The following is a 116,998-nucleotide window of genomic DNA, read 5'->3' on the forward strand; positions in this document are numbered from 1 at the left end:
TCTCTCTCTCTCTCTCTCTCTCTCTCTCTTCTCTCTCTCATCTCCTCTCTCTCCTCTCTCTCTCTCTCTCTCTCTCTCTATCTGCTCTCTCTCTCTCTCTCTCTCTCTCTCTCTCTCTCTCTCTCTCTCTCTCTCTCTCTCTCTCTCTCTCTCTCTCTCTCTCTCTCTATCATCTCTCGCATGTGTCGTCTCACACATCTCATCCCTCACAACATCCCCTCCTATCTCTATGCCTATCCTCTCTCTTCTTTCCCTCACCTCACTCCTTTTATATCATCTCACCAGCTACGAGCGGTCAGCCGGAGCATGGCAGGCCGTTGATCCCCACCTCACTGATACATCATGCATGTCGGGTATAACTTGTAGCTACATAATATGACCATTGCATTGACCCGTTACTGGATGGCTACCTGTAACGTTCTTCAAGTGGAGGATGAACCGTGAACATATCAATAGAGGGTCTTGGGGTGAAGGTATAGAGGTGGCTAGCGAGTGGATTAGATCACTAGCCCTTTGTTACAAACATCCCTTTTGACAAGGCTCAATTGGCCAATATTCATTCACGCAACAATCGCTCAGAGATGTACATTTTACTCATGGCTGCGTGGTGGTGAAAGCGGGAGAGGAGGCGAAATGGGAAGGGTATTTGCGAATAGCCAACTGCGATTGTCCAGCCGAAACTTATCTGCCTCTTGCCTTTATGTAAAAGTGTAAGTCATCTTTAGGATGACATCACCATTCTACGAGCCTGGTTTCCAATACCTATCGTGAGTAGTAAATTCCTTTGACAATCCACGAGTGCAAAGTTCAGGCATCTGTCCTATCTTACCACTTCAGTTGATCGCCTATCATACTTGGCAAGCTGCCAAACCTCGGAGTGTCACCTGAGACTAGTTTCTGTGGGTGAAAAAGGAACTGCGGTAAATCAATCTGGTCCTGCGATAGAATGTGACGAGATGAAAAGTCTTCGGATTTTTCGGAGGGCTGAGTTTCTCCGCGTAGATTCCAGTTTCTTCCCCACCAATGCGCTAAGTGGCAATTTTGAAGCGCGGAAACCCGGGGTGGAGGATTGATCGGGGTAATACTAACCCTCCCATAGAATCGTTATGTAAAAGCTGCACTCGGTCTTCAGTCTGAATTAAGTGATGTGGTGCTGTGTGGGAATTCCATGAATGGACGCTATGAAAGCGTCCATAATAAAAGCTGGTGTAAGAAGATCGTTTTCACATAGAGCTGTTCCTTGTTGACATAACTTTTCCTCGTTGAAATAGTTCCGCGTGGTTGCGTAAGTCGCCCGTTTTCATTGACTCTGTCATTCTGCATTTAAAACTAATCCCAATAAAAACCTTTTCAACACCACGGTGGACGTAATCTATGTACAAATCGGCACTAAATCGTCTTTTATAGCAGCGACGAGTCCTCTATAAGGAAAAGACCTTCCGTGCGTCAGTGTCACCGCCAGAGACCCTCAGTGCCAGCCGTGGATCGGTGGCCTTGGAGAAACATTGCCCCAGTTTTTAACTCCGATATCGAACGATGCGAAATTCTTGAAGAGGATTTGACGACCATATTGACAATAGTAGGAGTGTCTGTAAAATTGTGATGATAAGGGTTTTAAACAACTTTGTTGATTGTGAGGATATTGATGTTCTAACATGAAAGTCAATGTCGAATATCGATAGCTCAGTCTTCCTATACCTTTCGCCGAAGGTGAAAGGGATTATAGCTTTGGAAAGCGTAGTTTGAAACATCGATTCTCTTTCCAAGGAATGTTTACGACTCACGGTTGAAAATTGCCTTTTGACATACCACATATCATCTTATAATGCTGTGTATCTCTTCAGTGCGCAAACATTTCTCTCCGTCCCCAGCACCACCATCTCCAGCGCTTGAAACCCACGACTACGACACACCATCAGCATCCCATTCTTTTGCCGGACACCAAGACATACCATCATCACCCTCAAAATCCATCAGCTCAATCTCTACTCGCCTTATAATGTATAGAAAGATATATGAGGAAATGAGGTCAAGTTTTGTGCCACAAGGTGTCGATCTGAGCCGCGACCCTCTGGCGGACCCAGACCTGGCTCCATACCTCATGCGCGGCGTTACTCAGTGTCCTGATTTATCGTGTCTAGCTCAGCCTTAGCTGTAGTTACCTGTGAGTGTGCATATATGTATAGGTATACCTATTTGAGGCATGCATGTCTGTACCGCCGTACCGGTTACTTTGTTTGTAATATATTTCTCTCCGTAGTTTCTACAAGTTTGTGTCACGTGGAGTGCATATAATTGCATCTATTTTACCTCCAAATGAGACGAACGAGACATATTTAATTCATAACAAAATTATCCGTTGCTGTAACTACTTTAAAATTAATGAGTTGAATCTTCGACAAATTTATATCGTCAGCGTTCTTTCTCGGTCGCATTACATAAAATACCATTGGTACTTCAAAATAAATAAATAAATCCTCAGTTTCCTGAACGATGTTTTCTTGCCAGTCATCAGCTTTTAACGAACTAAAATTATGACTAGCACCGTACCAAGTTCTTTCGTCGAACTTGGTGGATACTATGAAGGTGAGAATCGTTGACACACTCAAACGTTTTTGATATTTAACGAAAAATATAAAATTGATAGAAAATGATAACCGGAGCAAGTTCCGAAACTTGTTTCAACGCATCGTTACACAAATGCCCGAACCTGACGAAAACCTTAGCACGATCGTTGTGGAAGCAGAACTTCGACAGCCACTCAACGAACGCTAGCTGGTATTTAGTTGTGCTCACTTATGTGTCGTTGTTACGATAACAATTAATGTCAGCAGTTGGTCAGCGCCGATTTAACTGTCTTCCTTAGAAGTAGATACTTATTTCACCGACGCATGCAACCGCTTTTAATCATGCCTATGCCTCCATTAATTTCTTTTATTCTCCTTTTCAGGACACCTATCGTCACCCTCCCGCCGCTGCGCGACCAGCCGAGCAGCTCAGTCGCCTTCACCACTCGGCCGATCACGTGACCGCCATGGCCGCCTCGCCGAGGTTCGGTGGGCCGCCCACAGGTGGCTCTGCCATCGCCGACGACGACTCGGCTATTGGCTGCAGCTCAGCCAGTCCCGAGCCGCAGGTCAAGGTCAACGGCGCCAGGTGAGCTCAAGTTCATTCAAAGGTCACCAAGACTCAGTGGCGCAGCCAGGGGGGGTGAAAGGGGTGAGATCTCACCCCCGTCTCTTATCCTAGGGGCCCACCGTCGATTCTAACTGTAACGTTATGCAGCCTGACAATTTTTTATCATAATGTCAAGGCCCGTCATAGGACTGAAAACAGTTTTCAGGCCTGATAGCCCCCTTTAGGATTTATAGTCCCATTTTATGATTTAAGAGGGTACATCCAAGACCCGATTGAACTAATCCAAGGCCTAGGAGGGCCCGTTCCACGGCATGAGAAGGCCATTTCAGGCCTGAGAGGGCCCATTTCGGGTCTGTGAGGGCCCATTTCAGGCCTGAAGGGGCCCATTTGAAGCTTGAGAGGGCCCATTTCAGGCCCTAGAGGGCCTGTTTGAGGCCTGAGAGGGGCCCATTTCAGGCCTGAGAGGGCCCATTTGATGCTGTGAGGGCCCATTTCAGGCCTGAAGGGATCCATTTCAGGCCCTAGAGAGCATGTTTGAGGCCTGAGAGGGGCCATTTCAGGCCTGAGGGGGCCCATTTCAAGCTTGAGAGGGCCCATTTCATGCCCTAGAGGGCCCGTTTGAGGCTAGAGAGGGTCCGTTTGAGGCCAGAGAGGGCCCGTTTGAGGCCAGAGAGAGCCCGTTTGAGCGCTGAGAGGGGCCCATTTCAGGCATAAGAGGCACCATTTCAGACCTGAGAGGGCCCAGTTACGGTATGAGGGGCCTTTTTCGACATGATAGGGACCATTTCCGGGCTGAGGGGGCCCATTTCAGGTCTGAGAGGGCTAATGTCAGGCCTGAGAGGGCCCATTTCAGACCCTAGAGGACCTAGTTGAGGCCTGAGAGGGGCCCATTTCAGGTCTGAGAGGGCTAATGTCAGGCCTGAGAGAGCCCATTTCAGGCCCTAGAGGACCTTTTTGAGGCCTGAGAGGGTCTACTTCAGGCCTGAGAAGGGACCATTTCAGGTCTGAGAGGGCCCAGTTCAGGCCTGAGAAGACATCCCAGGAATGAAAGAATCATCCTATGTGTGGGAGGGTCCGTACTCCGTGCCTGGTCTGGTTCTGAGAGGGCCTACCCCAATCCTGATTGAACCGATATCATGTTTGATATAGGTCAACTCACCACACGTATATTGATGGCCCAGTTCATGTCTAATGGACCCATCTCAAGACTCAGATATTTTATGCTTCAGGAAGCCTACCCCAAGCGTGAGGGGGCCCATAGGGGTTTTTGAGGCTCATGGAGTTCAGAAGCAGCGGAACACCTTCAATTAAGGGGGGGGCACTGCCGACTTTTGGTCCCATTCTTTCCATGCAACGCCCATAGGGCTAATGTTAAAATGCCAAAATCAAAGGGGGGCACGGTGCCCCGGTGCCCTCCCCGTTCCGCCGCCTATGATGGAGGTCCCGCAGTACGATATGTCAGCCTCTGAGAAAGCCACGCAGGGCCCTGCCAAGCCGACATCTGAAAATCTTCTCCTCAGGCCTGTGCCTGCCTCACCGCCCGGCCCCACCCCGACGTCTAGGAGTTTGACGCCTGGGTATTTATCAGGACCCCACACCGGGCCATGATGGCTCCAAACTGACACCTGAGGCTCCTGCACCGGCTTTTGAGGGGCCCACCGACCTCTGATAGCCACCACGCAGGCCTCAAAAGACCATGTCGATTGTCGATATCTAAACCCCGAAGTCTTGGAAGGCCTGTGCTCTATGCAGATTCTTGAGGGCTTTACGTGGGCTTGTAAATATCCCAGACTGGCTCTAGCCTAGCTCGACCGCGCCCCGCAGAGCAGGGCCCCAGGCTTTCCAGTTTTACGCCCTTGAGGGGTGTTTGAATATTCCCTTCTAACCTGACTCCAGGGTCACGAAGCGACAAGTGCGGCGGTAGGCGGCTTTCTAAAGAGCGTCGAAAATCATGGAGAAATTACTTCAGTCATATTGCAGTTCAGACCAAAGCACACGTCATAATGTTCATCGAAAGAAAAGTTTCGCCTATCTCGACACTCGAGGACATAAAAAGCTATAGCGCGCTGAAAGTGGGTTCGATAGCTCTCTAACTCGTGCAATCAGCCATGGTGGGGGGGGGGGGCGTATCGGCCAAACCTGATCATAATTTAAGACGGCTAGAAAGACGAGAAACGCAACGGATAGCTATAGGATGCTTCAGAATCGTAGAGGTCATTTTTCGATTAGGTCATCGCTGAGGTCATTGAAGATGAAGTTATGATAAAATTATGATAAACACAAAGACAAGATTACGACGAAAAAATTTTTGTTTTTATATTTTTCACAAATAACCGTATAACTCGTGAACCAAAAGAGCTAGAGCTTTGCGGAACAACTCATTCGTTAGGTCTTTCAAAACGCTTTCGCTTTTAAGATTTGACCTCAATGCCTCATGTCAATGGTTTGGCAACAGAGCAGAAGGTAAAACCGGCAAAACCATCTAAATAGTCGCATTATACCAAAACAGTTTTGCTAAGAATTTTTGCAAGGACTTTGGTGAGAAAAAACTATGAGACATTTACTTTGTCATCATTCTCTTGTTAACATGCATCGATTGAGCTACCTATAATTTCACATAAAAAGTTCAACTTCAAAATGTGACCGCAGATCAAGGTCATGCCCTTACTTGAGAAGTTCATGATGGTCATCAACCGATCCGTATGGATGATTAACACCTTCAAGACAATGTCATAACTCTACCTCGTCTCCTATATCAAAAGTAATAGTCGAAAAACTGATGTTGAGCTTTTTTAAAAGCCTTTTGACCTAGCCCGACCCTTTGAGTGGCCGCTGGCCATCAATTGCACGCTGTCCATCAAATATGGGCAGAATGGTCGTGTTTCTGTAAATATGCTGTTGTTTTTTACGTGCCTCTTCAGATCAAGAGATATTTGTCCTTTTCCCCGATTTGGCTGGTAATGATGACAATGATCTGACCTTTCGTTGTTGGTAAGGGGCCCCCATTTGGTTGAGGGGCCCACTTTGCTGGGGGGCCCATCGCGAACGTCTCTCACCCCCGTCGCCAGAGTTCTGGCTGCGCCACTGCCAAGACTTTCCAAACTATTTTTTTTTCATTGATAGGTACTCTCAGCTTGATTAGAGTACTTTTTAGGTTGTCAACGAATGATGTATGCCATTTTGATTTTATGAAAGTCCAACTTCTTAGCTGCTGTTTAAATACACTATCCATATAAAATACTTTATTTCTTTGCATATCCTTCCTTCATTTGTTTGATTCACATCAACCTTCACTTTACGTCACCCAATAATTCTATAACTAGATAAAGAACTTCAAAAATCATGACGCTTCTGAGTCCCACACAAGTTCCAGCACTCGCCTTGCTCCAGTGACCTACCCCTTTACACCCCAAATCGACCCTTGACCCTCAGACAGGCACGTGCCAACCGAAACTAGTGGGTTTCCCAGTCACGTGGCCAGGTGATTCAGCGCTAGTGTGTTGGTAGAGTGAGATCACGTGGCACGTATGGCGCGGTCACCTGTGGTGGTGGTGGTGTGGGGAGGGGGGAGGTGAGGGGGGGGGTTGACGAAAGCCCACGACGTGGGCGGATGTCTGTGGTCTACTTTTGACGCGACGCACACTTGCGAACCCTGTGAGCTGACGGGTACTTTTTATGCTGAGTTGATGCGATATAGGTCTGACGACATGTAAAGAGCTGAAGTCAGTATACGCTCTGCAGTGTCTACATATCGGTCGACAAAACGAACTCTCTTGTGCATCCTGCGTTTACGACTTGTCCTGCTTGTCAACCTAGCACGTTTACAACATGTTTCTGTATGTTTTTCAGTCCAACCATCAGTATCTCGGATCAGGAGGAGAACTTCGAGTGCCTGGGCGAAGGATCGGAAAACGACCTCAGTAGAAGGTAAATGGGAAGCGACTGAGAGTCGCGCGACTTGTGGACGAGAGTCGCGCGACTGGTGGACACTTTCCGCCCGGCGTGACTCATGGAGGACGGTTTGGGCAGGAGCTGTAGAAAAATGGGTCAATGATCAAAAGAACTGTGTATTGGGAGCTCTCAGGAATCAAGTACAACTCATATTTTATAACAAGAGAATAAGGCTGCCACATGACTGGTAGCTTTACCAGCCATGTGGCAGCGATACTATAACCAATGCGCCCTCGCACAACGCACGCGTGACCACAGGTGCGGATATACGGCAGTAAGTGAGCCATTCAGGTGTGCGTGTGTGCCAGCGCGCTGTCCCAGAGAGGTTAGTGTGCCAGATTATGGCTGTGCCGGTCAAGTGGTGGGTATATACGGTTATCATTGGAACCTGGGACAGCCACAGCAACAGATGGTGTCGCGATTAGGGATAAGGGAAAGTGTGTGCCTATTGTGATATTATTGTTGTGGCAGGATGTAAGCGAGAGCCGTTTTCGGGAAGCCAAACAAAATTTATCTTCTAGCTGCTATCGTTTAACAGTACAAAATCATCAGAACTGTTGAACCAATCGTTTAACGTGTTGTCGCTAAATAATTTCAAAACATACTGACATCAGCAATTTAAGTTTTTGTTCCAACTGGACACAATATAGCTAGTACTGGTACTGGTACAAGATACTGGTGACTCATAGTCAATGCCCTATTATGCTTTACCTCGCCACACATTCCAAGAACATTCAGGCTAGCAGGAAACGTTGGCCACCCCTCGTTGAAACCAAGACCGGCAGTCACATGGCTGACCCACTATCGTCACGTTTGGCTCCCAGTCGGCTTGACCTGGTGACCCCACGCACTGTGACAGATCTGTCAGTCTCCAGTCAGGTGACAGGGTCATCTGTCACGGGGCTGGGTCGGATGTCAGTGTGGGAGGATCGTATGTCAGTTCGAGGAAGGGCGATCTGTCACGAGTAGAAAGGCCGAGATGGACTACCACCCGTCAAGTGAGGTTTTTAATTAGTTTAGCAAGTAGCGAGAATTCCAATGTCACATTATGCTGTGGATCAGAGCTGCAGTCCGGTTCTTGAACTCGCAAATGATCTGCAGCGTCTCAAAAACGAGCTAAATTTATACCGAGCCAAGACGAAGTGACAGCTCAGGCCAGATGATTGGAGGTGAATATTTGTAACCTTCTTGACCTCAGGTGACCCCACGGTTACCTTTGTGATGTGGTTGTTTTTTCTCGCTGGACATCGTGGACAGATGACCTCAATCGTTGTGTCAACATTCGGCCATGTGGAACTTGCCGGCTTGAATAGATTTGGAACGGCGTAGTGTGCTAAGTCAATGTTGATTTAGCATGGCACGAGAGCGTTGTTTAGATTTTGTTGTGGAGTTAATTTGGACTGTTGCTGAGAGAGAAATGGGTCACAAACAAGGAACTACGAATGGGCGATGAACACGCCGATCGCTAAAAATGTGGCACGATTGACTGATCCGGATCATGGCGCCCATGGAAGCGGGTTATGTAACCGTCCTTTGTAGATTTCAGTGATGTCTGATGTCCTGCAAAATTTATGTTGTGTCGGGCTGGAAGATGAACCCTCTATGACTCTGGTTTATTCAGAGCTCTTTGAAGGTAGATCGATGGATGCTAATTTGATGATACCGCAACTCTTATTAGGTTACTTCTTAGTCATCGCTAGATTCCCGGAAATTTCCTGGTGAAATATGGCAGAAACATTTATAGTACAAGGCTGGAACAATGTTTGGCTCAATAATAATTCAGCACATTTTGTAGCCTTTTCTACGAACTCTTGGTATCATCAATGTTCATAAAGCGGCCTCTAAATTCGTGGAAACTTCACATATTTCTGAAAGTGACTCACCATTCATCAACACTTCGCCTAAATATAAGTACCCTGCCTTACCAAAGTGTTACATGCAACACTATCCCAATCGCAATGGCAGGCAGTAAATCCGGATTTATTTCTGGCCGCTGTGCGTGGGTCCTCACTCTTTCTCACGGTGTCCACAAGTTTACCGCACGTTCCCAAACCGCTCGATCACTTTCTCTTCTTGTCCTTTCAGCATGGGCCACTGCCGGAGTCAGTCCCAGCCGGAGGTACCGATACGGAGAGCCTCCTGGCTAAGGACCAGCCTGCGACGAGCCTCCAAGTAAGAGACGTTATTTAGAAAAATATGATGCATCAATATCGATGTTTTTTTCTTTTACTTTTTGGTAGGTAGGGGGTTGGCGGGCATTTGTAGCCAAGAAAGGGCTCTAGCGGCCTCTCGGGCCTCTGAATATTTAGCCTTTATGACTTACTTTAATTATATAAAATGCCAGAACTGCTGCTTATATATAGAGCGCGGCGTTATCGTCTTTTCTTTGCCGTAGTAACTAAACAAAATCCGTATTCAATTTTGTTCCCTATCGTGATTGCTATTCTTTTGCGGTTTTCATGAATCATGCATCACTATACGGAATACACAGACGCTGTGGTTTAGTTGCTGGCGGAATACTTTCCGCATAAGTAGAACCTGGTCACTGGCGCATCCTGGCACCAATGCGCAAATGGGACACCTGCGAGAATATGGGACATTTAGCGTGACAGTTTCGAAGCAAAGCGCACGCGAGGACATTGCTTTCACAACAAGGTTTGCAATGTTCAATGCACATACAATGTGATGTTTATTGACATTTCTGTTCTTTTTATCTTTTTCAGAGACAGTGCCAGTGAGCTGCCGTCATCATTCAGACGATACGGCTCCATGAGGTGAGTTCTGGCATCCATTCACTTCACTTCACCTTCAATTCACCTCGTATCACTAAGCTAGCTATTCATTTCACTAAGCTAGATTCATACCAGTCTGTACATATTCAATTTACAAAATAGCTGGCGGGTCACATAGCAAATCGGTCCTTAATTGTCCTTCATCCAAGGACAGTCATGCGGCTCTTTCCAGTTGATTTCACTTCCCAATTTCGCACAAATCGACAATCCCGTAGTGAAATATATTTCGCATTCGACAGGTCACGCCCACCCAATAGCGGATGAAATTGGGGTGGGGAAGAGGTGTCGGATAGGGTAGGAGGGGGTCCAGCGGGGGGGGGGGGGGTAGAGGAGTAGGTAGAGTGTATGCAGAGGGTAGAGGAGGATAGAGGAGAGAGCCCGACCTGTTTCCACTCCACCCAGCCCGCATTTGGGCTGTTCGGGAAGCTCCGCAGCCACTGACGAATATCGATTCCGCCACTACGTATCTGATGACGTCATCCATATTTGACATCTGACGTCACCGATAGGGAGGCAGCCCCCTGCCGCTTATCGATTACGTGCACTTGTCTGTATGACTAACACTCTCATTTTGGTCCTATGCCTGATAAAGCGACGGTCATTTTAATTTCGCCAATGCGCAGCAGCGCGGTGAAATCGTTATCGAACCAAACTCCCCTTCAACCTGTCCAGCCTGGGACCATAATTTTGGTCCCAGCTGTGCTCATATCACGTAGTCACGCTCGCAGCGAGGTCGGGCCTCACGAGGGTCGTCAAGTGCAGGGAAGTTTACGAGGGGTGCCCGGTACCGGGTGTTCCAATCGATACAGCCTGGGGCTCCAGGGCCGGGGTGCGCCGGGCACCTGACGGTGACAGGTGTGTTTTGATGTGGTGTGGTGTGGTGGCGACCCGGGCGTAGCTAAGCTACAGAGACATATAAGCAGTGGATGCCAGTGGATGCCAGATGTGGGCCTTCGGTGGCTGTGCCACCTAAGCAATCTTCTGACGGGCGGATATGTAGATTAGTTGTTCCAAGAAAAGAACGTGATCGATAAGTTTCAACACGGCCTGCTCTGTGGTGAAAGAAGAATTGTCCGCTTTTGCCTTTTGCTCATTGCCAAACAAATGAATCTAGATGCATTTTGCATTAGGTATTCATTCTACCCAAGAACATTCCCTCTGCTTGCTTTGGGCTCTTGCAAAAATAATGTGCCCTGACTCATATAGCGAACCGTTATTATCGTTACATAAAGCATGCCTGGTGTCGACGTAAATCCTCTCGTGTCGTACTTATTTGGTCCACACGAGTGTTGTATAACGCTGCCTACATAGCTGGGTGTAAAATTCCGATCAGTTTTGCGGTTCCCAGCCTACACATGGACAGGTATATGTCAGTCGGCATGCAATGGCGTGGCTGCATGGATGCTTGCGTTTCTATGCTTTTTTGATAAATCATGTTGATTAGAACGGTGAACGGTGTTGGGTAGTTATGCCTTCCTACCAATAGCCCCAGCGGGCGACTGCTACATGCATTTTGAACATGCTGTACGCTGACTTTTGATCATATGGTTCTTCGTGTCTGGTGATTTAAACGATCACTCTGCAGTCACTGCGGATCTAAATAAACTGATTGGGCCGTTCTATGACCTCTCAGACTGCTAGTTTAATTAGGAGTTAAAGAAATCTAACAGAGAATACTAGCTGACCTCGGGCTCAGCCGTATACTGATTGGATAATACCTTGTTTGGCTTTTGTTAGCCGCTTAGCTTTTGGACTTTTGGCGCTCAGTAACCCTGCTTGATCTGAAAACAGGTAGGGCACAGTCAAGTCAAGTGAGCCACAACACAAAAACTAACGGATGTTTTGGCTTTCTCCTTGGGTGGCCATGCTTTCCCCGCATTTGAATCTCGGCCGATCTACTATCATGGTCGGAGTGTGTTTTGTTTGTTTGTTTGTTTGTTTTGTTGGGTTAGGCCCTTTCGGTCGACAAGACCATTTCAGAGCCGGGAGGATGATAGGATATAGGGGGAGACATTGGTCTGGGCAGGCACCCTAGTGAGTCGCCGGGGCTGAGCCCGTCCGAAGACAGGCCACCCAGCCCCAAGGCACTCACTGCACCCGGCTACGGGGTGCGCTCCCTCAGGAGCAGCGGTGCCGCTCCAAGGGAGCAGCCCGCATGAGATAAAGTTGCCTGTCCAGCCCGGATGGGGGTGGCGGTGTGGAGGAGAAGGATTTCAGTATCCTGAGGATAGAAGCATGGAACGGTGTGTCAGAGTGTGCTTTCCATTGCCATTTCGTCCTCCCATGAATGGTCTTGCCTCGTGACAGCCTCATGACTGTCACGCGAACTTCCACATTACACACTAGCGACCTCTATTCATGCATAACTAAAACGCAGCTTAGAAACCAGTCGCTAGGTGGCAGCACCCGGACCTGAGCCTCCTGAGAGAAAGTGAGCGGCCGACTGCGGTCGGTGGTAACTGGGGAGGACGGAGGCGGTCTCACAGCAGCCTTCAGTGAGCTGGAGGGTGGCGAGCGGCGGGCTGCGTGCCGCCTATAGCTCACCAGTGAGAGAGTGAGAGAGTGGGTGAGAGTGAAGGACAGGGTGAGAGAGGAGAGTGGGCTGGACCCGCTGAGTCGAGGACGGGATATGGAGGAACCGGTGGCTGCCTGACGGCATCATGTATAGGAACTCGAGCTGGAGAAGGTAAGGATGTCGATGGAAAACACTCCACAAGTCCAGAGAGAGGTCACTCCTTTGTGCTCTGCTCGTAGTTTGTCTGGGATGGGAAGTGTTTGACGGTGCTCTAGCGCTGTGATGAAAAGCATCTAGCGTTTTTTAATGTTGCATGTGAAATGAAGGCATACAGCAAAATTTAAAATCAAAGTTTTATCTTTTTTTCGAATTGCTCCTCCATGCCGTCTGTCACAAATTAGGGACTTGAACCCAGTAAACCTGCAAGTCTGCCACTTGCCATGAGGTCTTATCATTGACCCTCATGTTGAAATGTGCAACACCACACGGACTGTCATTTCGAATGGGGACAAACGGTGCTGGATATTAGCTTTATGAACGGATGAAATACTCGGCGTCTTTGGAATTAGGAAATTCACGTGCGCTAGCATTGCATGCAGGTACATAGGTCGCATATCTTAACTCCGCCCAATGCGCACGTTTTGGTCCCACACTTAGTGCGGCATGTCTTCTAACTTGCACCCTGTTAACTGCGATTTTTGACTTGTTCGCCTTCGTTTGTAGTTGTTTACTTAATTTTCCTTTGATAGAATGTTGTGAACATGCATCAAGACATTGTTTGTTTCGTGGGATAGGAAATCGTGCACCATGTTGGATTTAATTCCGAACTGTTCGGGGTGTTGCGTGTTATATTTCTGTGTCTTTTAATGGTTTCTGAAAAAGAAAGCAACTTTTCAGTCACACTTGCATGTTAGTCGTGCTATTGTGCTGTTTCCTTTCGGGAACGGGGTACCACATGATTCGTGACATTGTATGGAAAATCCTGAACAGAAACCAAGGCTGTGATCAAAGTCAAAGCCGCTCTGAATTTTCTAATGACCGTAACATTTTGCTAATAGGTGGCATGTTCGGTGCAAAATATAACTCAACCTTGAAATTAGATACATTGTATTCGGCATCCCCCTTGAATTCGAAAGTTTTTTCTTGTCATGGGCGCATTCAATCATACGCTGACAATCAATGATGAAATTTGGTCGATACAATTATTCGTGAAATAAAATGACCATTGCCATGATACGGGTCCGTGATCACTGCAAATATGCACCGCACCTCACGCACCTTCATTCCTGCGTGCCGTCTCCCCGCCCAGCTGTTATGCACCCACTGAAGGTCGCCCCCCCCCCCCTCCAGACGTCCGAGGTCACCCCGTCCCCTCCCCCTCCTGTACCGCCCCGTATGCAGGCCAGGTCCCGTGATATACCCTGGCGGGCCGTTTCATCAAGGTCGTGAGCAAGGGCAAGTAGGCGTTCGATGAATCGATGAAGAATGTCGACTACCTGGCTGCCCAGGAACTCTGGTCAAATGTCACGTATTGAGCGCTGAGACTGGACAAAAAAGGCCGGGAGTGCTTCGAATGTAGGCAAGCATTTGCATATTGCAGTTTCTGTTGAAGCTATGTGGAGAAGCAAGTGCACTCATTCTGTTTGAATAAAAGATGGACAATTCTAGCCGTGAAAGCACTAGATTCGTATGAGGAGACTGACCAAGGAATTTGATGAAAGCCGTCTCTGTTCGGAGATGCATAGTAAGCGCACTGTCCTGTATTGCGCTAAATTCAACGCTCTCTACACGTGGTGTTCAACAACGTGCAAAATGCAATTGCCACAATGTCCAAGCACATGAATGCAAGCTCTGTCAGAAATGGGACCTAATGCTTCTGAAAGAGATCCACCAATCACGCTGGATGAATAACTGAACATAAGCTGCGGACGGTGTGTTGTCCGTTTTGGCAGCGTCATCACACCTTTGACAGTCAGACATCGGGGTCAGATGAGGTCACAGCCCGGGATTACCCTGGGGTCAGCTCGGGGTCACCCTGGGGTCAGTTGGGGTCAGTTGGCGTCAGCGTCCGCTCCATGGGACCATCCATCCGCTCTGTCAAGTCTGGTGTTTTGAGGTCAACTAGGTCACGACTGTCTGGGAGTGCTATGTGTGAACTGCGGTGAAAAGATGACTTGGTATTCGGGCGTGAATACTGTATGCCGGTACTGCCCCGTGGTGTAAGTGCACGTAGGCTTGGTTGTCGTCGTGCTGTTGTTGCGTTCTGAGATGGGAATGCAGCGTCTTGCTATAACCAGAGCACTGTCACGCAAGCATGCTGCATTGTATCAATGATTGCCGGTTGTTGCTCGCTCACATTCCTCTCTGATTTTTTTTTTTGCCGTCAACATGCATGTCAACGGACATTGATTAGCCTGGCTTCGGCGATAAAATATCAACACAGCTTTTTCTTTAACAACCCTTTTCTGGCCTGCCATTTGCTTCTCGAGAAGCTGTCCGATTTAAATTATAAAAAACGCAGCGAAGAATAATCGAGGAGATGCGTGCTATAGAAGGCATTAGTATCTAAGATGAGCTAATCCTACACATTGTTCATCCTACCGCATCGCCTGACTCCAAACGAGTTTGGAATTTTGCAACATACCGTAATCCCATTCAAGGTCTTTTGTGAGGCAAGATAAGTCTGGTTGGAATTCAGGCTACATGCGAACTGGAGAAAAATCGATTGTTTCTGTCGCTTACCTATCAGTGTTTGAAGTAAAAATTTCCCCACGTGTTTCCGGTATATGGTACGAAGAAACCAGATGTTTGACCGCAGGGGCTGTTTCGGGGGTTCTTTGTTAGAACAAGGCAGCACCATAAGTCTTAATCTGAAGATTGTGATCTCACCTGTCTTGAAAATAAATCCTCCGTGTAAGATGCCGAAGCAATGCCAATCAAGAAGAACCTGCCTTGGCGTTGAGGCATAACCGAAACGCGCCTGTAACATAAGCAAAAAAGCTTGTCGACGTTAGCGGTTGAGCCCATGAACGTCAATCCGCGAGACGTATATAAATGGTTCTTTTAACCCGGAAACGTCTGAGCTGTTTGTGCTGTATCGGTCGAAGCCCTCGATTCAATGCTTCTTGGCAGCAGCGGCGCAGCTCACGGAGCCGTAAAATTGTCGATTCACGGGGCCGTAAGGTTGTCGATCCTGTTCGATGAATACACTCCAGCGGCCTGCTCGCGTCCCCAGACCGTTTCTTGTCAGAACCATAAAGGTCCACGTTCAGAGGCTATCGGATCCTAGATCTATGGTCGATGACACCTGCGTTAGAGGCTAACGGTTTGCTGGAATCAATACCTAGCTGAATGAATAGCTACCTACCTGATGAATGCATCGATCTCGCTGACTTCTGTCAAAGTAGAGAGCTTGACAGGACGAAGCTGGATCGCAGTTCTGTCTACTTTCCTGTGGAAGGATTGGGTATCTCTTGTTTGACCTTGAATGAGATATTTGCCCGGAGATAGAGCGTGTATAGGAAAAACATGCAGCTGACTGCAACCGGGAAGGTGAAGAAATCTGATCGATATTTTGTACTGCCCGTTGGCGTGTCTGAAAAGGTATTTGGTCATACGATTGAGCCGTGTGTCGGATGTGACAGTGATAAGGTTTATCGTATAGGGAAGGAAGGAGCTTTCACGTTTTCACATTTATCTGATTTTGAAGTTATCAGTTTGCTGGCAGTTAGGCGGCAACGGTGTCGACGCATGTATCATTTGTATTTTAACGATTCTATTTTAGACTATTTGACCTTGTGGCGGCATATTTTTGTCTCGTGTTTTCATAATTGGCTAAGTGCAGCCGAATAAAAATTGCGCAAAATTAGCCCGCATTAGCTAGATCTTGGGCCTGTCATGAATTCTAAACCCATTGCGCCACCACCCTGTTACAAAACAATCCAGTGTCACCTTTTCTCTAACTGGGCTGCCTCTTGGCCCCGTTCGAATGCAACGCCCTACATAGTTGCGTCTAACCTAGGGGACCTGACTATGCCGTAAATAGAACAGTAGAGACGGTAGTGCTTTGTTGTTTCACTTTTTGTTCTGGTTCTTACCACTCTTGCCTCCCCGCTTCTGACACCGTCAGCTCTTCTCCAAGTCTGTTCACGCGTGTCCTCCCATGTTGGAGTCCGACTAATGATGTAGTGGCTCGCGCGTGCCGAAGTTTCTTGGAGGGTGTCTTGAGAAGTCTTAGAAGTGTTTCCAGACACTCGGTTGTTTCGGATAAGTCTCCAGACAGCTGGCAGCCTCAAAGATGTCTCCAGACAGCTGGTAGTCTCAAAAATGTCTCCACAGAGTGCAGACAGCTGGCAGAGTTAGTGGTGTCTCACTGGCAGGTGTTTTAACGCTGCCAGTGAGACTGAGATGTGAAACACCTGCCGTCTCAAATTGTTTTCACTATGGTCGTTTGGTGAAGGATTGTTTCAAGGTTTGGGTGATACCTATTTGCGACATTTTCCTTTTTGACCACCTGCCTCCTTTTTTACTACCGAGGTATCGTCAAATGTGAGACAAAAGTATACGCCACATGGCACACTCGAGACACTGGTGACACATGGCACGAGCCGTTCTTGTGTGGCACATGTTGCGTATGCGGACTGTGGTCTAAACGTAGTACCTAACATTGTTGACGTCACAGGTCACGATATGACGTCACCACTCGTTTTGACGCTGTAATAGCGGTGTGTATTCAGGGACATGGGATGTGACGAAAGATCGGGCGTGGGCCGATAGACGTTGCTTCATCGGTTGCCATGGCAACGAGGCTTTGGACTCGAGCTTGAACAGACTGTGGGTTCATGGTGAATCTTGTAAGAGTTTGGAGGGATTATTCCCGCTGATTGGCTGAGGTCGGGCGAATGAACTATAATCGTCTAGCCACGAGGAATTTATCGGTTTAGGACTATAATAGTCTGCTGGAACTTCGAGGTTTCCGACCTTTAATGAGCTGGAATTAGGTAATCTTCTACCTTCACGGATTCCGTAAGCCGATGAATGAATGGAAGTTCAATTCACAAAATAATTTTTCTCCTGCCGATTGGATTGGTCATTCTATTCTCTCGGTTTGCGACATTTCAGCTGAAGTTTCAGCCTTCTCTACTGCAAAATTTCCAGTTCACGAAGTCAAAATGTGCTTACGTCACTAGCATTCAGCTGATTACTCTAATAATCAGCTGATTACGCGCTCTCGCAGCCGGTGGGCGTATCGAGGAATGCGCCCCGTTCGGCAGCCCGAGACCCGCTGTGACGTTCGAGCCGTGACGCGGCCGACTCGGGAGTGACGTGACGGGTTGCGTGACGGGGGCGATTCGTGACCTGCGAGTGAATTCCTGCTGGGACGCGATGCGCTCGGCTGGCTGAGCTCGGCTCACGGAATGTGTGAGCAGTGAGAGAATGGCTGAGCTATTCGGGTTGTGGTGTAACACGGCACGGATGAATTCAGCCTGAATTTACGGGGCTGTGCCTGGGTTTTGTGGCAAAGGGGAACGCGTTCGGCACTGAAGTGGCTTCATTTGGCTTCTCACGCACGCACGGCGCTCAAGGGGAAGCCTCTCCCCCTCTTTCTCTTCCCTGTCCTCCCTTGTATCTTTTGCACATCTCCCTCTACCTCTCTTCATCTCTCCCCTTTCTGTCTCTGTCTCAATATTTCTAGTATTTCCTTTCCCTTACTACTCCCTTCCCATTTCCTCTCCCTATCTCCTTCTCTCTCTCTCTCTCTCTCTCTCTCTCTCTCTCTCTCTCTCTCTCTCTCTCTCTCTCTCTCTCTCTCTCTCTCTCTCTCTCTCTCTCTCTCTCTCTCTCTCCCTCTCTCCCTCTCCCTCTCCCTCTCCCTCTCCCTCTCCCTCTCCCTCTCTCTCTCTCTCCATCCCTCTCTCCCTTTCTCTCTCTACCAGTCCTCCGTCAGGAAACCCCGACCCGCCCTCAGCACCGTACAGGTTTCACAACCACTGCTGCCGCTTCGAGCCGGGTCGGGTCACCGTCAGCGGCGGCGGCGGCGGCGGCGGCGGCGGCGGCGGTGGCGGCGCTCGAAGGTATAGGATCGCGACCCGCCCCGACCGGCCGCGCCGCTTTCGTCACGGCTTGGTACGGTCGCCTATTGTACACACACGGGATTCCGATAAGGAAGCTGGCCGAGCTTTGAAAGAGGATGTGAAAGAGAGTGGAATGCAAGACGCTGACGCGGCGTTTTTGGGGCGTTTTTGGGACCTGTCGAAGTTTTATAATACCGGCGATGAATAGGTATAGCTTGGATGGTATCGTATGCTGCATTGATCCGATTTCACTGTCGCGTTCTATATAGTTATGCGATTTGTCTATTTTGCAAATATTTTCGTTTATTTATCACAAATGACTGGTACACATTACGCCTGTTTTATTTAGAGGTTCACGGATAGTTCAATGCTCTTTCGCTTGCTACGTCTTCCTCTTCCATTGCCTTTGACTTATGCTGATTGAAACGAAAGCATGTCACTGGCCAATCATTCCGTCAGCATTCCGAGCCCCCCCCCCTCCCCCCAGATGCCAGGGCGGACACCGCCAATTTCCTCTGTCGGATTCCTAGCCTCTACACCGGACGCGCCTCTAATCAGAACTTCCTTCCATGTCTGTCTGACGAGCCATATGTGAACCGCGCCTAACACCAGACCGCCAGCGGTGGTGCCCGACAGTTAAACCGTGCACCGAATCGGGAACATCCACACGGAGTAAGTGGTTAATTGGTGAATTGGTGCTCCGAATGGTTGTGCTATGTGGGAGGTAACCGACGTGTTTTAGGGGCGGGTTTGGGTGGGGATGACCAGCTAAGGCTTATGACGTCCGTGGGCTTGCTTTGCAAGCTTATAGAGAAAAAATTGTTGAGCCGTCTATTAGTGTAACTTTTCGGTGTAAACCGTCAGCTAGCAATGTCGCATCAATTAACGTCAGGCAGGGTTGACATTTAGCTGGATATATAGTGCGGTGGCCTTCCACAATACACAGAGAACGTCCCCAAGGTGATCGGGTCGGAACCCGTTTTCATTGGGCTGCTCCGGGGCCCATCTGTAAACGAGCTCCTGCTGGTGTGACCGACATACCCGCAGTATCTCAACGAAGAAGACTGTCTTGTTTGTGTCAAGGTCAGTACGCGTAAACATAGAACGCGCAAAAAGCGAAGCCGGATGTTATTTCAATGCTCAATCACACCCAGCTAACTTGATTTCCTTCAGTCTATTACTTATGGCCTGTCTGAAATCCTATCCATTCTGCACCATCCTAGCAACATAGAACAACAGTTCATCAGTGCGCCACCTGGTACAGGCCTCACAGACGCGCCACGGCCTTCATATCACACGTGCGGCTTTTCTGGCGCTCGTGCGACTTTCGCGCCGCGCCTGGCGTCGGCGTGGGACTGCCTGCCGCCCATCTGCGGTATATCGTGGCCGACGGGCTGGTCAGCGGCTGCCACCGACCAGGAGAGAGTCATTGGGCATAGCCACCGAGACTCGGACAAACCTGTGCTGAAGCGTTAACGAACGGCCGGGTGGATGGGTACACCCGACAGGCAAAGGCTCAGCGGCACAGGTCAATGCTGGATGCAGTCACACACAAATCTGCACGGACATGTGTGCGTGTAAAGTCACAGCTAAGCTAATGCCTATATTTCAGAAAGGCAGTCGGTCTAACAAAACGGTGGGAATCGACATGGATCAGCCCTAGTTTCGCACTTTCTCTCTCAGTAACTAGGCGGGGCATTATTCCGGCAAATGTGGCCATGACTTCAGTCTCATGGGGCTTGACAACTTCAGGGTTCAAGGTTTATTGTTGGGTTCCTAGGTTCAACTTCGTGATATTTTGGCATGTCCCCAACAAGAAGGTCGTTTGCCGGAGATAAATACCATAAAGCCCAAATGAATTATTGTGGCATGACCTAACATGTGAGCAGTTGGAACAAGATTTAACACTAGAATTTCCTATGCCTTATGACGTTTCAGGCACTCTCACGTTGCGATAATGCTGTCGGATTGACGGTCAGAGGTCAAAAAAAGCTGTTCTGTGTCACCGGAGAATTTCCAGCACCCAAAGTGTGTCTCCCGAACTTTTGTCATTCCAGATTCAAAAATATGGGTGTGACTTATTCTCTCTTTCAGTCAGACGTCCGAAATAGGTAGAATCAGATTCAGATCAGAACACAGCTGGTCTATTGTCCGTCAATTTATATAACAGAGGAAAGGCTCGTACTCCAGGTCATCGAACTCATCAGCCGCGCCAACGAACTTGACATCAATCACATTTCACCCTTCAGCATCCATCACAACACAATATATCATCACACAACTTATCATTGCCTTCACATTCAGAAACCGAAGGCTTCCAAATTCGAACATCAGATCAGGCTGCCTTCCCATGCACCCACCTTTGTACAATATTCTGCTGTCAATCATGCGAGCTTCATTTACAAAAAAGCATGTAGGTACTCGAAAAACAAACACTACCATACAACAATAGCAAAAAATACCTGCATAGTTTATCCTCACGCTTTATCCAGAATGCGGTTCTGCTGTGGTGTGCGGAAACTGAGCGTCAACTCGTCAGTGGACAACAGAACGACGAAGAGATCTAAAGTAGAGATGTGAATCGGATACCAACTTTTTGGTGTACCGATACCAAACCGATACCAATTTGGTATTTGGCAGTTCAATTATAATATTCTGGTATTTTGTCAGCAGTACCAGTAAAAGTTTTTTGGGGTGACAAACGAGCGAGCGAGCGTGTGAGCCTTGCACGTGCGGAATTGAGAGGCCAACGGACTACATCCAACTGACTTATGCACGGCACCCTCCCAACCGGTCTCATACGGCCGGCCGCTCCCACTCAGGAATTTCTATGTAACATGCGTAAGACTTAGCTCGCTGCGCTCGCTCTTAATGAATCCTCGCGTACAAGAGGCTGTGAAGTTAGTAAAAAAGGTATTTCTTTCGATTTCCCAAGTCGGTTCGGTTTTTGGTATTTGTTTTGGTATCGGTATGCCGATTTTCTGTAAATGACATCACAGCATGCAAACGCTGCGATGGAACTGGTTGTTCGATGGAAAGTCTCAGATCCAGCGAGTGCTGATGTACTGGTACAGGTCGTAGTGCGCTACTCTAACGAAAAACTGATGCTCGCGGACACTTCTTCTTGTGCTTCAACACCACAGAACTTTCCCCGTCGATCTTCGACTGTGTGTGTCTCCGCACGAAGTTAAAGTTTTCTCGCGGTGAGCGCACTACGGCCTGTATCAGTGCATCAGCACTCGCTAGATCTGGGCCGTTCCATCGAACCACCAGTTCCATCGCAGCGTTTGCATGCTTCAGGTTCCTGTGCTCCCCGAATACGTCCGCGACGACAGAGCCCATGCTCTCAACCACGCTTTCGCACGGCGAAATCAGCCACAGGCGGGTGACCAGGTTGATATACGGCTTGATGTCCTGTTCCGCACGCTGCCAGAGAATTTTGAACAGTTCCTGGTTGCCTAGATTTGGTTTGTTCATTCGTTCTGCGCGGATAACCTTGTATGAGGCCAGCATGGCATCCCGCATCCTTTCTGTAGAGCCTGTCTCAGGTATCAGGCCATCTGACCTAAGTCGATCGACGCTCTTCAGCATGTCATCGACGACCCCTGAGGTGGGTGATGACGAGAGCTGGTCCAGATCTGCCACCATCCGCACATGGGGCATGGCCTTGATCAGGCGCAGGTTGCTGGAGCCCTTCCGCTCACCGGCCTTGTTGACGCCCTCCTCCCGCCTGGCTGAGTGTCGGGCGAGCGCCTCAGTGAAGGTGATCACTTGCTCCACCTAGGAACATCAAAATTCCTTTTAAAAATTCGCAGATAACTTTCAATGCTTTAAATATTTTGTTGTTACATGTTACAAAGTAAAGTGCAATCTTGACGTGTTGTTGTTTGGTACAACGCAGGCACCCCGCAGGGAAATGAGCGCGCACGTAAGAGAACAAGTAAATCAGTTTATATAATACGCTCAAACAACTCGTACCATTACAATGAGCGCACGCATGCCCACGATTCGTTTTAAGCGAATTACTTCATAGTTGTTTATACATGAGAATTGAGAAACCATGAGTCATGACCCTAACCAATTACATCAAATATAACTGTTACTCATTTATGTGCCTTTGACAGATGGTTAAGCTGGTATTGTTTCCATGGGTAAAAATTGCTATGTGGTATGGCCGACTAGGGATACTTTTCTATTACCATTACCAAAATAGAAAGTCTAACTGGAGAAAAAAAAACGCTCACTGCAATACAAAACTTGGGAAAAGAGGTAAAATGTGTAAGAACACAAACGTAAAGTCAAAGACGATGTTAAAAACGTAGGGGTAATAAAACTCATCAAAACCAATGAATGAAACGACCAATGGCTGAGCCATGATGTGTGGGTAGCCAAAAACGAAGACCACGAGCCTATCGGCCTCGTAGTTGGCCAGGATATCTCTAAAAAGACGACGGTCGGTCGGGTCTCGCGGCACATATTACAACACATTCGTCGACAACTATCACTCGCTTCGCTTCTCACTCGCTGGCCTGGTCCCTAGTGCACTTTTAATCTAACAGCAAGCTGAGACACAGGCTAGCCAGACCAAGCATTTGGATGGATCCGGCCTCAAAACGCACCTAGAGGACACCAGGTGGCACTTACCTCTCTTGCGTGTAGCTTTGGGCGGTGTCTGGCGAAGTTCGGCCACAGTTCTGGCAGCTCCTCTTCGTCCGCCTCCTGCAGCATCTCGCTGATAGCCTGGGTACTCAAGGCACCTGACCTCTTGGGACGAACGGCCGCCTTCAGGGCACCTGCCATTGCCGTCAGCTTTCCCACCATGTCAGCGAAATCGCCCTGCCGCTCCCACGGCAGCTTCTGTAGGCTCTGCAGGTCCCGGCTGCCCGCCGCTAGCACCTGGTACACGTCCAGAAGCGCGGCCACCTGACCCCGGAAGCACACATCGTCTGCAAAGTCATGAAAAAACACTTGTCAATGTTACAATAAAAATGTACTTTCTTAGCCAGTTTTCTTCAAAAGTGACAATATCACATCTTGTCAAATTTCATATTATAGCCTCCCCCCCCCCCCCCTCCTCGACACAATACGATAAACGTTCGACGAAAGTAAAAACGAAAGTTTAATGCATGGTAAAACAGAAGTACAAAAAAGTTGTGGAAGCCAAGTCGTTAGCTCACCTCTCAGTAGACGAAGGTCGTTCCTCAGTACTTCGATGGCATCTGGCCTTGCCGTCGACGTCCTGTACTCCGCTTCCAGACAGTGTAGATACGCGGGCATGTTGTACAGGAACGTCTTCAGGACGGCAGCGGCGTGGGGAGCGAACCGCGTCGTTGACCACAGGCGGGGGCACTTCTTCTTCAGCCCCAGCTTCTTCTGGGCGTTTCGGAGCAGCTCGCGGCCTTTTCCTGTCGTGTGCCTCTTAGTTACTCTTGTGATTGAGTTTACGACGGCCCACACCCAGAGGCACTTATCTTCATCTTTGGCAGAGTCCTCAGCCAGAGCAAGTAGGTGTGCTCCATCCCACAGCATGGGCACACAGGGCGACATCGACCTCTCGCGAACGTCCTCCTGCGTCTTCGCCAGCTGCTCCAAGAATTTGCTGGGCACTGACAGCCCGTGATACTGCCCGTCTGTGCATATGGCAGCGATCTGCTTGGGGCTTTTGATGCCGACGGCCGCCAGCGTTTTGATCCAGCCGTTGGCCAGTGATGTCCCATCGTGTTTCTTAACGACAGGTGCACCGACAACGAAGCTCTGAATGAGATGTCCGCTTGGAGCCTCGGGTACAACGGCCATGACAGCCGTTATATCTATGGTCCGGTGCTTCACTGTAACCTTGTCGGCCATGACGGCGACACATGCTGTTCTGGAGATGTGGCGGGTCAGCAGCTCGAGCACCTCCAGAAAGAACTCTCTGCGGAAGCGATTCATCTGCATGAAGCTGTGACCTATGTTCCCCATGTTCAGGCCGTTGATGTCCTGCAACGTAATCATCTTCTCAAACTGCAACTGCGGCATCGAGTGTTTGATTACGTGGTATGCAGTTCTGATGACCCTGTAGGACACAGACCCTTGCAACCTGGCTGCTTTCGCCTCCTTCTCACTGTCCCTTGTCTTCGCTTCGAGGCACCTTTTGTGTGTCTTGCTTATCAGGTGTTCTCTCACACTCTCCTTCAGCCGACTAAAGGCCGTTGGCATGACAGCTGGCTTAGGAAAGGATGTCCCAGTACTGAATTCGTACTTGATTAGGCCCGCTTTTCCTCCCTTACTCATGGTGTTGGAGGCATCGAAATCTGGTCGACAGACTGCACAGTAGACCAGATTATCGTCAGGAAGACAGATGATGTGGTTCTGCGCCGCTTTCTTCACGTCCGATATGTCGCGAGCGTGATGGAGTAGAGCGAAGTCATAAGCGCCTGTTGACGAGGCTTCGGCCGGAGGTGGTGCCTTCTCCCCGGCGTTCTTGACCAGATGGAACAAACGTTGCTGATCCTTCTCCAGGTTCGCGACTCGTGGCTCCAGTTGACACCCGTGCGGCTGAGCAGGAGCTATGACAGTCTCTGAAAACAGAAAGAGAAAGCACTTAATATAAACCAGTAAAATGTAATTTGGGGCGATAAACGAGCGACCAAGAGGGTGAGCTTTGCTTGTGCGGAATTGCAAAGGGGTACTTCCAACTGACTTGTGCACGGCACCCTACTAAGCGGTCTAAAGCAGTGTACCAAATTTGGGCGCAATCGGCCCAGCCGTTCTCGGGGTCTCGGAGCGGCACAATGCACTTACGCACGTGGAAAATTGGGCCTAAATTACTTTTGAACGGCACCCTACTAACTTGACCCCAACCGTGTACCAAATTTGACACCATTCGGTTTAGCCGTTCTCGAGAGCTGGAATCGATCCCCTGCACGTGCGCACGAGCAGTAGTCGCCCCAACTGTGGCACATGGAAATGTATTGCCTAGTGGGTGCCTACCTACATGCCAAGTTTCAGCGCAATCGTCCGAGTAGTTACCGAGATATTGCAATTGTTACAAACCTGACAACTCTTCGTTTTGCACATGGCGGTCACCCACATGTATCGAAAATAACCCTATACTTGGTAGCAGGAATAAAGCTACCCTACAACAATTACCGCTAGTACAAGTGGTTGCTGAGATGCATAAAAGCTTTGCAAAAGCGTGACCACGGCCGGCCAGCCGCTCATACTCAGAAATTTCTGCTATTCTACTACACCTCGCTCGCTCGTAATTATATACAGGCAAGAACAGTCATTGCCAAGATCCAAAGCATAAAACGGCGGCTCGCAGCGCCGCAAAATTGTCAGTACCTGACCGTTAATCAAGTACACACTTTGTGGTAAATTTTCGACCCATGCAAACTGTACACCAAAGAGTTCCCCACCGCCCCTCTCTTTAGATTATAGATCTAGTAATATCTTTGAAGATTGCTCATTCAAACACATACCCACCAAATTTTGTCTTTATAGCTCTTTTGGGAGCCCAGAATACAGAAGGGGCAGATTCTCCCCCCCCCCCTCCATGGCATGTAATTGTTAGACCCCTTCCAAAGCGTGTATTAAGCAATAAGCAAGCATGTGCTTTGACCACTAACCTGTTGAAGAGCTCACTGCAGCTCCTCTTGGTGCTGACTCCACATGGGGTTGGAGCTCTTGCACAGGCCCTGCATCCACCACTCTGGGGTTATCCCCTTGCTGGTCTGGCACAGCACCTGTAAAGAAAGTCATAGTGGGTGTGAGCTAAAATGCACATGAGGTGTTGACACACAATTTTTCATGCTCTGAGTGCAATCATACTATTTTGGCTGCAGATTTTGGTCATTTTGGTGATTTTATACAAAATATAGCAAAGCCATATGTCAAAGACTTGGCCAAGATTGGTGTGGAGTCTCTCTGAAAACAAATTCAGTTTAGACAACAATCCACACCACCATATTGGTCATTTCCCTGAGGCCATGAAAGTATGTGGAAGGACATAATTTCCATGGTGTCTCCACTCTCCAGCTCTCACGCATATTATACAATTTAAATGCATAACACTGCAAAATATAAAATAAACTGATTGAGATTCCACTCATTAGAGAAAAATTGTGTTTTTATGAGTTCACTGAAATATTCAATCATCTATTGCAAATATGCACAATATTCACCCAGAAAATCCTTTGGTCCATTTAGAGATCTCTTCAGAGCAGAGATTCAGTAATACCATTGAAGATTGCTTATTCAAATCCAACATGATAGTATCATTTCCCATAATCATGTACCTACAAAAATCAAGCTGATTGATCTTTCTTCACCTTAAGATGCAATAAGCACAGGTCACTTTCTGGAATCTAAGAACAGAAGCTTTCCTCCAAAACATTGATTCTATGTAAAGAATTTATGGTACCTAGGTAAGCAGAATGCCTGTCCAGAGATCCAACAAGAATTGATCATGCTCTTTGACCACTAACCTGTTGCAGAGCTCACTGCAGCTCCTCTTGGTGCTGACTCCACATGGGGTTGGAGCTCTTGCACAGGCCCTGCATCCACCACTCTGGGGTTATCCCCTTGCTGGTCTGGCACAGGACCTGTAAAGAAAGTCATAGTGGGTGTGAGCTAAAATGCCCAAAGACCTTTTGACACACAGTTGTTCATGTTCTACATGGCTCCATGGCAATCTCCAGGTACTGCCCCAGATAGATAAATCAAAATATTGGACTGTCTATGCACTACATGTGCCCCTTCAACACAAGCCAGACCCAATATTAGCTGCGAACCCATAGTCCTCAAATCTAAAGCACATAAACCTAGGTATGGTAAAAATCCCAATGCCCAGCTTGATGTAATGGCAGGCATTTGGACTCATACCCTAACCTAGCCTTGTAGGTGTTTTTAGATAATTGTTGATAGCATAACAAACATTGATAAGTCCAGTATTTCAGTATGTTTGGACATAGGTGTATGAACAGGGGGTCCGGGGGGCATGGCCCCCACTTTTCAGCCATTTTTAAAGCAAAATCTTTATTTTTTATTTAAATACAAAACTTAGAGCAGGAAAATGGAAATGGTTCAGCAAGGTGAGATGAGCACAAAACTGCAAAGCATTTCTTCATAGGGGTATTCGGGCTCCCAAACAGTGACATTGAAGTTTTGCCTCCACCCCCCCCCCCCCAAACACACACACTTTTCATGAGGTTCCTACACCCATGTGTTAGGAAGAAGACTTCTATCCCAGTTGGACAGGTTAAAAGTGAAATTCGCAATTTAGACATTTATTTCCATATCAAGGATCCAAGCTCAAATTTTGCTCATACCAATACATAAAATTTCTTTTGTGCTTTTTGGGCCTGTCTTGGACTGATTGTGACTACATGTAGATTCTCACTGATACATTTAGCAAGGTGAAGCACTGGGATAGCATGGTCGGATTCTTACCTTCTGTGACTCGCCAGTCCCATCTTCCTCCAACACCAAAGGCATCATTTCTTATCTTGTAAGGCTCCACAGCCCATGGATGCTCAGTTTGACAGTGTCGCTTGTGGTTCCTTCGCTCACCACTGAAGGAACAGATGCCTCCATTCTTTGGCACTTCACCACATCTCACTTTCTGCCTTGAGACCCAGTTCAAGTTCTTCTTTGCTTTCTTCTTCGACCCAGTCACAGTGTCTGAGTCTTCACAAAGCGTACGCTTCATGGCCGCGATAACGACTCACAATGACATACGCATGATAAACACGGGGTAAGACAAGGGATCAAAGGTCTCTAGTGAGCTGATGCCAGCATCCATACAAAGCAGGCACAAAACTACACAAAACCACAAACAAAACGCGAATACCACACGAAGCTCCGCGCCTGTGTGCCGCATAGAAATCCAACGGATTCAAACATGTCCTGCTGCCAGATTAGAATTGCGCCAAGGGCCAAGTTTCCAAATTCCAACTTCCGCCGAGAATCTTGGCGTGTCTCATAATGTCTCCCGGGAGACGCGAGACACCGTTGATTGGTCCATAGGCCCTGCTCGTCCGGCGGTTCTGCCGAAGGCCAAGAAAGCCGAAACGGCCAAAGACAGGCTGAAAACGATGTTGTGCCAAAAAAAAAAAGACAAAGCGTCATGAGCCAGCCCGGCCAGCCCTACCCCAGGTATGGTATTACTTACTCTACACTATTTTACACTAGTTATAACCTTTTCTTTGAAGTAATTACAAACTCATGGTTTATTACATGGGTGAGATGAATGCGACGGTACGACGAGTAGATTTGTGTCTCTCGTCGGGATCCTTTACCCCCTTTCTGTGTCACCTGAAACCTCGGCAGAACGGCAATTTTTTTGACCTCTGTTGACGGTATATGAGAACCTTAGCCGTGGATATCTGTAAAATATTCAACTCGTGTCTGTCATTTATGTTGGCAATAAAGCTGACATTTTTGATGATCACATCACATCATAATGTAGGATTCTTGCATGCTTATAGAAAACCTGTTCTCAGCAGCTATACGACATTTATGTGAGATGTTTGGGGATCATTGGCGAGGCCAGTACTAGGTATTGCAATTTTACTGATTCTATCAGACAACTGCATGTAAATGAATTTAATGTTTTTTTCTGTACTACTAGATGTTTTTTAAGTGCATTACGTTTCCAAAATGATCAGCAAACACAGTGTTATTTTGTTTCTACAGTGGTATTGTGGCCAGCCATCTTGAGAGGTCAACAGATTCTTGATCACCCATGTGGTAACCACGAAACCAAACCTCGGCCACTGAAGCCTGTAAGCCGCATGCCTCTCCACGGAACAATAGTGTTTGTCTCTTACCACTGCCCGGGGGCCTTGACCTAACCAAGTCGAGAGGGGAGGGGGAGGGGGCGCCTGACACGGCTGGTGGCACGCACCATTGACCTCGGGGGGGGGGGGGGCGCCTTGGAAGGTGGGGGAGGGGAGGGTCACACGCCCGAGCAGTGCCATTCTAGGGCTGTGGGGACGTCTTGATGGTGTACGATACGATCAGGTATGTGGGTTACGGTGACATGGGGGACGTAACGCGTGGGTGTTGGTCGATGTCGAGTCATAAATGTGGGACATCTGCAAATGAGGAAATCATTTGGGTCGGCCCACGGTACCTACTCAAAAAGTCATTGCCCAGTACTTTTTTAATGCTTCTACCACGTCCCTCACATTTGCTATGCCAACCTGGGTAGCCATGATGCTCAATCGTACGAAGCCGAGAACCTTTAGGCTGTTATCAACTCCTTTCAACGTGTCTACTTCTAACGACACACCTCTATGGTGCCTGCTCTTCGGTGTGCGGCCGTTCAAACAATGGCAGAGTCGTCAGTCGAGGTCAGAGGAAGAACGTGATTACACTACCGTCCCAACAATGATGACACAGGTCACCACATGGCGGTACATTCAGTGATGTCACGAGTCGCGTGCCGTAATGGTAGCGGTGTAGATAAAACAGATTGAAGCCTATAACGCGCATTGTGGTCTTATGAAGGCTGAGCTTACAAGCCTCTCTTTAAGATACGGACTTCTTCTGGCTGAATTTTACTTTACGTATGCAATAAAAAACAATGACATGTGATTTCCAATGCTATAATTTTTGTACCAATGTTTCTAACAATCATGCACTCGTTGACCTCTGAAATTTATTGGAATTTGGCCTTTTTAGTGGACAGTGATCTCATGACATCCATAAACCTAGCCAATGACAGCCCTCAATGTCAGGAATGCTGTGTGGTTTCGCATGTTTACCCAAATCTGTCCCCCGACAATTAACCTAGATTGGGCGACCCGGTTAGATCACGATCTTGGTTAGAGCCCGAGAGGGGTTTTTGTCCCGCGATAGTCACGAAGGTCTTGCTGTCGTTACTGAGCCTTTGCTAGCGGTACTGGAAGAATGTCTGCGGGAGAACTCACATAGCCGAACTACGCCAGATGTCAGGGTTCCATCATCCATGTGACGCTCCTATCGTAAGATGTGTCCTTGTTCGTGATTCGTGACAGATGTAGTTCAGTTTCTCATTGGGCGCGGGTCGACAGCGTGCGACATTGAAGGCGTGCCGAAGGATCTAGAATCGGAAAGGTACCCGATGCTTTGTTGAGACTGCTCTAAGTCGTCAGTCAGTTACCATGGCGACCATGCCCGTATCTACCGCAACCCCACAGGGTGTGGCTGGCTATGGGCGTGGCGCCGGCCAAGGGTAAAATCCACACGTCCTAGTCCTGAACGCCGAGAGCTCTCACGCTCGGACCGCTCCGACCTTGGAAGGGACGGCTGGTGAGGAAAGTGCCGCCGAGAGAAAACAAGGGCTAGGTCAGCGTAGGTACGGTGACATGAAATTTGAAGAGATGGAAGAGGTCTGCGTTAATCTACTTGTTGATGCTACGGCAAAGTTTTTCTAAGCCCCACCTTTCAAAGTACTCGATAATCTTGACTAAGTATTCCTTACCTATAGCAGCACAAACTAATGGCGCTTTTTACACCCAGACACATAGAAGAATAACAAATCAAGGGCCTATCGAAGAGCCCTTGATCGGTATAGCTCCTTGCACACGACCTCGATTGGTTCCAGCGTACGCCCTCCATAACAAGACGAGGCTGGGAACGAGGCAGAGGCCTGGAACGGGCCTGGAATCTGTGGGAATCGCTGGAAAACGACGTGTGTTGCAGCTGCGCGCTGTCGTATGTTGCAACGAAAATTGTCATCACGATTGATGACACAATAGGGATAGTGGTGTTCTTATTGCGATTGTGGGAAAAGCGGCATCGTGATTGTAGTGGAGTTTGTAAACTGGGCCCTGATTTGAGGGGAAGACATGAAACAGTACTTTGGCCGAATGTTAGGGATGGGCCGATGCTTGAGAAGACATTACGTCTCCGCTAGTTTTCTTTTTGTGCCGATCGAACATTGAAGTGAAGTGGTAACATGATCACTGAGCAGTGAGCACGCGACCATCGTTCTGTAGAGGTAACTGTAACATGGTACACGGCTACAATTCACCAACCGGTACCGAACTAACAGCATCATGGTGACAAGGTACGAAAATACCCGTTCTGGCTGTTTCTAATCACCCAGGTTACATGATAGAATGTTACATTGTTACAACGGTCGGCCATAGTAATTGGTATGTCGCAAGGAGTATGACTAGAATAGATCGACCCGTTCTCTCCCGCCCCCGCTTTGCCTCAAAGCAAACCTGCATGACCTCTAAAATAGACAGATCAGGAACACTCTGATCCCGACTTCTCGGGACGTTTTTCCTGTTCCGAGAGCTGCTATCTATGGCGGTACCGAATTCCATTCGAACCCAATCGTGACCTGCCAATCTCGTGATCGTGATCACGAGATTGTCCGTTTACCTGCAGGCTGCCCTGCGTTATCCGTGATTGGCATGCGATCTCGGCAACTTCTAACGGTGCCGGGTTCAGGCCACTGGTCGAGCTGACTGCCTGAAGTTAGGCCCTGTAGCAGCGGCTGCAGGGCTGCAGAGCACAGAAACTGCAAAAGCGGCAGCTGCACGGCTCTGAATCTACTGCAGAACCAGAATAGCCCTATAAAACGGGACTGCAAGGAGCAGAGATTGACCTGAGGCTGTGAGCAGATAGGGCGCAGTCCCAGAGAACAAAGAACATGGTTCCAGCAGTAGGCCACGGGGCAGCAATTCTTGCACGCTGGCAGGATGTGGGAGATGTCTGAGAGATTCGTTCATGTTGATGGCAGGGATTCTTGGTGCTCCTCCGAGCTCCGACGCATTCTTCGCAGGATAGTTGGGTGCATTGAGATGCTGAGATGCAAACTGCCCAACCGGTCTACCATGGCTCAATGTGGGGGTGGGGGAGGTATGTTGATTAGACCAGACTTAATGAATGTCAGATTGCAAGATTGCAATAGCCACTTGCAAGCTATTGCTTACAATGCAAGTAATCGCGACTGACCAGCTTTGCAGCTTTAAAATTGCACACTTATTCTTCTGTCATCACGTGAGTGCGCTCTACACAGCATGCTCGAGGATCCCGGCCGCTGGGGAGAGACATTGATAAAAGACCAGGTGGCAATGACTGGCGATACATCGATCTGATGATGTTGCCACATACTGGCTGATATCGTAGTCTGTGTTACGTCGTACGTGAGGCCTCGCCACCAGGTGCGCTTAGGCTAGTGTGGTGCCCAGGTGGTGTCTAAAAGATGACGGCACAGCGCGGGTCGTAGTTCAATGGCGGTGGCTGACTCGCTCATCCATCTTTACTTTTGAATTGCTTATTACTTATCCACTGTATAAATATTCTTGGATATTTCTTTTTGTGGTGAACCACCCATGGCCTCTGCGGTATCCAGTATTTTCCGCAAATATTTAAAGTAAAACATTATTATTGGAAATAAAATACTGCCAGAGCGCACGCCTTTAACCCGCGCCCAGCTGGGGGTCCTGGATTTCCACGCCCTGCTGGGGGGGGGGGGTGTTTGAACACCCCCCCCCCTTGTAACTCGGCTCCTGGGCCACGTAGCGATACGCGGAAGGCGGCGTTCGAAAGAGCGTCAAAAATAATGACGAAATCGTTTCGGTCAATTTTTTGGTCAGGTCAAAGGTGAGGTCACCAGAGGTCATTGAAGGCAAAATTTCGCCGATTTCCAGGTCGAATGTCGAAAATTTCCAAAAAGCCAACGCATAACTCGGGAACCAATAGAGCTACAGCGCCGCGGAAAAGTGCATTCGATAGCCCTATTAACGCTCTTTCTGAGTAATTCTCTCAGATTTGACCTAACGTCAACGGTTTTGCCTGCAGGGGGCAAAAACTGCAAAAATAGCCGATTTTTTCGGAAACAGTTTTTATGCAATAACTTTTGACTCAAGCCTTGTACGAGCTTACTTTTACCGGCATCGTGTTCCTCTCGTCAAGACGCATCGAATGAACTATAACTTGACCTTCAAAGGTCAACTTGAAAATTTGACCTCAGGTCAAGGTCATGACCTGACCGGAAAGGGTCATGTTGCATATCAGTCGATCCGTATCGTCGAGCTGAACACATCTAAGGCGTTTTCATCGCTCTGGCATGCCTCTATCAAAAGTTATTTGCGAAAAACTGTTAGATACCATTCGTGACCTAAGATGACCTCAGGGCATAAACAAGGGTCACGGACACCATTTTCATGTTCTGTGTGTCTAAACTACTTGTAATTCGGTGTTTGGGAGTGTTTATAATGTCTTTCGTCCAAAAGAGGCGCATTTCAATTTTCTCCCATTGACTTATAATGGGGAGGTCGCAAAATTGACCTGACCTTAGGTCATCGATATCAAAATTCTGAGATATACATTTTGTACATGCTATTGCTCTCAGCAATCGCTCAAAGTTTCAAAGCGATCGGTCACTCGGTGTAGCTATGACAGACATTGAAACTTTTTATGAGGTGAGGTCACTTCAAGTGACCTGGTGACCTGACCTTGAATGACCTTGGTCTGAAATTTTCACAACATGTGTAGAATTGATGTATGATAAGGTGTACCAAAAACGGCGGCGCTCCGCGCCGCCGTTTTTGAGATATTCGCGAAAAACCACAAGGGGTGTTCAAACACCCCCCCCCAGCAGGGCGCGGGTTAAAGCTTCACAGAATAGGTATGGTGGCAATAAGCCTCTAGCGGTACTAACTTCAGGTTCAGGTTCCTAAGCTTCGTTCCAGGAACCTTGTGGGTTCTGTCCAATAATACCAACCACCAGTCCCCCATCAGTAACGCCTCGGATCATTGGACCGTCGTCTGGGACCATTGGACCGTCGTCTGAGACCATTGGTCCGTCGCCTTGGACCACCGAAGCTCGACGTGCGGCGTGACTGAGCTGCTCCATCGCCTGGAGCGTTTACGGCTCACGGGACATACCAAGGACAGATGCTGTAAGACACAGACGACCGAGGAGGCATACAATGGTCCGGGGCTTCTGGAGACGTGTTGTTTTAGGTTATTCTAGAATTGTAGGTATATACGCTATATATAGGTGCACACGTTTCCCTTCATCGTCAGCGAATCTTGAGCTACCTATTGAACCGATGATGGCATGGACTTCTATATCGCTATAACCAAGGGGATAATTACGGAGCGAGCGAAGCGAGCGGAGTCTTACGTAGAATAACGGAAATTTCTGAGTATGAGCGGCCGGCCGGCCGTGGTCATGATTCTGCGACGCTTATATCTCAGCAACCACTTGACCGATTTACACGCGGTAATTTTTGTAGGGTAGCTTCATTCCTTCTACCAAGTGTTGGACCATTCCCGATGCATGTGGGTGACCCCTTATGCACGTGCCACGTGCAAAACGAAGAGGTGTCACTTTTGTAATTGTTGCAATATCTCGGTAACTACTTGGCCGATTGCGCTGAAAGTTGGCATGTAGGTAGGCACCCACTAGGCAATGCACATCCATGTGCCAGAGTTGGGGTGCTGCTGCACGTGCGCACGTGCAGGGGTCGATTTCAGATCTCGAGAACGGCTGGACCGATGGCGCTCAAATTTGGTACATGGTTAGGGACCGGTTAGTAGGGTGCCGTGCAAAAGTCAGTTGGGACCCATTTTGCACGTGCGCACGTGCAGGGTGCCGCTTCCAGATCTCGAGAACGGCTGGGCCGATTGTGCTCAAATTTGGCACATCGCTAGAGACCGGTTAGTAGGGTGCCGTGCACAAGTCAGCTGGAGGTACCCCCTCGAAATTTCGCACGTGCAAGGGTCACCCTCACGCTCGCTCCGTTAGTCGCCCCAAAAGGCGTTATACTGGTCTATAGTCATCGTTGATTACGGAGCGAGCGAAGTGAGCGTAGTCTTTCCTTAGATTAACGGAAATTTCTGAGTATGAGCGGCCGGCCGGCCGGCCGGCCGGCCGTGGTCGCGATTCTGCGACGCTTATATCTCAGCAACCACTTGACCGATTTACACGCGGTAATTTTTGTAGGATAGCTTCATTCCTTCTACCAAGTATTGGACTATTGCCGATGCATGTGGGTGACCCCTTATGCACGTGCCACGTGCAAAACGAAGAGGTGTCACTTTTGTAATAGTGTTGCAATATCTCGGTAACTACTTGGCCGATTGCGCTGAAAGTTGGCATGTAGGTAGGCACCCACTAGGCAATGCATTATCCATGTGCCAGAATTGGGGTGCTGCTGCACGTGCGCACGTGCAGGGGGTCGATTCCAGATCTCGAGAACGGCTGGACCGATGGCGCTCAAATTTGGCACATGGTTAGGGACCGGTTAGTAGGGTGCCGTGCAAAACTCAGTTGGGACCCATTTTGCACGTGCGCACGTGCGGGGTGCCGCCTCCAGATCTCGAGAACGGCTGGGCCGATTGTGCTCAAATTTGGCACATCGCTAGAGACCGGTTGGTAGGGTGCCGTGCACAAGTCAGCTGGAGGTACCTCGTCGAAATTTCGCACGTGCAAGGCTCACCCTCTCGCTCGCTCCGTTAGTCGCCCCAAAAGGCGTTATACTGGTTATTATTCATAGTTCATTTGATGTTTTTGTATTTCTTGTATTTCTTGTATTTCTTGTATTTGTTATAGCCGACTACAGGCCTTGCAGCCCATTTACAGTGGCAGTCACGATTAAAATAGGTGACACAGCACATGCACATTGCACATTACAATGAATACTGCACATTACATGTACGTCCCCTGAGAGCGAGCAAACTCACGGATGTCCGATAAAACGGAACCCGATGATGCCAACATGTCAGCAGTGGGTGTATGCTGCAGGAAGCGATTACAAAGTGCAGGGATACGGACAGTGAACCCTGACTTCACAGTATTCACACGACCGAACGGTACATGGAACAGCCCTGTCTGTCGAGAGCGTCTGTTGGGGACTGCTAGGCCAAAGACTGCCATCAGGTAGGGACAGTCGATCCTACTGCGATACACGTTGAGTAGGAAAGAAAGGTCGGCCTGTACAAAGCGGGACTTAATCGAGCACAGACCAAAGCGGTTCAAGAGGCGCACGTAATCGAGACTGGAGCCATCTCCATCCGAATTCGATGCCAGCCACATCAAAAAACGATGCTGCATTCGCTCAAGTCGCACAAGGTGGGTTTTTGCTGCGCCGCTCCAAATAACGCTGCCGTACTCAGCAATCGAGCGAACGTGAGCCTTGTAGGCGGCAAGCAGCGCAGTTCGATTAAATTTGACCCGCCGGGGACATCGAGGCAACTGCACACTGCGCATTATTAGGCCTAACATCTTATTACATTTCCGTATGGGGGCGTCAACATGCTGCGCAAATGTAAGCTTAGCGTCCAAAAGGATCCCTAAATCGCGCACCTCTTGACAACGAGTGAGCTCATGACCATTCACACTGTAGGTCGACTGAATGGGAGATGTCCTGAGAGTGAAAGTGATCGTCTGACATTTAACCGGATTGAGTTTTAGCTTCCATGTTTTACACCAGTTATGAAGATTGTCTAAGTCAGCCTGAAGTAGAGCGACATCATCATCGGACCCCACTCGGTGGAACAGTTTCACATCATCTGCATATAACAGGCAGCCAGTCTTCATACACTTCGGAATATCAGCGACGAAGCACGCGAACAACAAAGGGCCCAAAATGCTGCCTTCGGGCACGCCGGACTGGACAGCAGTCCACGCTGAATGCTTGCCATTCAATACGACGCGCTGCATGCGATCACTGAGGTAGGATGTAAGCCAGGAGTGAGCAGTTCCGGTGATATGAAAGGATGAGCGGAGTTTGTGTAGAAGTAGGACATGGTTTACAGACGTGAATGCGGACGAAAAGTCAGTGTAAATGGCGTTGTCTCCACTAAATCACCGTTGCCAGTTGCCACTCACTTGTCCACTGTAGAATACCTGCATATCCATTGTGGAATGCTTGCCCGCATATTCACAGTGGAATGCTCGCCCGTCCACCAAGTCCAATGCTCGCTCGGCCGATGGTGCATGTGCCGTCTCGGTGAACGGTTTTTCGTCCATCGCTTCGATGCAGTCCGACCCAGACGGTGTTTTTCGTGTGGTGTCGGCGGCATGGTGTTTTTTTCAGGGTCTCACTACTCGAGGATTCGATGTGTGACCGATGGTGAAAATAGGCTCACCTGGCGAGAATGATTGGTAGAATTGGTGGGCGCGCCTTGGACCGCGCATCTCGGGGTTTGGTCAGGTGCTGGCCAGCGCGGCGGTGAATAGTGTGGTGGAGTCGGCATGTGGCCGTTTGGTAACTGAAGAACGGTTTCGGGATCACAGTTTGTTTCTTGGATACCGTGGCCTTTGTAGCTGCATTTTATTTAAAGAAAGACTGGGGATTGACCTGCTTAAACAAGTCACGCCGCTCAATTAGTGGGCTTAATTAACCACTCACCACTGTGTCGCCATCAGAGTGTTTAATAGTTCCGTAGAATGATTTATAAACCACAAATCGACTTTGCAACAAGTAGCAATGCCGCAATTACCTTTGCCTGGATGTACAGAGCATGAACAGAGCATGAACAGAGCATGATCAATCAACAAGGCCGGAGTGCTGCTTTTACACCGCTACCGATGCGAACTAAAATCACTTCGACGAAGGTGATCGATTCCATTAACCTGCATCGTGACAGCCGACTGTCCCCAGCTCCTCAGTGGCGGATCCAGGGGGGGGCAAAATGGGCATTTGCCCCCCCCAAACGGCATGATTTTAACATTACGCCTATGGACGATGCATGGAAAGAATCGATAAATTTTTATGGTTTGCCCCCCCCAAACCTCTGAGCTGGATCCGCCTCTGCAGCTCCTCAGGTCAATGATTGGCCAATGTTGAGACGGGCGAAGTGGGACGTGTCCCACTGCAATCCTAGGTCGAGACTCGAGAGGGAAAAGCGGGAGGAAAAGAAGAAGGGACGGTGGAGTGTGCCTACGTGTACATGGGAGCTTTCTGTAGCCCCTAGTCACGGACAAGGGTGTTGACTTAGTCGGATGTTTTTTCTTCTCGAGTTGTCTTTTTCTCTCTTCTCGATCCCGATCCCTGTAATCACCCAGTACCTGAAACCCTCCCCACCTCGAGTATACGATCCGAGAACACTTTTTGTATCGGACCCCTCAGGCCTCCGTGGTTACTCTCCTTTATAATTACGCCGTCTGTGGTCCCGCCGGCGACTATCCAGACAGCCCGAGGCTGGTTACCAGATCCCGTTGCCAGACGGCCTGGCCGGTCCGTCGGCCGGACTCGGACGCCCATGACCTTTGACCTGCGCTGACCCCGGGGTCAGCGACTGACACGGTTTATTCATGCCCTGGGAATAGCCTGAGGCGAGGACCGTGGGCTGGCCGACGTCTAATAGGTGTGGATGGGGAGTGGTATGGGTCAGGGTAATGGAATATTGTGGGAGTGGAAAGGGAGTCCTTTGTTTGAGGACCACCAGTCACCTCCGTGGCGATAGGCGAGAGTTAAACAATGGCAGCCGTGACGAAGCCATTCGCGCCGCCTGTTTGGGATTGGTTTCTAGCCGTGAGGTAAATTGGTCGCGGTTGTTACCGGATTTGGCGAGGTGACTTGTGGCGTCATGGTGGCTGCCAGATGAAATGACTGGCGAATGTTGATTCATTGACGTGTTTGAAGTTCTTGGCCCCGGTTTTAACCTTTGAACATCTTATTGGCTTACGCTGTTCAGTGTTCAAACTAAAATACATCAGGGATAAAAAAACATCAGGGAGGGACATTTTATGCTCTACAAGATCTAAAATTATGCATGCAGGGCTTCCGTACCCTTATCCACCTGCCAGCATTTTTACTTGTTCTTAGAAGTGCGATCGAAAAGTCTGTCACCCCACATGCCTATGCGATCGTGATTGGCGATACACTTCGATAACTTTCGATTCCCATGACATTGTCGGGTTCCATTACTAATAACCTTGATGTGTCTGCTCCCATTCACATGGAATCGCCTTTCATTTTTTTCTGGACGTCCATCAAAATGGACGAGCAATCGCGTGCTTTCGGCTTGCTGTCAGTGCTTTCAGGCTGGTTGACAGTTATCTTTTGTGTTCTCAAATATGGTAACATTAATTTATGAATACGAGTTTTGATTTTTAGTATGAATCTGTGACACAAGAACCCACTGTGCATGCGTTCTACGCAGCATGATTGAATAAGTGCGGTACCTAATTGGGAATGATTAGACACGCCTGGCACCGCTTGCTGCAGCATCAATGATTTCTGACTGGCATAATTTACGAAACCGTACAATGCAGCTCTGGTGCAGGGTCGCTTAGCAAAATGGCGCCGTTCGCTTTGCCTAGTTTATTTCAGTTTGCCTAGCTCGCGTTGTTTGGGTTCAGCGTATTCCAAATCAGGGTTGAATTCGCTTGGCTGTCTGTTGACAACTTTGTGCTTCGCGGAGCTTTTGTGCGGCGTAGTTTTTGGATACAGCAGGGAGAGACACGGGACTTTACCGCCCCAGCCCGGTGGGTAGCTTTTGTTCTGGGTATAGTATTGCATGTCACCTTCCATTGTTATTAGCTGTTTTTTGTTGACAAATGGATCATTTATTGCACGAAAGTACAAGTTTTCGATAGAAAGACATGCCGAGGGCTAGTTCGCTCGTGAGTGAAGTAAACACATGTTTGCACTTTGCACGTCTGAGTGCAAAATGCGTTGGCAAGTTGGCGACTACCGTTTCGACAACCACAAACTATGATTATGTAAATACATAATGCTACGACATGTCGGTATGTAAGCGCATCTAACTACGCAGCTTCAAAAGTAACCGACTCGAACCCCGATCGCTGAGCTGGCGGGCATGTCCTGTCAAGTCGTGCGTCCCGGCGGGGGTCCGAACCCGCTGCTGTCAGCGGTTACGAGCCTGTTTGTCGCCCCGTGCGCACGGAAACCCAGTCGGTGCAGCCTTGAACTGCAGCGTATAGCGGGCCCGAAGGCTGCGCTGGGAATGAGCCGCGAGAAAGGAGCCTGGGCTGGGGTTGAGGCTGTCGAGTCCCAAACTTGGGGAGGATTTTGGGCCGGATAATGGATATAGTGCTGAGTTTAGGTTTAGTGCAGGCTTAGCTGTGCCACTGCTGGTAGCCGTAAAGTTTGGGAGCTGCGGTGGTTGATGATTTGATACGAAGATATGTTAGCTGAAGTGACACTGACTAATTGAAATATTAGAAACCCGACCATCAGGCAGGCTGCATACAATGTAGCACAGATAGTTGAGTTCCCTGACAATCCATTTTTGTTAGATCAAACAAAGTCTTGACGTCATGCTGGCGACTTGTTGTCACATTTCTTGTCATTCTTCGTAATTTATTTCTCGTCAGCTTTTCCTCTGGTGAAAAGGATCGCCGAGCGAGAGCGTTTCGCAATGGCTGGTTATCCAATAATGGATATCATCATTGGCATTTGGTGATGGAGCGTTAACGAAAAATGTTCGCCTGCTCCTCCCACCGTCTTTGCCAGCCTCATTCCGCGTGTCTGAAGGGAAAAGCGAGGAAAAGTGTCCGGTGCGTGACTTGTCCACTCAGAAGACTGGTCACGAAGATGGCTGGACAGCGCTGGATGTTTTTATTCGCTGTTTTCTTCTCTCGAGGAACGAGGCGCATGCATGTTCTTGCCATGGATGCTGATGGGTTTCAATATCACGGCGTTCTCACGTTTAGTTGCTCAACAGCTTTCAACAGCTTACATGCAACAGCTTTGCTTCTCTCGTCATAGTCATTCATGGCTCTTCTTTTCAAAATTCACGCATTTGAGTCTCTTTTCGTTCTTTCTCTTAGTCCGAAGCTGTACTCGTAGGTAGATATTGCGGGTTGAGCGCTGCAGGAAATTTAGCTTGATGTGGATTTCGATAACCAGTCTGGCACGCGTTGCGGTCTCGACTTTTTCGCCGCACCCGGTTCCATATATGTTCCGGATGCCTAAGTGCTGACAACTCAGCAGTGTGGTGGATTTACCTGGCTCTGTTGTTGGGCTGTTTGACTTTTATAGGCAGGTAATCTTATAATTCTCATTAAACTAGGGAGCTGAATCTGTTGCGGTCTGACTCATGGTCAGACGCTCCTGGGCAGAGGCATGCTCATTTTTATCCCCCCCCCCGCACGCTTAACCACGTCAGCTCTGGCTTTAGAACACACCTTCGACTCGCGCATGCTGGAGAGACAGAGCTCATGTCGCATATCATGTCGGCCATATCATGCCGCATTTTCCTGGTTCCACCCACAGTGCAGCGGTCACGGTCTTGCTGACTTGGAATATCCTGTCTCGAACTTTTTTTGCTGAACTTTTTTGGTGCCTATCTTTTAAAAATATTGTTTTATGTGACATTTTCAGACGATACAAGCCATTATTTCTTATTGGCAGTGATTTCACCAAACAAGCGATCTCCACTGCTTGGTCTGGTAGATCTTTCCTTTTCCCACAACAATTGTCACACCTTCGGGGAAAGCGAGTCCAAGAGCTGACCTCGACTTCAAAAGCCTGGGCGTCATTGTTCATGACCCATTCACCATTGACTGCTGGCTACACCCAGGTCACTGCAGTCGGAGGCTACACCCTGATTCAACACGCTATATCTGTCAGCGAAAGGGTGTGTGGTGCCGCCTGGCACGGTATGGCCGCTCCTTAGCTCCATCTTCAACTCCCACTCCAACTCCCACTCTTCTGCAGACACTCCCTATCGGCACTCCCCTGATAGGCACTCCCCTGAGAGTGATTCCCTTGGAAGACACTCTACAAAGAGAAGTTTACAAGAACGTTACAAGCAAAACTTTTCTTATAATAAAAGTGTTAATTTTCTGAAATATCCATGATCCCTTTCTCTCCTAAAATATAGAGGTGATCTACATAGTTTGTTGCATTTGTTGAAATATTGGCTCATGATCCAGCTGGGTGATGAGTCGTTAGCTCGTGATTTACATGCAGCCGCTGGCGGATCTGAAAAGAACGGGTCTGGGTTGGCACACGATGCTCACGGCTATGTTTACATTGAGTCACCGTGCTGCCCCGTGCAGCTGGGCAGCTGGGCAGCCGCCTGGCAGAGATGGTATACACTGATGTCATTTGTGTGTTTAGAACTGGACTTTTGACCCAGCCACATTCTTGAACGAATAGTTACATCCTTTTTAGAAGACTCTGCAGTGTGAACTGTGCCATCTTGAAACACGACTCGCCTTTCCTCATTTATCTATGAATTATACTGAGTATGGATTTACTGTTCCGAAATGAAGTTTCCCTATATAGCTTTGGGCTCGTATGGTGCCTACTGTTCAGTTATCGGTAACACACAATGAGCCGGTGTCCAAAAATCAGTGATAAGGAAACCATGCCCGGAATGTGTATGTACCAATTTATAAGAACTCGCTTTCATGCATTGTATCATTTTGTGGCTTCTGAACCCGATTGTTTCAACACAGCTGTTGTGCGTTTTGCAGCGACCGGGAGTTGCGAACGCTTGCTACATACCACAATTGTAGAAAATATGTAGTTCATGGTCCAGGAAAAGCTGCGCCGTTTCTTTCCTGTTGCAGAATTGCCGAATGCTTTCCCTGTATTTCTGTTGCAGCGGTTCCCTTATCTCCGTTTTATAACTCCAAGATTGAATTACTTGGTTGACTTATGAACTACCATGGTAATTGTCTGGCCCAGTAATGCTTAAATGAGCTCTAACATGGCGCGAAGGTTGATATGCTCTTCCTACCCCAAGTAATACTGATGACTTTACGGTTCCCATTAGCACCTGGGTTAAACCGCTGCCCTCACCTCTAGCCAATGCGTTGTTCCGTTCGTCAGGAAGGGGAAGTGGGTAGCGCCTGACCAGATGTCTCACGTGCTCGTTTTCTCTGTGTTGCAGGTCAAACAAGCGGTCAGGGGTCACCAACGGATACGGAAGGTGAGAATAAAAAAATGTTTTTTTTTCGGAGCCAAGAGCCTATCACAAACAACAGTTTGAACCGCTCGCATTTCTTCTGATGCACATGCCGATATGATTAAACTTTTAGTTCTTTGAAGAGAAGGCTGATTATGAAAATCGTTTAGGAGAATAATGATCTTCATTATGCCATTTTTGGATTGCATGCTTGCTTAACACTTCCTTATTTTTGTTAGATAGCGATCACTGCCGCAATATTCCTACGAATGCGGAACTTTGATACGAATGTTATTCAGATTGCTATCATCCTAAGCGCTTCACTTCCAACACACCTAACAGCTAATGCATTTCCAAAAACTGGCTAACTCACTTCAGAGTGTAACCATTGTGTGCACCTGCGGAAAGCAAATCCGGTTTGATATTCACCTGGTTTGCGGTTTCGGTTATATCTGTCTTCCTTTCATGGCGCGTGCAACCATTGTGAGAGTCCATTGTTGTATGGGGCTGGAAGGAAATTTGTATTTTTAGGGGGATGTCACGCAATATATTGCGCGGTTTTGAGAAAGCTTGAATCACAGGAGGCAAACCTAATTTGAAGAAAAAAATGAGTGTTGGCAAGCAGATCTTGCCTAATCGCACACGACTTTTAGATTGTGTCCCTGGATTCAGGACCTACAATGTTTAATGCTAAAAGCTACCATGCCAAAGTACACTTTGCAAGGTATTTGAAAGTGCTGCTATTCGACACTCAATGCATTAAATTGAAATTTGACCAGAGTCTATATCATCAAATACCAAGTGGTTCGAAGCCCCTACGTTTGTTGCTAAAATTCACAGATAAAGAATACAATACGGAATATTTTTGTTTTAGTTTGTATCACGTTATCATTGTTTTAAATCCCCTGGAACGAACGGTTATATTCTTTAAATTGGTCCAAACGGAAACGGTCGGGTTTTTAGGTGGCGGGGTGCCCCAAAAGTCGAACAATCGCCCGTTTTACTGCCTCAGTGATTGAGCGTGACTGAGACGGTGCAGTGGCTGAGCACAATGCTGCACCATTGAAAGCGGCTGGCGTTCTGGCTTCGTAGCCAATCGATGCCTTATCGGGCTCTTAATAAAAATATTTGGACAAATGTGAACAACTTTGATGTGCGCCGTGCGGTCTTCACAATTGACGTTATTTTTTCAAGTGTGTTAAAATTTCCCTAACAAAATCCGTAGATTTGCTCAATTCGTCAGTGATAGTGCTAAAATTATCATCTTCATCATACCTCCCGAAAACCAATCTTACGAGCCGTGATAGAATCCACGAAACTAGCGCCACCACCGTACAGTGAGCGCTGCGCGAACAACAGCTTCCGTACCTTGCCGCCATCTGCTGGCTGGATGGCTTTACTGATTCTGCCTTTTCATGACGATATGTTTACACTGAGCGCTGAATAAATGCACCAAGACAAGCATTCCTAAAAGCTAGCAATCAGCTAGGCAATGACCAATAATGTTGTATGACTCCCAACCACGTATACAAACCCTCCTGAGTCTAGCGGTCGCCGTTATCACAAATAATGCCTCGCTGACGTTTCATTCCGCTCTCTTTTCAGCCCCGTGTATCGCACGCCCAGCTTTAATTCGTCAGGACGGAGTTCGAACTGTGATGGAGATGACATGTATTCCGATCTATCGCTCGAAGATGATGTCAATGATCTCAACCATAAGGTGAGTTGACGTAATGCATATTAGGACAATACGGTTCCACCATTTAGACTCCGACGTTTAACTGTTGGTCCTAATAGGATACTTTATACCAGATAATATATATTTAATCGGACCGCCTCCTCGATATACCAGGTATTATTCGGTGTGCCTAGCCAAGGGTGTTTTAAATAATGCCCGAACGGAGTGAGGGCATTATTTTTTCTAAAATATTAACCGAACGAAGTGAGGTTAATATTTTCAAAAATAACACGAATGAAATGAGTGTTATTTTTGTATTTAATGCACGAGCCTGCGAGTGCATTAAATATAAACACTCTTGGCAAGGCACACCGAATAATGCCTGGTGTACCGAGGAGGCGGTCCGATTACATTTATTATAACGACTTTGCGCCGTTCGTTGCTCAGCTCGTCTATTTAAAAGGGCTACATTGAGGGATTGGGAAAAGAAACGGGGCTTGGTTTTGTTTTCGGGGAACATTTGTTAATAACGAAGTGTGTACTAATAAATCAAATTAATAGCGCCAATTAGGAAATGCAATAGTGGAATAAGTGGACTGTGCAATGTCTCGGTCAGTCTCTTATATTCATATGCAGGCCCTCTTGCAGCACTTGTAAAGAACTTAAGCACCCAGGGCCGCCTTCTGTGAGAACCTTATTCTGAAAACGCGTATTTACAAGCTCTGATCTATTCCATCATCTCTGTATCATGTGTGCCTGGGTATACCAATCAGACACTTGGCCTGCGCTGCTCCTATCACGATAAGTGGCTACAGCCCATTCTGGGTCTTCCTTGTGTTGGTTGGAACACCTTCTGCTTCTCTGTTCGCCAGCTCTTGGGAGAGCAAACTGCAGTTTTTTTCTCGCTGTCTGTACCATTCGTATCCATTTTCTGCATTACGAGCACCACCTTTGAGTGATCGGACAAAGCAGTGGGCCTATCAGATTAAAAAAAAAATAATAATAAGAAGGCGTCTCAAAGCTCTCTCTGAATTTGATTTAGCTCTGTGTTGCCTTCGGTGCACTTAACATTCAATCTCAATGCAGGCCAATATTCTTTTTTTCAGCGAGCAGCTTGAAACCATTCTTGTGAAACCATTCGGGCTCCACCACGGAAAGAAAAAGTCTGATTAACAATATTATTCCCGGGATTAATTTCTGTTATACCGACGTTTTACTTAAAAAACTGAAATCACGCGCGCGTTTAGAGACAGTCCTCCGATGCTGCGAAAAATACTTGTGCTATCAAGATTTAACCATACTTTTTTAACATGCGTGAACGGCGCAAAGTCGTTATAATTCGTCTTAGTCGAGAATATTAGACACGATCAGCGATAAAATATTATGCATCGTACCCACTTTATGGTAAACAAGACCAGTGTTGGGTCTCCGTTGAGGTGCTACGGCCCGTGCCATTCTACAAGTGTCAGAAGCAATATCCCACGTCTTCCACGCCTACACTTCCTTTAGAAGTCTCCTATTCAATTCACACCGCTTATGCCTCGCTGCGTCGGACCTTGCATCGAGGCGAACAATGGGTGCTGCCAGTGTCGTCGCCATTTGTCTCTGCTGCGTTCTACGCTCTTCGAGGAGAGGGGGAGGGGTTCAGGGTCACCTGAGGTCGTGACATCCGCCCGGTACGGGCTGATTCACTATCTGTGCACTGTGTTTCCGTTGTGCTGCTTCTGTTGTGGTCCAGATGCTTTAACGGACGATTTTTGGTGGATGGAGACTAAGGTGTGCTGAGGGTTCAGACTAAAATGACGGCATTTAGTTTCATCAAGCGCGGCTGTATGCCGATGTAAAGTCATTCCAAAGCAATATGGCCGCGTGCAAGCGAAGTTAATCTAGTGAGGTATGTGGTGCTTGTAGGTTTCTCCTGTTGAGTTATGCAGCATGCATTGTGCCTTACCATATAGCACACCAGGCGATCGCAATGTTACGCGACTTGTTACACGGTTAGCTGGGTATTAAATAGGGTGTGAAACTGTAACACTAGACGTAACATATTAGCTGAGTTCAAGGTTCGTTGGCTGCCATGGCGTTACTGGTGAAAAGGGAAAGAGAAATTGGTGAACTTGATGTATGAAAACGCAGGTTTTTACAAGCTATGAAAGTGGTGTTACGTTTTGAGCTGATAGCTGTTTTCACTATGTCGGTCTTAGCCGTTTATGACATGTAAGCTTTGGATTTGGGCATTGTTTCGGAGTCTCGGACAACGGTGCACTTGCGTTGCAGTTGGACCTGTTTTACGTTTAGGTGTCGTTCTGACTTTTTAAATTCGGTATTGTGCTGCAGCCACATAAGCTCACATGCAACGCAAGATGTTTCAGGGTAGGCAATGAGGATAGTCACTCTATTGTATGAGATGACTCAATAAATTGAACGCGATTCTAGCGATAGGCATTATTCCAGACTCATCCTGTTTCCAACAGGATATAGCTTAAGTCATGAATGAATCCCCATCTACCCACTCCCCTTCAAAATACCCTCACGTGCTCTGCTCAGTACGTGACTTATGTCCTGGCGACGTTTCCATGGAAACCACCACACCGTGACCTGTCGTCGGCCAACCACGGTGGAGGGCCGGCGACGGTGGCGCCACACCGGTGCAGCGGCGGCTGGCGGAACCAGAGGACCAGTCGGCCGGCTGGGCCTGCGCAGGGAGAAGGGGTTGTTTGTGAGACTCTGCCTCATTGCCGCTACCTGACCGCTTGGAACAGCGTGAGAGTTCCGGTTAGCACCTTGGTCCACCGGATGTGGTGCTGAACCCAAAACCAACCAACCAACGAGACTCTGCCCCCCCCCCCTCTTAGGGGTTACCTTGGGATGTGATAGGGCTTGTTTGCAGAGTGACTAGTGTGTGAAATCCATGAGGATCGTCCAGGAGAATCCAAGAGCCAGGAGGATCGTGCTCATTGCGAATAAGCATCAGTGTGCGACAGTGCAAATTGCATCATGCGAAGTGTGTAGTGTATAGTGGACAGTGTGGCAGGTTGAACGCTGAGTGATTTTAGGGACTCTGAGTCTGTTAGGGAACATTGTGTTTGAGTGGTATTGGCTGTCGTATCGTGTACCTAATCCCACTCGAGACCGGCCTAACGGCTCCGCTGCACTTACCTAGTTCATCAATATTTTCTTCATCATAGTTGCACTCTCCAAAAGTTTCGCACACGTATGAATTGGCTTTAATGACGCTGTATTCTATGTCAAGCTTACTGCCACAGTAAAAAGAGCTTTGGTAAACGTGTTGTGAATTCTTCCGAAAGTTTCATCCTTTATTGCCTCAAATCGCATAACTTTGCTGTTCAGAACACGGCAGCAAGTTTCTTTTTGCAACAAGAGCTGCCGTCGTGAGGCCATACGCTTTAAGCGGTAACCACTAACCAACCTTGCTGCTCACTTCCCTTTCCTAAACCTCTAACAGACACCGCACGACCCCCGTGCCCTCGCTCCGTTTTAGTTCTCTTGGCGAGTCTACACTGCCCTCTGCAGGTCCCCACTAACGAGTAGACCGTCACAGTTGGCAGTCGCTCCACCGGATATGACGTCATATCAACCGCCCCCGTGCAGCCGTCCGTCCCCTGTCCGTCTCTGTGTGTATGTATGTCCGTCTGTCAGTTTGTCTGTCTATCGGCGTGAAATGTGTATGTTGGTATTTTGTCATCCCTGTGTTTGCCCTTGGGAAGGTCATGAACTTATTTTGGTGTAACGGTCTTCGTAGGGGCCTATGTAGGGCATGATTGATTGTTTGGAACAAAATTATCATCGTTTTTTTTTAAAGATATGCGGTCTGCGCTCGTAAGCAAATCTTGATGATTTATGAGTGTCAACTGCTAGAGTGAAAGCTGTACATTGCTTTGTTTTATTATTCTAAAAAGTCGTCTGCCTTGTGGTTCTTACATGTTTCAGAGTTTTATTGGCAGTGCATGATGGTGCTCCTAAATATTCATGCCGTAAAAATTTGATTACTTTGTGGCTTGGATTGGTGTGCCAAGTGCAACAACCATCATCTCCGACGAAATGTGAGGTCACTCTTCGCACAGAAGACTTCAAGAGCAAACATCTTTCAAAGCCCGAACCGGGAAGCTCACTTCGTCTCGCCGCTATAAAACCAAATTTATTTCCTCCTCCCGAGTCAGCGGGTACACTGGAGGTCAGCTGAGCGACCGGCCCGCGGCCCGGGCGGTCGATGGCTGAGTCTGGGTCACCGACCGACCGACGACGACACCCCTCCGTCGGACCCGACACGACCGATAGTGGTCTGGAGGACGAGCCCCTGACCTCATCCGCCGGCGACCTGAGGTCACTCGGACGCCCAGACGGTGACCTGGGGTCATACGGTGACCTTGAAGAGGATGAGGAGTTGACGGGGCTGGGAAGAGGACTTCTTGAGGTGCCGGTTGAAAATGCGGTGTTAACTGCACAAAATGCGGCGTTCACAGCGCAGTTGAGACAGTTCCTACGCGCCGTCCGCTCGCCGCAGCAGCGTCGCCGGGCGGCCGGAGCGTGTGGTTTCTCAGAGTCACCACTAGATGGCAGTAGCGGTGGGTCAAGGTCACCGATAGATGGCAGGCTGGACGCCAGTGAGCTGGAATTTGATTGGTGGGCTGGACAATTTAGCATATGCGGTGCAGAACTTTCTGAAGCTGACCTGTGGACTTGGTGTCTGGAAACAAATAGAAAGGTACGCACTACGTAGTGGCGAGACTAGCGTGTCGAACTTCTCTAACTTTTTAACGTTCTCGTTTCCAAATGCTAACTGTTACAGATTGCAACGCTCGAGCATGATAACGGCGATGTCTTCAATCGATTGATGCCCCCTTTTTGTATTTTTGGTACCCTTGTTGTTTGCATTATTCACGATCCGACAGCTTCGTTTTATTTAAAAATGTCCTCGTTTGCGTCTCTTCAAATGTATGACAGTGTGTCCATCTTGTGTCCCGTTCTAAGCCGTTCTAAGGCTTCAGTGACAAGTAACAGCGACACCCTCCAGCGCGCCCACCATTGTTCACATCTACCCTTATCGCTAATCCGATTTACTGTCAAACGGACCTGCAGCCGTCCAGTTCCCAACTCAACCGACTTTAAATGAGCTTCCTTTCCTCCCACTGATCTGACTCAATCGACTTTTGATAACCTTCTTGACCTGGCACAGGCCCCGACTCAACCGACTTTTGATGACCTTCCTGACCCGATTTTGACCTGACCCTACCTGTCGTGTCCACAGGTGCAGGTACTGGAGCGTCAGGTGACTCTGCTGGCTGATAATCAGCATAACGACGATGACCGCTACACCCGGAGTAAGCAGGACAATGCCACACTGCAGGCGCGGCTCATCATGATGGAGGAACAGGTAAGGAACACGGGACGGGGTCGCGGGAATAGGGTGGGATGAGAATTAGAAGGTCTGACGGGACGAATGGGATGGGGTGAAGGAATGCTGGAATGTGATTTTTTGTTTGTTTTGTTGTTTGTTTTGTTGGGTTAGGCCCTTTCGGTCGACAAGACCATTGCAGAGCCGGAAGGATGATAGGAATTAGGGGGAGACATTGGTCTGGGCAGGCACCCTAGTGAGTCGCCGGGGCTGAGCCCGTCCGAAGACAGGCCACCCAGCCCCAAGGCACTCACTGCACCCGGCTACGGGGTGCGCTCCCTCGGGAGCAGCGGTGCCGCTCCAAGGGAGCAGCCCGCATGAGATAAAGTTACCTGTCCAGCCCGGAGGGGGATTGCGGCGTGGAGGAGAAGGATTTCAGTTTCCTTAGGATAGAAGCACGGATAGGTGTGGACGCCTGGAATGTGATAGTGACTGCTACACTTACGAGCGCTGTGACTGGCGAAGACCATTATCGCGCATTCATGAGCAAGCAATAAAGCGTTCCAACGACTTTGGTATAAAGTTGTTGACCATCGGCGGCAAGTACGAGTATCCTTGCTTTGCGCGTTTACTTTGCTCATGCATCTCTAATAAAAAGTTATGAAGAATCTGTTGAAGCCGCTAGTCACGATTTCGTACCTCTCTCACGCTAAACTGACCCGACCTGACCTGACCTGACCTTCTGACGTCGACCGCTCGTTCCCACAGCTGCGTGAGGCGGAGATGCGCGCTGCTGACCAGCTGGACGCCGAGCAGCGCCGCCACAAGGAGCTAATGCAGCGGATAGAGCGCGAGAAGGTGCTCGAGGTGGAGAACCAGCAGATCAGGTAGGTGGCGATGGTGTTGTTTATAGGATGACGGTAGTTTGAACTCAGCGTGGGTAACTGTGTGGTGGGATTGTTTCTGCAGTTTTTGCATCGTTTGAATGCGAAGCAGCAAGTTATATGAAACACAGATGGCGTGTTAAACGTAACCAGTCAGTTTTTCACCAATCGTACCCCATGCATACATATTCTCTGGCATTTACGGTATTCGGATTTATGCTCCAGTTTCGCTTTGAGTTTTCAGCTTTTAAAGTTTGTAAATAGCTAAACTTCTACGAGTTATGTCATTCTCAACACATAAGCCTGGGATGTTTCCATGGATGGGTACGAGGTCGTGTTTTCAACCGTCCCATTTTCCGGTCATTTCAGAGCACAAGGCTTAGAGAAGGAGCTGCGTCACGCCGAGGCGGAAGCCTCCCGCTGCCAACAGCAGCTTCATCAGGCTCTGGCCGAGCGTGCCGCCCTCGACGAGCGTCTCTCGGAGCTGCAGTCCGCGCTGGAGTCGGCGCGTCTGGAGACTGCGCGTGCTGCCGAGCTGGAGCGGCGCGGCCGTCAGGAGCGGGAGCAGGAGCGGGCTCTCCAGGAGCGGCTGATGGCCGAGCTGGCCGGGGAACTGCAGGAGACGCAGCGTTCGGCCCACCTCAGACTGAAGACCGAGTCGGACGAGGCGGGACGGGTGCGGTTACAGCAAGATCACCTGGAGAGTGAAGTGCGGAGGCTACGGGAGGAGAATAAAGGTGGGTGGAGAGTGAGAGATGTTAGACGGAAGGGTGAGAGAGTGCACTGGTGGAAGGAATCAGGGAATGATTTGTGGTCAGTTTTGCTTCACTCCATGCCCATTCAACGTCAGTTGCCTTCATGTTTCGTCTTTTCGTCACTTTTACCGCGACTTGCGTTCGGCTTATCTTTAACTGACCTTTTATCCGCTTTTGCCCGTCCGTTCTGATTATTGCCGCGTTTCACCGAGGCCCATAATACCAAGGGACCAATGCTCTTATACCGCCTCTTGTTGTCTGTCAACCATCCGCTCACCCTCCACCCGTATCTCCGTCTCCACAGAGCTGCAGGAGGCCAATGATGAGCTGCAGGCGCAGCTGCTGACCACTGGTCTCCAGGAGGGCCGCCAGCTGCTCGACTCGGGCGCCAAGTCACTGGCCGCAGAGCTCGGAGACATGTCCGGCGATCAGGTAAGAAGAAAATGGGACTTGGCTTGTAGAGGAACGGTTGTTGTCCTTTGGTCATCCTATGGTGTTGTTTCATCCGTAACGATGATTGGATGGTGTATCCCTTCATTTGATGATAGGCTTCTTTCCTGGTTTGTTCCTTCTCATACTTTGGAAACTTAATGTTTACTGTACCGTCCATCAGTGCCTTTTTTATTTATGTGTTACTCCCGGTCTCACCACTTCCGTGGTCACTGTATGTGGTAATGGTGGTCATTATCCTATTCTTCCCTTCCGCAGCATCTTCCCACCAAAGTCACGAACGTCTTCCACCAATCCTTTCATCTCCATCATCAGGTAATACGTGTTTCTTGCCTAAACATACCCTTGTACAGGTGAATTAGGCTCTTGTACTTTTTAGTCATCCGTAGTGCCTTTTTATTTTAACACACCAACTCGTCCTAAAGGCCGCCCCACACTGGAACTCGCATGCGGGTTGCGAGTTTGCGGGTTTTGAGTTTGCGGGCATAATACTAATTCATAGAGTGATTAGACCGTTCCCTTATGGTAACTTCATGAATGTAGTGAAGCCGGTTCACCTTCAGAAAGTTACATATAGTCGCAATACCAGCACAACGAACCAAAATTCGACTCCAAAGAAAAACCCGCAAACCTCTCAGAGCTCGCAGACCTCGCAGCGAGGAATATCGAAAGTTGACTCAAAATCAACTTTTGGAATGCGATGCAAGGTCGCTCGCAAGCTAAATACATGCAGACTTGTTTGTTAGATGGTAGTGTGGGTCACTCAGCTTAGATTGTATTATTTGATTTTGAAGAAACCCGAAAACCCAAAAACTCGCAACCCGCATGCGAGGTCCAGTGTGGGGCGGCCTTAAGCCTCAGCGACTACCTCTTGGAAGAGTGATGCCTATTCGTTTTTAGCGAAGTGTGTGCCTCTTTTTTAAACACACATGTTTTGTCGCACTTTTAGCTACATACGCCTTTACGCAAATCAGTATCCGATTTTCCTTTATGCCTGCCTTGTTAGCCGTGTTTGTTTGTCTGCCTTGTGTGTGTCTTGTCTGAGTTTGCGGTAGCTGCTTGTCCGTCCAGATATCACCGCTATTTAGTTAAAGCTAGATGCACAAATGTTAGTTCGTGGAGAAGGGAGCTAATTTGGGTTCATGGTGCTTGGGTGGTTGGCTCAGGCATACACTGCTACCCTGGCTGCTGGCATAAACTTCATGTTGCACTCAAAATTACTAGCACAGATAATTCGTCGATTTCTTGTTTCTCATTGAACTAATTGACATCGTTATCAAGTTGCATTTTTTACATGCTTTTTAAAGCGTTTACTGCATAATTAATGCATTTTTATTAGTGCATTTTAGTTGGTCCTGAAAAAAGAAAAGGTGTCATTTAACTTCAAAACGGCAATCCGCTTTACTGCCATCATTAGTCATATTTCATTAAATTATTGCAACATGTAACCCTAATGGTTGGATCGGTGCAGGCTAATGGTAAAACTTCCAAAGCATTATGGTGACGTCATATTTCCTTCTGTTTCAAGGTTGACAGTGCAGAAATCTCACAGAAGGTGAGCAGAAGTACTAAATTCGCATGTTTCTCCAAACTAACAAAATTTTCTCCAACGACGCTCAGCACTCCAATTCGTCTAACACAGTTGCACGAAAGTTGGCTTTGCATGATCCTGTCGCCAACGTCTATGTTAGCACTTGAACTGTTTTGACTTCTCCCAAAGTTGCTTGTCTTTGACGCTGTCTACCGTTACCCCACAAATATATTTTTTTTCATGACATTTGATGCCCTGACATTTGACGGGTACAATAATCATAATCTGAATTGACGATAGAAATAAAGCCTTTGCTTTATTTCTACAGCTTGCTAAACGAATTAAGAATGAGGTCGTCATAAGTCGGGAAGAGGAAATAAAGACACGCTTGAAATGCCCTCTCCTCGATGGCTTACAACTAGAACTGTATTGCTTGCATTATCACTCTTTTACATATACATGAGATTGTGAAGTGTGGTTTTCATGCCCCTGTTTCTCTTTGCATATACGCATGTGTGGCTTAAGTTTTGCACGATCACATTAGCTTTCACGTGACGTCCATGAAAGAACTGGGCACCTTGCATGACCGAACACCTTGCCCATGCTTGACCTCCTTGCATGAGCATCGAGTGAGTTATTCAGTTTGGTAATCTTCGTCGATATATATGAGAAATCAAAGCATTCAGCATTTCTGTCTTTTTAAAGTCATACATGCGTTTATTCATTCATTCATTCATTCATTCATTCATTCATTCATTCATTCATTCATTCATTCATTCATTTATTCACTCGTTCATTCATTCGTTCGTTCGTTCGTTCGTTCATTCGTTCGTTCGTACATCCGTTCATTCATTCATTCATTCATTCATGAAAAATCATACGATTACGTGATCTCGAACAAGATTGTCCGCTATCTCCCATCTCAAACCATTATCTCTGTTTTCTTTCCAGTTGAAGCAGTCGCTTCTGGAGCAGCAGGAGGTGAACAAGCAGCTTCGGAACTACATTGACGGCATCCTGCTCAACATTGTCGAGAACCATCCACAGCTCTTGGAGGTCAAACGAAGTCACTGACGCCGACCGACCTAGGGGGACAAAGTGATTCAAACTCTCACAGTCTCGAGTCTCCAGCGCTCCGCATTCTACAACTCGCTCGGCTGCCTTCTCAAGTTTCCAACTCTTAAGCTCTCAAACGACCGATGCCTCGAAAAAGCCCGCGGACATAGCCATCGACATCTTTGTCTGAGCTGATCAAATGAGGCAGATCTGGCCTTTGAGACATTAGAGTCACAACTCTGACTCTTCTGACTCCGAGTTGGGGGAGTCGTGACTCTAGCCCTCGGCTATACAGCCCCGCGCCTAGATCAGAGACTGACAATATATTTTTAAAAAAATGTGTTAAAAAAGACATAAATGCGGGGATGTATGGTCGATGTATGAGAGGGCTGTATGAAAGGCTGAGAGGGTTGTTGAATACGAGAAGGGTTTGGCGTGTCTAATTTTGTTCCGATTTAGAGTGCCTCGATGTTTGTAATTTGTTCTGGTGCGATGTTTGATGAAGAAATTGCGTGGCTACTGAAACGATTTCGTCTGTAGATTTGATGTGTTTTGAAATATGATTGGCTGCCCGGTTGTGTCGCACCTTCTGACAGGTCATCGGGATGTGTCGGAGGATCCGATTGGCTGTTGCTCCGACCGCCGGTGCTGCCATCTAATGTCAACCCCGGAAGTGGGCAGGGGTAAGCCTGAGACGGAAGTGATAGTTCCCGGAACCGGCTACAGATGTCGCTAGTGGTCTGTATGTGGCCGGGAGCGTCTCGAGGCGTGAAATATCTGCTGCCATCTAGCGGTGAACTTAGAAATGTCTAGTGTCTGCGAGTGGTCCGCCAGGGAATGTTAGTGATGTCGTTGGCCTGAGCCCATTTATGTCGGAATCCACAGAACCCATGTGTGGAATTTGTACGTCGCTGGAATCGTGCTGGCGTAGCTGACAAAAATAGGCTGTTAGGTGAACTCTTTGCTACGTCTACTTTATTTAATCGCCATCAGCAGTTTGGAAATGCATATGGACCGATGCCGCTTGCTAAAGTGCTCGTTATGCTCTACCTTGTATGCCAGGTTGTTATTAAACGATAAGCGCTAGCAAATTTTACCGGTCCTGTTAAAAGCCGCGAAACACATTTTACCCCATTTTATGCTGTTTTTGGTCGCGAGTTTTTATGAATGCGTGTGAATCATATCGTTGAGTGCATCCGTCCAGAGTTGCTCTGAAAGTGTATTTTTCTCTCGCAGTTTGCGCGCCGTTAACATTTGTCAGCAGCATCGTATATACAATACACATGCGTATCATCAATCGTGTTTTAGCCCGGCAGGCGGTGGGCCTACCAGCCACCTTCCGCGCGGTGGGGGGAGGGGCACTTTTTTGCCCCCCCCCCGTATCTCCGAAACTACTGGACGGATCCGGAAAATTCAAACGGCGTTCGATAGCCCTGTCAAATTTGTCGAAGGAAACCAAATTTCATTGACCTCGGGGTCACCGATGACGTCACAGGTCAGGTCAAAGATAAAATGTTTGACCGTTCACGGGGCTTCTAGGGAAAGCGCTATAACACCGAGTAAAACGCATTTTGTCGAAAATCAGCGATAAGGCGTCAGTTGTCTAGTACATATGTTGCTATTAGATGTCACTGGTCATACCAGGTCAGGTCACAGGTCAGGTCACCAAAGGTCACCAAGGGTCACCACATGAGCCCAACTTTACTAAGATTATGCGATGCATGTTTTATGGCCAGTTTTTCATTTCCAACTCAATGGTGTTGGTTATAAGACCATCAGGTACGGTTTAGGTCACTTTCTGGTGGAGGTCAGGTCCAGGTCAGGTCAAAGAAGGTCAAATTTCAAAATTGATATTTTTGCATAAAATGGGTATCGATTCGATGCAGCTCGTCACGGGGAGTCTAATGGTGGTCTTTGTTTTGCGCTACGAGGTCTAGAATTGCTAAAAATTGAGTTTGAAAATTTGACGTCATCAATTTTGAACAATTTTTCGCTATAACTTGGCCAAAAAAAGAGGTATCGATCTCAAATTTGGTATGTAGATAGAAGGCGGTAGGGGCTATCACATATATTCCGTTTTTTTTCGAAATTCAAAAACTTTTTGGATTTTTCGGCTATTATATTCAAAAAATCTATTTTTTGATTTTTGGGGGTCAAAATCCAAAAAATTCGAAAAACCGAAATGGCAGTTTTGTAGCCCTTTTGATTCCACACCTTTTATGTCGAAACATTTTTCTGTATCTCTAAAGCTGTATGCCTGACAGCTCTTCACGCGAAACCTTTTTTGGGTCGAAAATGGCAAAAATGACGTCACTCTGACGTCATTAGCGGCCAACCTATCATAGCCTTTGGAAAAAAATTTGGTCACCATGTGCGCTAGCTGCTCCCGGGAGGGTACTGAAAGTTTGGTGACGATCGGCGCAGCGGTTCTCGAGATTATCGAAAAAACTAAAGAGGGGCAAAAAAATGCCCCCCCCCCCCACCGCCTGGAAGGTTAGTGTGATGTGGAAACGTGCAGAACCACATATTTGCGGGTAGGATTAGGGAGCTTAAGTGCGAGCAATGGGTGTCGAAGGGGCCAGGTGGTCGATTCCCGCAAAAGTTTTCGAATTGGGACCTTCGTTCTCTCTAGTCAGATCCAGGTAAAATACGACTGAGGGACTCGGGAGAAATGACAGCGGCCAGACGGGAGCGTGACAGCAAGAGGTCAAGCAGAGATCAGAGAAAGCATCGATCAGAAACCGGAGACTGGTTAGCTCAGAGATCCGAGGGCAGCTCAGAGATCATCATCCACATCAGGTAGACATAGTTCGACCGGGCAACGTTCAGATGGGCCGGGACCGATCAACCTTATTACGCATTGGTGTAATTAGGCCTCTGTGCTGATGGCAAAGTTTCAATGGACAATTTGTATTTCATTTTGGAGTAGTCCGCACTTCGCACCGTAGCGGTAGTGACATCCGTCCTGGCTTCTTGTAAAAACCTAAACGGCTTGGATAACGTCGACATAATTGGTACACATTGTATTACCTACATCTACGGATATGTTAATAAACAATTAGACACAGGTCAGGCCAAGGTCAGTTTATCAGGTCATGTCAAATGATCTCTCCTAAAAAAGGTAAATGGTCGCCAGAAAACAACAACGGGATGTAGGTATCAGAAGTTGCACCTTTCAGAAAAAAGACAGCGTAACGAGAATTATGAAACGTTTAAATATATGAAATGAATGTAAGCTCCAAGCTTGCATGCCGGTGACCTAATGTTAAGTTAACCCGCGCCGCGCTCGGGGTCCTGGACTTCCACACCCTGCTGAGGGGGGGGGGGGTTGAACACCCCCCTTCTAACCCGGCTCCTGGGCCACGCACGCTGGGCCGGCGGACCGGAAAAGCGCTAGAAATACCCCCAAGAGTGACTTTCCACACTTTGAACAAAATATGTATCATTCGATCCCAAATTGATCAAAGCATACGATTCTGATGCCATTTTTGCCCTAAGGTCGAAATTGAGGTGGTCAGTTGTCACCAAACACAAGACTATTTAGACCCGCTAGTGACCACCACATTCGCCGATTTTAATGCCAATCTTTAGTTGATATTTATTAGTTGACCAGTTGTCGTTTTGAACGCAATTTTCTGTCAGACTAGTTCAGGGCACTGTTGTTCACTGTACCAACAACATTCTTACATATTGCATCGCTTTTCTGCAAGATAAGCTAGCTTTTTGCGAGCAGCTGCAAGACCTAAATAAAAATCATATCTAAATTTTTAAATAGACTTTTATAAAAACGTTATTTCGAGCGGCTAAAAATGAACATCTTATACTAGCCTCTGATTACTCATCTTTCGTTCCATATAGGTGCTTTGCTGCTTTTCCCTGCTACTTTTCGAGATATGCGCCAGTAAACAACTGGACCTTATCTTCACCAATCAAGAATACAGTATAGATCAGGTGGAAACTAGGGTGCCATTAGGCAAAAGTGACCACCTGGTCCTGACCTGGTGTTACCAATTTAGATCAATGCTTGATGTCTCTGGAACCAACAAGATAGACATAGCCAGGTACAATTTAAAAAAAGGGAGATACGATCGAATCAAAGACAGTCTGGAAAATGTTAACTGGAATGCATATGGAGAGATGGACATGGAAGCCATGTGGAGTGGTTTTTACAATGTCTTGATGAAAGCTATTCATGAACATGTACCCATTTGGAAGAGACGCAATGGCAATCACAAGCTAGCACCCTGGTGGACAAAGAAACTGTTAAAAGAGGCAAACTCAAACATGCTCTTTGGAAGGCCTACCAGCAGTCCAGAACAGAGGAGACCTATCACATCTATGCCATGCAAAGAAACAAGACTGCGCAAAGCATCAAGAATGCCAGACAGCAGTATGAAAATAAGTTGGCAGTACTTGGCAAGAAAGAACCGAAACGAATCCATACATACATTCGAAATCAACTCAAGGTGAAACCAGAAGTAAAAGGTTTAGAGACTGATGAAGGAAAAATAACCGAAGATGACCATCAGGCAGCTGATACCCTGAACAAGTTCTTCCAATCAGTGTTTACAACCGAAGGTACAGGACCGTTACCCGAGTTTCAGGACCGTGTTGGTGATGAACTTTCATTAACAGGCATCCAACTGACAGAAATTGAGGTGCACAACCAACTGCTAAATCTCCAAGAAGGGAAGGCAGCAGGTCCAGATGGCATACCGACAATCATCTTGAAAAGATGTGTGGACCAACTTACCAAACCAGTCACCATGCTGTTTAACAGATCCCTACAGTTTGGTATACTCCCATTAATGTGGAAACGAGCAAGGATCACTGCCATATTCAAAAAGGGTAGCAAGAAGAAGCCGCAGAACTATCGGCCAGTAAGCCTGACCTGTCAACTATGTAAAGTTCTTGAAAGACTGATCCTGAAAGAAGTATGCTCACACTTGAAAAGAAACAATCTGTTGAGTACACATCAACACGGCTTCACAAAAGGTAGATCATGTCAAACGAACCTATTAGAGTCACTTGAGGATTGGACAAGGTGGCTTGATGAAGGCCAAAATGTTGACATCATCTATCTCGACTACCAAAAGGCATTCGACAAAGTTCCCCACAAGCGACTCATCAAGAAACTGGAGGCTTACGGCATAAAAGGCAATATACTTAAATGGATCCAGAGCTTTCTAACGGACAGATCCCAACAGGTGACAGTCGGTCAGAGTACATCCAGTATCATCAATGTTACAAGCGGAGTACCCCAGGGGTCGGTCTTGGGACCGTTGTTATTCATTCTATACGTCAATGACCTACCTGAACTCATCCAAAGCGAATGTAAACTGTTTGCTGACGACACCAAGTTATTTCGTGGGATTTCATCTGTCAATGACTGTGAGGTTCTGCAATCAGACCTAGAAAAGCTTATGGACTGGTCTTCAAAATGGTTACTTAAATTCAATACCGACAAATGCAAAATCATGCACTGTGGTCATGCTGATGCCACTTTTGAATATGAAATGACTGATGATAAGGGGACTAGCATGATACTAAAGAAGACTGATCTTGAACGTGATCTTGGTATCATCATTTCAAAGGACCTGAAGGCCACTGCTCACTGTGACGCAGCAGCTAAGAAAGCCATGGTAGCGCTGAGACTACTCAAGATGACTTTCAGTCGTCTCACCACTGAAAACTTCAAGGCTCTCTACACTACTTACGTTCGACCACACATGGACTACTGTTTTCCAACAGTGGGACCCCATATGGCCCAGGATATACTGAAGTTGGAGAAGATTCAGAGGAGAGCAACCAAACTCGTTCGAGAAATCAGAAATCTTTCTTATGAGGACAGGCTAAGGAAGCTGGACCTGATGAGCATGAAGGACAGGGCTGCTCGTGGTGACCTGATTGAAACCTACAAGATTCTTACCAACAAGTTAGATATTGACCCCACGAAGCTGTTCAAACTACAAGATAACACAAGGACCAGGGGACACCACTTGAAGCTGGAGAAAAAGAGAGCAGCCCATCACTTCAGAGCCAAGTTTTTCTCGAATAGAGTCGTTACGCCCTGGAATGAGCTCCCTGATCATGTTGTTTCTGCGCCTTCTACAAATGCCTTCAAGAACAGACTCGACCGACACTGGGCTACCACCTGCCATTCCTAGTCATCAATCCTACATATGTCTACTGTTGATCCTTCTATGTAACATCCTACCGGACATGAGCACCAAATAGACCAAGTCTAACCTAGCTCATCAACCTTAACCTTAACCTTAACCTTAAACCACATGATGTAGGGGCAATTGTCACCTCGCCGCTCTACTGACGGCCCGGCGCTCTTTAAAGCGCTGAAATTTATGAAAAACGAATGTTTATAATCTGAATAAAATATATGTCCCTCAGCTCAGAATTGATCAACGCACACAATGCTGTCAAAAATTTTGGGCCAAAATCAATAATTAAGTCATTATGAACCCCCAAACACAAGTCAATGATAATCAACAACAACTTGCTCTTTAGTTAGACTTTTTGAGAAATATTATTTCGAGCCGCTAAAGATGAGCATGTCATGCAAACAACTAGTCAATTGTCTGCCATGCCCTATTGACGATTATTGCCTATTACTGCTACTTTTCGAGATATCGTCTGCTTAATCACCTGAAATAGCTGCTATGCCACCCTAACGCGGTAGGGTGGCATAGCATAGCATGTTAAAGGTGGGATAGTCCCTTTAAGTGTACTTAATTAAGTTTTTCTTAATTTTTAAGTAAACTTTAATTAATTAATTAAGTTAAAGTTAACCAAATTGCATTATATCGCATATCATTCGATTTGGCTGATCACCAGGAACACAATGACACCATTTTTTAAACTCTAGTGTCATTATGTGCCAAGTTATTGGCAAAAACGTCATTTGACCTCAGTTGACCTCATTTGACCTGACCCATGGATAAGTACACCAAACAAAGAAGCACCAAGTGACTTGCTGTTAGGTATTGTGGTTTCAAAGCACAAAAGTGATAGAACGAAGCGGATATCTCCAGTATTTTTCCCATAGGCTTAACATTACGACGTAATGACCTCTAACTAACCTCAGGTCAGTGACCTCAAAAAACCCGAAATATATGTTATACAACTCGGTGAACTAAGCACATCCTGAAAGTTTGAAGGATCTCAGTCCAAAACTGCGAGTTGGACAGGTGCAAAAAGAAAATTGAAATTTGACCATGAACTCGTACCGTTTTTTCTGACCTGGTGACCTGACCCAAGGTCACACGGACCTGAAATTTTCAGGTCATATGTAAAAAGGTTGCCCCATAGGCTGTGCTAAATTTGGCGGCGCTGCACGCCACCGTTTTTACGCTATCTTCCAAAAACCTTATGGGGGGGGGGGTCGCATCGACCCCCCCTGCCATGGCGAGGGATAAAAAGAGGGCACCAATTTTACAAATGCAATCAGCTGCGAGGACTTACCTTCGTGGGTCCAAGCGGATGTCAGGTGCAGCAGATGATCGTAGAAAGTCACGGTCACTCGGTAGATCCCGTAGCGTCGGCGATTTCTTCACTACGTCGGCCACCTTACAGCACTGACCAATGACCACTCACCATTGACTACTGACCACTGACCACTGAACACTGATCACTGAACGCTAGCCCTCACTCCACTGAGCCCTCACTCGGAACGTGCGGACGCTCTCGGCTCGAGTCTGACAGGTGGGTCACTCTGACAGGTCACACTGTATGTCTACTGTATTTATGTCTGTTTGTCCACCAATTCTACTAGGTTGTCAGTCTACTAAGTTCAATTCACACGTTCTTATTTCTATACGCACGCACCAACACTGCACTCTGCCCCTACACCGCACCAGCACAACAAACTCAAGTCACTGCCCCACCCGCGTGGGTCACTGAGAAGGGCTGCGCAGCCGACCCCGCTTCCGGTCAAGTTAGCTGGGTCGGCGCATGGGCGCGCCCAGGCAATCTAAGAATGGCGGCACGTCTCGGCACGAGCGAAAAGAACATAACGTAATAAGACACAGAATGTGCTGGTTTCAGTAAATGAATAAGCAGATATGTCAGATCGCGTATAGATTATGCCGTCTTTTGGAACTTCATGATCGAGTGGTAAGGATAGTGATTTTGCATTAATTTCTCTTGTAGCGCGAGTTCGGATCTTAGTGACATACTATACCTAATAGTGCATTTATGGCCTAAACTTTTGAATTCATTTTAAAAAGGGATAAAAACGCAATAAAATACCCACCATCACCTTCGGATCACCTTCGGATCCTAGCTTAGCTATCCGTTCGTTTAGCGATATATAGATGCTGAATTTATTAATACGATAAAAAAGAAACGTAGGAGATTGATGCTTCAGAGCAGGAGAGGGCAGTATCTTTATCATAATTATATTGCATTCCCATGCCTTCTCTTTTTACATAAAACGCCGTTTAAGAACGGAGTCAGACTGTTGTTTTACATGCATTTATTACAAACCATACTATACTATTGTCAACAAAAAAGTCTAGTCATTTCGCAGATGAGCAATTTCAAATAAAAACGTGAAACAAGATGGGAGTCGTCTGGACGCAAAACGAAAACAAAAGTCATCAACAGTTATTCGTCTTGAGATCCCTAATGGTTTCACATATTTCTCTCTTGAAAAACTTTTCCATTTTATCTACGTCTCTCTTTGCCTTGTCGAGATTTCTGCAAAAAGTTTCTTGCGTTTCAGCGATGTCATTGCTCAGCAGTCTCAGGCTCTTGTTGAGCTCTTCTTCAGCAGAACGTATCTGATCGTCGATGTTTTGTAATGTCTTATCGGTGTTCTTTTCAATCTCCTTCATTTTGCTATTCACCTGTGAAAAGCCGTCAGTCATGCACGCTTGCACCTTGCAGAGTCCGCTGTTGAGGTTATCACACGACTCCTTCAGCTGTTTCTCGAGGTTGTTGAACTTTTCCTCCACCTTGGCCAGCGCTTCGTCAGTGTTTGGGTTCGGTGGGTCACCCTCCTTTCGGCAGGGGTCGCGGAAGGGCGGCCGCGGCTGCACCATGCTGCGGTACCCCCCGCGGCCGCCGCCGCCGCCGCCGCCGCAGTCCATGTCGTCAGAAACGCGGCTTCTGGTTCGACCTCCACCACCGCGAGAGCACGGGTCCCGCGAGCGACCGCAGCCGCGCATACTCCCTCCGCCCCCGCCGCGCCGCCGCGAGGACATGTCGTCGGCCTGCTCCCGGGTTACGATGGCGCGCTCGTACTCGTACTTCTCACCGCAAACGTCCTCCACACGACGGTCGTACTCCTCCCTGACGAGCTCACCTGGAAGGCACAGAGAGGTACGTATGATCTGCAGGCTGTATTGTCAGCTTTGTTGGTATTGTTTGCGAGCGTTGAAGTTTAAAAGACTCCGCGTTACTGTGTGATGCATTTTAACTGTAGTTTAATTTTTAAACGTTACATTAGCTCGATAAAAATGATGCAGTATAATACAATCGTCTCAGTATTTATAGGCGCTCTCTACATTTCTAGACGTTTTACATTTTATGCATGTTTTGCTACCTTCAAGTGAGCAATAAATTAGTTAAACTTGAATGGTTGCCTTAATTGAAGCGCAACGCCTATTCGCTTAAATGGTTCTTACATTACGTTACGTTTAAAATAGTACCAAAATATTGATAAATACCGACTAACTATGACACTATATCATATTGCACCGAAACCGTTCCGATGCGACCCTCACCTGTTTCCGGGTCAATATATTCGTTGCTCCAGCGGTCAGATGGATCGCCACGTCGGCCTCTTGATCCCATTATTTACCAACTCATGTAGGAGAATAGGAGACGTACGGAAAATTTATAACTGCTGAAATTTAGAAATAAATATAACACCTATCGTGCTTTTATCAAAAATATTTTTCAACAGCTCCCAAAAGTTGCTGCTGATGTACACTTTGAAATGTCAACAATAAGTCTTGAGCTGATCTCGCGCTGTATGGAGTTATGTTGCTCCATTCAGCAGATGCATATATTGCAACAAAAATTTTGACCTCAACAAAACGGAAGTTTCGGTCTCACTCAGTCACGAAATTAGTTGAGTCATTTTACGTTCAGAAAAAAAAAAATATGAATGGCGCAACAGCGTCGGAAGCGTCAGAAGTTTCATAGGTGAATAAAAATGCATTTATTATATTTAACCTACTTATGTCAAGGTACATAAATTTCGAGTATGCCCGAAAATTGAATGATAGTTGACGATTTTCCGAAACGACGGGGTGGGGATCGGGATCAAAATCGCGTCTCTGGATCAATACAGAGCAATTCGATGCAAGACGAACGAACAACGCGTCAACAACCAGGCATGGATTACAGAAACGGTAATAAAAATGTGAAGCCTGACAAAAGTAGAAGAGATAACGGTAAAGGTGACAGACCTTGTGCTGGAAGAAACAGCCAAATACAGCGCAATGGAACGAGTCGACGAGACCAGCCATCTAAGCGCCAAGGATCCCCAGATTTTCATCAGATTTTGAAAACTGTCAAAGGTCGCATGGACATGACTTTCCGAAGTTTAGAAAAAGGGCTTCATCAGGTGGAACGAACTATGAACGAAGAACTGGCAAACGTCCTAGCACAGGTTATGGACTTCGAAGAAGGGATGAAGCCCCAACTACTTAGGCCATATAAGAAATGCAAAGAGTTTGAGAGCTTGATAGCACCAGCTCTTGCTCGAATGCCGAAAAGGTCTGCTTCAGAAAATAATGCCTCAAGGAGACGTGGTGGTGACGATCGAGACTGCCAAAGATCGATGAAAAGGAGCCCCGAAGAGCGATATCGAGATCTCATGACCAACTGGCAAGGTCACAAGTCGAGAGACGCAGCACGCACGGGATCGCGAGAAAACTACGAGCCTTGCGACCGTGGAAGACGCAGGGATGACCCTTTAGCTGAACGACGAGAAAGATACTGCTCGTCGAGGAGACTTCCAGGCAGCGAAGATGCGACTCCAGAGGATAGCATCGAGGACGACGGCATCGGAAAAACAATGCAAGAGCTTCAGGACATTAGTGTGAGTGTGAACAATAGCTTGAAACGGATCAATAAGGCGTTTAATCGCGCGCAAGATGTAAAAGAAGAGCGCTCCTGTCCCGCGTCGCCGGCTATAAGTCGGCCCGAGATGCTGACTCGAGTCAACGACTCGCTCTACCAGATCGGGACAGGAGCCAAACTGTTGAAAAAGCTGCTGGTTGAAGAAAGGACGAAGGCGGAGTGAAAAAGTTGTGGCATGTTACATCTGGCTCAATTGTTTTGGCTTGAATGCCTGGTATTTCCAAGGCGTTTTCAAGCCGCAAAGACGTTTGGATAGATTCCAAAGGCCAGGCATGTTCAACTATGGAAGTGTAACAGCTTGGCTCGATTTCTGACAGCAAAGGGGACATCACTGAAGGTATGCCAAATGTGCTCGCATTGCTACCAACTTGCGAATGGTTTATACGATGTTGGTTTAATTAGTGTTTGGGTTAGCTTACTGAATAAGCATGCACATTTAGCTGTGGTAGAACCAGTGAGCGATTACAGAGTGATTATTCTGTACCGCTGGTCATTTCAAAACGGTGCATGCGTCAAATGCTGCTTGTTTCCCGTCCAAAAGTAGATTACATGAAGTTAATTGCTTTGATCAATCCGAAAGGTGCTGTGAATTTGTAAAAGTTTGCTGCTGTCCTAGACATTGATAGTTAATCGAAGTAGTGTCTTTTTAAGTTCTGATAATTTATGGCATGAGTTGAGTAGTTTCGAACGAACGGTGATATAAAATTGCGAACGATATGAAAGAAAAACACTCAATTGATTTGTCAATTTTTATTAACGACTGGAGCAATATTTCATTGCAATCGACACTTGCATTGAGGAACAATGTACGTTGTATGCTTGGGACGGATGACAGGCAGGAGCGTTTTCCTGTCCAGCTTAAAGACGGACAAAGACCGGCAATACTACACCATAGATACGTAACACCAAGCCGGTGACGCTAGAAAATATTTAACACACAAATAATGCTCACCGAATACATTACGACAGAACAATATTTACATTCACTCTTGAGCAAAACCTCAGGCTAAATGCATTCCCAGTGAAATACATGGAACACTCAAACAGTACACACAGCAGCCACACACACAAACGGGAGCACAAATACCGGAGAATAGTGAGGTCCGATTGGTGACGCGAGCACCAGCCGGCTACGGGCGGCCATTGGTGACTAACGTCGTGCCAGAGCTTCGTGTGAGCTACCTTGGCACCTTGAGAGAACTGCGAGTCGGTTGGTGTGCTAATCGATATAACGGATCGCTTCTAGATATCATGGCGACTGCGGATCAACAATCGATTTGGCACAGTTGGAACGGATTCGTGATATTTGTCGTGGCATCATCTCTGCTCCACTCTGAGTATTATTGACTCGCCATGACCAAACACCCCTAATTCACGTCGTGTTGTGATTCTACTGGCGTCCATCAAAGCCTTGCGTTCTACGAGGCGAAGTCAGGCTCAAACCACCCGTTGGCCTAGCTTCACCACGTTCCTGCGTACTTAGCCATGCCTTGGAGCACATCAAAACAACACACAACAAAAGCACAAATCGGGAACGAGCCACGAACGCACACGCGGACCGAAAACCGGGGGATACACCAGAGACCCGACGCGTGGGGTCGCCTTCCGCACGGTGTACTCAGGTGGGCGCCGGGAGCGGTTTCAGCTCCATGTACTGGTACGGTACGGCGATGGTACCGGACGGATGTTGTACCAGCAGGTGACCGCGCCGGGTGGCCGCTCCCACCACCAGTACCTTCTCACCCTTCAGAAGCGTCACCTCGCCTCCGCCCTCTGAGGGAAAGGTGGCAAAACTGGTTAGAAGGTGGTAAACAGTGGGCTAATGTTACTGCCTAGTGGCTGGTTTAGACTAACTACACAGTACACGGTTTAACTAGTTTGTTAGCTGGCATTCAGAAACTACACGGTTTAACTTGTTTGTTACTTTGCTAGTCTACATTCGCCCCACAGTTTAACCAGGATGTTTCTTACCTTTGCTAGAAACCAAACCTTACTTCATTTTTTTTTTTGTAATCGGCATCAAACATTCATAGCCAAAAAAGCATACCTACGAACAGTATGAAATATTTTATGCCAAAACAAACATCAACAATCACTGTTCGATCCCCAAATCGACCCTCCCCTTGTCGTCTCCCCATACCCCACTGCCCCTTTAGGACTCACCAGGATAGGTCATCTTCATGATGCGTCCCTGCGGGTAGCCCATCTTCTTGTTGCCGGCCACGGTGTAGGAGCGCGCCCGGGGCAGCGGCGGCGGCCTCTCCAAATCCAGCCCGAACAGGGAGCACGTCTGCTGAATGGTGCGCTGGTCGCAGCGCTCCAGGGCTTCGGGAGGTGGCGTGCCTGTGGGGAGAGAGGGAGGGTTAATAAATCAAACGTTCCGTAGTGTATATAACTAGTGACAGAACGCCACAAGATAAAAAGACACATCTTATTCGTATGCGTCCGTGCAAACGAAATGTGGATGAGGTGAAGATGATAACAATTTATTTGTTGCTGAAATACAAGGCATTTTTGCATTTCGATATCATTTTGTCGAAGCTCGATCATTCAATCGCCGAGCTATAAACAGGTTTGATACGGTAAACGCGTGATGCCTGCATTGTCATACCGTGTTGTCGTACTCACTTCTCGATACGCCATCATTAGCCTCCGATGAGGCACTGATAACAAAGCACAACAAGTGCTGATAGAGATACCCGTACTTCCAGCTCTTCGTTTACGGTTATCTCTCAGCATTCAACCATGTCCCAGCTAAACAATAACATTTTCAAGTACAGCACAAGAAGGCTTGACTCATCTTCTCTGCCCTTCTATGCCCGCCCCAGCCCACTCCTCACCCATTCAAGGCTCCATCGTTTCCTCACTCACCAGCGATGGGCTGCGGCCGGGGCCGCGGCGGTCCCGACTTGTTCCTCTGGCGGTGCTCCATGTTTCGGCGCATCTGCGGCCACCGGCGGCGCACGTGCCACCCCCGCCACGTGCTCTGCACCAGCACGGCGGCCGCGTTCCGTTTCTGTTCACGGCGCCGCTCCAGCTGCTGCCTCGCACCCTCCCTGCGAGAAGAAAGGCGGCGTGATGCCCACGTTCACATCATGAAATCACGAAACGAAAAGAGGGTCGTTCATTTTAAGCATAGACTTTTGCGATAATGTTTCAAGGGCATTAGTATACTATAGTTACCTGAAACAACATCAAAAATAAAAATTTACCGTATTATATCGGCAAGACAGAAAATAGCATTTTGTTTTGTTTTGTTGGGTTAGGCCCTTTCGGTCCAATTAGACCATTTCAGAGCCTGAAGGATGATAGGAATTAGGGGGGAGACATTGGTCTGGGCAGGTACCCTAGTGAGTCACCGGGGCTGAGCCCATCCCGAAGGACAGGCCGACCAGCCCCAAGGTACTCACTGCACCCGGCTACGGGGTGCGCTCCCTGGGGAGCAGCGGTGCCGCTCCAAGGGAGCAGCCCGCATGAGCTAAAGTTGCCTGTCCAGCCCGGAGGGGGGGTTGCGGCGTGGAGGAGGAGGATTTCAGTTTCCTGAGGATAGATGCACGGAACGGTGCAGAAAAAAGCATCAGCTTCGCCCCATATCTACTCACGTCAGGAAGATGTGCCGTTTCCCGAGCGCCCAGCCGGTGCTGACGTTCTCCTGTCGCTCAACAGATGGCAGCAGCGTCGCGCTGAAGCTGTCCAGGATGGTGCGACAGTCGTCCACTGCCTTGTCTTCAGTTCGCCGAAGGAGTTTGGACGGCGCCAGCAGGCGGTAGCGGCTGTTGAACGCCTTGAACCTCATCCGGTGCGGGTAGCCTGCGGGAGAGCGACGTTCGTGTTTAGATGACAGCTAAAGAGTTGAAGGACTTTGAGGTGTTTTCCCTGGCAATCGAGGCCACAACAGATGGGGGTTGCAGTTAATTTATTATTAGGATAACGTTAAAAGCATGTGATACACTACGACTGCAATACGATAGGATGATTTTAGAAAACTTACTCTCATTGGAAGCGTGTAGCCTCTGCATTCGACTACATTCCTTTTTTTTAATTGTCGCTATCTGACATCCCAGTAGTCAAGTATCCCTTCCTCACGCCGCCACCTCCCCCTTCCTCACCAGCAGCCATCAGGTTGACCGTCTCCAGCAGCTGCAGCGACCTGATCTGTCTCATCACGGTGATCCGCTCAAACATCAGTGGCTGCTCCGAGTCGTTTGCTTTCACGCAGCGGACGAAGTGAGGCTTGGCGTGCACCAGAGTCCGCAGGAGGTTATCCAGACGCGTGTGGAAGTCCTGGGTGAGGGTCGATACTGGCTCGTCTCCGTTTTGGCTGTGAATGGAAGATGTAAGAGAGGTTTACTTTTGGAGAAATAAAGACGGCTGGGTGGGATTCGCTAACACAAAACCACAGCAAAGTACGTGTCGAGACTGAATTATAAACTCTGTAAAACATAGGGGCTTTTTGTATGTGTGTCGAAGTGAACTATCAAGACGAAAAAGTAACATTTAAACGATAAACTAGCAAGTGAGAGCACAAAGTGAGATATAGCATCGACAACAGCAAGAAGCTGACGAAAATAAGAGTGTCCTACTCCGTTCCATCGCTTCCATCCTCAGGATACAGAAATCCTCCTCCACGCCGCAACCCCCACTCCGGGCTGGACAGGCACCTTTATCTCATGCGAGCTGCTCCCTTGGAGCGGCACCGCTGCTCCCGAGGGAGCGCACCCCGTAGCCGGGTGCAGAGAGTGCTTGGGGGGCTGGTCGGCCTGTCCTTTCGGACGGGCTCAGCCCCGGCGACTCTCTAGGGTGCCTGCCCAGACCAATGTCACCCCCTAATTCCTATCATCCTTCCGGCTCTGAAATGGTCCCATTGGACCGAAAGGGCCTAACCCAACAAAACAAAACAAAAAGAGTGTCCTAACCGCTAAAATCGGTAAAACTAAAAAGAACAGGATTAAAGCGCAACAGCTATTGACGCATGTGTCTGTACCTATACATAGCTTTCTATAACTTTTTATACGTCCGAGGGCATTTCTGTAAGATATTGAAGCACGGATAGGCAAGGTACAAAGCACATCTACCGGGAGTGTAGGTATTTGAAGATTTTAGCCTTATCGAGTTTGCCGGCTGCGGGCTGTTTTCCATCAATAAAAAACATGTGTGATATGAATAAAACAGTTTTTATGACGCTCAACAAGCTGGCCTGGCCAGTTGTTTACCGCAACATCTGGTATTTTTGCCGTGCTGCAGCCGTTTGGAATGTAAACAAATCGAGAGCAGGCCGCCCACGGAGCCACCCCTCTGCATGCCAGGGCCGAACATTAAACAACACATACCGGGAGGCCAGGGAGAGGTGTTCTCCGACCGGGTCCAGCCGCCGGTCAGCAGTTAGCTCCCCGGCTCGGAGGCGGACGGTGCACCCCGGCCCGCCTACTGCCGGGCTATCCAGTGCAGCATGGCCGCCCGACCCCTCGGCAGCTCCGTCTGCCTGCTGGCGCTGCTCTGCGCCGTCTTCCCGTGCGCGCTAGCCAACGACGCCGGTACTGGCACCAACGACGCGCTGGATGATCTGCTGGCGCTCGTCAACCGTGCGGTGAGAGAGGCTGTGGACCCCATCTCCGCCGAGCTCCGCAGCCAACGCGAGCTGCTGAGCGACATCTTGGGCAGGCTGAGCAGCCAGGACGCTCAGGCGGAATCGGCCAGTGCTCGACTTGATGCTGTTCAAGCTATGTTTGACTCTCAAACTAAGTCAACTAATGCACGGCTTGATTCCATCCAGGAGGCCATAGAGTCTCAATTTCAGCTCGTCACTGCCCGGCTTGATTCCATGCAAGATGCTCTGGAGTCTCAAAGTCTGTCTGTCAATGCCCGGCTTGATTCTACTCAGAAGACATTGGAATCTCAGCTTCAGCCAGTCACGTCTCAACTCGACTCCATGCAGGCGGAGCTCGGCTCTCAGTTTACTTCATCCAACAGCAGTCTCAGACATCTGCAGTCTGAGCTCGACACTGCGCTGGACTCGGTTACCACCGGGCTGGACTCGGTTACCACCCGGCTGGACTCGTTTACCACCGGGCTGGACTCGATTACCACCGGATTGGACTCGGTTACCACCCAGCTGGACTCGTTTGGCACACGACTGGAAAAGCTGGCAGAGATACAGCAGAACGCGACCACCGGGCCACGCGACTGCAGCGAACTGCCTAGCGGCTCCCCCAGCGGGGTTTACACTCTGCGTCTCGGGCATGGCCGCACGAACCCGGTGGAGGCATTCTGCGATATGGAGACGGACGGCGGCGGTTGGACCGTGTTTCAGCGACGCGAAGACATTCTGCCCAGGGAAGACTTCTATCGCAACTGGACCGAGTATAAGGACGGATTCGGAGACCTCACAGGAGAGTTCTGGTGGGGGCTAGAGAAGCTGTGGCTGCTCACTGGGACGCCGGGCAGGAGATACGAGCTGCGCGTCGATCTGGGGGATTTTGACGGAGAGAAGAGATACGCCAGGTATGAGAACTTTAGAATTTCGTCAGAGTTTGACGGATATCGTATAACTGGTGGGAAATACACAGGAAACTCTGGAGACAGCATGAAATATCACTTCGGACAGAAGTTCTCCACCAGGGACAAGGATCAGGACAAGTATTCTGGTAAAAACTGCGCGCAACTCCGTGAGAGTGGCTGGTGGTTTGGCTCCTGCCATTATGTAAACTTGAATGGCGTCCATCTGTCAGGAGAGAATAATGATAGCAATTGGAGAGGAGTAGTATGGGAAGCGTGGAGAGGTTACCGCTACTCCCTTAAAAATACGGAAATGAAAATCCGTCCACAAGCTGCCAAGGTCGGGTAAATTTGGGAACGTTTTTTTTTCTCTCTCTCTCTCTCTGTCTCCTTCAGGAGCACATCCATGATTTATCGGTTAATGAGAACAGGTTTTCGCGACATCTGTCTGTTTTTAACAAATTCAATTCACGGATGCATTTCATTTGGTGTATATAAACTTGTATTTTTTATGACATTTACTGTAAGCAAAAACACGAAACACACAAACAAAAATTCACGAGGCGATAATTGAAACCCGATAGCAGCAGCATGGATGCGTAATCGCGCCCAAACCCCTTCATTGTTGAGGCAGACTGTGCGCCGGCCGGTGTGACTGGACAGGAGCCGAGCATGTGCCGAGCGCAGGCTCCTCTCGCGAGACTAGGTGACTATAAACGTAGGTGACTATTATAGACGTGGGTCGAGCCACCGGCCGTGTATTTTTATATGTAGTAATTAGTTGGGTAGATTTGGGAAATTGTTTTAATTGAGCTGCATGGTATGATGGTGATACTTTACTAAGGTCCACAACCTTTCCGATAATGCCTTTTACTCGATACGAGCGGGACCAATAGGCCAAGTGGCCTTTTAACCCGATGACCAACTAAGGTAAGGTAAGGTAAGGTGATGGATACGGCTTTTTAGCCTTCCGTATGTTAGACCCTTAGCCCTCGCCGGCCGAGGGGGGGGGGCGTTATGTTACGTTGTTGTGTTGTAAAGACCATCGCGAAGAGCGCGCATAAAATTTGTAAATAACATTTCCCTAATTAAAGAAATAGACAGGAAAATCGCTAGCCTCAGTTCACAGACAAATCTAAACCTTACATTTAACCATGAAGCCACAGCTCACTGAGCCACTCACATCTCACATGTGGCACTCACAGCTCACATGTGGCACTCACAGGCCAACACAAAACATACACAACATTGCGTACTCACAGATCAGTGTGACTCGTAGGGCTGATCCGGAAGCTGACTCCCCGCGGCACTGTATCCTGACTGTAGAGAGCCTTCAGCTCCGAGCCGAACAGGTGGCTGGCGAAGCCGAAGCTGCAGTTCTGCTTGTGGAAGACGGAGACCAGATCGTCCGGCACGCAGTCGCGGTTGGTATCTGTGGGAGGGGGAGGCGGGGGGAGGAGGAGATTAGGGTCGTGCAAGGGAAATGAGAGGAGATAACTAATATACGAACTGTGACTGAAAATCGGTAAATTCTTTTATACATCGATCTATCTACTTATCGATTTACTAATTAATTCGTTTTTCATATATTTGTTCATTCATTCATTCGTCCGTTCATCCGTTTGTTCGTTCGTTTCTCCGTACGCTCGTTTCTTCGTTCAATCATTTAGTCATTCCTTTTATTCATCTCAAATCTCTTTCATTCCTTGTGTGTCTATCACGACTGTCATAAGTACGACAGCAGTAACCTACATCGAACAAAATATGTGCCACAATTTCTCCCTTTTAATACAGTTACTCCAAACGTTACAAGCCAAAGTCCCTCAAACTACCGCTCCCACCCATCTATAATTCCACCTACCGAGGAAGTCTGCCGCCGTGTAGGCCACGCGGCCGGCGTAGTGCTGTACGCTGAACCCGCCTGTCTGGCCCGGGCTGGGGTCCAGAAGACGCGGGTTGTTCTTGTGCGCAACACGCACCTTCTGCACGTACGACTCGGGCGAGCCGCGAACCGAGCACTCGATGTCCAGCATGGAGAGGAGACCCGTGCGCTGAGAGAATAGGGCAAGTCAGCTTGTAGTCATGATATGGAAAGTGGAATAGATTAGATCAAAAGAATATTCAGTCAGTATTTGGTCTCAACTAGCACTATGCTAGTTGTGCACGCGTGGAGTCATAATTATTGTATTCATAGGACTGCTAATTTCTATGTAGTGTAATTTCCCAGCATACTGACAGGGTTCTGGGAATGGACAATTAACTCATGAGTTCACCTTTAAGCTTTTATCAAACATACAATCGTAATCGTACTATAAGCGATTCAAAACGCCAACGGACGAAGAAAAAAGACACATCAGCAGTTCGACCTTCCCCCTCCTCCTGCCTTACCAGCGAGCTGATGAGGTCGATACAGGGCACGTTGTCGACGTACTCGACCCCGACCTCGCAGACAATACCCTCCTCCCGACACGACTCCAGGCTCGATTTGAAGATGTGTGTGTTGTAGAAATGCTGCATAGTCTCCGAGCACAGGTTGATACACAGGTGCTCCAGATGCGAGGGCTGTGGAATGGGGGAGAGCGTAAACAATTGGATCTGAGTAAAAGTTGAAATGAAAAGGTTAGCTACCATCGGATGTGGGTTTTCAGCTAATAATTATTCGATGCACATAATTATTCGACAATAATTCGACAATATTTCGACAAAATTCGACAATAATTATTCGATGCGATGAAACAAACACGTGTGTCCCAAGAACAATATGACATTAACCATTTGATTAAGCTACAGACACCTAAATCGGATTACAAACTAACAATGAATTCCTGACCAGCATTACAATCACAGAGGGATCCTAACCGACTGACCAGCAAACCATACGATCCAAAACAACAAACCCACTCACCTTGGGATCCTCAAATCCAAACATGTCCAGAATCCCGATGAATCCATCTGTAGCATGTCTGACCGCCGAGTTCAGTACGCTCATGCTCTTGCTGGCGCGGCTGCCGGCAGTGCCGACGGTGGAAGCGTGCGCCGACTGAGCGTCAAAGTGTACGTGCGAGTCGTCGGAGGAGCTCAGGGTGCCGGACGCCGAGCCGATCCGCTTCAGAGAGTTGGCGCGCCGGACGATCGTGGCAACGGTGCGGCAGTAGAGAGCCTTGGCCAGCGAGTCGCGAGTCATGCTGAGGAAAGACGATATAGTCATAATCGGCTATCGGAGGGAACGATCACGAATCAATTTTAATGAATGGCAACGGACCATTGACGGACATTTACTCATTTTCGCAAGTGCGTGTTAATCATTGTAGCGACTAATTGAAAGCGAGATTTTGATGCGTACTTGCTCAATAGCTCTCTCATATACCTATACCCAGGTGTGCCAATCAACACCGACATATGAACACATAGCAACAAATGCAGTTGAACAAAGCATATATGTTTTCAAGCATTGTTGTCCTCTGAAGAGGCCACACATTAAGCCTACAAACCGACTTCCCATCCAACAATGAACTACCATTCGCCAGCAAGCTCTGACTCGAGTAGGTACGCACCTGGCCATGTTGCCATCACTCAGGGATCGCACCAGCTGTCCTCTGACATTGTGAGTCCGTGATGTCAGACCCCTCTGTAGGGCGGCCGGGCTGAACCCGAGCAGGGCGGCCACCGACTGCAGCTCCTGGGGACTCTGCATCTCCACCTGACGAAGAGGGGAGGGTGGTCCAGTCAGGAGATGTGGGAATGACTGAGAGAAGCTGCATCTGTACTTAGGAGGGGAGATTGAGGTCAGATAAGGGGACACGGGATGACTTAGCGCGGGATGCCAGCGGGAATTCGCATTTCTACACAAGGTGAAAAGATTAAGATTAAATTTATCAAGATAAAAGATTAAAAAAGAAGTTCGCAAGGGAAAGTGAGAGAATATTCAGCCGCATCGGTAACAGGAATACAATTTTCGGGTGAGATTTCCCAGCAGGCATGTGCCAGATATGAAGATCCAGCACCATGGACGCTATGAAGCGGCACAATATGCGAGTACTTTGCGTCTTCAAACACTGTTCATGTGTTCATGGTACTGATATTTACGATTATTGAGCTGTAAAGCATTCTTTAACCGTCACTGTTAAAAATAAAATACCATTCCCATCTGAATCACTCAGCCTGCCCCTAAACTCTTTCAGTTCCTCACCTCCGTGCCGGGTCGGTCGACAAAGGTCACATTTCCCAGGAGAAGCACCGAGGCCAGCACCCTGACCACGTCCAGGAACGGAATACCGAGCACGCCCAGACACGCCTTCCAGGCCTGGAAGCGGCGCGCGTCCTCCTGAACGTCCTGGCGCACCTCGCCCTGGTGCAGGTAGCGCAGAGAGGACACCGAGTAGCCGTCCAGGTGCAGGCGCACTGTGGAGAAAAAGAACAGAGTTAGGGCGAGCAGCGACAGCTGCCAGCGGGTTGGTGTATAAAATAGGCGATGGCAGTGTTGTTTGGGGAAATTCATGATTCGAAGTCAATACCAACCCAGTGACCCGACCCGATAGACAACTTTGCCGTGACATGATACATGTTAAGCTTGCATTGCATCTTTTCTTTTCCTTAAATTACTTAGTAACGCTTAAACATTAACGTTAAAACAAACAACCTGACAAGACCAAACTGTTTTGAAGCAATTGTTTTCACCGGATAACGGTAGGGAAACCAAATGCTAATCTTGAGGAGGCCACACAAAACTACATATAGTGAAAAAGTACAATGAAGAAATAGCATGTTCATACCTCTCTCTTCGGGGCTCAGTCCGGCCAGCATCTGGTAGAAGATGTGGTAGTTTTTCTCCCGGGGCAGCGGACGCACCACGCGCGTCTGGTCCAGGAAGTAGCAATGGATTTTTGTACGATAGAGAGCGCCGTCAGTGACTTGAACCTCGATAAAGTGGCCCTGGCGAAACAGAGCGATAGTTAGGTCTGGGAAAGGTGGGTGAATGAATGGTTGATCGAATGTGAGCAGTGCTTGAATTGCGGGAATCTTAATAGTCATTATGAAATAATGAAGGTGATCGTAAAAAACAAGCTTTATAAAAAGAATTAGCGTGATAATACGCATTCAAATAACACAATGCAGCTAGACCTGACGTCATACACCACAAACCACATTAAAGACTGCAGGTTTTGGAATAGACTCAAAGCTGAAGCACCCAAAACACTGAAACTCGATCAATACCACTCACAATGCGACTAGACTCGGAGTTGGAGGTGGTGCGGGCGCTACCCAGCGAGCGGAGCACGGTGAACGCGGCCGCTAAATGTTTGAACGCGTCCGTCTCTGGCCCGCCTCCGGCCACATCAAACAGCTGACGCAGCAGCAGCATGGAGGCGTACGTCTTGCCGCTGCCGCTGGAGCCTGAGGGCGGAGACAGAGATGGCGTCAGAGTGACGTCATGTGGAATCGGGGGTTTGTCGAGAACTTGTAGGTTACTTGAGCGCAAAAGCGTGGAAAGAAATGCAGCTAACAATCAGGAAATAATGAGGACAGTATTCTGCCAAAAGATTAGTTGTAACGATGCATACGAATCTATATAATCCATGTAATAATATTAATAAATAAAAAATAAAATACAAATTTTCATGATGAGGGCAATTTATCAAAAGATATAGAAATCGTTTTGATATGAAGAACACTCCCTCTATTTCTCTCCTTCTCCTCAGTCAAGCCTCCCAACTCTAATCTCCACTCACCAGAGAGTATGATGGCCTGCGGGTATCCGGTTTCGCTCTGTTGTCGGACCGCCTCGTTGACCACGCGCTGCAGCTGAGGGGCCTGGGCCACCGCCCGTGTTGACGTCAGGGTCAGCGGGTTCCCGAGGTCGTTGTAAGAGTTGAGGGAGATGAGGATTGACCCGACGTTCGTCTGTAAGAGAAGGAGTGACGTCAAATGAGAATGTGTTTGGGGGAGTGGCAGAGAAGGGCGGTAACGTTCTACGAAAGTTAAAAGCCTGGACCTTCACTAAGCATCTCCTGAAGGCACTAAGTGAGCTTTATTTACATTTCTACAAGAACAGCTTGGACATCACTGTTTTATATTTCTCTGTTTTTCACATTAAAAACCTAAAAATTATTGTCTACATGAATCCTCACTAGAGTCGCAGATTGAAATTTAGAAGTAAGCTTCAACGTTCTCTTTTAGCCTTTTTGTTTTTGTTTTGTTGGGTTAAGCCCTTTCGGTCCAATGGGACCATTTCAGAGCCGGGAGGATGATAGGATATAGGGGGAGACATTGGTCTGGGCAGGCACCCTAGTGAGTCACCGGGGCTGAGCCCGTCCAGAGAACAGGCCACCCAGCCCCAAGGCACTCACTGCACCCGGCTACGGGGTGCGCTCCCTCGGGAGCAGCGGTGCCGCTCCAAGGGAGCAGCCCGCATGAGATGAAGTTGCCTGTCCAGCCCAGAGGGGGGTTGCGGCGTAGAGGAGAAGGATTTCAGTATCCTGAGGATAGAAGCACGGAACGGTGCACTAAGCATCTCCTAGAGGCAATAAGTGAGCTATCGATACTTAGGAGTACAGTTCTACACGAATAGTGGACCTCACTGTTTTATATCTCTTTGTTTTCCATATTAAAAATTGTCTATATGAATCCTCACTAGAGTAGCAGATTGAAATTTAGAAGGAAGCTTCAACGTTCTCTTTTAGCCTGCAAAATCAACAAAGATCGAACCTATACGGTACAACGACGCTCTACTCTATCTCAGCCCTCGACTTCACTTACAAAGAACTGACAGTCCTGGAAGCGGGCGTGGAGACACCGCAGGACGGCATGTTCGGTGAGAGGTCCCTCGAGGTGTGTCAGGTCCTCCAACTCTCTGAGGGAAGGAGCGGTGGCCGCCGCGCTGCTGCTGCCGCCGCCGCCGCCGGCACCGCCGCCGCTGCTGCTGCCACCTGTCGAGAGCCGCGACAACTTGCCGCTTCCCGCATCTGTCGGTAGAGGACGACGGTGTGAGGGTGATAGAGACAAACTAATTTGTGTGTGAGTTGTGAGCGGCATAACATGCATTGATTTTTAGCAATAGTCATCAATGTACTTTCAATGTAACTGCACACCTATCCGTGCTTCTATCCTCAGGATACTGAAATCCTTCTCCTCCACGCCACAACCCCCTTCCGGGCTGGACAGGCAACTTTATCTCATGCGGGCTGCTCCCTTGGAGCGGCACCGCTGCTCCCGAGGGAGCTGCACCCCGTAGCCGGGTGCAGAGAGTGCTTGGGGGGCTGGTCGGCCTGTCCTATGGACGGGCTCAGCCCCGGCGACTCTCTAGGATGCCTGCCCAGACCAATGTCTCCCCCTAATTCCTATCATCCTTCCGGCTCTGCAATGGTCTTGTCGACCGAAAGGGCCTAACCCAACAAAACAAACAAACAAACAAACAATGTAACTGCATATGGTAATGCTATTGAGATCGTGACTGTCCGGTGCTGTAATATAAGATCACCCAGTGTTAACACTTCCTGTGAACGTGTGTCGAGCAACACACGAGCTGTGAACAGTTTTGATGACAATGGTAACGCGATATATCAGATCGCTGATACTCGATGATTGCATTGTCTTTGTGAGGAACCTAGCATTGTAAATCATTACGCCGTACTGTCATCAATACAATACAATAGAGCTCAAAGACCGGCGTTGGCCAGGTCGGGTTAGAAGACGGAATACGCTCAAGCCAGGCAAGGTCAGACCAGGTCGTCCAACAAGCTCGGTAGGTAACATTCCAAAGAGTTAGGATGGAAAAACTGAGGAGTTAAGACCCATCTAATGTACCACGACATCGTGCATTGGTGTAAAAGAACTGCCGGGAAAAGGTAGATTGCACGAGTACACAAAAGAAACACCGAGACATGGAGACTGTAACGATACACAAGAGAATAACATTACGACATGGAGACTGCAGTAATACACACAACAGTAGCACTACGGTATTGAGACTGCAACAGTACACACAACAGTAGCACTACGGCATGGAGACTGCAACAGTACACACAAAAGTAACCGCATTTGTTTGAAATGGACAAACACTATTCGTCAGAATTGTGTTTTCAATTGGAAACAACCGGAGCAGTTCGAGGTTGGGGTAGCACCGAGGCAAGGAGACTGCAATGAGTACACAAGAGAATAACATTACGGTATGGAGACTGCAATAATACATACAACAGTAGCTCCACGACATATAGAATACAACAGTAGGAACACAAAACAGAAGCGCCATTATATGAAGACTGCAACAGTACATAAGATAGTAACACAACAGCATGGAGACTGCAATGTTACATAGGACAGTAGCACTACGACCTGGCGACTTCAACAACACTTAAGACAGCAATGTCACCACATGGAGACTGCGATGGTGAACACAACAGTAACACTACGGTATGGAGACCGCAATAAAACACAGGACAGTATCGTATCACCACGATATGGAAACTGCAATCATACAAAAGACGGTGGCAGCCAAGCATGGAGACTTCAATAGCCCACATAAGAGTACCACCACATGGCGACTGCAGTAATACACAAGACAGTATTACCACGGAGTGGGGACTGCATTAATACACAGGACAGTATCACCACAATATGGAAACTGCAATAATACACAAGACAGTAGCACCACAATATGAAGACTGCAACAATACACACAGCAGTAACACAACGGAGTGCAGTACACCCACATATCCATATTGTCCGACTGCATTAAAACTTGTGAAAAGGATGTAAGCGCAACGATCACGTCAGAAAAGAGGGAGTGAGATCAAACAAAGCATGATTAATGTTGTCAGTGACGTGTCTAGCCACGAAGCACATCAAGCGCACCTCATTCTGATGTCAGGTACACTGTGCAGTAAATATTCCCCGAATCACATATTTCAATTCCGGCAGCGCAAAGCTTCCGCAGTTTCCACCTCATTCTTGAGGCGATAGAAAATGCACCGCTCACGAACTTCATGAACCATATATAGAACCGGCATGTTCCCACGATCAGCTGCTTGTCATAAACATGACGTAACGGCACACTTAATATGCGACAACATTCAGAAATCCGACCTACTATGAACGTCAAACCCCTTGAGACCCCACTTTTTTGCGATAATTTTTAAATGCGTCAACTTTCGTTGACAATATTCTGGCAATGTATGTTTCAGAACCTGCCGAAACTTTTATTACTAAGGTATTTTGACGCCAAACGATTATGGAAGGTACTTCTCATTCACTCGTAATGCTAAGGTCAATTCAGGCCCGGGCAGAGGCTTGCGCTCGGCCACACTCGAGCCCCGCCACCAGCGCCATCTGCTCTAAATGCCATCTACCAGCGCCCGCTACCGCTACCAGCTACCGCCCACCATCAAGCCTGAATGGAGCGAGAGGCGCGAGTGACCGGTCGCCGGGCAAGGAGCGCCGGAGGGGTAGGGCGGAGCTTAGCGCTGACGTCATTACGTGGCTCCGCCCCATGAGCGCGTAGCCTCTACCCAAACAGCAGATTTGTGCCGTGAAATTTAACATTACGAGTGAATGAGAAGTACCTTCCATAATCGTTTGGCGTCAAAATATCTTAGTAATAAAAGTTTCGGCAGGTTCTGAAACACACATTGCCAGAATATTGTCAACGAGAGTTGACGCATTTAAAAATTATCGCAAAAAAGTGGGGTCTCAAGGGGTTTGACGTCCATAGTAGTTTTTAAGAATAATGAACACCGTCCTCTGCGAAGGTTGTCAGAAATAAAGCAAACTGGAAGGCCTAGCCATAGACGAAATGTAGGCCGTATCACACCATGATGTGTGCCAGTGTGTATTCGGATACCACAATATAAGTCAGCTAAAATCATAAAATGAAAACATTGAAATGAGATCAGCCCCATATCACACCCGACACAACACCACACAAAGACCAAACCAGCATTCTCTCCTCTCCCTCCCCCCACTGACCAGACCCCGCCCGTGTCTGTTCCCCCGATCCTGCGGCCAGACTCATTCGCCAGTCCCCTCCCACTTATCATGTCCTGCGCGCGGCACGTCCGCCCCTCGCCGACCGAAGCCCGCCATTATTTCGGCGGGGATTCGGCGCGCCGTGACCTCGTTCCAACTGGACCGGGGGGGGGGGGGGCTCTCGGGGTGGTTTTTGTGGCCTGACACTCGGTCTTGGGTGGCCGAGGGGAAAGGGGGCAAGGGGAGGGGAGGTTAGTTGGTAGATATTCCTGGAATTTGGAACTTGGAAGGCGACTGTCAGCTCAGTTTTTGGCGCCGACAGCCGGAAGCTTTAGTATCAAATCGTTGAGTTCGACAGATTGTGATCCACTTTATATGCCATATCAAAAAGCCTAAACTTGCTGACATGCTTGCTGTTCAGGTGTTCCATTTACATCATTGCACTTCCTTCAAGCCTTTTTACTTCAAGTATACGCCACTTCTAATAGAATGTCAGCCCCAATGCTTCCATCGCCACCTTCCTTGTTGTCTCATTTGTAACAGTTCATGGCCAGCCCCGTCCCTGCCTCTCCCGATGGTCCGTTTCATTCCCCCCACCCCCTCCCCCGCCCCGTCCCCCTCTGTCGGTAACGTACGCCTCAATAATCCCATTCAGAGGTCCCGCACCAGATCGATCGGAGCAGAATTAAGCCGACACCGTCCCGTCAGGAGTTCCTCCCGAGTTTTCTCCCCAGCGAGCCCCTTCTGGAGAATAATGGAGGGTTGGGGCGGCGGCGCGGTTTGAAAGGGCGCCGCGATACACCCCAAATTGGCACCCATCCAGGGGTGACTGAGGTCTACCCGTCGAGTGGGCGAAGAGAGGCGGGTGATAGGTGAGGAGAACATGGGGTAAATCCGAAACGAATGGCGGGAGAAGTGGGAAAAGAGACGGTATGTGAGGCTAACGATATGACAAGTGTGTCTATTTTGTGACTCGCAACATGTTATTTGAAATAGTTGTTTCACAGTATGATTATATACTGCCGCCCAATGTCCTAAACCTTTCAGTTAGCACTTGGGCTTTTGTGATGTTTTGACACAAAGGCGAGAATGGGAAAACCGTTGTGCTGCTTGTACCGACATGTCCCTAACCGCCACCAGACATACGAAAAAAAGATCAATCGACCAGTCGAGAAGGAAGGAACGGAGAGAACGAGAGAGAGAGAGAGAGAGAGAGAGAGAGAGAGAGAGAGAGAGAGAGAGAGAGAGAGAGAGAGAGAGAGAGAGACCACACCACTCTAAGACAGCCAAGCCGGCGACTAAACGCCTAACCCATGACATTGTCCGCAGTTCCCACGCGCCCATTTCTCCGGCGTGACGACCCTCTCACGGTTGAAAACTGGACCCTCTCACGCCTGTGTGAGCGCCCCTGGACCGGATATTGCACTATTTACTGTACTCAGACCGTGTTGATTGCATCGGTTGCTGATGGTGGCCTGTGAGGCCTTCAATAGCTGTCTAAAGTAGGCCGAAGGATCGCCTTCCAGGCTGCTAGTGTGAAATGAAATGCTACCCATGGGGGCATTTTGAGCGACCGGTAGTCGGTGATTAACTACGCAGCACAAGAATTGCTCGCGGATTACACAGGTCAGGTAAACGCACTATTTCCTTTTTCAGCGGTAACTGACCCGTCAGGTTGGCAACTGCAGGGATTCATATTAAGGTTTGCCAGCATAAAATGCAATTACACAGAAAGGTTGTAATAAAACGAATCAAACTGGACAAACAACATCACAATGTTTCTCAATTTATTATCTCAAGAAATAGTACCACGTCCCAAGCCAAGCCCCTCCCCAAATAGCCCCGGACCTTTGAAGTTGAGCTCCACCATTTTACGACGCCCCTCGCCGGTCACTCGGTCTGTTCCCATGTCTCTGAAGCCACACTGCGGTCCCGCACAGGTAACCCAGCAGGTGTGCTGGTTCGTTCTCTGGTCAAATAAACAGGCAACCCCGCGGCGACGCGCCTCTCGCCGTCCACGAAAACAGCTCTGTAGATCCCCGACGCCTCGTCCCCGGCTCGACTTTGAACACTACGAGCTGTGTCTCAAAGCCAGAGCCGCGGGAGAAGGCGGCGAGTTGGGAGTAAATTCGAGGGTACAGACGCGGGCAGCATTCCAGAGGATTGGTTCTGCGCGCAGGGGGAGGGGAGGGGGAGGGAGGGACAACGGTGAGCTAAAGGAGGCGGGAGAGACGACCGCGACCGGTGGAAGACCGGTGGACAAAGGTGGACAGAGGTGGAAATGTGGACGGTGGGTGGACAAACAGTGGAGGAAGGCGAGCGAGATGACTGATGAATGACTGTTGAGTGGTGTTTGAAGAACGCGTGGAGGGAATTGCGGATGCGGATTCTCGACAGACAAGTGTATTGGATGGACATTCGTTCGGGATATTGAAAGGACATTGGGTGGACAAAGTGAAAGATAGACGGTGGACCTCGTGGCTTCAGGAGGTGGAGATATTGTGGATAATGGTGGAAATTACCCGTGGACGACCAGTGGAAGCTCAGTGGAAGTGAATGAACAGGCAGTGAGGCTAGAAACGACCAGCGAGGAAAGAAAAAAAAAACAAGCGAAAGAAGAATACAGAGAATGGATCGAGTGGCGTAGGAGTCTGAAAGACCACGTGTTGGTAACCTTCAGACCAGAGAAATAACCTTGCTTGTGGCGAGGATTTATAATCGCCTTGTAAACGACAAGAGTTATTTCACTTCAGCAGGTGTTATTCTTACCACATCGTCAAAGTCAGCGGTTTTGTCCCGGGCCCGGGCGCGCCATTCTACTCTATTCACGCTCAGACCCGAGGTGGAAGCCAAACCACCAAACATTCAAAAGATAATCACAGTCGAGAGTACAATAGATTGAACTTGTCGCAGATTACCGGCTACCGTCACAGCGCGGGTAGAAAATCACCGGGGTTCCACCGAGACAAAATGCGGCCTGGTTAGCGACAATCGGCCCCATTAGGGCGGTCAGAGCGCGGTCAAAGGTGGTCTTAGAGAAGGGTGAAGTGAGCGGGGTGAATGCCAGTGTCTGACGGGAGTTACACGACACAGTGTATAATTTTGAGTGTCCGATAGCGGTTAGTCTTCTTGGGTGTGTTGCTGTGCTTGGTCAACAATGTCGAGACAGAGAGGGAAGTAAACAATTCGCTTCAGGGTAGGACATTTGTTTTGCGTGTCAAGCACATACACTGAAAACACGATTTACACCCCATTGACACCTTAACCCTCGCCCTGGCAGGGCATTTTTCATAACACGGCCTGGCAGGGGGGGGGTCGATGCGACCCCCCCCCTCGCGATTGGCTCCTATGGCACCTAGAAACACCAAATTTGGTAGGTAGGTGGGCCCCCTGGAGTTCTCGCCCCTGTGCAAATTTGGTTGCTCTAGGTCAATATTTAGGGGGGTTTTGGGGGGTATGAATGTAAAAATTTCGCTAAAAACAGGTCAAAAGTTTTTCGCTTATAACTTTTGATCTAATTAAGATAGAGAAAAAAGAAAAGTACCAGTGAACTCAGCACGTCAAGGCGCGTCGAATGATATACTTTTTTGTTTGCTTAAGTGTACTTAAAAAGTTAAGCACATCTTAAGTACAACTTAAGTCTTAAGAATGGTCGAAATGCTTAATGTTGCATATCATTCGACTCGGCTCTTCAAAAGGAACAGAATGATACCATTTTGAAAGCTGTATCTTTATTGTGTGACAAGTTATTGGCACAAACGTCATTTGACCTCAGTTGACCTCATTTGACCTGACCCGTGGATAAGTACACCAAACAAAGAAGCACCAAGTGACATAATGTTAAGTACTGAGGTTTCAAAGCACAAAAATGATAGAACGAAGCGGATATCTCCAGTATTTTCCGAATTGAATATTTTCCCATAGGCTTAACATTACGACGTAATGACCTCTAACTGACCTCAGGTCAGTGACATCCAAAAAACCGGAATATATGTTATACAACTTGGTGAACTTAGCACATCCTGAAAGTTTGAAGGAAATCGGTCCAAAACTGTGAGTTGGACAGGTGCATAAAGAAAATTGAAATTTGACCATGACCTTGTACCGGTTTTTCTGACCTGGTGACCTGACCCAAGGTCACCCGGACCTGAAATTTTCAGGTCATATGTAAAAAGGTTGCCCCATAGGCTGTGCCAAATTTGGCGGCGCTGCGCGCCGCCGTTTTTACGCTATCTTTGAAAAACCTTAGGGGGGGGGGTCGCATCGACCCCCCCCCTGCCAGGGCGAGGGTTAAGTTGGGATTACACCCACTTTACACCAGATATGCACCAGAAGTACGCCAACCTGATGCCCATTATACACCGTTGTTAGTCCCTGTTTGCACCCATGAACCTTTTTAACACCGCTCATACACCGATCCGCTAAATATACCATCAACACACCAGGCGAACACCCTCGTTGAAACACCATCTGTACACCTAGGTGATGCCCAGATCGGGGTGTAATAAGGGAATAGATCGGGATAAGAACTTTCTGGAAACACCCTTTTTACACTATACGAACACCATCGTTGAAACACCATCTGTACACCATATGGCGATGCCCAGATCGGGGTGTAATAAGGGAATGTATCGGGATAAGAACTTTCTGGAAACACTCCTTTTACACTATACGAACACCATCGTTGAAACACCACCTGTACACCTAGGGCGGCGATGCCCAGATCGGGGTGTAATAAGGGAATAGATCGGGATAAGAACTTTCTGGAAACACCCTTTTTACACTATACGAACACCATCGTTGAAACACCATCTGTACACCATATGGCGATGCCCAGATCGGAGTGTAATAAGGGAATAGATCGGGATAAGAACTTTCTGGAAACACCCCTTTTACACTCATTGAACAAGGAAGCAACGCCGTTTTTCGCGCGCTTTCTAACGGCTGCCGACATGACGTCAGCGCGGCCGACCAATGGGAAGCGGCCTAGGCCCCTGCGCGGGCCCTCGGCCGACGTTAACGGCTCAGTTTCGCCGTGACCGCGACTCAGGACGCTCCGACGAGGGGAGCGTCCCAAGTGCTAGGTGGTGAAAAGTGAAAACCTCTATTAAGTGGGCTGTGAGTGCGGAGTGCGACGCAGGATCTCCCTCTGGCCTAGCGGGACGCACCACGGTGCCTACCCGCGGCCAGATTCTGCCCTTCCTAGGAGCGGATGGGCAACGACCGCCCAGGTACGCCCTCCACATCGCGCCAACGACTCTCAGCAGCCGACACGCCGTCGAGGAACACCAGGAGCCAGGTGGCTCGCCAGCTACAGTTCGAGCTGGATCGATCCGAAGGCGGTGCCGGGGGCGCGAGGCCCACCCAGCCGGTGCTTCTGGGTGACGACCAGCTGGAACAGCTCGCCCGCCGAGTGGCGACTCTTTTACAGCCGCCCCGGCCGGGCCGCGCTGCCCAGCCATCGCAACCAGACTCGACACCTCGGCCGGGTTCGGCTTCTCAGCGCCCCATGGACGGCCCACCTCCGCTGGTGCTCCCGCCGTCCGAGTTTAACCAGCAGTGGCGGAACTACCTCTCTCAACAGAGGCTTATCAACGAGAACTATCAAACAAGGGACCACCAAGAAATCAGAGTGCTACTCCTAGCCACTGAGCGGCCCCCGGCCGACATTCAAGACCAGCAGTTCCTTCAAGATAGACTGAAACTGTTCGTCATAGTCGGCCACCGCGGCTGGGCGGCCGCGCTAAGTTTCGTATGCGCTAAGTTTAGTTATGCGTTTCGTTTTAAGTTTCGTTGTAATAAATGTTGCACCAGCTGGCTGACTTTGGTGACGGGTCTGCGAATGGAAAAGGTGGGGAGCGGTGGTGTTGGGGAGCGGTGCATGGATGGTGCTAGCCGGGTGTACCGTGGGTGCTAGGGGAGTGTAGAACAGGAGTAAAATGGGTGCAAAGAGGGTGTAGAACAGGAGTAGAATGGGTGCAAAGAGGGTGTAGAATAGGAGAAAAATAGGTGCAAAGGGGTGTAAAACAGGAGTAAAATGGGTGCAAAGGGGTGTACAACAGGAGTAAAATGGGTGCAAAGGGAGTGTAGAACAGGAGTAATTTGGGTGCAAGGTGGTGTAGCACAAGAGTAAAAAGAGTGCACATAAGGTGCAAAGGTGGCATAAAGCTGGTTCAGGGGGTGTAAACCCGGTGCAAGTGGATATGATACGGGTGTCATATAGGTTTACTGGTGGTGTTAAAAGGGTGCAAGAGGGGTGTATGAACGGTGTTCGACAGGTGTACAGGGTGTATGTTTGGTGTTTCGAGAGGGTTAAGATGGTGTTTTTCTGGTCTAAGTAGGGCGTAAAGTGGGTATCGTTTTAGACCACACCCCATTTACACCAAAAAAGGAATCATTTGAGTTTTGAGTGATAACTAGTGGGGATGTGAATCGTTATAAGAGCTTCCTATCAAAGCCCGGTCAAAGTCAACACACACACATCACACCACCAGAAGTATTTCATGTCACACAAACGTCACAACATCACTTCATCCATCAGCAATCAGCATACACTCTTCCCTAAGCCCTCAGCTCCACTCACCAGTAGCGAGCACAGGTTTGTGCGGCGGGGGCGGCGGCGGCGGCTGTGGCGGCGGCGCCGCCGGCTGGGGCAGGGGCGGCTGGCCGGCGGGCGGGGGCGGGGGCGGCGCGGCGGGCGGCTGCGGCGGCGGCGTGACGTGGAGCCGACTGCGCAGCGTCACCAGCTCGGAGCTCAGAGAGCGCAGACGCTGGTGCAGCGTGGCCGCCTCGTTGGACGAGGCCGTGTCTGAGAGAGCAGAGAGGTGGAGGTTAGAGATGGAGATGGAGATGGAGAGAGAGAGAGAGAGAGAGAGAGAGAGAGAGAGAGAGAGAGAGAGAGAGAGAGAGAGAGAGAGAGAGAGAGAGAGAGTATATGCGTAGGTGATAGGAGGAGTGCGTGAGTTACTGAGTGAGCAAATGAGAGTGAAAAAGAGAAAAAGAGGAAAGAAAAGAGCGCGCTCGAGAGACAGACAGATATACACAAATAAAAAACATTTCACGGTATCTAATCAAGTCATTGAAGTAGGGTAGAGTTCACCAGCGCTTGATGCACGACTTTGTCAGAAGGAATACACGATCTCCAGATTTGACCACAAAGCCATACAGGGTGTCGGGAAATGCCAAAGTTCTCATCTTTTCCACAAGATAGCATTCTGGCAGCTCTCAAGGAAGTAAGCCTAGCTGTCTGGTTTCGCTGGGTGGTGTTGTTCAAACAACTGCTTGTTGTTTGCATGGCTTTATACTTCTCGATTCTACCCAAGTCCTGCTCGAGAGGATGAAAATGTCAGATAAAGCCTTTCAAATCCAGCCGTCTGCAGCGTAAGATGAGTGGAGTGCGGGAAGCAAAAACAAGATTCGTGTCAGCCTAACGTCTTCGAAGAAGCATCTACCACCGCAAACATGATCAAATGATAAAAACTTCGCTAAAAGTCACTCCTCAACCAAAAAAAGATACCACAACATAGTTCAACGCCATAGTTCAGTCCGTACATTTACCCTGCACTCGTGTAGCCCACAGCCACAAGGCGTGGCCCTCTCATTATTCCCAACACGAACCTGGCAGCATGTCAATAACGAGTGTTCGACTACCGAACGCAGTGATATAGCACCGATGGCTGTTCTCTACATACCAAACGCACCATTCCACCGACCAATCGCCTCCGGAGCGAGCGCCGAGATTGCCAAACGCGCGCTGCAACGGCCGCTTATCGTCACATCGCGCCGTTTCGGTCGGCAATTACTAATTTTACCGCCCGCTGCGCTCCGGCACTGGCGGCACTCACGCCAGTTGTGACGTCATTGGTGTGTTGTGACGTCACTGGGGCAGGTCGCTATGGTGGCCAGTGCTTCGCATGGGTGGGCATTCTACAGCTGCGGCAATCAGCTGACACAATGGCTCCGTTAGAGGCAGCAGGAAGTTGGAGGCGAACTCGTGACTTGTGTTCTGCCGGGTAACTCGTCACGGAGGGACTCTGGGATGACGGGACTGGCGGGGTGCTGCTTGGAGTCCTTATTTGTAGCGGGAGTCTCTTGGAAGCTAAAACATGAGCGTAATCTAAGTTGCTGATCCATCAAAGGCATATGGGAATTGCACCTAAGTGGTTCATTAAACAACGAATCAAACATAGTCAATACGTCATTAACAGTTCATGAGCACATTTGTAGTGCAACAAGTTTTTCCGTGAATAATTACTTCCCGCATTCCCACCCAAATCAGCCGGTTAAGCTCTTAGCATTGCCCCACTCCTACACTCGAATGGCCTCTTAATTGTTGTTCCATAGTCTGTCATTTTTGCCACGTTTGCGGTTGGAGTTGAGCGGGCGGCGACCTTTGAACCTGCTGACCTCTGCCGCTGGGTGACCGTTGTCAGTCACGTGACCGGCCTCACCGGCGCCACGGCAGTCCGGTGGCCGCCCACGTGACCACTCAGACTATTCCCGGAGAGGTCACACACTCGCTCACGACGCGAGAACGAGTAAAGGTGACCGCCTGTGACTTCTGGCGAAGTGGCGACGGCTTTTCGAGTTCACGCTCGCTGTCCAGAGTTCACCTTGTCACTCCAATTGCGGTAACGCTAAGGTTGTCGAACTTGAGAGCTCAAACGGAAGCTTTGTTTTGGAAACTTTGGGTCTTAATCGTTAACGGCAGTGGATTCTCCCAAACCACGAAATACGGCGTGACACGGGGCTCCGCCATAGCACCACTTCTCTTTGTCTCAGCAGATACCGCAAAAAGTACCGACCGATCGACAGGGTCAAATGTGAGGAGGGATGGGGATGGGAGGAGAGACGGGGAGATGACGTGGTTAAGCCGCAGAAGACAAGGGAAGATAGACGAGGGGGCGGCGAATATAAGGGGAAAATAAAGTATCGACCAAAAAGGGAACAGAGAAAAATGTGGTCATATCAACCAATCTATGGTTGAAAGAGGGAGACAGTGCCAGAAAGAAAAAACAGACATGTCTGATGCAAATTGCGACAGTAAAAGTGGGAACGAATTTTCATACGTCATCAATTATCCCAAATGCAGCCCAAACTGATGTTATTTTTGACGTTGGAAACCATTAAGTCATCGGTACATATAACTCAATTGAATTGTGAATGTCAATAGTCCGGCCAGTTATTCGATAGAAAGCAAAGCACACAATCAACATTCGGTGATAAACGCAACAGCGCTGTGAAATATTATATGAGCGCCTTAAGCTCATGACATCACGTGTTCTATTGGACTGAGATAGCACCGCTAACACGAGAACTATGCCGCTCAACAGCTGGTCACCCATTCAGAGAACAAGACAGCCACAGAGTGAGATCACCATTCCAAGAACCGCGTCCTGGACGAATGAATGAAGCAGCAAAGGTCTGGTACTTCATTCTGATGCATCCTTGTCCGATTATACATGCAAGGTACTCTCAAAATCACCTACCATAACTCATGCTTAACCATTTAGACGACGATTATTTATAAGTGAAACAAACACAACAGTCGGCCATATATTTCCATGGAGCATTAGGAGTGGTTATCCTGTCGGCTGGAACGCCAACTATTGCAAACGGAACCTGTCATCTCCACGCCTTGCCCGCTGCCGGGCTCGGTACAGATTACAGCCCTGCTGAAATTCCTCCCTCTGGGGTCGCCCAGCCGGTGCGTCCGACGCCACTCGGCTAAAACTCGCTTCATCTGCCCAGCAGCACCGCGACTGCCCCGGCCACTGCCCAGTGTGTAGCTTTACATGGTCCGTAAATCACTGGGGCCGTCTGGCCCACGCCGAGAGCGCTGGGATGGTGCCCCGGGGTGGTAGTGCTTCTTGGAGCGCACGAGATGGGGTGCGGGTGGCGCGCGGGGGAAGGGTGCGGGACGCGGGTGTATGAGAGGAAGGGTGCGGGTGTAGCGGAAACAGGGGTGCGGGTGGTGCAGAGTGGCGTGGGTGGAAGGGAGGCGGTGCAGAGGTGTATTGTATTTGCACTGTATTTACATTTAAGAGCGATCCACATACAAAGTGCGTGGCGATTACTGCTCAGGAAGGTGGTGTAGGAAGAAAAGCAAAAGTTGATAAGAAAGGAAGGCAAGAGTGGGGAGCATGGGAGGCAAGAGTGGAAGTAGAGGGTGGATGAAAGGCAAGTGGTTAATGTGTGACAGAGGCAGCAGTGGCTGTGAAAAAGGCACGACGATTCGATGGACGAGAGGGGCGGAGCGGATGCAATTACGACTTCCCAGGCAAATACAGTTGCAGATGAGTCTTCGGGAGTCTTTGCATCGGCTCCCCCATAGGTGCCCTATTTGGTTATAGGGATACTGGGAAAAAGATGAGGATGGAGGCTGCATGTCTTTCTACCTTTGTTCATGGTTTATCATCAATGAGAGGCACAAGGTGCAGGTGTCGTATAAGCAGGGACGTCGGGATCTCAGAAGTCACTCCCAACCTGGCTTACTAGCTACTTGTGATCACCGACTGTATGGAAGCCAGATCCAAAGGTGCTGAGGCGAAAAACAGCCGGCGTCTCCGACTGGTACGGCTTTCCGAGCGGAATAAACAGACGGATAAAGCATGAGGAGGAGATTTGGTGTGGATTTTCACCTAAATATCCTTGGACATGGTTTATAACGTTTCGGTCATGCTAAATAGAAACACGAGTCTTTGTTCGTCACTCAGTTCCTTTGTCCTTTTACAATATGGTGAAGATGAATCAGACAAAGTATTTGAATCAGAGCACGCCAACATTCATAAATGATTCAGAGCCAAAACCATTCGTGGAACCAAGACTATACGTCCGACGCCGTCACCTTTTCAAGTATTTTCTACTGCCTCAATATCGTATCGTGATCCTTCACAAAACATTGTGGGTGACTAGCAAAAACGGCACACTGTTTTCTACTACGAAGCCTTACGCAATTTTATGTTGGAACAAGTTTCGCAAGGCAGTAGTTGATAATGGCTATCATTAATGCACGCAACGAAGCATGCAGTTAAACCTGTTGAAAATGGTTGTTTAATTGCATAGGATGGCTGCTGCGGTGCTCTAGAATGTCTTTTTACATTATTTTTCTCCTCTAATCAGCGCATCACATGACCTAACTGCTATGCTCCATCATTTCCGCATAGCATCAACGTAACAAATAACTCCATGGTTTGACACTCTTTGACGCAGAGCCCATTTAATCGCCGACATCTGCTACCAGCCAGTAATCAAGCCACCGCTCTGTGCTTCAGAGGCCCCGGCGGCGGGCCCAGTCATCAGGCAGGCCTCTCACGTCCCGTCCAAAGACCGCGCGCGGTAGCCCCGGGGCTTCGCGGCGAGCCAGCGCCGGAGAGCTGGTAGCGGCGGTCTGACCCAGGACCAATGGTGGTCCAACGGTGGACCAATGGTGGTCCAACGGTGGGTCATTGGAAGTCCAATGGCGGTTCAATGGCGGTGCGATAGAGGACCAATATTGATTCAATGGCGGTTCAGTGGTGGACTAATGTCAGTCCAATGTTGGCCCAATAACGGCCCAATGGAGGTCAAACGGTAGATCAACAGAAGTCCAATGGTGGTCCAATGACGTAACAAGGCGGTCCAATGGTCCTTCAATGGCGGTCCAATGGCGTACCAATGGTGGTCCAATGGTCGTTCAATGGCGGTCCAATGGCCCAAGGTTGAGACTGGTACCAGTCGCTACCGTTATGGAATAGAGAGGTGGATACCGGTAGCAATGCCCGCCACGTGGACCCTGTTCTCTATAGCTAGCGCTGCACTATTCAGCAACAGTGCACGGGAGCACGGAGTGGTGCACGGGAGCGGTGGTGCGCGCGCACGTGCCACGTGCATGGCACTCTCGACGTGGGATCGGCGTGTTGATGCGTTCTTGGAATCAGCTCCACGCGGGCCGCCGACATTGCAGTCTTATGATGAATCAACTTATATTGTTTGGCGGTTAAAGCTCGAGAGTACGCTTAAACCGCATCCGTATCTATATCACAGTATCAATGTGCATCACAGAATGCTTTGAGGGAAGCCGAACTATAAGCCAAGCCGAAAGTCACTCCAACTAGGTTTTTGTTATATGTGCTTGGAAATTCATGCATCTCAGCAATTTTTAGCGGCTCTTTTCAAAACTTCCGGAGCAGCGAATTGCGGTCGCAACTGAAAGCAATAAATCTGAATAAATTTACAAACATATTCCCGATGCACAAGCCTCAAATCAATCTTCCTTGGATTCCATGGCTTCGACTTCTGCCGGCCTCAACCGGTCAAAACCGGATAAAACCAGCATCAGCCGCTACCATCATACCACAGCTCATCCCTGTAGCTTCTGTTTGCTATTCTGCGCCTCAGCGGACGTCGGCTGTAATTAATGGTTACAATGAACTAGCGGTCTGTCGGGCGGCGACTGACCCGAGCCGCCGTTCGAGCAGCTGCCCCGAGCGGTGCTGGTGGCCGCGCTGAACGGGAGCTGCAGAGAGCTTCCAAGAGCTGTGCAGGCTGTGCAGTCCTTTGGCAGTGTTTGAGAGGTGGTATGGATGGGGTTGGAAATCTGGTATGTTATGGTTCAGGGAGGAGTGATCTTATTATGCAATGCTGGAGGGAGATTGCGGTATTCGAGTCGAAATGATTTTATTTTATTTATTGTGTTGCTGGCTGTTGTGTATTGTTAACGTTAAGGTTAAATTTACGTGGATGTTTTACTTAATCGAATGCGGGATTGGTCGTTTCTGCCAGTTGAATTTATAAGGGTATTGCTTACATATTTAAAGGGCCACCTTATTTCATGCATATACCTATTTTAGGAAAACACACTTTGAAGTCTCCAGTTGTATGCTGTTTGAATATGATCCTACAAAAGAAGAAATTACAGCTTGTGTTTGATTTATATGTCAATCTGCTCCATAAAAAGAAAATGGACTTTTTACAACTGCGTCCATTTTCCGTGTCTTCCGGCATTTGCGTGTCAAACCTACTCGCTACCATCTACCAGTATGCTTCATGCGTGTGGAACACTGGTTACAAGGGCGATATGGTTAAACTGGAACGTGTGCTAAGGATGTGGTCTAGACATATAGATGATTTGCAGAATCTGAATTATGAGGAGCGTCTGCGAAAACTTGATATGTATTCAGTCGCAGGAAGGCTTCTGCGCGCAGACTTAATCCAATATTGGAAAATATTTAATGGTAAAAGTCATATAAAACCTGAGACGTTTTTCTCTCGGCCATTACACGGCTGCACTCGAGGCCATTGTTACAAGATACGCGTGCCACATGTTACACTAGATGTTCGTCGTCGCTCTTTCTCCATCCGATGTACGATGTATACACATCTGGAACGGCCTCCCAGAAAACGTTGTGACCGCACCTGACTTAACTAGCTTTAAGAGGGCCTTGGCCGATGCGATTCGTGACGAACTGTACCAGCCTGCGGAGTAGTTGATGATGAGCAACTTCGTGTCAAATATTCTTGATTCACATGTATTTTTCGTATGAGCTATTTATGTGGATGCTATAACTCCAGTTGCTATGTAACCCCTCTATACTCGCGAATTCTTATCTCAACTGGCGCATCCTTTGATCCTGGGTTCCCTTGCCTTGACTATCCTTAGGGCTGTCAGGCTTGGTGAACCCTACCAGGTGAGAATATCTATTGTAGGCAGTGTCTCCGGAATATCCGCAGCGGCTCTGTCTCGGCTATAGTCCTGGGGTCTGATTTGGTATTCTGACCCCGTCGCCAGCCCTCCACATACGGTATTCTGCATACGAGACCGCCGGAAGACAGTGACCACACCGAGTGCGCCATTCTGCGCAGTTCAGTATGCTTGTAGCTGGGTGACCTTTTTGACCTGTGCGACATAAGTCTTTTTTTGTCTGTTCGTAGGGTAAGGGCGGGTAAGAGTACGCGGGCGATAAGAGTACGCATCAGCTGTTTCGGTTGCTTAGCAACGCGGGTTTGTCGAGTTCATGAAGTGACATGAAGTCGCCAGTGCGTGCATGTCACCAACGGAACGTGGGCGTTGAGCGGCGACGCTGTTGAGTTTAAGGCGATGAATATTATTTTCGAGCGTTATGATATTATTATGATATGGTAAAATAATTTTGATACTTGGCAGTTGAGATAAGGTACATTTCCGTGATTGTTGTGGGAAACTTGTGAGGTTATCTGGGGAAATACTGTACAGTGCAATATTCTGTTTGCGAAGTTTTGCACAACGTTTCGGGGTTGTTTTGTGCGCGAATTGCATGTACGGTAAGAGGACGCACTGTTCAGGAGGGTAAGAGTACGCAGAATTATACATTAAATCGAATATACAGAAATATAGAATTATTAATCTATCGCTCAATGACGTTTGTTTTGTAGGTATATCATCAATGGAGCACTGTGATGCAGATGCGTACCCGAAATTCTTCCAAATACCAGTTATTCTCCTTTTTGATTGTGCATTTTTTTTTAAAGAAACACACGACATGATTATTTCCTGATTTATAGACTTGAAAGATTTATTTTATGTTTTTCTTTTTGGATACTAGAATTAACTTAAATGCCTTCTGAGCTTGAAGTTAAGCATTTGGACAGTGCAAGCTGCATAGGTGTGTGTTCATATGCTTGCGTACTCCACCCGCCTGGCGTGCGTACTCTTACACACCCCATATGGTAAGAGTACGCAAGTGCAACGGTTCAGAAAATGTCAGTTTTAGACCACTTCCATTTACGCTGAAGGATCGTTGCCCCATGGGTTGATGGCTAATTCAATGAACTTTAATATTCCCTATTTGCGATTTCTTTCCTTCAAATATTAAACAAATGAGAGCAAGAAATCCACTAAGTGCGTAGTCTTATACGACTTCACCCTATGCTTCATATGATGAACTTTACAATGAGTTGACTTCTATCACCATTTCATTATATGTATCGCTCTAAATAAATACGAGTGCTGTTACGCTTTGAAATTTTCTTATCACAAATAAAACACGTTTTTAAGCTGTCCTGCGCTCAGCCTCTTAGACCACCGCATACTTTCATCATCTCAACTGCTTAATTTCCACTCAACTCCTCCAAGCTCTAATTGCATTTCAGTCTCCCATCTCAGCCTTCCTCAAATCTCCCCAACTCTAAACCTTGCACAACTAAGCCAAACTGCACCTCACTCTAATCTCTCACTCCCCCGCTCCCCACTAGCAGCCCGTCCTACCCCTCGCGGCTCGCGCACCTCTCCTGCGTCGGGCGGTCCGCGCGGCCACGCGCGGCCATCAGGCCAGTCCGCTCTGGTATGCGCTAATGGGCGGTCCGCCCCGCCCCAGGGGGTGCAGTTAGTCAGCACATAGTCCGGGACGGACGGAGAGAGAGAGGGAGAGGGGTGTAAACAGGTGGGAAATGGGGTAAACAGGGGAGAGGGAAGGGGTAACGGGGTGGCGAGAGAGGTGGGGTAGGGTAGGGGGAAGGGTGAAAAATGCAGACTGTGTTTATGCCTGTGCAGTGTGCACAATCTGTCCTTTGTCACTTCACTTTAGATACTGCAGAATCTAGGTAAATAATGTGCTCAACTCGAAAAAATGCTTTAGGTGAAATTTTGCAAAAATAAAACAGTTTAAAAAACAACGATTTTTCACTGAAGATAGACCAGTGTGTCGATAAACTTAACATAATTATTGAATAACTGTGAATTGCTTTGGTGAAAACATATCTTCATTATCAAGATACGGATACCTAACGGCACTTAAATGAGCACAATCTAATGAGAAAGCTTCGGAGATGAGATGACCCAAATAGTTGAGATGGCCAACAAAGAGAAGCCTCGATCACTTCCACTTATCACGGTGGGAGCCAAAGCTGTGGCATTCGGGAGGGCAGACCCACACCAGGCGGGCTGGCGGTGTCGGGATAGAGGTTTTCTAACACACTGTAAATAACTGTACCGTGGGGTGCTACTGGGTGCAAACTTTTGCCAATCAGCACCCCTAGACGCGTTATCCAAATCCATTGCTATTGAAGTTCCTGATGGCGTCTTGAGAGGACATGTCACTTGTCAGAGGTCCTCATATTGTCACAATCACCTGCCATAGCTTCTGCTAGCTTCTATCAGAAGCTACAGTATATCAGCATGATAGCTTAACAGAATCTATCAGAAGAGCTGCAAAAGCCTCCATCCAAAGATCCTGTGAGAGTCGGAAGACCTGTCACAGCTTCTGACAGCGCTAGAGAGCGGTTCTCCTGCCAGAAATTCTGACAGCGCTGACCAGCACAGATGACCGCAATCAGCGTCATCTTAATTAACTCCGTTTATCTTATTACGCGGCACATAACTCGGGCGTCACCCGCAGCGGTAGAGCGAGCAATGCCCGACGCGAGCAATGGCAGCGTACAGATGTGGTGAGGCCGGGGTCTCATCACGCAGGAAGTTATGATTATCATCACAGAAGGAGAATCCATTTCGCCGCTTCTCTATTCTGGAAGATTTGCTTCAACTAGGTACCTACTTCACCTTTATTCATAGCCAAATATGAATGGAATGCTATTTTTGCGATATCCTAATGCTGTCTGTTGGTGTCCATTTGACTTCGGATTTTATCTTATCTGTTTTGTGGTCTACCTATCCATCCTTCTCTAATCTCAGTCAAGAGCCCAGACCAATACAAAACCCCTGTTTCGATCACACCCGATTCGGCACGTCTTGTGACTTTCTCTCGGCGTCGTCTGTCACGACGGCAACTCACAAAGGATCGTCAATCAGCCCAGGGGCCCACCGAGCACACTCGCTTTCATTGATTGCAACTTTCGCGCGCCGTCGCCGATCACGAGACTGAAGTTACGAAGCGATCCGATGACTGTTCGTGCCTGACCTTTGACCTGGTGATCGGTGGTACGGAGCTGGTAACTCGCCGGAGGTCAGGATAGTGCTGGGGAGGTGGGGGTTGAAAAAGGTGTCCGTGCAAAATGGTAGTCAAGAGTGGAAGGGTTGAGTGCCCCGATATTACCCAGTTATGATGCCATGAAGCTACAGATCGAAGTGAGAGGTGCATATTGAAGAGAATGTTTTAGGTGAACGATGGATAAGATACCGAAGCATAAAAATACACAAAATTTGACGCAAAATTATTCAGAAAAAAAAAACTTTTTGCGCTCAGCAAGAACACGTCGTACGCTGCAGGTGTAGCTGTTTGAGCCATATCTGCAGTGTTATTTCACTTATCAACTGAGCTATTAAAACGTCACACATTTTCTGAATTTTTTAGCTCGGGACTCTAAATGTAGAAGTCCACAGAAGCCACACAAAGAAACCAGCACCACCTGTTCGGCTTCGGGACTGATTTACTGCTCATTCTGTGTCTGACACCCGTTTGTGCTTTTTCTTCGTGACTTCCTAAGTAGCACTGTGATATACAGCGCAAGGTGTCATGACAAAGCAGCGAATAGAGCCAGGTGCTTGGCATAACGGTGAACAACAGGTTTACACCCAAGTTTTGTTTTCTATCCTAGGAACGACACTAGCGAATCAACTACACCACAATCAACGGTCCAGACAAAGACATATCCCGGCACCTAAAATACAAATGTTGTAAGTGCAAACAAGCGACCATTGCATACTTTGATCGAGGTCGAGCAATGCCAGTTCACCAGCCAGGTTCCGCTATCTGAGTTCACGAGGTCACATGCATAACGGCGGTGTAAAGCCACGAAGGTCACACAGCATCAGCTGCCAAAACCATGGGTCATCAAAGGAGCCCGCTCCTGGTGCGTGGGTGGGCTTGTCAACGCTAGCGCAATACTACACACAATAGGACAGGGAAGACAACATTGAATGGCATGAGCTAGAAAAGGGTACCTCGAAACATACTTAGGTAGGCACCGGTCTCTTAGAACCCGGTTTCTCTGTACGACAAGGGTGCATCTCTTTAGGACTTCCGACATGCGAAATGCAATCACATGCAACTGCGAGAATGCAAATGGATTCTTTTACACGACTCTTGCCTTGCTCTGCATCCGATTGATCTCCGAAACATGCACCGCCTCTCAATAAGCGGGTCATGATAAAGTCACCGCACTGCTGTTACGTTATTTCTTTTTACAGTGAACCGGTCAAGCCCAAAGGAATCCCCTTAATCCGCCATAACGAATGATGTTGAGCTTGCAGGATATCTATCACTGGACGAGGGCTTTGCTCCGAAAGAACAAAGCCGGTTGTCTGTGGCCGTTCACAAAAGACAGGAACGGTGACAGAGTATCAATGAAAAATGCTGAGCCCGGCTGCGCTGTCGTCTTTGAAAAAAAAACGCCACGAGAAGATTCTGCATTCTTCAGAAGACTGAGAGGAATTTATGGATTTGCGGAGCTTTTTTTCGATCGGAATGCTACAATCAGGACCTCCGCAGCATGCTATGCTCGATCAGGCTCTCCCTTCGTCAAGTCTGAGGAGGTTGGCGTTGAAAGGAAGTAAACAAAACAAACGACACAACGTCGCTCGTCGCATGAGGGAATGTGGGAACGCTAAAGGGAAGTTTCGGCTGTTTTACGATGCATTTAACTCGTAAAAACAATTAAGAGAACATTTCCCACTACATGACAAAGGCAAGACAGAACAGCTAAGCGATGTGAAAAAGCGTGTAACCTACAGTACATTATAGCGCATACAGCATCACGAATGTACATGCACAAACGGATTGACTGATAAAAGTGAAATATGCATAAAGCTGGGTGAGCATGGAGCTTCAGCGAACAGTGTGCAAGTTGCATGATGCAAAGCTCATGATGCAGGAACTCAGGCGCGTCTGTGACGCACTGTGTGACGCAATGTGACGGATCACGTGACGTTCGCTGACGCGGAATGACGTGGTCATAGTCACGCTACACTACGTGCAGTCACTGACGTCTAGCCTTCGACGCGATCAGCGACGACCATGAACTTCGAGCATTAACGGATCTTTGTTACTGAATCAGCATTAGCTTTAACACGAGAATACGTATCGCTTGTATTTGATGTCAACACTATATTGTTAAAATGTGAAAGCTGCTTTGTGCATTATTTCTCATGATATATTGAGCAATGAGCATCTATATCAACTTGATAGATAAAAACAGTTATGTAACAAAATAATCACAAGTGCTGCTCATCACAAGTCCATGATGAGTTTGTTTGCAGTTTAAATCTCACTTTCGTCTTCCCTAAATTTCTCAACAGGTTAACGTGGGAAAAGAGCCCCATTTAGCCCATGACCATGTCGTGAATCTTTCGCTGCAGCCCCACCAAGGCTCTACACCCATGGAGCGCGTCTGGCGGTGACCCTAATCCCCTGCAGTCAGACGGGTACCGTACCGTCCTGGACCGTCTGGGCCGTCTGAGCTGTCTGGTGTCTGCTGACGACAGACAGACTCCGTGTGTGGGTTCGGCCGGCGGACAATGCGTGATGAGTTGGGCTGAGGGTGGTTTCAGAGACTTTGAAAGATTGCAGAGGACTGTGGAGGATTGTGGGGAAGTGGAAACTATACGGAGCGCTGGGGTGACTCAGAGCTGCCGTGGGAGAACGTGGTAGACACTTTGGGACTTTGAATTTTAAACGTAAAGTAATTTAATGTGATACGTCAACTACTGTGGCGAAGCTAAAACCTCTGAATACTGAAAAGAACACTGAATACTGAGGATACTGAAAATACTGACCAAATTGACCGATTAGGTAAGGAGGATCATCCGACTTCCTGACGTCTGGCTATGAAACCACGTCACCACAGCCGCACTCTGACGAATTCCTAATAACTATGAGCCCAAAGATGACCGTCATCATCTACTGTCGCAGCCTTTGTGCACCGACCACCATACTCGAGTTCAAACCGCAGCCGTCAACTGCTGTCACACGAGCAGGATCAACGAGATGCTTACCAATCAGAGAGCAGATAACAATCCAGCCACCAATCGCATTTCAAATATCCCGACAGGGAAGCGGACAGACATAACTTAACGAACATATTTTCGAAGTTATTTTTTCGACGAAATAAAACGAAATAAATAGCAAAAATGACCGTGAATTATGATCTTGTGCAGACAGGCACGCATCGCTGGCTGCACAGGTGGCTTTGAAAGCCATCTTGCGACGGGGATTTGTAGCGGTAAGCCGGGATTGAGCTGCCTTCGGAAATGCCCCGGCCACGCGGTATAAGAGGGTCAAGGCGACTGGCAGCTCATGAACGTTGAGCTAAAAAGTGGGTAGATTGAAATCCAGATCAAGTTTTCATAATAAAAAGGTACAGGTAAAGCCCGATATGCTCCACACTTTGCATGTCGAGTGAAAAAGAAGACGTAATCAACAGCCAAAACTGCTTTATGACAACATCTCCTGTTGACATACGACTTCCAAATAAATATCAGAGCAAGGTAAAGTATTGGTGAGTATTCTTGCGTCATAGCACATCTCATCAAATAAAAAATACCAACCAAAACAACATCCATCAGCAGTCAGCTACTGTGTTGTATCGAAACCCTGAAGTAAGCTGACCTACAACACCATCCATCGGTCACACCATGCGACAGATGATCGTTCAGCCTGGCGGCGCGCTCATCAAAGGTCAACCACGTGACCTCTATAGCGGCCGGGGTCATTTCACGCCGCGAGTAGCGGTCAGGTTACCCACGGGTCACGTGAGGTCACATGAGGTCAGGTGAGGTCACAGGACAGTGACATGCTATTTTTGGACAGAGAGAGTTTCGTGAACAGCTGTGGTGAGACCCTGTCCAGAAACGTGAACAACTATACAATTCATTGTAGCAAAACAACTGGAGCAAATAAGGTATTTCCTCTCAGCCAGTAGTTGCAATGGTGTAGTACGCATTCCACGTGGAAAGATGCGGTGATTTTTTGTTTTCTTACTTTCTAGTGAACATCTTCAGTAGACAGTAATATCTTGTTCATTCACATAAACAGCTGTTTTGATGACACGCTCGTTTCTCATGAAAAGCTGCTGAGATGTTCTCAGACGTCTCGTCCATTATTTATGAACAACTGCAGTAATGTTGTGTTCATTGGCGTCGAACAGCCATGTAGTGATGTGGCAATTATCCGAGCATCGCAAGGGGAGGGGGTGTAACGAGTGACATTCCACGAGCTAGCTGCGTCGTTCGTTTGAGGTCAACGGTCTCATACGACAGCGAAACGCTGATCCGCTGGTGCAAGAGTCGACTAAATTGAAACTTCATGTCAGATTCTCTCAGACGTTGTGACAGAAGCGTTACTGATCTAAAGTTTACATTACTCGTATGCAGGTATTTGAGAAAACATTCCAGCTTCTTGACAGAGACAGTGCTGGTGTGATTCTCTGTGTCGTAGAATGACGCATTTTGTTATTGCGCAACTTCAAAGACTGTGCTGGAAAAGATGTCGTTATAATGACTGGTCAGTGATCAGTAACCAAAATCGCCAGGGTATAATAAAGCAGAGCTTCTTTTATGCGTAGACGTTGACAGCTATTGAGTAAGGTTCAGTTTAGCAATGACGCATTTAGCTGGAAGAAGCAAATATCACGCATGATGACTAAATACGCTGACGCAGACTTACGTAGAACGAAACATCAGGTAAGGACGTACGATGTCTTACCATGAAGTGGCGTTTAAACATACGAGCAATGATGCTGCACGCAAAATCGGAACGAGAGCGCTTGTAGACAACGCAAAATCCAGCGCCAAGCTCAATCAAATTACACACTTGAACGGGAAGCTAGCTTATGTCAAGATGCATCCGAGAAAGCATTGCCCTCTAATTGACTTCAGATTGGGGCCTTTCATCAAAATCATCTCTCCATTGATAGGCACTGGACGGTGATCTCTCGTCTTCAATCTCGGACTTCTCTCGATCGGCCGACCGACAGGGCGGTGAATTCCAATCAACACTTCCTCCCACGTACTGATCTGACAGGAGATCTGATGAAGTGACACAGTCGCTTCCCGATCCACGAGGGTGGATGATGATTCGTGCGGTAGGGGGGGGGGGGGGCTGGCTGTCAACACGTGGTGCAAGGAGTGACAAGGCGGCATTGGAGGCAGAAGGGACGGATATACGAGTGAAACTGACTGGAAAAGGGTGCCGCCAGTGCAGTGGGAAGTGAATGGGCCAGGAATAGAGGAAGGCATGAGATTCACATAAGCTAATAGGCGAAGGATGCAAAATAAGTGGTGACAAAAGTTGAGCGGTGATACGGACGAACTGGTTCAGGGGAGCACTCAGACTCATGATTTATGATCATGCAATCCTAATGAATGCTACTTTTTTATTTTTGTAAGCGTCAGCGCTTAGCATCACCATAAAATTCCACTGACTCACCTTGCAATTTGCGCTCCGTGTCCCAAAACTTCTGCAGTTCGGTGAAATATTTATCCAGAATGAACACCTTGGACAGGCCCAGTGTGGCCATATCTTCTCACACTTCCAAACACTGGCGCGGCGCTGTCGGCGCTCGCGCAAAACGCTCACATATCCCCCAACGCTGGGGAGCGCGCTCACCCGCGCACAAAACACTCGGAGACTCCAACGCACTGCCGGCGACCGGGCGCTAGCACCACTGGCTCCGCGCCGCGGCTGCCAGCCGAGCTTCCCGGAGCTGACACCAGGCGGCAGCACCGGCGCCGCTCGGGGCGATGCGTCGCTGGAATGGCAGAGGCGGATGCAGGGATGGAGGAAGGGAGGGACAGGGGTGCAGTCCGCTGTAGGGGTGAACCCGGATTTGTGACCTATTGGCATGACTTCGAGGCTGCTTCACCTGTTCTACACCCAACTCAAAATTCAACAGTGAGAAAACGAATTGTTTCGTGATTCGTGATCAGGTCACGAACTCTGCTACGTGACGTCATCATTTCGTTAATTTCTCCGCACGAACCTCCTCACCGCAAATAGGTTTATCCCGCTCTCTTCTATCGTGTTGCTAAAGCAGGCTTAGCTCTCCACCAAACACGTAAAAAGTCGCACAACCACCGTGCCCTCCTGACCAAATCAGGCCCTCCACCGGAGAAACCCTCTATTTTCAGATGGTATCGCCATCTCGGGACGGGGCCAGCGACCTTCATTCTACACCTGGCTGTGGTGGGAGAACTGTCTCTCCAATTGGGGCCAATTAGACCCTCACCCTACCCCGTGTCCCTGACGTGGACAAGGCGGCGACCGGCCGGCAACCACGCCGCTCGCGTCGGGGCGCGCGCAAACGGCGTCGGAGCGCGCGCGAACTGACCCTGACCTTGAACAGATGTAACTCGTGCACTGATTGTTAACGGCCGCCGCGGAGGAGGCAGCTGCTGTCCACCAGATGTCGAAACGGGCTTGTTTTCACTCCAGCGGAATGTGAGCTTGTGGTGGCCCCGGGAAACAGGAAGCGGGCGGGATAGAGACTGGAGAATGGAGAAGGCGTTATAGGCTGGTTGGGGTTGGGCCGAAGTGAGAAAAAAAGCGAGGCCCTGGGGGGGGGGGGGGAGGGCTGTCCGAAATCATCCGTAGTCATCGGTTTGGTTGATGTTACCACCCTGATATTATCTAAAGTTGCCGTTATTCAAATACCTTGAGAGGGGATCGAAATCATAAACGGTGAGTTGAACTCATGAAAACGCTATGCATTTGAAGCCTTCTGTGCTCATCTCAAAACCCTTAGTAGTCATCTGAAACTGCTTTTACTTTGTATCGACACTACAAATTTCACACTTCCCGTATACCGGTATAAGCCACCCCTGACCTTTGTGATACCTAACAAATCCTTTATTGAGGTTGCTCATACCAAAACTCTCCAAAACTATCGATCGTCAGCTCGCGAATCCCCAACACCCCTCCGACTCAGTCCAGCCCTCAGGCGTGTCCTCAATTGAGGACTCCGGCCGGTGAGGAAGCGCCGCGGTGACAGGGGTCTCACGCTCAATGGGATGATTGTCGTGGGACAGGCGGTGTGGGTGGTCTCCCGATGACCGGGGAGAGGGGAGCCGAGGGAGATAGGAGGGAGGAAGTGACGTGGCTACGGGTCACATGACTAGCGAAGTTCATCAGTGCGGGTGTGTTGATGGCTAGGCATCGGTGAGCCGTTCGTGTCTTAAGGAAGGCGACGTTTGAAAATGTACTGAAATGTCCTGACATCTGGGCTTGTTTATGCCATCGAACTACAGACCTATCCATCCTGCATCTATTGAAGTGAGGATAAACTCGACCTTCTAACTTTATATGTAGAAATGCTACAATGGTTACCGTACATATATCTCTCAATCTTCTTCTTTCTCCTCGAAAATCCCTCCTGTCTGCGCCCCTGTCCCGTCGTTAAGTGGAGCACATAATCAAGGCACGGGTCACAAACATTCCTCCAACCTACAGACCACGTCTCATCACTGAACACGCTCGTCTGGATCCTCAACTAAGCGCGGCTCTGAGACAGGGGAATGTGCCGTCAGCCAACAGACGCCGGTTCCTAAGTACTGAGACGGAAGGAATGCTGTCGAACGAGACAGGCTCCATTTTCTGGTCAATTTAGATGCTTCCTTAGACATTTGCCCCGGGGATGCTTCGCTGAAAGTCCGAACAGTTAGAAGAAGATACCTGATGGGAAAGCCTGACCTGATAGCTCCCTGACATGCCATGGGACCGCATAATATTTGTATAACTGCAGTCGCATTGCTTGCATTCTTCACACTAGCTAATTACGCTTGATCATTGAACAAGTCAAGCCAATAATTTTCTATACGCATTACAATTTTAATTGTGATGACCAACTGAACCAAGTAATTCGATAGTGAATACGAATATTGAGAAATAACGATCATGTTCCGATTAAAATCCATTGAACCTTCCAAAACAAAACATCCGCTAAATCGATACGAACAGACTTGAAATCCCGCCCTTGTGTTTCTTATACATCTCCCGAGGACTACAGCCTGCGCTCGGAGCATCTCCCCGTATTTTTCTCGGCTGCCACCGCCCGTGCTCGACGGCCACCCTCAGTATGCAAATGGACCGAGGTGCGTTGGCCGACGGGCCCGTCTCACCGACCGTAAGGTCGCTCTCCGGCTGGAATGTGAACAAATTACACCCTTGGTGCTCCCGACCAGGCCCGGTGGACAGAGGGTAGAGCGAGGAGGAAATGAGGAGAGAGCGAGGAGGAGGGCGAAGGACAAATGAGTGGACGGAGAGAGAATGGGAGGGAAGAGGGAGGAGAGAATGGTAGGTAGAGTTGGGAGGTGGGTGAGAATGGTGGAAGGAGCTGAGATGATTGTTGGGCAAAAAGCTCGTCGAATGGCTTCCGAAACGTTGATCAGATTTCTTATCGGAGATCGATTACGGGACGTCTGGCGGGAATTGGTTGGCTGCGACGATAAAAAGAACGAGTGACCGAAAGTTTAGAGTCGCCGTCACAGTCTCGAAAACGTCAGCATCGATATCGGCAGGCGCAGCATAAATGCAATCGGTTCATGTCGGTACTCAGAAGCCGTTCGACCGGAAGCAAGCATGTAAACATGCAGCTGAGCTGACCCTGAAGACAAATTAGGAGTGAAACGAAATCAGCAGTCAAATCCATCCATCCATCCAGTATCCAAATCCAGTATCCATCAGTCAAATCATCAGCAGAACCAGCCCGTCTAATCCTTGATCACACCTCCTGCCCGAGGTGGCGACTGACCTCACAGACAACCATGGGAGCCACGGGACACGGAATAGCCACGGTGTACTGTGGAGTTGTCTGCATCCGTCAATACGATGGAGGGCGGTTCAAAGCAGCATACTCTCCGCCGGACGACTGGCCATTGAGCTGTTCAAAAGTCTACCCAAAACAGCGGGAGAGACAGGGGCAAGTCGAAGCTGGAGTGCATCAAGCGTTTTCGAACCCAATGTCCCTGTCCCTATCTTCTCGTCCATGTAGGCGGCCTTATTAGTTCTTATTTCTTATTAGTCCGAATAAAGGACCTAACCCTGCAAAAGCGAAGAGTGAATCAAATAAAGCGCAGAAAAGATACAAATCTGTAGCTCTGTGGGATGCACAAACAAATCCAGAAGTTCGGGCTTAAGCCTCAACCACTCAACCACTGTAAATACCTCGTTGCGCTATCGACTGTCCGTTGTCCATCAAAACAGTCGGTCAGTCGCTCTAGTTTCTCCGCTCGCGATTGGAGCGAACTGGTCATCATCTGAGCTAATGATTCACATCACAGGGCCTCTGCTGACCTCTCTATGACGCACATACGTGACCCTAATGACCGTACTGACGCATCCGTGGCTCGAGAATGGATGGTATTTACTGCCACCTAGTGGGAGCCATCCGAAGCTAAGGTAAAGATCGGCTAGAGGCTCTAGCCTAGAAGGAGCGCTAGGGTTGTTCAGCAACTGAAACTGGTGACTTACTAACTACTAGTCGGCATTCAGATTCTAGAGTTACTTAGAAGAGGCTAGTGCTCTTCTTTAGAGAGAGAGAGAAAGAGAGAGAGAGAGAGAGAGAGAGAGAGAGAGAGAGAGAGAGAGAGAGAGAGAGAGAGAGAGAGAGAGAGAGGGAGGGAGGGAGGGAGGGAGGGAGGGAGAGAGAGAGGGAGGGAGGGAGGGAGGGAGGGGAGAGAGAGAGAGAGAGAGAGAGAGAGAGAGAGAGAGAGAGAGAGAGAGAGAGGGAGAGAGAGACAGAGCCAGAGATCCGTACGTTCCTCCTCGGAGGACTGACCTGACAGTGATGAGTGTTCCTCGGAGCAGGCGGAGCACTGACACGGCTCGGCTGACCCGGACCGCCTCCTCCTCCTCAGACCGGCCTCCTCCGGACACTCCTCCGAACTCCTGAGGAGTAAACAGGAGGTCCATAAACTTCAGTGACGCTCAAAGATGCGTCCGAAATAGTTGGGCTCTCAGCTCACATCCTACCTATCATGTAATCCATGTTTCACACATTAGTGCATTTAAAGCTCAATTATGTCCTGCTTTGGTAGGAGTGATCTCAAACGACCTACAGTTTACGCAGACAGCTATTTAGAAATGTTATTGGGTTGACGTGGATGTTGAATAAAATGTGCCAGAATAACAACCTTCATTCAATAAATCAATGAGAAGTTACGAATGTGTTGCTTATTTAAATTCCCGTCATATTTTTACTTCTTCCCTTTCATATCCCTCACCTGTCCGTGCCAACAGCTCTATCGACGCTGCGAGTCCGGGCCTTCCTCCTGGCGTAGCTGCCCTCACGGAGTCGGGCCGCCCAGCGACCGGAGGCCACCCCCGGCTTCCTCCGCTGTCCTCCGCCGCTGTCATTGCTGCCACCACTGCCATCGCTGCCCCGCCTACTGTCACCTCCGCGAGGGATGGTGTCTCGATCGGAACTGTCCACCAACCCTCGTAGCTCGTCCTCCGTGTAGAAGTTTGTGTAACTTCGTCGCAGGCAGGCGTAGGAATCCGCTGGGGCGTTTGGTGGGTCGGGTGGTGATGAGGCTAGTTGAGAGCGTGACGTCATCGGTGGAGACTGTGACGTCAGCGGTGGCAGGTCCGAGGAGGCGGGGGAGCAGTTGGATGACGTCACAGGTCGGTGGGAGGATACAGTGACCTCTGGAGGGGGACGGTAGGCGGGGCAGGGGGTGCGCACCGGTACCATGACACAGTAGCCCGGCTCCGGCTCTGGTCCCAGCACCGGCTCTGGCTCCGGGCTATGACTGCGCCGCCGAGGGCTCGATTCCCGGCCGATCCAGTTGTTACAGAGGTCTCGTTCTGCTAGTTTCCGAGGCTGAGCGTACGGGGGCTCGTCAGAAGCGTCTCTCGATCGTGCAGCGATCTCTTCGTCGATATTTCGCTCGTTGTAGGGCTCATTGTTCATGCATAGCACGTGGACCCCATTGACGTAAACTTGTGTGGTAGCCCCGGAGTCAGCGTAGATGGCAGCACCAGGCTTTGGCAAGGTTTCCGTGTAGCTTGGATTGTAGATGACGCTACCATCGCCGTCATAGAAGGCATTATCATAGGTGTCGCCTCGGTCGAGCGAGTCCTCATGTGGCGAGTATGAATCATCCCCATGCCAGCTCTTTCGTGGAGGTCCAACCCATATCGAATCCACAGGTGGATGTGGCATCGTTCCATTCACCGACACCGGTCCATATCGCTCCGCGAACCGCGACACACAGTCCTCGACTGCCCTGTCCTCTGGCGGCAGTTTGGTGACGCCGTAGTTGCGTCTGCGGCCGCGGCGTGGCAGCACCTGTGTCTGGTCGGCGGAGCTGGGTCGGGGCACTGTATCGTAGAGCGGCCCGCGCTGACCGCGGTACAGCCAGCCCGTCTTCATTCCCTCGTCCCGCGTCTTGCCCCGCATCTTCCGTCGGAGGCTCACGGTGCGTTGCAGCACCGACGACACTGGAACAAAGGAGAGAAAGAATGTCAGATCGGTGACGAAGATATTTCGATACCTAAACAACGAAGTTGACGGTCGGTTGAATGCTGGAAATAGTAAGACCGAGGAACGAGTTTTGTCACGTTACACTGTGGCTTTCATTAGCTACCTCCCGGTCGGAATCGAAAAAAGTCAAGGGTGTGTCAAAACACGATAAAAATTACCAAGCGTGAAGTGAGCCTACCAGTGCTGTCTGATAAGACACGGCGGCGACCCAAAAAGATGTTTTATAACCCACGATTTTTCGACATCTTTGCCGTCCTACAAATTATATCCTAGTGTGTGTGTTGGCCGTGGAAATGATCAGATTAGGATAAAAGAAAATGGTTATGGTAGTTTGTTGTCGTTTTTTGTCCATAATGAAGAGGAATTCCTTTCCCAGCTCGAAACTCCATCTTCGTGTTCATCATCATCATCTCTGGCAACAACATCTTCATAAGCCATCCCAGCAGAGCATAGAACACGGATGTAATTAGTCTAATTGGTCCACTGTGCCGCTGCCCATCAGCCGCAGTACAATTTATCATCTCTCCCTCGTCCCTCCCCACGCCACAACCCTCCCCGCCCCACCTTTCGTCCAAACCCACTCCCGACTTTCATAACAATGCTGTCTGATAACTAACAAGCTTACTCACGCCTCAAACCCACATCTCAAGCCATGCAGGTTCCCATGGTTTGCCAGTGACAACTATGTATGTACAGCACCGACCTAATTCCCCAACGCAATTGCGCAATTGCTAAACTGTTCACTGCGTTCACTGCGTTAGACACCGTGCGAGACACCTTGTGGGGTGTCGTTTGCAAAGTGCGTGCATGCGTCACCGCAACCTTGGGCCTGCTCCACGACCTTTGGACCATCATACCCCCTCCTCAGCAACCCCCGCCCGCCCCTCCCCCGCCCTCCCAGCCGCCGCCGCCGCCGCCGCCGCCGCCGCCGCCGCCGCAGCGGCAGTAGCGGCAGTGGCAGCAGGAGCCTCCCGCTGGCCCGCAATTACTCGCTCAGCTTTCGCGGTGCGAGCAGTGCACTCGTATGCGAGTCTTCTTGGAATGAAACTATGCCACTTGGGGGTCAACTCGTACGCCGGGCCAGCTCGGGCGGTTGGTCTAGGCGAGAGAGGAAGATTGTAGATTTGTTCACGAGAGCAGCAAAAGGTCGCCAAGAGAAGTGAGCTAAACGTTTGAAGGTCAACATGAGAGATGACAGAAGTGCTAAGTAAGAGGTCATCGCAAGAGAGTCACCATAAAATGTGGCCAGAGAGTCGAGTCAAGAGGTCATCTGTTCGTTGTGCGTCACGTGCAAATGCAGTCAGCGCGTGTCAAGGCAATCTAAGTTGCCTGAGCCAGGAAACGGAACAAGCAGCTTTGTAAATTGTAAAATGCAGCACAGTAACTCGTGCTGCTGTTCAATGCCACCGCGTTGTTGGTGTGGTGTGGCTTCTGGCCTCAGCTATGTGGTCGCATAACTCGCAGTTTCCCACATTGATCGTATTCCCACTTGGGCTATGCTTGCAAGTTGCAACCACCGTGACAAGCTTATGCATTCAGAAGTTATTGCACGATACCTCATTGAAATAATTTGTTCGTTGTTGGTTTATTCTTCGTCGACATAGTTTACTGAGCTCAACGTAAACATGACATTTGACAACGGTGAAACGCTTATCGGAAATTACGGTCAAAGGTTTTACCATCTACATATTGGGGTCGTGGATCTCGTATAATTACTTCAGAAAGTGTGTTGATACCAGTCTGTGCTAGTCAAGTCACATTGTTTATTGTTGATGCATGACAAACTGCGTAAAAATTATGGCGTCGCTTTCTTTCCAATTCCGTCGGAGCTATAACTCAGGTTGGAAATATAATGCTCTTTAAATTATTTTGTTAGCATAAGGAAAAGGAATCGAAGAAGCAGCACATAAGGCCAAACTGTGCAAAATTTGCATATCCCCAATGAAGTTCAATAGTCACCAAATCGTGCTGAGCTATGTATGCTGAGTAGCGGCCTCAGTCCCGACATATAATCCTATCAATAAAAAATCAAGGCATGCTGCCAGCTTCCAGGAAGCCCGTTCAAATCATTGCCCGAAGCCACACCAACTGGACGTAGCCACTAGTGATGTCAATTACGGAAAATCGTGATACCGATACCAAACCAAATACCAACAATTTCCATGGAAAAATACCAAAACCAAACCGACTTGGGAATATGAGGAAAATACCAACTTTTTACTAAATTCTCAGCCTCCTTAACATTAGTGAGGAATCATAATACCAACAAAATACCAAATGCACTCGCCTTGAAACAGTGGCGTACGCACATACAGGACATTCCGTGCATGCCCTGTCCCTTTGGCTCATCGTCCCCGGCGCCCTCAGTGACTGGCGCCCCTCTGTCCAGTGTTGGCGCTCCTCCAGTCGATAGCGGCGCGCTTCTAGTTGATGGCGAAGCCCCTCTGTCCAGTATTGGCGCTCCTCTGGTGATAGTGGCGCCCTCCTAGACGATATGGTGGGCCGGTGGCGCCCCTTTGTCCAGTATTGGCGCCCCTCCAATCGATAGCGTCGCGCTCCTAGATGATGGTGGGTGGCGCCCCTCTGTCCAGTGTTGGCGCCCCTCCAGTCGACAGTGTCGCGCTCTTATGTAGATGATGGCGGCGCCCCTCTGTCCAGAGTTAGCGCTCCTCCAGTCGATAGCAGCGCGCTCCTAGATTATGGCGGCGCCCCTCTGTCCAGTACCTATTGGCGCCCCTCCAGTCGACAGTGTCGCGCTCCTAGATGATGATGTCAGTTATGTTCGTTCCGCACGTGTACGAACATAACTGACACATTCAAGTTTCAGATATGTGGCGCCCTCCTTGTTGTTGGCGCCCTCCTTGATTGGCGCCCTCTCGTCCAATGCCCTGGTCCTTCGCAAATTCCTGGGTACGCCACTGCTTGAAATACCAAATACCAAGTTGGTATCGGTTTGGTATCGGTACGTATACCAAGAAGTTGGTATCCAATTGACATCTCTAGTAGCCACCACCCCACACAGGCATGGTAGACTGCAACCGTTTAGTTCATCAGCCCCCTCCCCTTCCATTTGTTGACCAGATTGCAAGCGTCTGACCACCACGTGACTCGCTTGTCAGCTGTTATCCCCCCCCCCCCGATCAAGCTCGTGCGGACGCGACGGTTAGAGGGGGAGGGGAGGCAGACAGCTGACCATACGCCTCAGGCTACGCTACCGATTTAGCAGTGTCTTGCTTTACCGCCTTGCTTCCATACACCCTAACACGAAACCCTGAGGGTAAATCTGATCATACAAGTCTGGTGGCCGAGCGCTGGGCACGGTTAATGCCGCTCCGCCGGGCGCTGTGGTTTCCTGTCATTATGTTTGGGTAATTACAGAGGCAGAGAGAGCGGGCACGTGCTCTCTGCGAGCTGGGACGAGAGGCACCGACCGCGGCTGCGGGCCGGAGCGGCGGGGTGATCTGAGACGCAGAGCTTACGGCCAGAGCGACACTACTGCTTCTGCGATAAGACACTTCTGCAGAACACGGATGAAACGCGCTCTTGTTTTTACTCTCATTTTGAGAGCGAAAGGCTTGAGAATTCGATACGGTTTGTTTAATAAGTGCAGTGCAGTCGTTGGAAGGGGGAGGGGACATTTCGCTTGAACCGCTTGAACCGGACCGAAAGCAAGACAGCTTAGCTTGCACAAAAGTCTCAATTTACTACCAAACGCATCATCTCCTATTCCATATACGAGTGATGAACTAGTGATGAACTAAATGATCCTGCTTAACTCCAAAATGTTCAGTTTGATAATTGAGAGGAACACGAAGACTTCTGAGTTTTCTGAGCCGTTGTCAGTCTTTTTGGTGAAGCTTCATGCCGGATGTAATAATCTATTAGGTACTGACAAAACAAAACTGGCAGTTTCTGTCAAAGGGTCGTTGCCCTGCTGCTTACCAGCGTCATAACAGCTCACGGACATCTTACTTGATTCCATAAATAACTAAATATATTTCATATTTTACCTGCAGCCACTACCGCCTTTGATGTCTATGATGTATGCCTATGAAAACAACCCCGCGCGGTATGCTTAATGCTGCATCGTAAATTATGGGGTCAGAGGCTAACAAAATTCCCCTGCAATTAATCATGTGTGGTTGGTATTCTATCAGTTTGCTTTAATTAAAATAATAAACCCAGAAGAAGGCGGAAAAGGTACGCCATGAGTATGAACGGCATTCATGCACGAATGAGCCGACAGTTATATCATGGTGGCAATAAAGGCTCCTTTATTGGCGATCGTCATGTGTCATCATGTCAGCGCTATTCAAAAGGAATTGAAGCTTTACATTGAAATAGCATAGCTACACTACAGCCCTAACATAGAGGCACTGGAGCATTATCATATATTTAATTTCAAACCAGTTATTTAATTTATTCCTGCTATTTCAATACAATCCAGATTCTAATCGAAAATCGTGTTCGTAAGACGGTTTCAACGATGATGAGCTTCACTTTTTCACACGGCGAACCTCACCTCAAATAAGGCCAGGTACTGCCCCATTAAATCCACAGAAAATTAGCTATTCAATGTGACGTCAAACTGAAGCCCCGACGTCGCTTCTTTCTGCCTCGGGGTCCGCCAGAGTCCCACGGCAGAATTATACGGCCTGAGAGCCGCGGCTTTGTTTTCCACCATCTCCAATTGCCCAATTAGGGCGAGTGCTGTTTTCACGCGGGCTTCTCATCGCTGCAGGACTTCAAACAGTCAGCAGAAAGCACACCGACCGCCGCCAGTGCTACCATATGACCGATGATGCTGCCAAATTATACGAATTATGTGCAGCCAGACGCTCGGTGTTATGCGTTCCTCGGGAGAGGAGAAAAACAGCTAAGATGTGATGACCAGAAGTTGCCCTGGAATGTGACCTTGTGATTGGGGAAACAGGGCGGCTGTTGATTTGGTAGCACGTAATTAGGGCTTCTGCTGGTCTAGGAGGTGAAGGAAGAGGTGTGTTTTTCTCGCCGGCCAGGGCGAGCCTACCGGAAGTGGCGAAGGAAGTAAAAAGATGAACCAACACAGAAAAAGGTGTGGTGGGTTTCACAGAAGCTGAAAAAAGTGATAATGGACGCGTGCAAAAGAGCACCCCATCGAAGCATTTTCAAGACAAAATGGCCAACAGATAACCATATGAGTAGAATGCTAGCTTGATTATCCAGCAAATCGTTAACGAACTGACAATGCCAGTATTGTAATTTAGCTTGTCTATGGCACATTGTTCTTTTACCGGTGTTTTCACGCACTTATCACCCATCTAATGAACCCCTTCGAATAGAGACAATACACCATCACCCGGAGGATTCCAACGGCCAGCTGCCCCTTACTCCCCATTACCATATCGTAAAGATCCGTTCATTCCCAAACTCCGCTAAACGATGCATTGTGTTCGTCTTTTGAGAGACCATTGAGTTTATCATTCAATCGCCACTGAAGTCTAGCCAGTCTATTCTGCCGAAAGATCCAGTAAATGTCGTGCCTACTTGCTATCGACTCATGCATCGATGTGTCTTTACGTGGTGACCCATCGCGAACTCGAGAGGTTACGCGCCCGCCGGGGTTGGCAGGGTCACGGCGAGTGCCCGGAGGTCCCCAGAGGTCCCCAAAGATCCCCACGGGTCACCGGAGGTCACCAGGGGTCACCACGGAGCTGGCAAGTGGCGTCGGTCGGGGCGGTCTACGCGCTCTCGGCCGCACGCTTTCTAATGGCGACGATAATCAGAAGTGTCTCGTATAAATCGGCCCCAGGGCCCAGCGGAGACCCGACTACGGTATCGGACCCACTGCTGGCGTTGGTAGCGTTTCTGGTTACTGAGTTATACTTAGCTGTATCGTAGTCCCAAACTTACACCAAATGCGAACAGTTCGCATTGGAGTTCGATGTTTAGCGAATGCATGCTAAGGAAAGTTGTTTGCGACGGAAGGGAAGGAACTAGAGATAAAACAAAAGGCAGTTCCAGATAACAGAACAAGATTACTTTCCAGCCGCCATTGTGACCTCACCCG

At 48.6% G+C, this 116,998-nt stretch overlaps 4 protein-coding genes across 9 annotated transcripts; 2 read left to right on the forward strand and 2 right to left on the reverse strand.

The window, feature by feature from the left end:
* Positions 1 to 2,303: 2,303 nt before the first annotated feature.
* Positions 2,304 to 56,299, forward strand: LOC122375016 (rab11 family-interacting protein 4-like). 4 transcript variants are annotated; one of them, XM_043354151.1, is made up of 14 exons: positions 2,305 to 2,586; positions 2,951 to 3,156; positions 6,988 to 7,065; positions 9,175 to 9,261; positions 9,813 to 9,863; positions 43,278 to 43,316; positions 44,898 to 45,012; positions 50,240 to 50,365; positions 51,095 to 51,213; positions 51,580 to 51,947; positions 52,270 to 52,397; positions 52,674 to 52,730; positions 53,944 to 53,970; positions 54,898 to 56,299. In XM_043354151.1, the coding sequence occupies exons 1-14, from the start codon at positions 2,581 to 2,583 to the stop codon at positions 55,018 to 55,020; spliced, it is 1,530 nt and encodes a 509-aa protein (XP_043210086.1). In that variant the 5' UTR covers positions 2,305 to 2,580; the 3' UTR covers positions 55,021 to 56,299. The 4 variants fall into 4 exon arrangements, with proteins under 4 accessions (XP_043210088.1, XP_043210086.1, XP_043210089.1 ...); XM_043354153.1 differs by lacking the exon at positions 53,944 to 53,970 and having other exon boundaries at positions 2,304 to 2,586; XM_043354154.1 differs by lacking the exon at positions 52,674 to 52,730 and having other exon boundaries at positions 2,335 to 2,586.
* On the reverse strand, positions 20,593 to 28,489 carry LOC122375015. Of its 3 annotated transcripts, XM_043354150.1 has the most exons (7): positions 27,903 to 28,489; positions 26,939 to 27,055; positions 26,081 to 26,197; positions 23,648 to 25,030; positions 23,115 to 23,416; positions 22,036 to 22,250; positions 20,593 to 20,974 (listed from the first exon to the last, which is right to left on the reverse strand). In XM_043354150.1, exons 1-7 carry the CDS (start codon positions 28,159 to 28,161, stop codon positions 20,866 to 20,868), a joined length of 2,502 nt encoding a protein of 833 aa, XP_043210085.1. In that variant the 5' UTR covers positions 28,162 to 28,489; the 3' UTR covers positions 20,593 to 20,865. The 3 variants fall into 3 exon arrangements, with proteins under 3 accessions (XP_043210085.1, XP_043210083.1, XP_043210084.1); XM_043354148.1 differs by having other exon boundaries at positions 20,593 to 22,250; positions 27,903 to 28,484; XM_043354149.1 differs by lacking the exon at positions 26,081 to 26,197 and having other exon boundaries at positions 20,593 to 22,250; positions 27,903 to 28,484.
* Positions 56,300 to 63,473: 7,174 nt separating the features above from the next.
* Positions 63,474 to 110,900, reverse strand: LOC122375017 (myosin-IIIb-like). Its single transcript, XM_043354156.1, has 19 exons — positions 109,688 to 110,900; positions 109,243 to 109,352; positions 89,147 to 89,371; positions 79,360 to 79,565; positions 78,333 to 78,504; positions 77,825 to 77,997; positions 77,376 to 77,535; positions 76,793 to 77,004; positions 76,158 to 76,303; positions 75,509 to 75,788; positions 74,992 to 75,165; positions 74,465 to 74,654; positions 73,864 to 74,035; positions 70,218 to 70,429; positions 69,711 to 69,918; positions 68,980 to 69,164; positions 68,272 to 68,451; positions 64,743 to 67,881; positions 63,474 to 64,321 (listed from the first exon to the last, which is right to left on the reverse strand). Exons 1-18 carry the CDS (start codon positions 110,863 to 110,865, stop codon positions 67,727 to 67,729), a joined length of 4,338 nt encoding a protein of 1,445 aa, XP_043210091.1. The 5' UTR covers positions 110,866 to 110,900; the 3' UTR covers positions 63,474 to 64,321; positions 64,743 to 67,726.
* LOC122375018 (angiopoietin-related protein 7-like) lies at positions 71,483 to 73,115 on the forward strand. Its single transcript, XM_043354157.1, has one exon. It carries the CDS (start codon positions 71,558 to 71,560, stop codon positions 72,950 to 72,952), a length of 1,395 nt encoding a protein of 464 aa, XP_043210092.1. The 5' UTR covers positions 71,483 to 71,557; the 3' UTR covers positions 72,953 to 73,115.
* Positions 110,901 to 116,998: the final 6,098 nt, after the last annotated feature.

The sequence above is a fragment of the Amphibalanus amphitrite genome, unplaced genomic scaffold, assembly GCF_019059575.1.
Source record: "Amphibalanus amphitrite isolate SeventyFive unplaced genomic scaffold, NRLGWU_Aamphi_draft 001758F_arrow, whole genome shotgun sequence".
Lineage (NCBI taxonomy): Eukaryota > Metazoa > Arthropoda > Thecostraca > Balanomorpha > Balanidae > Amphibalanus > Amphibalanus amphitrite.

Excerpts from the sequence above, each read along its gene's own strand:
- LOC122375016 (XM_043354151.1), top strand. Across the intron at positions 3,157-6,987 it reads GTCAAGGTCAACGGCGCCAG|TCCAACCATCAGTATCTCGG; the intron begins GTGAGCTCAAGT and ends TATGTTTTTCAG. Across the intron at positions 51,948-52,269 it reads GCTACGGGAGGAGAATAAAG|AGCTGCAGGAGGCCAATGAT; the intron begins GTGGGTGGAGAG and ends CCGTCTCCACAG.
- LOC122375015 (XM_043354148.1), bottom strand. The coding sequence starts at position 28,161 with ATGAAGCGTACGCTTTGTGAAGACTCAGACACTGTGACTGGGTCGAAG. Across the intron at positions 23,417-23,647 it reads CGACCTTCGTCTACTGAGAG|ACGATGTGTGCTTCCGGGGT; the intron begins GTGAGCTAACGA and ends ATGACTTTGCAG. Across the intron at positions 22,251-23,114 it reads CAAAGCTACACGCAAGAGAG|GTGGAGCAAGTGATCACCTT; the intron begins GTAAGTGCCACC and ends TGATGTTCCTAG.
- LOC122375018 (XM_043354157.1), top strand. The coding sequence starts at position 71,558 with ATGGCCGCCCGACCCCTCGGCAGCTCCGTCTGCCTGCTGGCGCTGCTC.
- LOC122375017 (XM_043354156.1), bottom strand. The coding sequence starts at position 110,865 with ATGCGGGGCAAGACGCGGGACGAGGGAATGAAGACGGGCTGGCTGTAC. Across the intron at positions 77,536-77,824 it reads ACTCCGAGTCTAGTCGCATT|GGCCACTTTATCGAGGTTCA; the intron begins GTGAGTGGTATT and ends CTGTTTCGCCAG. Across the intron at positions 74,655-74,991 it reads TCGACCTCATCAGCTCGCTG|CGCACGGGTCTCCTCTCCAT; the intron begins GTAAGGCAGGAG and ends CTATTCTCTCAG.